Below are 144,179 nucleotides of genomic sequence, written 5' to 3'. Positions count from 1 at the left end.
CTAATGATCAATTAGCCTTTTAAAATGATAAACTAACACAACGTGCCATTTGAACACAGGAGTGATGGTTGCTGATAATAGGCCTCTGTACGCCTTTGTAGATATTCCATAAAAAATCTGCTGTTTCCAGCTACAACAGTCATTTACAACATTAACAAATGTCTACACTGTACTTCTGATCAATTTGATATTATTTTAAGGGACAAAAAATGTGTTTTTCTTTAAAAAAAAGGACATTTCTAAGTGACCCCAAACTTTTGAATTGTAGTGTATATCTCTCTATTATGCATGGGACTACTTTGGAACAGATTTACAAAATTAAAATCACTTAGAGCTCATTTCCTGGTGTTTTTACAATATTTTATGTCCCCAAAAAATGTACATTAAAAAAATATAACTCTGAGGGCCAAATAAAATGACCAGCAGACCAAATTGGGAATTTGGGGAATCCGGTTGGAGAACCCTGTTGGGGAATCCTGTTAGGGAATCCTGCTCTAGGCTCCCAGTAAAGCTACTTGGAAAATCCTTGTAACTGACCATGAGGACCATACGGACCTGCCTGCCTCTAGTTGCCCAGGAGCTGTGAAGCTGTGAGCTCAGGAGTCCCCATCCAGAACATGAACATATGCTGTAGGCCAGGCCATGGCCCAGTAGGTTGGATTCCTCTGTAGGCATCTATCAGTGTGATGGGACCCGAGGTCCGGGGAGGCCCCTGAGAGATAGATGTCCTGTCTGGCCAAAGCTCCACCAGGCCCCAGTCTTAGCAGCCAGAGTAACCAGCCCTTGAACCCCCTGACCTCACCCAAGGAAGAAGCTGAGTTGAGGAGTGGGTCTGCCACCAGCCGGCCCCCTTGGCTGCAGCCAATGGAGGACAGGAGGATCCCTCTAGGGAGTCCTACAGCAGTCCTTTTAACTTCTCAGCAAGAGACGATTTCTCTTGGATTTTTTTCTGTAAAGGCATGCTATGAATAGAAAACATGAATAGGGAAAAGGGGGGAAATTGTGAGTTAGTGTTTTTTTTGTTTTCCACTACTCTTTATCGTTATTTGTTGTTGTACATGTGTATGGCCTTGTTAGCGCAGTGGATCAAAAGCTCTGTGAGAGACGGAACAGAGAGCAACAGACAGGGGGCTTGTATTTCAAGTATAAATGTGTTTGTCACTTAACTTTTTAAGGAGTCAATTGTTCTCCGTGCCTTTAAGACATGATCACATTTCAGAACGTTATTTTCTGTATGTCCCTGGTCATATATTTTCGCTCCACTGGTTTCTGTGGAATTGGCTGCAAGAACATTGATGTTAGCGAGGAAACATTCACAGCATGGAGAATGTTTTTTAAAATTATTCCCAACAAATTGGATTGGTTCGTTTCAAGATCCTCTATCCACTCAATTAAACATTTCTTTCAGAATATAGTTAAGTTTATGTGAAATGAGACAGATGATAACCCCTAAAATATAAATACTGTATTGCTTTTAGATCACAAAATGATTTCACATCAGTGCCCCCTAAATATTTGAGACCCCTGTAGCCTAGACTGTCCTGAGAGTCCAGTGAATCAGTCTTGTGGGCCATTCAGTCAGCCTACATTTGGTGAGTGAGCAGTACAAAACCCTTAGGCCCTTAGCTCTAACCTGGTGAGTGAGCAGTACAAAACCCTTAGGCCCTTAGCTCTAACCTGGTGAGTGTTTGCGGCAGGGCCTGTATCAATAGACTGCTGTGCACGATTCTCTACCACTGGTACTGTGAGTGCTGCTCCTCTCACTATGACTCCCTGGCTGGTTCCCACAATCTGTTAAAGCATTTGAAAAGTGCTTCTCGGCCCAGCGTCCCCCATGACGGCCTGCCTCCGCCCTCCTCTTCCTACCCCTCCCCGCCCCCTGCCGACTCAATGCACAGCTGTCTTGCATTTGGATTAAGACAAGAACAAAGCAGGAAGTGGAAATTAAACAAGGGTCTGAAAAAAACTGGTCCTGTAAGTTATCAAAGGTGTAGGAACCTGTCTTCTGACAGCTCGCGGAAAAGTCTATTTCCACGGGGCCAAAACACCGTGCATTCTTTTTTTTTAAATACAGAGAAGAGAGAGAGGTGCAATCAAGCAGTCCTACCGTAGCCTCAGCCGCGGTACATTCATTTCCATTATTTATTTATCTGGGGGAGTGTTCCAGGATGATTGTCTCGCCTGGAAAAGCAGCCCCGTCATTTGTTTAAAGCCCGGAGAGAGCTATACATCATAAACCAGCAGATTAAAGAACAATTACAGGTTTGCAGCAGCTGTCAGATATTACTGGTCCCTGTTGCTCTCGGCATTACCTTCATCTCAGCACTCTGAAAATGCATCAACAGCATAGGTCTTTGGGCCAAGTCCGGCTCATTGTTCAACCCTGGGTCCCACGTTGACACAAAATGGACACATGTCCCGTTTTTGTATCTCATCAGTCCTCACTGCCGAAAGACTGTTTTGCTTTGTCACTGGCACACTGGGAATTGACTAGGCATTTGCCCCAGCATGGAAGCCCCTCTACTGGAGCTCCTGATCCAAACCAGAGGGATTGTGAGAAAGATGAGAAGAGGGGGGTTGTACTATATGTATCCCACAGCCAAATACAAAGACACGTGTATTGACACTGTATTACTACGTCCTCTCCAAATGTGCACATTACGGCACCCTGTATGACGTTAAATGTTAATAGCCCTTAAGCTACTTCCCACTCCTGCGTATTCCTGCATTGTGTCCTGCTTATGTAGTTACTACACTACATGGTTAAGCACTTTGACATTAATCCCATAGGTCCAGGGGGAGATTGAAATGATGTCGAGCTGCCAAATGAGTGATTTGGGATGAGAGGCCAGCGCTCTGTGCCTCTGACATATGTGGGAGTGGGGAGGACATGATGATCCAATGGAAGATGTGATGGCAGCCATACAACAGACTTTAACTCCCAATATCTCATTGGACATAATGTGGCTTTTATCAGTACAAGCTCGACGTAGGGATTACACCCCTAAGTGCCAACGTGTTGTCATCGTTACTGTAAAAGACCAGTGATAACTCTCTCCTCACAAGAGAAATATCTAACATTTGACGTAAAAGTGAATCTTTCCTAACATTAAATTACTCCAGTGAGCATTATGAGACAAATGACTGTGATTTCTGCTGTATAGCCTTCATTGTAGGCGGCAGGTAGCCTGGCGGTTAAGAGCGTTGGGCCAGTAACCGAAAGGTCACTGGTTTCGAATCCCCTGAGCCAACTAGGTGAACAATCTGTCCATGTGCCCTTGAGCAAGGCACTTAATCCTAATTGCCCTGGATAAGAGCGTCTGCTAAAATGTATTTGTAGACTTGTCTGCTGGCCTGTTTTCTGGCTTCCTCTGCTCTCTCGTACATAGCTCTGTGTGGTTGATTGTTCTGATCCTATTCAGAGTATCAGTTAGAGTTGGAAGGAATTGCTCCCTGTTCGTTTCCTTAGTTGCTGTAAGACAAGCAAATATATTTGTCTGTTAGGCAGGTCGGTTGTGGGTCAGCAACATTGCTCGGCTTGTTCTTTGTGTATGACTGTGTTACTCGGGCTTCAGAGGAGACACACATGGAGGCCGTTTGGCAACGACTGACCCTCTTCACGGGGGATGATGCAAGTACAACTGTGGTCAGGAAGGGCGCATGTGTGTTTCTGTGTTTTGAACGTGGCGGCTAATCGAAAGCATGCAGTTTTAATAGCATGTGGACCAGTGGAGGCTGGTGGGAGGAGCTATAGGAGGCGGGCTCATAATAATGGCTGGAATGGAATAAATGGAACAGAGTTTCCATATGTTTGCTGTGTTTGATACTGTTCCATTTATTCCATTCCATACACAAGAGACCCTGCGTAGTTGTTCCCGGTTCTTCAGACAGGGGCTGAGGTCACTCAAGAATCATGGGAGTTTTACTCTTCTTCACCAAGATCATGTCAGTCCAGGCCACAAGGATGTCAATCTGGGCATTTTAGTCTCAGAATAGCTGTCTCTCAGCATGTGATATATCTTGTATTTACTGAAATACTAGCTATGACATTTGAGGTTTGTGGGTTACCATTGGTGTTAGGGTGTGTAAGGCAGGGTGTCATTTAGCGAGACATTGATAAAGCATAACCCTCGAGCTGGGTGTCTTTGGCCAGCTGACCCCATAAACACAAGATGCCCTCTCTGCCATGGCTGAACTGAGTGAACTCCAAACCCAGTGAACTTCCAACCCAGCACTCCTCAGGGAATGCCGCCCATCTCCCGCCTCCACAGTTTAGAAAAAGTGTTTGTGTGTGTGTGCGTGCGTGTGTGTGTGTGTGTGTTGCAATTCTGTGGATAAGTGTGCAACAGAGACCATTCACCAACAAGATTCCTACCGAAACCTCATTGAGGTTAAGACAACCTCTTAAGACAACCTCATTGTCTTTCCAAACACGAAGACAATAAAAAAATGTCCCTCTGACGATCTAAGATCTGTAGCTGTCCATATTTCATTGTCTTTAGACATTTATGAGTAAACAACCCTAAATTATGAAGTTAAAAAGGACTATCGCATCAAGGGCAAGACTGTCAAGAGGTCAAGCATTTTACATATCTTCCTGTTAAAGTGATGCTCCAAAGCTTTTGTATAATTTCAGCTAGTGGTTTTGAAAGTCGTGCTCTCTCATCAAAACGGGTCAATGAAAATTGTTCACAATTGTGTACTACGTCATCCAATTTCTATTATATGTTACGATTTCCAATCGTACAATATGTTAGGAATTTGTAAGTGCTTAAAATCCCGGACTGCAACTTTAATAGTTCAAGTTCTAAGAATGTCAAGGACTCAAGTTTCACTGGAAGTATACTGAACTATTCTACTTAAATAGAAGTGCTGTTACTTTAATTACATTTTACTCAAGTAGAAGTGCTGTTACTTTAATTACATTTTACTCAAGAAGAAGTGCTGTTACTTCAATTATATTTTACTCAATAAGAAGTAAAATTACTGGTGTGAAAAAAACTTAAGTAAAAGAAAAAAGTAGCTCATTTTAAAAAGTACTCAGAGTAAAAGTAATTGAGTTACTTTTAAATTAAAACCATTGACCTTGATAATTAGCCAATTTTCCTAAGGTTACCTGAATGTTGTTACACATGATCAGTGGCGACACGTCATTCAGGGCAGATTGTGAGCCCCACATTTTTCGCAAAACAATGATACCATTTCTATAAAAGGACATTTTGGGGGGGCTTGCCTGTTTAGCATGTTATTTTGGCATTAATAAGTGTTACATATCAGTTTGCAAACAATGTAAAAAAATATATATATCATTGAGTTAATAAAGCCGTGTACAAACATGGTCTCTTTTTTGTTTTCTTGAGTAAGGCAGCTCCAAAATGAAGGTGTTTCAGCCTAGCTCAGTGCTTTCTGTGGTGGTGGGGCAAACCAGCAGAAAATACGGAGCGTTGCACTGTGATTGGCTCAGTGTTCTGTCACGTCACCGCCAAGTCTAAGGGTAGACCTCAAAACATTCTAGCCATTTGGGTGCTTGCCATAGAGTTACATTAGAAGGGCCCATCCAAGAAGGCTCAAGGTCATTGGCCACAGATAAAATGACGTCAAATCACGTTATATGTAGCTGTACACGTTATATGTACAGCAACTTGGCTGGACTGATCATGTCAACGTCATACTTTCAAAATCTTGGCTAGCAGTCATCATCATGAATCAAGTCGACAATCTACTGGCACGTGTTTTTTAATCCTTGTCATATGAAGAGAAATAATGAAGAGAAATTATAGATAAAATGTATCGGTGCTCATCGGCCATTGGATGCAAACTAGGGATGCACGATATATTGGTAAACATATCGGAATCGGGAAATATAAGCTAAAAATGCCAACATCGGCATCGGCCCGATGTCTAGTTTAACGGCAATGTGCAAAATTGATGTCAAAGCTGACGTGCAAACCTATATAACATAGGTAGAGGATGAAAAATATAGCATTCCTAACCTAGCTCACAATGTCTGCTGTGTGGATCGAGCAGTCAACAAGTCGAGCAGTCATTTGAAAGAGTAAGAACATTTCAGCGAGACAACTCAAAGGCGAAATCCATTAATGCCAAGATAATGGAATTCATTGCCCTTGAAAATCAACTGTTCTCTGTCATAGATGTCATAGATGATGTTGCTTCGCCGACTGTTCGAGCACCAGTACACACTACCAAGTAGGCGCTATTTTTCAGATGTTGCCTGACCAGAGTTACACAGCATCCATGAACTACTTGCTATGGGCGTCACTGCTATTAGCTTCACGACTGACATTTGGACCAGCGATGTCAGCCCTATGAGCATTATGAGTCCGACAGCACAGTGGGTCGATAAAGATTTCGTATTGAAGAAAGTTGTGTTGCATGCTCAAGAATGTGCTGGTTCTCATACTGCTGCGGCCATTTCAATGGAATTTGAGAACATGCTTGAAACTTGGAAACATGAACACTCCTAGCTCCATTCGAACAACTGACTCGAGAAATAAGCTCAACTGCATCTGCAGCAGACATGATATCCTCTGTCATGGCATTGAAATGCCTCCTCAACAAAAATGCCAACACAGACGGTCGGGTTAACTTGGATAAGTACTCTACTAGAGGCTGTGAACGAGTGATTTGGTGGCATTCTCTCTGAGCCTCTACTATGTCACCACCATGCTTGATGTGAGGTACAAGGACCGCTACTTCGATGCAGACAAGAAATGGTTTACGTGAAATGTTACAGACACAGCTGGACAAGATGGAAATGGACACAGTGACATTGCGCACAGAGGAAGAGAGGCCACAGATAGACTGAACTGAAACTTCACTTCTTGACATGTATGATGAAATCCTGGTTGAGACTAGAGGTCGACCGATTAAACGGAATGGCCGATTAATTACGGCTGATTACAAGTTTTCATAACAATCTGAAATCTGTATTTTTGGACACCGATTTTGCCATTTTTTTTTACACTTTTATTTAATCTTTATTTAACTAGGCAATTCAGTTAAGAACACATTCTTATTTTCAATGACTGCCTAGAAACGGTGGGTTAACTACCTCGTTCAGGGGCAGAATGACAGATTTTCACCTTGTCAGCTCGGGGATCTAATCTTGCAACCTTACAGTTAACTTGTCCTTGTGCACTCCACAAGGAGACTGCCTGTTATGCGAATGCAGTAAGCCGCGAATGCAGTAAGCCAAGGTAAGTTGCTAGCTAGCATTAAACTTATCTTATAAAAACAATCAATCAATCATAATCACTAGTTAACTACACATGGTTGATGATATTACTAGATATTATCTAGCGTGTCCTGCGTTGCATATAATCTGACTGAGCATACAAGCATACAAGTATCTAAGTATCCGACTGAGCGGTGGTAGGCAGAAGCAGGTGCATAAACATTCATTAAAACAGCACTTTCATGCGTTTTGCCAGCAGCTCTTCGTTGTGCGTTAAGCATTGCACTGTTTATGACTTCAAGCCTATCAACTCCCGAGATGAGGCTGGTGTAACCGAAGTGGCTAGCTAGCTCTGAGCCTGTGGTTGTTCCCCTTGCTCTGAGCCTGTGGTTGTTCCCCTTGCTCTGCATGGGTAACGCGGCTTCGAGGGTGGCTGTTGTCGTTGTGTTCCTGGTTCGAGCCCAGGGAGGAGCGAGGAGAGGGATGGAAGCTATACACTGGCAGTACTAAAGTGCCTATAAGAACATCCAATAGTCAAAGGTTAATGAAATACAAATGGTATAGAGAGAAATAGTCCTATAATTCCTATAATAACTACAACCTAAAACTTCTTACCTGGGAATATTGAAGACTCATGTTAAAAGGAACCACCAGCTTTCATATGTTCTCATGTTCTGAGCAAGGAACTGAAACGTTAGCTTTCTTACATGGCACTTTTACTTTCCCCTCCAACACTTTGTTTTTGCATTATTTAAACCAAATTGAACATGTTTCATTATTTATTTGAGGCTAAATTGATTTTATTGATGTAATATATTAAGTTAAAATAAGTGTTCATTCAGTATTATTGTAATTGTCATTATTACAAATAAATAAATAAAATCGGCCGATTAATCGCTATCGGCTTTTTTGGTCCTCCAATAATAAGTATCGGTATCGCCGCTGAAAAATCATAATCGGTCGACCTCTAGTTGAGACTGAACAAATGAAAAACAAAACAGCTCAGCAAGTAACTACCTGCTACGACCTGAAGATCAATGATTCAACCTTTTTTTTTGAGTTCCCAGTTATTTTGAAATCACCATGAATCCAGAGAATGCCAGACTTTGATTACAACATTTTCCCATGAAGGAACGCCGCGCCATCTTCCTGTTCAAGTGAGCACAGCACAACAAGGTGAGTCCAAAAATGTATTGTATGCTGCTGCATAAATTATGTAATATGCCAGGGAGATACAGTATGTATGCTGTAGCTAAGAAAATAATGTTAAGTGTATGTTGTGTAATAAGATGTTAGTAGCCCATGCGCCTCACCCTAATAATTTGGTCTATTTAGCCCTCTTAATTTCACCTACTGTTCTGACTTGGTGGTGCACATGTAGCCTATAACCTGCTTTCGAGAAATGTAATCATCTAATATTGTAAGAGCTTTCATTGGCTGCTTATATGCCCCCTTTATTTATCCTATGGTTCTGACTTGGTGTACAGGGAGAACACTAAGAACAGCCCATGTTCTGAATTCTGTTGCTTTACATTTCAAAAGGGCTTAACAAATAGTTATATTGACTAAGTACGTCCTAGCTCGCTCATTGTCTTAATCAAAATTACGGATTGCCTCTTATCCGCTTGTCGTCCCCTTATGCCATAGTTTGTACATCTCAATTGTTATTACAAACCACATTTATTGAAGCAAGTCAGCCAAATCAGCTATATGTTTTTTTTAAAGGCAGTAAATGAGGCTGAATGAACTGTTTCACTGCCAGACAAGGCTACGTTGATAGATTACATTACATTACATTTAAGTCATTTAGCAGACGCTAGCCAGGTGTAGTAGTGGTAAGATGTTGGAACTGCTGTTTGGACAGCTTTATGTAGGCCCTATCAGTTTGTGGGCACCGTTTGTCACCGTTACATGATGACCACAAAATAAATGTAAACATACATGTTATTCAATTATTGCACGCACACTGCTCGCGCGCGCCAACGAGTGTCTGCGTTGCCAAGCGCTAAAATAGAAGTCAGTTTTATTTGTGACGCTGAACGACGTGCAAGTCCTGCCTCTCCCATCTCCTCTTTGGTTTATAGAAGCAGATACCCACGTGCCATCTCCTCATTGCTTATACCCACGTGGGTGATTGAAAATGAACTGAGGTCGGTCGGTCATCGTGGTAACTATGAAAGTTAGTTGCCAATCACCTTATAAAGTCCAAAGAAGAAAAAGGAGCCTGGAAGGAGGAGAGATGAGTAGAAACGATTCGGTTGACCATTTTTTGTGTGGATTAATTGTCAGAGTAGTGGACCTTCTGCATTTCAGGTCAATGTCTATGTCCCAGGACAAATTAGCTACCAATAGCAAGCTACCTAGCTAAATAGGACATATTAGCGAGCAACTACAAGCTAGCTAGCTAGCTAAATTGCCATAAATGTTTAATGCTTTTTGACCTGTCCCCAAATTAATATAATTAGTTCAGAGTTTGTTTTAATATTTCAACCTGCATGTCGTGATTGCGTTTGGTGTAGGGGGACAAAATCAATTGGGCATGGTGTTAGACTGCTTTGCCACTCGGGAGCCCACAATACCATATGTTGTCTCAGAAGAAGATGGGCCCTTTATACAATGAACATATGTCTGTGTGTGAGGCCAAGCCAGAATCATCGCTATCTGCCTAGTGTCTAGGACAAAGTAAAGACTCCCTTCTCACCGATTCACCCCTCCTCTCCCCCTTATTCCTTAAGTCCCCCATTCCATCAATACTGGCTGTCTGGCAGGCTGACCTCCCCTCATTATTCTGGAGCCATTATCTCGTCACAAGGTCACAGTCATGCTACAGGGTCTGCTATATTTCGGCCCCTATTCTCTTTTGACAGACCCATATATGTTACAGCGGGGCCAGCGCTTTCATTCTGCCACCGAATCCCCTTTCGCTCTGTCCTGATTGGCTGTCTGACATACCACAACTGAATGCATGATATTACATATCTGGCCTGATCATTCTCGACCCTGGCCATGAACACACTCTCTGGGGGTGTCTCGGGGTTAGTGCAAAAAACACATTTCCATTTCACACGTTCATTTAATACACACTTGTGCATGTGTGAAATAGGACAAATATAAGCACCCACCAAATTTTTATTATTATTATTATATAAATATGTACAGTATGTCCTGCGTTATATTAATTCCAGTAATATGTAAAGAAGATAACATAAATACTGTAAACATTCAAAAAATGTATCTTGTGTACATGTGCGATACAAACACATGCAATCGCACACACACACACACACACACACACACACACACACACACACACACACACACACACACACACACACACACACACACACACACACACACACACACACACACACACACACACGCACACACACGCATACTTATAAATAAAAAAATCACACGGATGCTGGAATTCCAGCCCTTGTGGGAAAAATCCACTCAACCTGTCTTTTGGTATTATTTTCAGTAGTCCACTGTTGATACAGTCCCAACATGTCTTGCATGTCAGTAGTCAAGTTTTCAAGATATTGGACTTCCAAGAAGCAAAGTGTCACTTGCCACATCATCATAAAAAATATACCACAAGATAGTTTGTGGGTGGATTATTCCTTTAAATCACATTAGAAAGTCTGGATGGTAAATGAGAGAGCTGGTTGGGCCTCAGTGAGAACAAAAAGAGTTAAAAGGCTTTCATCAGACAAGCCAAACCCGGCTTAACTGCCTTTAGTACAATAAACCGGATTGACATCAGATAACCCACATTAACAGCGGCGGAGATAGAGAGTTTTAGTCCAACAACAGAGTAATAAGTATCTTTACAACCAGCCTATTATTAAATACCATCTGGTCTTCCTGCGTGAGTTGACCACGGTCGCCTGCCCTGGCTGAAGGGACCATGTCGTTTCAGACTGGCCTGTTTCTCCTATGTGTTCCAGTTCCACACTGGTCAGCTGTTACATAAAACAACGACGCACAGCGCTCTGGGCATGTGTTCAGAGGATATGTTAAAGTATACCACTGATAATGGAGTCACTGGGGGAAAAGGATGTCTTTATATGGTCACAAAGAGGAGTCCCAGTCACTAGTCCATTACTACAGGTCTGAGAACAGACGGCTCTCTCAGGCCGGGGACAAGAGGGGAACAATGTATGCATTTAGCCCTCTGCCCCCTCATGTGTCCTCTCTCTCCTCTCTGCTGTTGAGTGGATAGAGGAGGCTACACACTGCTAGTAGTACCAGTGATGTTGTGGGGACAACACAGACACTAACCCTCCCTCTACAGGAGAAAGGGTAAGGGAAGGAGGGAGCATGGGGGCTGGGGTGCATGGAGTCACGTGACCTGTGCTCCAAATCCAGGAGTCCTGAGGGAAGGACTCCTCCCTACTGTTCAGGGACAGAGAGTCTTAAAAAAGAGTCACAATCGCCTTTTTCTACTGTCATCTCGTACAAACACCAAGTAAGTGGAGCTGATTATTATAATTTTTTAAATCATTGTAATTGTCTAAATGACAACAAAAAAATCACTGTATAAGGGTTTCAGAGTAAGCAAAGAAATGTTGGTGTGTGTGTGTCCCTGTGTGGCATGCACATGTGTGTATGTATCTGTGTGTATGCGCGCCCATGTGTGTGTGTGTGTGTGTGTGTGTTTGTGTGTGTGTGTGTACTTATGCGTAGGGGGATGGAGTCTCCTCGTGCTGCCTGGCTGGCTGCAGCTGGGGGTTAACCCACTTTTCCAGGAACCCCATGGCTACCTCTTCTCTCTCTACACCCCCCCCCCCCCTTCCCCATCACACTCCACCCCCCGCACTGGCAGTTTAGCATCCCTAATCCCTGTCTGCATCACTCCAACTGCAGCCGCCGACCCCCTCCTCCACCCGTCCCCAAAAAACAACTCTCGCCTTCAGGTAGCTCTCACTCCTCCATCAGACGTTGTGGATATTATGAGGATTCTGTGTTATGAACTATAGCCCGTTACCGTATATGTGATTGAATATTATCAACTCTAACAATATCGGAGAGGAAACTTGGATGAACTGCTGGGGGTGGAGGGGAGGGATAGCATTTGGTTGCAGTGAGGATGAATATCTGTGGAACATCTGTGGAACAGCTAAAGGAGATGCTTTGCTCGTTTTCTCATGAGCCCTGGGCAGAACAAGGCTAAGCACAGTTCCTCTCCCCATCTCAGCTCTCTCTCCTCAATGGCTGGTGTTTGTCTAAATTCTTAAGGGTCTTCGGACCAGCCCACACCAGCCCTGACACACAGGACAAGAGCAGGAAGTCAGTCCAGAGGTTTCATGTGTGATCAAAGCTAGCCCTGATAAGCCTCATATTTGTACCAAACCCCAATTATTTTCAAATGGCTTTCATTCCAGCTAGGTAAATAATGTCTCAGTGTTCCGCCAGTACTTCCAACCCGTCCATCCCCCCTCACACTTTCCCCTATTACATCAATAGAGGGAAAGGGAAAGTTGAGAATCTAGATTTCTCCACAGGATAATTAATTTGCTGGGTATTAATGCTGATTTCAAAGGAGTGTGTGTTATAATATTAATGCTCTCAGGGGGCCTTACATCAAAAGCTCAAATACTTCATTCATGATGACAAGAAAGTCAGCCACATGGAGGGAGTGAGGGAGCTTCGCTCTTTGATTCTCCCTCTTTCCATGTTACAGTCCAGTAACAACATTGTTATTCTGGACTTGTCTCATTGTAAATAAGATTTCCAGTCTACTAAAAGCCATATTCTTCTTGTCATGTCTTATGAAACCCAACACCTTTTCCCTTTTCCATAAGAAGGCGGTGAGATCAAGTGGCCAAGAGTCCCTCTTTATCCCGAGTGGAGCAGCAGCCAAAGGCACTGCATCTCAGTGCAAGAGGCGTCACTACAGTCCCTGATTCGAATCCAGGCTGCATCACCTCTGGCCGAGATTGGCAGTCCCATAGGGCGTCGCACAATTGGCCCAGCATTGCCGGGGTAGGCCGTCATTGGAAATACACATTTGTTCTTAACTGACTTGACTAGTTAAATACAGATTAAAAAAATACAAAAATCCCATTATTACGACATGCCCACACTATGAGAAGGAAATCGCACAGGCTTTTCTCATATAAAATATACTGAACAAAAATATCAGCGCAAAATGTAAAGTGTTGATCCCATGTTTCATGAGCTGAAATAAAAGATACCAGAAATGTTCCATACCCCCAAAAAATCTTATTTCTGTCAAATATTATGCACAAATGTGTTTACATCCCTGTTAGTTGAATTTCTCCTTTGCTAAGATAATCCATCCACCTGACATGTTTGGCATATCAAGAAGCTGATTAAACAGCATGACCATTGCACAGGTGTGCCACTCTAAAATGTACAGTTTTGTCACACAACACAATGCCACAGATGTCTCAAGTTTTGAGGGAGCGTGCAATTGGCATACTGACTGCAGGAATGTCCACCTGAGTGGTTACCAGATCATTTTATGTTAATTTGTCTACCATAAGCCACCTACAATGTCATTTTAGAGAATTTAGCAGTAAATCCAACCAGTCTCACAACAGCAGGCCACGTGTAACCACGCCAGTCCAGGACCTCCAGATCAGGCTACTTTACCTGCAGGATTGTCTGAAACAAGCCACCCGGAATGCTGATGAAACTGAGGAGTATTTCTTTCTGTAATAAAGCCTTTTTGTGGGGGCAGACTCATTCTGATTGGCTGGGCCTGGCTCCCCAATGGGTGTCCTCTGGTCTGATTAAACAAAAATAGAACTCTTTGGCCATAATGACCATTGTTATGTTTGGAGGAAAAAGGGGGAGGCTTGCAAGCCGAAGAACACCATCCCAACCGTGACGCACGGCAGCATCATGTTGTGGGGGTGATTTGCTGCAGAAGGGACTGGTGCACTTCCCAAAATAGATAGCATCGTGAGGCAGGAAAATGATGTGGATATATTGAAGCAACATCTCAAGACCTCAGTCAGGAAGTTAAAGCTTGGTCGCAAATGGGTCTTCCAAATGGACAATGACCCCAAGCATACTTCCAATGTGACAAAATGGCTTAAGGACAACAAAGTCAAGTATTGGAGTGGCCATCACAAAGCCCTGACCTGAATCCTATAGAACATTTGTGGAGAGAACTGAAAGATCGTGTGAGAGCAAGGAGGCCTAAAAACCTGACTCAGTTACACCAGCTCTGTCAGGAGAAATGGGCCAAAATTCACCCAACTTATTGTGGGGAGCTTGTGGAAGGCTACCTGAAACATTTGACCCAAGTTAACAATTTAAGGGCAATGCAACCAAATACTAATTGAGTGTATGTAAACTTCTGACCCACTGGGAATATGATGAAATAAATATAAGCTGAAATAAATCCTTCTCTCTACTATTATTCTAACATTTCACATTCTTAAAATAAAGTGTTGATCCTAACTGATCTAAGACAGGGGATTTTTACCCAGGATTAAATGTCAGGAATTGTGAAAAACTGAGTTTAAGTGTACTTGGCTAAGATGTATGTAAACTTCTGACTTCAACTGTAAGTCTACACACATCCAGCTCTCCTCCAGTTCTGACAGAAATGTTTGGGAGATAATGGAGATTGCATATTCTCCCCGGACTGCCGAGGACCTACACAGTGGGAGGACGATAACAGTAAACAAGGCGAGGCTGAAAAAATAATATGCTGAAATCTGTTAGAGAAAAACTGGTCGGTGTGACGCAATTCGGTGACCTCTGTGCCTTTCCCACAGCCGTAAAACCCCCAGAGTCTAAAGGCCGGAGAAGGCCACTGTGGTGGGCAGACAGAATGCTCTCGCGCTCTCTCTCCATCACTAGCTTATGCTTTCACTCTCTGTCTCTGTTTTTATCTTTGTCTCTCGCTCCTTCTCTCTCTCTCTCTATCTCTGTGTCGCTTCCTCAATCTCTTTCTCTCTGTATCTCTGTCTTGCTCTCTCCATCAATTGATTGTTCTGTTTTGTTCTCTCTTTCTCCTTCTATCACTCGTTCTTCCTTTAGCTAGTTCCACAACTGCAAAACCAAAACCAACACTTCACTGCAAGGAATATGACCCAACAAACCCTGAAGCATAACTGATGCCTTTACGCATGGTGACCAATCAATCTCATTCAGGCTTCGATGGTAATGTACCAAAGTGCCTGATTGGTCTAGTGAGTAATAATGATTAATAATAATAATAATGTATTACATTTGTAAAGCATTATCATTATACAGAATAATCTCAAAGTGCATAAAATAAAAAACAAGGGACAAGGACACCAAGAATCCCACCTATCAACAGAAAGTCTTCCTAAAGAGAAAGATCTTTAGGCCTATTTTAAAAGAGCCCAGAGGCTGTGGTGCCTTCAGAGGTTCCAATGAGGGTATTCTAGAGGCTGTTGGCAGTCGAGCTGAAAGCTGAAAGTTTAGTCCTGGGTGCGTAGAGGAGCAGGCTATCGCTTGACTTGATGGTGCGGGTGGGTGGGTGTCGAGATGAGATGTGTCTCTCACCAGGTGCTGGGAGCACCAGGGGGGGGTTAATTCATATAGTTTGTATGCTAGACTGAGCGTTTCAGATTGTTTCAGACAGTTTCAGACATCATATCGAGCTAGACCAGCCCACGCCGTACTGCAGCTTACCACAAAACACTCGTGATCAACAAGGGATAGGCCTACTACAGAGAGCAAAAAGAGAAGATCTTGTTCTGACGTTTGTAGCGAAGAGAAATGGAAAGAAACAGACAAGGGAGGCAGGAACTAAGGGAGAGAATAAGAGAGAGAGAGTTTATTGTATCAACAGCACTGTATCAAACTATTTGCATCAGCAAAGCTCTTGAAATGTTCTTTTCCGTTTGTGACTCGCTCTAAGTGCATGTATACTTTATATATGGACCAAAAATATAGCAATTAATGTGTATATATGAAATGTGTATATATATATATATATATTCTTCAGTGATCTTTACAATATCCCAAGCTGTTTCACATGCTTCCTTTAAGGGTTAAACTCGTCACAGGTTTGACCTTTCACTTTCTCACCTCAGAATAGAGATTGTGGCCGAACATGAACACATGCCAGATGACACAGAAAGAGTTTCCTGTCTTTGTGGGAAGATGACAAGTGAGTGTGTGTGTATGTGCATGTGTGCACATCTTAATGTGGGTGTGTGCAAGAGAGAAGGAGAGGGGAAAACTGTGAAGTCAGTGGACTAAATCATTCTTCATAGCTGTGAAACATGCTTATTCTCATGGACTCACAAACATGCGTGTTAGAGTTGCTGTAAAATCAGTTTGAAACAGTCTGGCACTCAAACCACATTTGAACGATCACATATCCCAATTTTTCATTGGAGTCACAAACCATGTGATATAATGGAAGGTTGAGCATTTCCTGTCAGCTTTATGGGAAGTATAGCTTGCATTGTCTGTGTTGAGATGAACTAGTGAACAAAATGTTCCCGTACACATTCAGTTTGTGTATCAACAACTCTAATTATTTGCAAAGATTAGATTCAGAGTCCTTGACCCATCGTTGTCACTTTTCCACCACAAAGGCCAGATTGTAAATTGATGTGCTGATGCCAACTTGAGCAACCAGAGCTGCCAAAAGTCCATAATAACAAACTCAAGACAACACGCTGAATTTACAAGTCTGTAAACTTCCTTTGATGGTGTTCTTCTCAATAGAATAGCAGCAAAGTACCTACAGTTGAAGTTGGAAGTTTACATTAACTTAGGTTGGTGTTTTCAACCACCACACAAATTTCTTGCTAACAAACAGTAGTTTTGGCAAGTCGGGTAGGACATCTACTTTGTGCATGACACAAGTCATTTTTCCAACAATTGTTAACAGGCAGATTATTTCACTGATAATTCACGGGATCACAATTCCAGTGGGTCAGAAGTTTACATACACGAAGTTGACTGTGCCTTTAAACAGCTTGGAAAATTCCAGAAAATGATGTCATGGCTTGAGAAGCTTTTGATAGGCTAATTGACATCATTTGAGTTAATTGGAGGTGTACCTGTGGATGTATTTCAAGGCCTACCTTCAAACTCAGTGCCTCTTTGCTTGACATCATGGGAAAATCAAAAGAAATCAGCCAAGACCTCAGAATTTTTTTTGTAGACCTCCACAAGTCTGGTTCATCCTTGGGAGCAATTTCCAAATGCCACGTTCATCTGTACAAACAAAAGTACGCAAGTATAAACACCATGGGACCACGCAGCCGTCATACCGCTCAGGAAGTCTCCTAGAGATGAACGTACTTTGGTGCAAAAGCGCAACTCAATCCCAGAACAACAGCAAAGGACCTTGTGAAGATGTTGGAGGAAACAGGTACAAAAGTATCTATATCCACAGTAAAACAAGTCCTATATTGACATAACCTTAAAGGCTGCTCAGCAAGGTAGAAACCACTGCTCCAAAACCGCCATAAAGAAGCCAGACTATGGTTTACAACTGCACGTGGGGACAAAGATTGTACTTTTTGGAGAAATGTCCTCTGGTCTGATGAAACAAAAATAGAACTGTTTGGCCATAATGACCATCGTTATGTTTGGAGGAAAAAGGGGGAGGCTTGCAAGCCGAAGAATACCATCCCAACCGTGAAGCACTGGGGTGGTAGCATCATGTTGTGGGGATCTTACTGGTGCGCCCAACATATTGAGTCTTAATGAGTTAAGATTAGATGAAACAGAGATAAATTATTAAGGTATTAAATGTATTATTAATGAAGTAGGAATATTAATGCTGCAATTAAAAAAGTCACAATAATTCCAAAAAGTGTCCCAGTCAGAAGTAATGAGTGACTAGACTGGACTGAGTAGCTAGCAGCTCTATGCACCCTCCCCTCCCCCACTCCTCTGTAATCAAATGTCAATGCAGGGCAGTTTTCACAGATTTTGTCCTCTTTCTCCCAAAGTCTAAAGTTCAAAGCTGTTACAGATGCATAACCGGGGAAGGCTGTTGTGGGTGTAGTATTCGCCGTGCAAGTTTAATCTGTGCTGAAAGGCTTAGCATCACAACAGACTACCCTGGCCTGCGAGCCCTGTCAGCGGCTGGGCCAGACCAGTGTGTGTGTGTGTGTGTATAGGGCGCTGTCAGGTCAGGGGCCGCTTTTATCAAGCCCCCTGATTAATTATCTGACCCACTCTATTGGCACAGCTGAGGGAGATCCAATAACAATGTAGGGCTAAGAGCATTTCATCCACAAGCAGCTAGGATGAGAGGGAATACTGATACAGTGCACTTTAATACTACAGTACACAATAATACTACAGTACATTATAATACTAGAGTACACTATACTATTATACTACAGTACGCTATAATTTCTAGAATGCACTAATACTACCAGAGTACACTAAAATACTCTTCTACAGTACACTGTAATACAATTCTACAGCTCACAATAATACTACAGTACACTATAATACTAGAGTACACTATAATATTATACTACAGTACAATATAATACTATGCCACAGTTAACTATAATACAACAGTACACTATAATACTACAGTACACTATGCTAGTATACTATGGTACACTATAATACCAGAGTACACTATACTACCAAAGTACACTATAATACTATACCACAGTATACTATAATATTACGGCACACTATAATACTACAGTACACTATAATACTATACTACAGTACACAATAATACTAGAGTACACTACTACTACAGTATACTATAATACGATACTACAGTACACTATACAACAGTACACTATAATACTGCAGTACACTATAATGCTAGAGCACACTGTACCACTATAGTACACTATACTACTATACTACAGTACACTATACTACTATAGTACACTTGAATACACAGTACACTAAATAATATATATTAATATTATAGTACACTACAATACTACAGTATAATAGAATACTATGCTACAGAACACTATACCACTATAGGACACTATACTGCTAGAGTACACTATACAACTACAGTACACTGTACTACGATACTACAGTACACTATAATACTACAGTACAATATACTATAATATTACAGTACATTACAATACTACAGTACACTATAATAGCACAGCTTACCATAATACTACAGCACACTTTAAAACTACAGCCCATTATAATACTACAGTGCACTATAATACCAGAGTATTCTATACTACTACAGTACACTATAATAGTAGAGTACACTATAATATTAATTTACACTATAATACCACAGTCCAATATAATACTACAGTGTACTATAATACTACAATATACTATAATACTACAGTCCACTGTACTACTAGAGTACATTATACTAATACAGTGCACTATAATACTATGGTCCACTATAAAACTACTGTATACTACAACAGTACAGTAAATTATATTATTGCAGTACACAATACTATTATACTATGTTACGCTATAATACTAGAGTATACTATACTACCAAAGTACACTATAATACCACAGTACACTGCAATGCCACAGTACAATTTAATACTTCAGTACACCAGTAATACTATACTACAGTACACTATAATACTATAGTACACTATACTACTAGAGTACACTATAAAACTACAGTGCACTATACTGTAGTACACTACACTACAGTACACTAGAATACTATGCTACAGTGCACTATACTACTATAGCACACTATACTACTAGAGAACACTATAAAACTACAGTACACTATATTATAATACACTATTCTACAGTAATACACTACACTGTACTACTACACTACAGTAGACTATAATACTACTGTATGCTATAATACAATATTATAGTACACTACAATACTACAGTACACTATAATAGCACAGTATACTATAATACTGCAGTACACTTTAAAACTACAGTCCATTATAATACTACAGTCCACTGTAATACCAGAGTATTCTATACTACTACAGTACACTATAATACTAGAGTATACTATAATACTACATTACACTATAATACCACAGTCCAATATAACACTACAGTGTGCTATAATACTACAGTATACTATAATACTACAGTCTGGTGTAATACTAGAGTATACTGAAATACTACATTACACTATAATACAGTACATTATACTACTACAGGGCACTATATTCAACGGTCCACTATAATTCTACTGTATACTACAATACCACAGTACACTATAATACTACAGTACACTATACTAGTATATTATGGTACACTCCAATACTACAGTACACTTTAATACTTCCGTACACTAGTAATACTATACTACAGTACACTACTACCACAGTACACCACAATACTATACTACAGTACACTATAATACTATAGTACACTATGATGCTAAAGTACACTGTACTACTATACTACAGTACACTATACAACCACAGTACACTTGAATTCTACAATACACTAAATAGTATACTACAGTACACTAATATTACAGTACACTAAAATACTACAGTACACTATACTACTACAGCACACTATACTACTAGAGTACACTATAAAACTACAGTACACTATACTATAGTACACTATACTACAGTACACTATAATACTACACTACACTATGATAATATATTACCCTATAATACTACAGCACACTATAATACAATATTACAGTACACTACAATACTACAGTACACTATAATAGCACAGTATACTATAATATTACAGTACACTACAATACTACAGTACACTATAATAACACGGTATACTATAATACTACAGTACACTTTAAAACTACAGCCCATTATACTACTACAGTCCACTATAATACCAGAATATTATATACTACTACAGTACACTATAATACTAGAGTATACTATAATACCACATTACACTATAATACCACAGTCCAGTATAATACTACAGTCCACTGTAATACTACAGGCCACTATAGTACTACAGTACACTTTAATACTACAGTACACTATGTTTCTACAGTTCACTGTAATATCACAGTACGCAGTATTATAGTACTAAAGTATACTGTGTGTATCTGAGACTGGGCAAAAAGAAAACCGGCAGTCACAGAGATATGCCACAAAAAGACTTGAATGACAAAATTATTTAAAAGAGTGAAATACATCAGCCTCGACTATATTTTACCTTAATTTAACTAGCCAAGTCAGTTAAGAACAAATTCTTATTTTCAATGATGGCCTAGGAACAGTGGGTTAACTGCGTGTTCAGGGGCAGAACAACAGATTTGTACCTTGTCAGCTCGGGGGTTTGAACTCGGAACCTTCAGGTTACAAGTCCAACGCTCTAACCACTAGGCTATAACTAATACAGTATAACTTTGTAACATCAACAGTGCAGTTCAAGAAGAGTTAAGAAAATAAACTAAAGTGAACAATAATACATTAAAATAACAATAAAGAGGCTATATACAGGGGGTACCGGTACCGAGTCAGGGTGCGGGGGTACATGAAGGTAGGGGTGAAGTGACTATGCATAGATAATAAACAGCGAGTAGAAGCAGTGTACAAAACAAATGGGGGTGTATCAATGTAAATATTCCGGTGGCCATTTGATTAGTTGTTCAGCAGTCTTATGGCTTGGAGGTAGAAGCTGTTAGCGGAGCCTTTTGGTCCTAGACTTGGCGCTCTGGTACCTCTTGCGTGTGGTAGCAGAGAAAACAGTCTATGACTTAGGTGACTGGAGTCGCTGAACATTTTTGGGGCTTTCCTCTGACACTGCCTAGATGGCAGGAAGCTTGGCCCCAGTGATATACTGGGCCGTATGCACTACCCTCTGTAGCGCCTTACGGTCAGATGCCGAGCAGTTGCCATAGCAGGTGGTGATGCAACTGGTCAGGATGCTCTCGAAGGTGCAACTGTAGAACTTTTTGAGAATTCGGGGACCCATTACAAATCTTTTCAGTCTCCTGAGGGGGAAAAGGTGTTGTCATGCTATCTTCACGAATGTCTTGGTGTGTTTGCACCATGATAGTTTGAAACTTGAAACTCTTGACCCGCTCCACTACAGCCCCGTCGATGTTAATGGGGGCCTGTCCAGCCCAACGTTTCCTGTAGTCCACGATCAGCTCCTTTGTCTTGTTCACATTGAGGGAGAGGTTGTTGTCCTGGCACCACACTGCCAGGTCTCTGACCTCCTCCCTATAGGCTGTCTCATTGTTGTCGGTGATCAGGCCTACCACTGTTGTGTTGTAAGCAACTTAATGATGGTGTTGGAGTCGTGTTTGGCAACGCTGTCGTGGATGAACAGGGAGAACAGGATGGAACTAGTACACACCCCTGAGGGGCCCCAGTGTTGAGGATCAGCGTGGCAGACTTGTTGTCGCCTACCCTTACCACCAGGGGGCGGCCCGTCAGGAAGAGGGAGGTGTTTAGTCCCAGGGACCTTAGCTTAGTGATGAGCTTCGTGGGCACTATGGTGTTGAACGCTGAGCTGTAGTCAATGAACAGCATTCCCACATAGGTGTTTCTTTTGTCCAGGTGGGAAAGGGCAGTGTGGAGTGCGACTGAGATTGCATCATCTGTGGATCTGTTGGGGCGTTATGCGAATTGGAGTGGGTCTAAGGTATCCGGGAGGATGCAAAGTATAACTTTGTAATAATTAAGGACTATTGGTTTGTGTGTGTGTGTTGTGTTAATGGAGGTCTGTAAGTACAATATGGCTATGAATGGGAGTAGGTAGAGGTGGTCCCTAACCACTGATCTAGGATCAAATAGGTTTCACCCCTTTAATGGATAACCGTGATCTGCCTCTAGTTAACTTCTAAAAGGAAAGTGTTGCTACAGTACATTCAACATTTCCTTCTGGTTTGGGAACCTCTTACTCAAGAGCAGAGATGTTTTGGTGATATTCTACTCTGGTGTGTTTCGTGTCTTGTGTTTTGTGTTTTAATAAACAATAATGAACAACTTAGGTTATAGTGAACACAAGGACAATGTAATAGATATAATGCATTTTATTTTCAATAACAAGCACACGCAAATAAATAAATGTAACAGCATGCAATAAAAGGTAGTTGAAATCAGTAGTCTTGCAGTTGAGTTGATGCTAATCAGGCCCTCTGTCTCTTCTGATCGGTTCCCTCAGGCTCTGAACTTCGTGGGCAAAGGGCCGATTCCCGTGTCGTCTTCCGGGTAACCCTGGTCACACTTGAGGCAAGGACACAGTCACTGTCCTTATCTGACCAACTCTTTTATTTTATTTGACCTTTATTTAAAAATATAAATAATGCACTTAATTTTAAGCACTTTATTCAAGTCACCCAAGTGCACTTGTACATAGGAGAGAGCACACAAAAGCAAGAAAATGACAACTTAAAAAATAGAGCAAAACAGAATATATACAGAATAGTTTCTTCCAGAATGTGCTTGAAGGTGGCACTGCCTCGTTCTCTTCCAGGGGACCCATGGTGGCACCATAGGGATGAGAATTCTGATTGTGTGGTTCTCTGCTGAGAGAACCTTGGAACAATAGAGGTGTTCTCTGGTGAGTCTTCTGGCTGGGGACTGCCTGGTCAGGATACTGCTGTGGCTGACTCCCCGTTCATTGGCACCACCACAGGGACAATAAGGACACAGTATATATATATATATATATCCCATTTAGCAGACGCTTTTGTCCAAAGCGACTTACAAGTCGGCTGGGGCCACTACTTTTACATATGGGTGGCCCCAGTGGGAAGTCAGGCCCTCTGGTCAGACACATAGCCACATTTGTAGTCAGACTCGTAAATCAGACTAATTTTCAAAGTGATAGTAGCCCACCTCTCGGGACTCCTTTGGCTGGTCTTCTGACTCAGAGGTGGACACATAGCCATAGTCGCCCAAATCAGTCAGAGTTAGTCAGACTCAACCTTATCAGACAGAGTCGGACACGTAGCCAAAGTTATAGTGACGATCCAAATTTGTTCAAGGTGTCTCAAAACAATGTGTCTTCTCAGAAGGTGTGGTTATTTTTGAGGAGAATATTGAATCTCTGGAATGTTGGGACGTAGAATCCTATTGATGGTTTCCATGGCAAACCAAGTTGATTTATTTGTGATCAACTAGGTACATAAGGGTGATGGCATAATTAGTGGTTACGTTACGTTCAAATTCAAACAACTATGGTATTTGTTCCCGTGAGAGAACTTTATAAAGAAGTACAGGGAACAGAGGACATTTCTTTTTAAAGCAGTCATTGTGTGTGTGTGTGTATGTGTGTGTGTACGTTTACAGTATATGCCGCTCTTTCTATTTCTCCTGAGCGCTTGACTGTGCACACTTCCCTCAGAGTGACTGTGATACTGCCGTAATAACCTATGGTCAGTTAGGGAGTATTAAATATCCTCTTCATAAAATCCCATTATTTCAGGTTGGATTTCTTTAACCGTCATGTCTTTGGCATCGCTACTAAACCGATCAGTCTGCCCCTCCCTCCCTCCCCTTGTCCTGGCCCCGGATTTAATCTCTCCCTGTCCTGGCCCCGGATTTAACAGCAATGATCATAGGAGACCCCTCCTCTCCTCTTGTCTGAAGCTGAACCACTCTCTTATCAGTTCCTGAGGGCCCCGGGGCCTCTAATCACAATCCTCACATCACTGACCACTTGCACACAGCTCAATGACAACCCTTCTCCCCCCCTCACATTGCAGCGGAGTTTGGGTGTCTACACACACACACGTAACCAATTCAACTGAATGATGAGAACTGATCTACAATGTTGCAATCAAAAGCTGCATGTTATGCAAAAAAACACATTCTTCAGTATTATTCATGTGCAGCACGACACGTTTTAGGAGGATTGTTGTCTTTCGGCCAATTGGGGGAGAGAGAGAGAGCAGTAAGAAGACAGGAAGTGCTGTGTGACTCGGTGTCGGGCCTGACAGGAAGCAGTGTGTAGTTTGTGGCGTGGCGTCAGTTCACCATTCTCTCTGCGGATGGCATGGCCCAGAGCCTGATAACGCCACACACGGCAGGAGACAGACAGGGCTGTCCTTCACTGTCTGTCTACTCTCAAAAACTATTCCTGCCAAGCGGGAGGCCCACACTGGTCAGACGAGTTATAGGCTTGACTCACCTTGGCAGCCCTGCAGATTCCAGGTATTGAGTAGCTTGCTCGGCTGGCTGTGGCGCAGCACAGTAATGACAGCCAGCAGTAGCTCTACAATCACTGGAACTGGCTGAGGAATCGACACACCATTAGGCGCATGTCATTTTCTTGCTGCTTTAGACAGTACACCACCTCCTGGGCTTTACTGTAGTGTTAATACCTCTGGGCTTTACTGTAGTGTTAATACCTCTGGGCTTTACTGCAGTGTTAATACCTCTGGGCTTTACTGTAGTGTTAATACCTCTGGGCTTTACTGTAGTGTTAATACCTCTGGGCTTTACTGTAGTGTTAATACCTCTGGGCTTTACTGTAGTGTTAATACCTCTGGGCTTTACTAGTGTTAATACCTCTGGGCTTTACTGTAGTGTTAATACCTCTGGGCTTTACTGTAGTGTTAATACTGGGCTTTACTGTAGTGATAATACCTCTGGGCTTTACTGTAGTGATAATACCTCTGGGCTTTACTGTAGTGTTAATACCTCTGGGCTTTACTGTAGTGTTAATACCTCTGGGCTTTACTGCAGTGTTAATACCTCTGGGCTTTACTGTAGTGTTAATACCTCTGGGCTTTACTGTAGTGTTAATACCTCTGGGCTTTACTGTAGTGTTAATACCTCTGGGCTTTACTGTAGTGTTAATACCTCTGGGCTTTACTGTAGTGTTAATACCTCTGGGCTTTACTGTAGTGTTAATACCTCTGGGCTTTACTGTAGTGATAATACCTCTGGGCTTTACTGTAGTGTTAATACCTCTGGGATGTAGTGTTAATACCTCTGGGATGTAGTGTTAATAGCTCTGGGCTTTACTGTAGTGTTAATACCTCTGGGCTTTACTGTAGTGATAATACCTCTGGGCTTTACTGTAGTGTTAATACCTCTGGGATGTAGTGTTAATACCTCTGGGATGTAGTGTTAATAGCTCTGGGATGTAGTGTTAATACCTCTGGGATGCAGTGTTAATACCTCTGGGATGTAGTCATAATAGCTCTGGGATGTAGTGTTAATACCTCTGGGATGTAGTGTTAATACCTCTGGGATTTAGAGTTAATAGCTCTGGGATGTAGTTTTAATACCTCTGGGATGTAGTGTTAATACCTCTGGGATGTAGTGTTAATACCTCTGGGATCTGGGATGTAGTGTTTACCTCTGGGATGTACCTCTGGGATGTAGTGTTAATACCTCTGGGATGTAGTGTTAATACCTCTGGGATTTAGAGTTAATACCTCTGGGATGTAGTGTTAATACCTCTGGGATGTAGTGTTAATACCTCTGGGATTTAGAGTTAATACCTCTGGGATGTAGTGTTAATACCTCTGGGATGTAGTGTTAATACCTCTGGGATGTAGTGTTAATACCTCTGGGATTTGATAATACCTCTGGGATGTAGTGTTAATACCTCTGGGATGTAGTGTTAATACCTCTGGGATGTAGTGTTAATACCTCTGGGATGTAGTGTTAATACCTCTGGGATGTAGTGTTAATACCTCTGGGATGTAGTGATAATACCTCTGGGATGTAGAGTTAATAGCTCTGGGATGTAGTGTTAATACCTCTGGGATGTAGTTTTAATAGCTCTGTGTGTTGTCAATTTGCAGTGGCATGATGCATTATATTATAGCAGTGATGTAATAGTCACTGCTTACTCTTGCGACACAGGATTTGAACGGCACCCCCAGAAAGCAGTAATGATGAAGAGTTGGGCATGGGAATAGTAACCCCACTCGTAAAATCCTTGTGCTCATGAAACATCAACAAATAGAGGTGATGCTACTGATGTTGCTGTATAGTGGGGGTGCTGAGATAATGTGTTGGAGCTCTTTAGTAGAACAAGCCTGTCTGTATGTTTCTGGCTGACTGTCCCTCCCTCCCGGATCAATAGTGAGCTCTTAGGCGATCCACTGACTGTGCTCAGAGGGCTGTGCCTGCCTGCCTGTTTCTCAGCTCTGCCACAGAGAGAGAGAGAGAGAGAGAAAGAAAGAAAGAAAGAAAGAGAGAGACGGCTGCTATGGTGACGTCACCTCCCACGGGGAAGTGCACCGCCTCTCTCCTTATCCAAGCCTGGGCGCTCTGGGGTGTTGAGGAGGAGTCTTAACATCCTAATCTACTGTCTGACACACACACACGATTGTATACGCGTGCACATGCACACATATCCATGCATGCACACACATACATTGTTGTATGCCTGTGCACATGCACGTATGCACACACAAACTTTTATGAATCTGCACTCACACAAGGGGCCACAGAGTGGACTCACTTTTCCTAAAAACCCAAACCCATTTTCCCTCATGTCCTCCCTGAAGACATATTTTCCCCTGGGCAGATAGCCTTCCACCAGCAGAGTAATCTTATTAAGAAATGCTCTTGGATCCGAACAACCCCTCCCCCTCCATCCCCAGTGGGAACAGAGTAGAGTGATCGCTCTGAGACTTTTCATCCCAATCCGGGGGAGTCACATGACAAGCCATGACCTGAATCCTGCCCTTGTTGCCCCAGACGGAGGGCTAGGGGGGTGGAGGTAGAGGAGGGTGGAGCTCAGGAAGTTGGTGGCATCTTAATTGGGGAGGACGGGCTCGTGGTAACATGGGGGGGGGTGAAGGTAGAGGGGGTGGAGGTAGAGTGGGGGGAGGGTGGAGGTAGAGTGGGTTGGGGTGTAGGTAGGGGGGGTGGAGGTAGAGTGGGGAGTGGCTGTAGGGGGGATGGAGGTGGGGAGGGGGTGGAGGTAGAGGGGATGGAGGTAGGGGGGTAGCTACTACCTCCTCTACCTCTGGTGCCATCTGCCAGTGACTTTGCAAAAATGCAAATCGGCTACCCACAGTGCACAGCAGACGCGCAGCGCGCTCTATCGGAATAGCCTACAAAAATAGGTCAGATCCACCATGAGCCTAGTGTCTTGGGCAGCATGCTTTAATGCTTTGTGTAACGGGGGGTGGGGGAACTCTTCACAGAGAGAGACAGAGACAGAGAGACAGACACAGACAGAGAGAAAGAGAGAGAGAGAGAGAGAGAGAGTAGGGGTGGATAAAAGTGAAAAGGAGTCGGGGGAACATTTTAAATGAGTGCTGGCAGTGAAACAAAGGCTTCGCTTGACTTTGTCATTTACCAAGCACTCTGCCAGCCAGCCAGTGAGAGTGGCACAGTGCCTGCAGCTCTTCTCACTGCTCCAAACGGAACGCTGCTCTGTTCTGTCTCTCGTCCTGCCGAACAATCACACAGCAGTAACCATCCAACCAGCCACACACAAGCCCATCGGCAGACCCAGGTTTACTCTAACAACACCGTCCTCCACAACCCAAATCCCCAGCATTCTTCTCCCCTCCGCCGCCTAACTCTTCATCCATAACCAATTCTTTCTTATCGGATGCTAAGAAAAGATCAAAGACCCCCAGCTGGGGATGGGTGTGTTAATGAGAGTCAGACAGGCAAGCAGGAAGAGAGGCTGGCAGGCAAAGCAGAGGCAGGCAGAGCAGAGGCTGGCAGGCAGAGGCAGGCAGAGCAGAGGCAGAGAGGCAGGCAGGCAGAGAGGCAGGCAGGCAGAGAGGCAGGCAGGCAGAGAGGCATGCAGAGCCGAGGCAGGCAGAGCAGAGGCAGGCAGAGAGGCAGGCAGCTGATGCAACGTTGTGGCAAGGCTTGTGCAATCCAGGCAGCTGACTTATTTTTCTTGCAGGATGACTCTGATGAATTATGCATCCCCCTGGAGCAAAAAGCTTCCCTCTCGCCCCCCCCCCCCTTGCTTGCTGCAGTTCTGCTCTGTTCCACCCAGTCTCTGGATGAGCATTAGCATGTCATCTGAGCAGCTTCCATCTCTCTCCTCCTGCCCCTCACGTGAAGCTTGGTGTGGCACGAGGGATACAGTGACTGATGTACTCTGTGTGCTTGGTCAATGTCTTGCGTTGTGTGACTTGCTGAGTGAAAATGTTACAGGAGATCACACACATACATACAGTTGAAGTCGGAAGTTTACATACACTTAGGTTGGAGTCATTAAAACTCGTTTTTCAACCACTCCACAAATTTCTTGTTAATTTTTAGTTTTGGCAAGTCAGTTAGGACATCTACTTTGTGCATGACACAAGTAATTTTTCAACAATTGTTTACAGACAGCTGATTTCACTTAATTCACAATTCTAGTGGGTCAGAAGTTTACATACATGAAGTTGACTGTGCCTTTAAACAGCTTGGAAAATTCCAGAAAATGATGTCATGGCTTTAGAAGCTTCTCATAGGCTAATTGACATAATTTGAGTCAATTGGAGGTACACCTGTGGATGTATTTCAAGGCCTACCTTCAAACTCAGTTCCTCTTTGCTTGGTATCATGGGAAAAAATTTTTTGTAGACCTCCACAAGTCTGGTTCATTCTTGGGAGCAATTTGCAAACGCCTGAAGGTACCATGTTCATCTGCACAAACAATACTATGCAAGTATAAACACCATGGGACAACACAGCCATCATACCGCTCAGGGAGGAGACGCTTTCGGTCTCCTAGAGATTAACGCACCTTGGTGCGAAGAGTGCAAATCAATCCCAGAATAACAGCAAAGGACCTTGTGAAGATGCTGAATGAAACAGGTACAAAAGTATCTATATCCACAGTAAAACGAGTCAAATATCGACATAACCTGAAAGGCCACTCAGCAAGGAAGAAGCCACTGCTCCAAAACCGCCATAGAAAAAGCCAGACGACAGTTTGCAACTGCACATGGTGACAAAGATCATACTTTTTGGAGACATGTCCTCTGGTCTGATGAAACAAAAATAGAACTGTTTGGCCATAATGACCATAGTTATGTTTGGAGGAAAAAGGGGGAGGCTTGCAAGCCAAAGAACACCATCCCAATCAAGAAGCACGGGTGACATCATCATGTTATGGGGGTGCTTTGCTGCAGGAGGGACTGGTGCACTTCACAAAATAGATGGCATCATGAGGAAGGAAAATGATGTGGATATATTGAAGCAACATCTCAAGACCTCAGTCAGGAAGTTTAAGCTTGGTCGCAAATGGGTCTTCCAAATGGACAATGACACCAAGCATACTTCCAATGTTGTGGCAAAATGGCTTAAGGACAACAAAGTCAAGGTATTGGAGTGGCCATCACAAAGCCCTGACCTCAAATCTATATAACATGTGTGGGCAGAACTGAAAAAGCATGTGTGAGCAAGGAGGCCTACAAACCTGACTCAGTTACACCAGTTCTGTCAGGAGGAATGGGCCAAAATTCACTCAATTTATTGTGGGAAGCTTGATGAAGGCTTCCCGAAACATTTGAACCAAGTTAAACAATTTAAAGGCAATGCTACCAATTAATAATTGAGTGCATGTAAACTTCTGACCCACTGGGAATGTGATGAAAGAAATAAAAGCTGAAATAAATCAATCTCCCTCCTATTATTCTGACATTTCACATTCTTAAAATAAAGTGTTGATCCTAACTGTGGTGATCCTAGTTTTTACCAGGATTAAATGTCAGGAATTGTGAAAAACTGAGTTTAAATGTATTTGGCTAAGGTGTATGTAAACTTCCGACTTCAACTGTAAATAGTATGCATGCACACACACCTTTGGGCCTTACAATTACACACTGGTGCCAGTTGTGGTAAGTTGGCTTCATATCACACTCCTATTAGAAAGCAGACCGTCCACACCACAGTAAAACTGCAGTTACTGGGAAGGAAGCGCTTCCATTTTATTCTACCACTCTGTTTTTATATAGTCACATATCAGTTAACCCTGAGAGAAATGTGCTTGTATCTGACCCGGAATCCCGTTATCTGGTTTTAATGTCCATCCAGAACTCCCTTCCAGCCAATCAGAACTGAGTATTCAACAATGCTGTGGCATATTTATGCGATAAGGCCAGAGGGGTTGTAGTATATAGCCAATATACCACGGCAAAGGGCTGTTCTTACGCATGAGGCAACGCAGAGTGCCTGGACACAACCCTTAGCTGTGGTATATCGGCAATATACCACAAACCCTGAGGTGCCTTATTGCTATTATAAACTGGTTACCAACGGAATTAGAGCAGTAAAAATAAATGTGTCATAACCATGGTATACGGCTGTCTGCCAATCAGCATTCAGGGCTCGAACAACTTTAACCTATTGTTCAGTGACAAGTGTTAGATCAAGAAAAACCCGCCAAAAACAGGGCAAACCCTTTGATAATAGCAAACCTCCCAAGCATGAAGAAAACTACCCAAACTCCACAAATACAGCGCATGGTGCTGCATCAGTATCCGAACCACCCTCCCACCACTCTCAACCCCCTTTCCTGTCTCATTTCTTTGGATAGTTTTGGCCTCTTCAAGCCAGTGTGTGAAATCTGTTCAGTGGGCTGCTCATAATGTTTTATAATAATTATTTTAAAAAAAGAATACCACAAAATCAGTCAACTAGACCTTTATTACTCCTGTACGAGGGGAGAAACATCCCAAAACATCTTCCTGCGGCCATGCGCTGGGTGTGTACACACACACTGTAAAAACACTAAGCACATATGTGTGTGCATGTGTATGTAGGCACGTTTGTGTGTGTGTGTTAACCCCAATCTGGGTGCTGCTGACGAAGTAGAGTGGAGAGGAGAGTGGAGAGTGCCTACTACTACCCCAGCTGCAGCAGCCCGGGGCCCCGGCCCAAAATGCTGTAATTATGTTGGATTAGGTGGGGGCGGCTCTCCCTCTCCAGACCGGCTGCCAAACATTTTGTCCCAGATTACTGCCCTGCCACTAAGCAGCTGAACTCGGCCAGCGGCAGGCGGCTGCCCCGGGTGGAATTACACTGCCACGGACGGGGGGTGGCAGGGTCACAGGGCCCTTAGCCTCCGTGGGCACAGGGCAGATCTGGGGTAAGTCATATCAGGCAGTCATACCCAGAGTCCTCCCGCTGTACTAATGCCAGGGGTCACACAATGGTGGGTGAGATCTGGTATTACTCAAGCACTACATAGTGTGCCTACTTTGCCTAATGCATTTAGAAGTCATTAAGGGATCTTGATTGCTTTCTAATTGCTTTTTGACTGCCACATCCATTTTGTACGACTTTTCTCTGAGCGGATTGGTTTCCATACCACCTGCCATCTTCCTGTGTATCAGTGCGAAACGCAAGTGGAGTTAAAGACACAAAGTGGGAGATAGTTTGAAAACATTTTTATTCAAGCTGAACCAAAAAAAAGGTGTTTAACAACAATTACAGTTTTTCATTTTGCCTGAACAAGGCAATAGAACAGAATCATTGTACACCTTTTTAAATTAGCAGGTCAAGGGGTGTGTCAAACTACACATGAACACAGCATATACTCCTGTTCATCCTCCAGCATATAAACACCAAATGTATTTGGACAGTGAAACATAAAAAATAAACATTTATCTTGGATTTGAGATTAAATGTTTCATATGAGGTGATAAAAGGTGATATTTTGTACTGAGGGTAATTTCATACATATCCATGTAACCATTTAGAAATGAAGGCACTATATGTATCGAGTCGCCCCATTTGAAGAAGTCTTAAGTGAAAGGGGAGAATACCTCATCAGTTGTACAACTTAATGCATTCAACTGAAATGTGTCTTCCACATTTAACCCAACCCCTCTGAATCAGAGAGGTGCGGGAGGCTGCCATAATCGACATCCACATCTTCGGCCGCCGAGGGAACAGTAGGTTAACTGCCTTGCTCAGGGGCAGAACGACAGATTTTGACCTTGTCAGCTCGGGGATTCGATCCAGCATCCTTACGGTTACTGGGTTACTGACCCAACAATCTAACCACTAGGCTATCTGCTTCCCCTTTAATTCACTTAGTGTATTAAAGTAGTATTTGGTCCCATATTCCTTGCACACATCAAGCTTGTAACGACAAACTCCGTGGTTGTATTTGCAGTTTGTTATGTTTTGCCCAATAGTAACTGAATGGTGAATGGTGACTGGAGTAATTTTCTAAGTGAGTAGATGTTTCTGAACAGTTCTAAATTAATCCTGATAATGCCATATTTATTCATAATTCATTCAGGATTTTTAATAATGATGAGTGAGAAAGTTACAAAGGCTACAACAAAACATGCTAACATCTCACTATTACCAATAACAGGTTGTTGTTGTTTTTTTGGGGGGGGGGGGGGCCTTTGTGCCTCTAACTTTCTCACTCATCATTATTCACAATTCATTCACGATTATCCATTCATTATGGCATTCATCCACATTTATAATAAAAGTGACACAACACATTATTCACCATTCAGTTCCTATTGGGCAAAACATTATCTGAAACAACCGAAACAAACTGCAAATGCATCCAACAAGTTTGTAGTCACAAGCTTGATGTAGTCACTGTGTGCTAGGAATATGGGACAAAATACTAAACTTTTGACTACTTTAATACACTGTTAGTGAATTTGTCCGAATACTTATGCCTTCTTCAAATGGGGGTACTAGATACATAAACCGTAAAAACAGATATATATGAACATTTCCTCAAAAAAAAGGTGACATTTTGTACTGTCGCTCAAATCCAAAAATGCTGGAGTAAAGAGACATCTTAAATTGTATCTTCACTGTCCAAATACATATGGTGTTGACTGTAGTATCACACAACATATCAAGTACCTCAGTGGATGAAACTAATCTGTTTTAACAGATTCCATCCATTCACAGAGATAGATCATTACCCCCCCTCCTCCCATCTCTGTGAATGGATGGAATCTGTAGAACAGATCAGTTTCATGCGCTCCTCTCTGGGCTAACATGCTGTACACATAGAACCCCACCACACTATACTCCCAACTTCAGAAGCCGGCATCAGAGAGAGTGCTTCAGAACGTCAAACACCTTCAGGGCAGACTCGATACAGCCGTCGAAATTGGAATGCGTGAAGCCGTCGCCCCCACACACCAACAGAGGCTGGGACAGCAGTGTCATCTGCCCCGGGCAGTCGGCCACCGAGCTCCTCACCTAATTAGTCGAGAAAGAGAGGGGGGGGGGGGTAGAGAGTTAGGGGGGGTGGGGGAGCCTTCTGATTTTTGCGGTATTTCACGAGACTCTGGATAATTTTGAATTATTACCGATATTGAAATTCTCAGGAAAATACTAATCTCTACACTATTTGCCACATATCTATTCACACAGATATAGTATAATAAGAATTGAGAGAATTATTTGTTTGTACTACAATTATCCTATTACCCTTTTACAGGCTGAGTTACTGTCTTACTGGTGCTCTTCCATGCCGTCCCTAGGAAGGGTGCGTCACTTGAGTGGGTTGAGTCACTGACATGATCTTCCTGTCTGGGTTGGCGCCCCCCCCTTGGGTTGTGCCGTGGGGGAGATCTTTGTGGGCAATACTCGGCCTGGTCTCAGGATGGTAAGTTGGTGGTTGAAGATATCCCTCGAGTGGTGTGGGGTCTGTGCTTTGGCAAAGTGGGTGGGGTTATATCCTGCCTGTTTGGTCCTGTCCGGGGGGGGTCTCATTAGATGAGGCCACAGTGTCTCCTGACCCCTTCTGTCTCAGCATCCAGTATTTAATGTGTCGGGGGGCTAGGGTCAGTCTGTTATATCTGGAGTACTTCTCCTGTGTGAATTTAAGTATGCTCTCTCTAATTCTCTCTTTCTCTCTCCTTCGTCTCTTTCTCTCTCGGAGGACCTGAGCCCTAGGACCATGCCTCAGGACTACCTGGCATGATGACTCCTTGCTGTCCCCAGTTCACCTGGCCGTGCTGCTGCTCCAGTTTCAACTGTTCTGCCTGCGGCTATGGAACCCTGACCTGTTCACCGGACGTGCTACCTGTCCCAGACCTGCAGTTTTCAACTCTCTAGAGACAACAGGAGCGGTAGAGATACTCTGAATGATCAGCTATGAAAAGCCAACTGACATTTACTCCTGAGGTGCTGACTTGTTGCACCCTCAACAACTACTGTGATTATTGTTATTTGACCATGCTGGTCATTTATGAACATTTGAACATCTTCGCCATGTTCTGTTATAATCTCCACCCGGCATAGCCAGAAGAGGACTGGCCACCACTCATAGACTGCTTCCTCTCTAGGTTTCTTCCTAGGTTTTGGCCTTTCTAAGGAGTTTTTTCTAGCCACCGTGCTTCTACACCTGTATTGCTTGCTGTTTGGGGTTTTTAGGCTGGGCTTCTGTACAGCACTTTGAGATATCAGCTGATGTAAGAAGGGCTTTATAAATAAATCTGATTTGATCCTGAAATCCCCAGTCTTTTCTAACAGTCTGTGCTCAGGGTAGGTCTATACATGGTGGGATACAATGGAGGATGCTGGAGGGGAGGACAATTCATAATAATGTTTGGAACAGAGCGAATGGCACCAAATGCATGGAAAACATGCGGTTGATTTATTTGATACCATTCCACTAATTCCCCTCCAGTCATTACCATGCGCCCGTCCTCCCCAATTAAGGTACGACCAACCACCTGTGGTGGGATAGTACAGCTCAAGCCAGAAAAATGCACTGTCTTTGGCTAGACGAACAGATATGAAATCAGCCTCGCAGCCAACTGTCTTCCTCATGTTTCAAGCCTGAATGCCGAGAGTTCAGTGTGTTAATGATTTGGGAGTGTAAACACACAAGTCTGTGTACGTGTCATAGCAAGGGCCATTTTTAGAGGCTTCTGCTGGCCTGCACTGAGGTACACTGCCCCTCACCGCTAAGGGTAAGGAAATAGTATCCATTTCCTGCTGGGGCTTTTAATAGCCTACTACTGTGTGCTGATATCAACCCCCCCTCCCTCCCTCCCTCCCTCCCTCCCTCCCTCCCTCCCTCCCTCCCTCCCTCCCTCCCTCCCTCCCTCCCTCCCTCCCTCCCTCCCTCCCTCCCTCCTCCCCAAAAACTAAATATTGTGTTTGCCCATGCATTTCTGAATGGTAATCACCATGTAAATCAATTGATAAGCATTCTTGTTGAAATCTAGCAATGGACAAATTGTTTGGTTTACTCTAGTGGTAAGTTGATACAGCGGGCCTGAGCTCTGCTGTCTCCATATACAGTGTGAGGCTGATTTTCCAAGGCAAAGAGCATGGAGAGTGAAGGAGGAGGGTGCTTTTGGACATTAAGATAAAATGCCACAATATAAACACGTTTTATAACAAGGAAAGCATGAGATTCTAGCAGCTGAGAATATGGCTGTTTCATGGCCAGGTCGCAGTTGTAAATGAGAACTTGCCCTCAACTGGCCTACCTGGCTAAATAAAGGTGAAAGAAATAACTTAAGTATCTAAAGAGAAAGCAACCTATAACTTACATCAAAGAAACAGTTAACTACTATAACTGTTAGGATAAATAATCTCCTCAAGTTAATAAACATATATATTTTACACTTCTCATTTAGCAGTCGCTCTAATCCATTTTCGTACTGGTCCCCCGTGGGAATCGAACCCACAACCCTGGTGTTGCAAGCGCCATGCTCTACCAACTGAGTCACACATGTTCCTCGCTCTCACATTGGCCTTTGCTAGAATGTCTGCTTGTGTATTTGACAGGGAGCTGATGTGTGTATGGTATGAGTGTGTGTGTATGAGTGCGTGTGTATTACAGTACAAATGTGCATGTGTTCTACCATGGCCCGTCCAGTTCCAGTGGGCCTTGGCCCATGCTCTGGCACTCCCAGTGATGTGCCTCCCACACAGATGTTCTGTGGCCTCTGACCCCCAGCCCAGTCCAGCCTCGCTTAGCAGAGTGTGTGTGTGAGTGTGTTGGAGAGGGAGAGAGAAAGAATGATAGAGAGCGAGAGAAAGCCAGCGAGTGAAAGAAAGAGCGAGAAAGAGAGCAAGACAAAGAGCAAGTGAGAGAAAGAGCGAGCGAGAATGATAGATCATGATAGAGCGAGAGAATGATAGAGCGAGAGAGAATGAAACCGAGAGAGAGGGAGAGAGAATGAGAGAAAGAGCAAGCGAAAGAGAGAGAAAGAGAGCACGAGAGAGACAAAGAAAGAGCGAGAGAGAAAGAGCAAGAGAAAGAAAGAGCGAGAGAGGAAAAGAAAGCGAGAGAAAGAGTGAAAAAGAGCACGAGAGAGAGAATGAAACCGAGAAAGAAAGTAGGAGAGAGAGAATGAGAGAGAAAGAGGGAGGGAGAGAGACATGTTCTTGTTGTACTTCAGTAATTAAAGCTATAGTGTCTGGTCCAAGAAGCTCAGAAATTCAGGGAAACATCACAGTAAGTAAACAGGACATTGGAGCTACTTGAAAAATGAACACCGTGTCCAACCAGTCTCCATTCACTATACTCATGTAGTTTATACACAAGCAGGGAAATGTAATGAATGCACTGAAGTTTAATAGGGTTTGATCGTGATAGATACAGCATGTCAATCCTCTACGTTGACCTTCTTTCCATGCATCGTGACAGGACTGTGAAGTAGAAACAGTTATTTTCTCTCAAAGGAGTAATGAAGACAAACCTCTTGACAGTCTACTTTCTCTTCTCTCAAAGAAGGAATGCGGTAAAACTCCTGCCCGAGTAACCCCGCTCACCTGCGAGTATCTCCACTTCTGGCATTTGATGCTGTCGGGCTGTGGCAGGCCGGGCAGCAGCTTGTTCAGCTCCTCCAGGATGAGAGGCTCCACCTGCTCCTTTGCCTCCTCCAGGTGTTTGATACCAAAGGGAACACTGGTGTGAACCACCATGGAGGTACCGCACTCAGGGGATTCTGCACAGAAAGAAAGCACAGAACCATACCACCATGGATGGACTAACTCTGCTGACTTTGAACAGCACCACACATAGGCATAGCTAAGAACACAGTGCAGTTACGTTTACAATGCAGGACAGTAGAAGTATCAATAATTTAAAAATATATATTTTAAAGACATGTTATGTTTTGGCCACACTGATCATCAGAAACAACTTCTAAGACAGTGAACTCTTAAATTTCAGAGCTGAAAAGTAAAAGAAATATGAAATATAAATCCAAAACCCCTACGGAATGTGTCCTCAATAGTGGGTCATGAGAAGATTCGTTTTCATAAAGAACTAAGTCCTCAGATTTAAACAGCTGGAGATGGAAATAGCTAAGATGTTAAATAGAACCGAAAATCATCCTTGGCATCAAGATCGTTTCCCTAATCTGACAGCGGAATTCTTTGATAGGATTCTGACTCCAGGAAAAAAAGCACTTCCTTATCTCTGTCCTGATGTTTAATTAAGAGTTGCATGCCAATACCAAACGGGGGTCAAAACTGTGCACGCCGCCGACAACATACGTCATGGCTTTTTAATGAAACAGACTCCTGTACTCAGAATCCCCTGTTTCTGCTTAACTAATATGACCAGCTTGATTTGTTATGCAAATGTCTCCCTCAGTCAGAGTTTGATGTGTGTTGCATGTACAGGTACTGCCAAAATGGTAACGCGTCTTGAAGCTGTTCTGGCCACCACAAGCCAGAATAGCTTCAATGCGTCTTTGCATAGATTCTACAAGTGCCTGGAACTCTATTGGAGGGATGCGACGCCATAATTTGGTGTTTTGTTGGTGGCGGAAAACGCAGTCTCAGGTCCCGCTCCAGAATCTCCCATAAGTGTTCAATTGAGTTGAGATCTGGTGACTGAGGTTGGCGTATGGTTTACATCGTTTTCATGCTCATCAACCACTCGTACCCTGTGGATGGGGGCTTTGACATCCTATGGGGGCATAGCCATGGTATCCAAAATATTGGCCTGCCCAGCATTTCTATACATGACCCTAAGAATCATGGGATGTTAATTGCTTCATTACCTCAAGAACCACACCTTTGTAGAAGCACCTGGTTTCAATAGACTTTGTAACCCTCATTTCCTCAAGTGTTTCCTTTATTTTGGCAGTTACCAAAAACACAACATGCAGGTAACTGTACACACAACCGAAAGGCTTGTCGTCTGCTGTGGATCCGGCTGTGTGAAGATGACATCATGCAGGGAATGGACACAGTAAGGTCCTGTTTCTAATGACTGACAGACAACAAGCACAGACAGACAGGGCTCTGACCCATAAAGGACACTTTGCGTTGATTTATCGCGGCTGTACGTCGTGAAGTCATCTCTCTGATGAAATTGTCTTAAAACCATATTTAAACTGATTGCAGAGAACAATAGTTTACCACAGCAAATAAACACATCCCGCGATTGACTTGCCGGAGCGGGACACAGAGTTACCAGGTCAATAATCTCCTCCTGCTCGGTTAATTTTTAAAAAAAGCGGCAGAAGAGACCATGTCGTGTGACTGAGCATACACACAAACACAGTCTGCTGTTTTGTTTGGAGCTAAACTGGAGATGCTAAACTGACTTGTGGGAAACTAGGGAGCTGGGGATGCTAACTGTGGGGTCACAGAGACTCTACAGCACACATTCACTGGGGTCTAACTTTTGTCCAGTGGGCCATTCTGGGTTGGCTCATGGATAAGAGAGACACTCTAACCAGTGTTTGGCATCACTGTGCCCAGGCAAAGGGCCAGCTAGAGAGAGAAAATGAGAGCGGGAGAGAAAGAGGAAGACAAACAAAGAGAAAGACAGAAAGAGGTGCGAAACCCAAACAGCGTATCCTGTGTGGAGGATATTTGTTGTCATGGTGACTGAACCCAAAGATGACTGTTTCACCCTGATCACTTGAGATGTGTCATTCCTAGAAGTGAGCTTTTGCATCTGCTGTTCTCCTCCAACAAAAAAATTCAGTTCAGATGGAGAGGGCAGAAATGGAGACAGAGACCATGTTAATATGACAGGGTTCTCCAACCCTGTTCCTGGAAAGCTACCCTCCTGTAGGTTTTCAATCCAACCCCAGTTGTAACTATCAAATCAATTGTTATGGTCACAAACATACGTAGCAGATGTTATTGCGGGTCTAGCGAAATGCTTGTGTTCTTAGCTCCAACAGTGCAGTAGTATCTAACAATACACGCATCTAAAAAGTAAAATAATGGAATTAAGAAATATTAGGATGGGCAATGTCGGAGTCCGGAATGTAATGGGATGTATAGACAATATGGACAGTATATAGAGTAAAAAATGTAGTATATCTGACGAATAGTATATGTACAGCGATTGTTAAATAGGAAAGGCCTCGACAGGAATACAGTATAGAAGAATGATGTGGGTGAAACAGTACTGTATGTAAATATTATTAAAGTGACCAGTGTTCCATGACTATGTGCATAGGGCAGCAGCCTCTAAGGTGCAGGGTAGAATAACTGGGTGGTCGCCACCTAGTAACAGTGTCTATGTTCAGGGCAGGGTACCGGGCTGAGCCTGGCAAGTGGTAACTATTTAAAACAGTCAGATGGCCTTCAGTCTCTCGGTCCCAGCTTTTATGCACCTGTACTGACCTTGCCTTCTGGATGGTAGAGGGGTTAACAGGCTGTGGCTCGGGTGGCTGAGGTCCTTGATCTTCTTGGCCTTCCTGTGACACCGGGTGCTGTAGACGTCCTGTAGGGCAGGCAGTGCGCTCCCGGTGATGCGTTGGGCAGACTGCACCACCCTCTGGAGAGCCCTACAGTTGCGGACGTTACAGTTGCTGTACCAGGCGGTGGTACAGCCCGACAAGATGCTCTCAATGGTGCATCTGTAGAAGTTTGTGAAGGTCTTAGGGGCCAAGCCAAATTTCTTCAGCCTCCTGAGGTTGGAGGCTGTTGCGCCTTCTTCACCACACTGTCTGTGTGGGTGGACCGTTTCAGAATGTCAGTGATGTGTACGTAGTTGAACTTGAAGCTTTTACCTTCTCCACTGTGGCCCCGTCGATGTGGATGGGGGAGTGCTCCCTCTTACAGTCTCCTGAAGTCCACGATCAGCTCCGTCCTACAGGACGGTATCTCTGTAGGAACTTACAGGACGGTATCGCTGTAGGAGCCTACAGGACGGTATCGCTGTAGGAGCCTACAGGACGGTATCGCTGTAGGAACTTACAGGACGGTATCGCTGTAGGAACTTACAGGACGGTATCGCTGTAGGAACTTACAGGACGGTATCGCTGTAGGAACTTACAGGACGGTATCGCTGTAGGAGCCTACAGGACGGTATCGCTGTAGGAGCCTACAGGACGGTATCGCTGTAGGAGCCTACAGGACGGTATCTCTGTAGGAATGGTGTTAGGCGAGCCCTGTTATAATATGTAGGATATGACACAGAGGAGATGGACAGAGGGCTCTTTTGAAATTCATATCTGACTGTGCAAGGCCATGGTATAAAATATTAGATTTTTTATGGTATATGGCACCACGAAAAGGTGTTTGAGTAGCTGGTATTAAGAGCTCACAATCAGTTATTGGTTGTTTTATACGTAAGTAGGTAGAGGCTGGCACCAACTCTGCTTCCGAGGTAGACGCAAGAGACTACCACGTTCACCAGGTAGAAAAACAAAGACAGGCTCCACTCAGAGCAATTTGGCAACAAAGTTATGCAGTGTGCAATTTGCATTGGTTAACTTACCTTTCCTTTATATGACACAGGGGGCCCATTGTCCTGTCCTGTGACCTGACACCTGTTCCCCTGGTCACAGCAAGCGCCCCGTTTTAGACCACTGCAGAGAGTTGGAGAGACACTCCACAGCTATTCCTTAAAGCGCCTCTCCTGCTCTCTGCATTCACAAGCTTTCAAAGGGCCATTCAGAAATAATCTGAGAGAAGTTTGCTTGCACACTACTACCTTGCTTAATCAGGCGGGAAGTGAGCTGGGAATGGTATCAAACCCATTGCCTACAGTAGTGACCTTGAGCAAGCTCCCCGGACACCCAGTGTGGCAGCCCCCCACAACTCTACAAAATACAGTGAGTTCGGAAAGTATTCAGACCCCATTACTTTTTCCACATTGTTACGTTACAATACAACCTTATTCTAAAATGGATTAAATAGTTTTTTCTCTGATTAATCTACACACAATGCCCCATAATGACAAAGCAAAATTCTGAAATTTTTGCTAATTTATATTTAAAAAAATAAAGACTGAAATATCACATCTACATAAGTATTCAGACCCTCTACTCAGTACTCGAAGCACTCAGTACTTGAAGCACCTTTGGCAGTGATTATAGCTTCAAGTCTCTTGGGTATGACACCACAAACTTGGCATAGCTGTATTTGGGGAGTTTCTCCCCTTCTTCTCTGCAGATCCTCAAGCTCTGTCAGGTTGGTTAGGGAATGTCGCTGAACATTTCTTTCTGGTCTCGCCAGAGATGTTCCATTGGGTTCAAGTCCAGGCTCTGGCTGGGCCACTCAAAGACATTTGGAGACTTGTCCAGAAGCCACTCCTACGTTGTCTTGGCTGTGTGCTATGGGTTGTTGTCCTGATGGAAGGTGAACCTTTGCCCCAGTCTGATGTCCTGAGCGCTCTAGAGTAGGTTTAAATCAAGGATCTCTCTGTTCTTTGCTCTGTTCATCTATCCCTCAATCCTGACTAGTCTCCCAGTCCCTGCTGCTGAAAGACATCCCCACAGCATGATGCTGCCACTACCACGCTTCATGGTAGGGATGGTGCCAGGTTTCCTCCAGACGTGAAAGCTTAGCATTCAGGCCAAAGAGTTGAATCTTGGTTTCATCAGACCAGAGAATCTTGTTTCTCATGGTCAGTCCTTTAGGTGACTTTAGGAAAACTCCAAGCTGGCTGTCTTGAGCCTTTTACTGAGGAGTGGCTTCCGTCTGGCCATGCTACAGTACCATAAAAGCCTGATTGGTGGAGGGCTGCAGAGACGATTGTCCTTGTGGAAGGTTCTCCCATCTCCACAGAGAAACTCTGGAGCTCTGCCAGAGTGACAATTGGGTTCTTGGTCACCTTCCTGACCAAGGCCCTTTTTCTCCGATTGCTCAGTTTGTCCGGGCGGCTGTCCGGAGTCTTGGTGGTTCCAAACTTCCATTTAAGAATGATGGAGGCCTTGGGGACCTTCAATGCTGCAGAAATGTTTTTGTACATTTATCCAGATCTGTGCCTCGACACAATCCTGTCTCGGAGCTCTAAGGACAGTTCCTTCGACCTCATCACTTGGTGTTTGCTCTGACATGGATTGCCAACTGTGGGAGCTCATATAGACAGGTGTGCGCCTTCCCAAATCATGCCCAATTAACTGAATTTAGCACAGGTGGACTCCAATCAAGTTGTAGAAACATCAAGGATGATCAATGGAAACAGGACCTGAGCACCTGAGTACAATTTTAAGTCTCATAGCAAAGGCTCTGAATATTTATGTAAATGTATTTTTTTTCATAATTTAAAAAAAATAATTTCTTAAAAATGCAAAAACCTGTTTTCGTTTTGTTATTATGTGGTATTGTGATGTCATTATGGGGTATATTGTGTATAGATTGATTAAATACATTGACGAGGACCATTTTAGAATAAGGGTGTAACGTAACAAAAATGTGGAAAAAGTCAAGTATGTGTATGTTTGTGTGTCTTTAGGAGGGGTTGGGATAAAAATCTAAATGTACATATTTCAGTTGGACCTTGTGTGGAATTGACCAATGAAGTGATCTTTATCTTAATCCCCCCTTCCCCCGTACCGTGAGACATCCATGTCTTCATCACTGGAGAAGACAAAAAGGTTGAGTTTGATATCATTTACAAGCTTCAAAACATGGCTGTGAAACAAGGTAAACATTTCTGTAAACAAAAAAACATTAACCTTGAACATCAATTACCTAAAAACACATAAAAAAAAATCGATACATTTTTATATAAACTGAGGTATTTGTGTCGTGCCCACCATTGTTTGAGACACAGCATACTCTTGAATATAGGGTGGGTGTCATGTTTTGGCTGATAAAAGTACTCAAATAGGGAATTTATAGTTTCAAAATGGTAGCACGAAGATGGTTGGAGGTCCACACATCAGAGAATGTTGGCTTGAATGGAAATATCAGTTAAAAAAAAAATTATACTGTCAATCTTCCATAGGAAACCTATTGAAATCAAAGACACAGATAACAAAATATGCATTCCTATTTAACTTGGCATTCGCCAGTGGGTGGACCAGAAATCCACCTTTGTGGTAGTAATTGTGAGATAAAACTTTGATTCAAATAACATTTCAATGATGTACCAACTAAATGATACTGGTCTGAAAGTAGATTTCAATTCTATGAATTCTATTTCTATGATTGAATTGACACCAACCCTTTATTCAAGAGTATGTTGGGTCTTAACAGATGGCGGGCACCACAAACACCTCAGATTATGTCAAATAGGGTATAAACTACATATGTATAACAACAAATAAATAAATATATATAGAAAAAGCCATTTAAAAATGTTCTTTTTTAATTGATAAGGATTTAAAAAATACAAAAACTTTTTTTCAAGGAATTAGAAAATACTTTGACAACACTAAGAATTGAAATGATATAAAACTCAACCGTTTCTATTTTCCAGTGAGGAAGACATGGATGTCTCATGGTATGGTAGCAACATGGGTCAACTTTAAGCACCTTTATGTTTTGGGATTCAGGTCAAAAAAGTCAGTTTATGAACACTTCTATGATGGGCAAATATGTACGGAAAATTTTATTTTTTGTTTGTTTGTCTACTATTCTTGTGGGGACTTCTGGTCCCCACAAGTATAGTTAAACATGTCCACACACACACACAAATACATATATTTCTCTCTCTGAAACACACACACACAAACCCCTCCAAGTGTGATATAAGAGGATGTTGTTCCTTCTTATAGCAGCCGAGAGGCAGTGGTTTTGTAGCAGAAATCAGAGCTGTTAATGAAGGCTGGTACATGTGTGTGTTCGCAGAAGCCTGACCTCAGGGTCTGTGCTCCCCTGCTCAGCGTCTAATGCATCTCCCTCCTGTGTTCCATCAGTAATGAAGCCTGACTACCAATGGACTGACTGGGCAAGCCCAGCACTCAGGGAGCCAATCAAATAATTAGGACTATGGAGGGTCTCCCCCCAGCATCATCAAAAAAGGTTGAGTTTGAATGAAACCGTCACAACTTGTATATTGGGATTTTGAATGTACACAAAATGCAGCTTCATAAAGTCCAGGAAGAATCCAGTGGACTGAAGGCAGAAGCTGGCATGGAAAGTTACATGCCTGCTGAACAGTGGTACTCAATTAGAGAGACATTCTGACGCATGCCTTCCAGAGAGGGAGAAAGAGAAGCAGAAAAGCAAACAGAAAGAGAGAGAGTCCGACAGAGGAAAAAGAGACTGAGTCAGACAGACAGACAGAAAGAGAGTGGTAGAACTGACCTAAATTGGCTTTTTATCGCCAATGGCGATGAAGCAAATATATATTTTATTTTAATTGATTAGGTATATAAAAAAAATCTGATTAATGCATAGCGGGGTAGGGTGAGAGGAGGCGGCAGAGAGAGAGACGGAGATAGAGAGAGGCAGAGAGAGAGAGGCAGAGAGAGAGAGAGAGACACACAGAGACATGGCAGAGAGAGAGGGAGAGAGACACACAGAGACAGACACACAGAGAGACATGGCAGCAATAAAATGGTAGCACTGACCTAAATTGCGCTTTTTATCGTCAATGGCGATGAAACGAATGCAGGGATTATTGGAGATGTACTTGGCGGCCCAGGGGACGTCGATGTGAGCCTGGGCTTTGTAGAAGAGGCCCAGCGCATAGCGCGACGAATAGCTCACCGCCTCAAGCTGCTGCCGCTGACTCTTCTCTAGCACTGCAGCATAGAGAAACAGAGGGACAATGTCAGGGTCTATACGCCTGTTAACATGCCAGTATCAGGTAGCCTAACCTGGACACACACAACCTACACTTACAATGAATACCACTGAGGTGATGGGACTGTGTACCAAAGTCTAGGTTCCAGTCAAGCTAATATTTCCCAGTATCAGGCTTCACTCATTCATCCCCACTGAGCCCTCAATGGGACATTAATGGCTCTACACAGTAGTCTACGAAACAGATCCGACAGAGGTTCGTTTGCGTGTCTCTCTACATAGTCAGATTGCGTAGACTGTGAAACCACTGTGGAGAGCCCTTCAGATGACATAGATTACATTTTCTTAAACGGATTTGATCCAAGCAGGTTTACAGCAGCGACATTAATGCAATCTTGAAAAAATAATTAAAATACTCTGCACGTTAGGCCCCAGTTATGATATGAATTATATTGTAACTTGACCCATATAAAAGTATGTCTAATGAGGTGCTCAGAGTATGATCATTGAGCAAGCATTCAGTCTACTGAGGCAAGACAGCTACCGCCTATCAGACCACATGCATAAGATTGGGTGCAACTAAACTAACATCCATTATTGCAAAGACTGAGTGGAGGGCAAAAAGAGGTTCTCTCCTTAGTTTATTTATAAGGGTTAGGATTTTTATTTTTTTAAATGCTGTTTCGTCTGGAACATCTGTTGTTTATTGGCCTCTGAAGCGTCAGCTTGGCCGTGCTTTAGTTATTTAGGGCCCCAGAGTGTAGAGCATATACAGGTCAAAGGTCAACGCTGTGGATTCTAATGCATTTTTCTACTAGACATGTTGGAAAGAAAGTCTTCTCATTTAGGCCAACAGTGGGTCCTAAGAAAAAGCAGCAAGTTAACTAACCCTATGGTCGTCTCTGGACGGTCCTAAACAAATACATGACTGAGGCGATTCCAGGAGAGTCAATATGGTGGGTAGAACGATGTCTCACTAAAGTTTACGTATGGCCGGTTGTGCGACATAGCCGTTCCTGAATCCGGACGACTAACAACAGGTCAATAGCAAATATATATTTTTAACTGCAAACAAGATTTACCATGAAGGTAAAACAGGGACAAAGAGATAAAACATGAGTGAGGCTTACGAAGCCCATGAGCACATGTCATGTTAACATATTGCATAGTGCAAATAACAAGCACCACGTCTGTATGCTTAACATCCCAGTGACAAAAGCTATTAAATCAACAGAAAGAAAAATGATCCGCCCAGTAGTCACAATGCTGTAGTTTCACTACTGCACGGAACACTTGTAAATGGTCATCTAATTATCGCCACACCGAGCTGACGATGGGGGAATATGACAGTGCCAGTCACAAGGTCACATGACTTTCCCAGGATATGGCGCCTTTTCTCATTATCTGTGTCATCCAGGAACATCTGGCCCAGATTAGGCCCATGTAAATGTGGCTCTTGGTACGACCGGGCAATCTGCTGTAGCATCGCACAAACGCCTGGCCGGCGCACACGCACACACACACACACACACACACACACACACACACACACACACACACACACACACACACACACACACACACACAAAAAGGGGATAATGCAAAACCACTATCTGATATATATATATATATATGAGGCTTTCTGTTTCTCATGGATATTAAGCAAGCCCATTGTTAGCTGCTGTTTAAAGATTTCAGACACAGGCAGGGTGGGAACCAATCTAGTCAAAATATACCATTTGAGACAGAGTAAAGTCCCACACCAACTGTGGATTCAGTACTCTATTCCCAAACGCATTACGCTTAACTACAGTCAGACCCTGAGGTAACATTTGGTCATGGAAAATACTTGAATGACCTGAAGAGACAAACCTTTTGAAAGGCTTGTTCTACTGAGCGGTCAGCATTGGGGTCCACCTAAACCTCACTCACGGAGCTGTTTAAGATATAGCGCTAGTAGATCGGAGGGGAAAGAGAATTTCGGCTCAAAATGATCCTGAACAATGCTGCTTGTTCCAATGAGCTGTTCATGGAATCCTCAGACAGTCCTCCAGCCACGTGAAGGCTGCTCCATTCCATCTCATTAACCTTTTTCTACTAAGTCTGACCTGATGAAGGCTCATTGAAGGTTCACTCATCCTGCTTTCTTCAGTGGTGTGGACTCCAGTGTTTTGTTGTGGGTGGCTGTGAGAGATGCCGTCCAATGTGACGATCATCTGGGGGGAGTTATTGTGTCCAGCGTACCAATTCTAGCACAGACGTCCAACAGGTTGTGGTAGGAACACATTTTGGTATGAACAAATATGGAACGGGTATGTGTGTCAAATAGCTTGTGTTCAGGCCTGTAAATATACAGTGCATTACAACATTCTGTAAAGATCTATGAGTTAAAGTCATCAAAACACTAGGAACCATTCCTTTCGATATCTATTCCTTTACTGACTAGGACACTCAATATTCATTCCGCACAACAAGACGATGACAGATAAATGTGCAAAAGGCTGGGGCCTCTTTGGTTCTCCAAGCAGAAGGGAGGGCCTCTCCAACCCCCTTCATTCACCACGAGACAGCACTACAACACACTCACACGTGCACATGCGCTCACACACACATGCTTGCACACACACGCCATCCTCGCACACACTTGTCACCACGGATCCCTCTGGGGTGGGGGTGCCTGCACTCTGTTTGTTCATACATTCCCTCAGGCCCTCTCTGCAGAGACCTGGCCAGCTGCCGTGGCAGGCCTGAGAGAGTGGCTCCCTCCAACCCTGGCAGCTTTGAACAAATGCTTTACAGCTCCTATAAAAACACATTCAGAGCATTTCTATATGATCACCTGTATGTGCCCGCACAGGTGTATGTGTGCAGATGAGAAGGTTCACATTTTCCAGCGTGGCTGTGGTGCAGTCAGTGTGGCTGCCACCGCTGTGTGTGTGCGCGCGCCAGTGGCCGCCCTGATCTTTGATATAGGAGTGGGCTTGCGTGCACTGCACACACACCGCTGAGACACGTGTTGACAAGAGAACCCTGGAGGCCCATACGTAGTCCTCTGAGATACAGATATGACACGGACACCTGGCAGAGCAACAGCCCCTTCCCTCCTAACGGAGGTCCTGGTGCCAGTGTGGGTTGGGCAGAGCTACAGCCCCTTCCCTCCTAACGGAGGTCCTGGTGCCAGCGACGGTTGGGCAGAGCTACAGCCCCTTCCCTCCTCACGGAGGTCCTGGTGCCAGTGTGGGTTGGGCAGAGCTACAGCCCCTTCCCTCCTAACGGAGGTCCTGGTGCCAGCGACGGTTGGGCAGAGCTAACAGTCCCCTTCCCTCCTCCTAACGGAACGGAGGTCCTGGTGCCAGCGACGGTTGGGCAGAGCAACAGCCCCTTCCCTCCTAACGGAGGTCCTGGTGCCAGTGTGGGTTGGGCAGAGCTACAGCCCCTTCCCTCCTAACGGAGGTCCTGGTGCCAGTGTGGGTTGGGCAGAGCTACAGCCCCTTCCCTCTTAACGGAGGTCCTGGTGCCAGTGTGGGTTGGGCAGAGCTAACAGCCCCTTACAGCCCCCCCTCCTCCTAACGGAGGTCCTGGTGCCAGTCCTGGTGGGTTGGGCAGAGCTACAGCCCCCCTTCCTCCTGGTGCCACGGAGGTCCTGGTGCCAGTGTGGGTTGGGCAGAGCCACAGCCCCTTCCCTCCTAACGGAGGTCCTGGTGCCAGTGACGGTTGGGCAGAGCTACAGTCCCCTTCCCTCCTCACGGAGGTCCTGGTGCCAGTGTGGGTTGGGCAGAGCAACAGCCCCTGGCAGAGCCACAGCCCCTTCCTCCACGGAGGTCCTGGTGCCAGTGTGGGTTGGGCAGAGCTACAGCCCCTTCCCTCCTCACGGAGGTCCTGGTGCCAGTGTGGGTTGGGCAGAGCAACAGCCCCTTCCCTCCTCACGGAGGTCCTGGTGCCAGTGTGGGTTGGGCAGAGCAACAGCCCCTTCCCTCCTCACGGAGGTCCTGGTGCCAGTGTGGGTTGGGCAGAGCAAGCCCCCTTCCCTCCTAACGGAGGTCCTGGTGCCAGCACGGTTTGCAGGCTACATTCTTCCTCCTAACGGAGGTCCTGGTGCCAGCGAGCCCCCTTCCTCCTAACGGAGGTCCTGGTGCCAGTGTGGGTTGGGCAGAGCAACAGCCCCTTCCCTCCTAACGGAGGTCCTGGTGCCAGTGTGGGTTGGGCAGAGCTACAGCCCCTTCCCTCCTAACGGAGTTCCTGGTGCCAGTGTGGGTTGGGCAGAGCAACAGCCCCTTCCCTCCTAACGGAGGTCCTGGTGCCAGCGACGGTTGGGCAAAGCTCTCAGCAGGAGCAGGGTCTCATCCAACCAGAGTCTCTCTGGGGCAACAGGCCCAAAGCTGTAGAGATGCATCTACTATAATACTGCCTTCTGTTCTATTTTCCTAAATGTGCAGAGAGTGGATACTCATTGGCTGAATGCACAGCACATATAGTATAGTAGCAAAGGTCAAACAAACAATTCCTTTAAAAATGCCCCTCAGGTATGCTTGACAGAGGTATTTAAATCACAATTGGGACTATCTATGGTCTATACCCCCCTACTTTAAGGATTCATGCCACCAGTCAATTACAATGGACCCTCAGGCTTATTGTCTGATGTGATGTGCTATCAATGCCTTAATTGCAATGCATTTCTTTATGAAAGAGGAAAAGGGAGGAGCTTTGTATAGTGAAGTGAAAGGTGGATGTGGAAGTTACAGTATCTATTGTCATCACCACAGTAAGGGAGGGAGGGGGGCATACTGGAAAGCTTGAAAGAAAAAAAAGCTTCCACTCGAACGCGTGCTCAATGTTAAGGTCATGGTCCATGGCAAACAAATAGCACACAGAGCTTCCTTATCTAGGTCTGTGTGTTATGATACCTACCAATGTCATCCATGGTTGACCACAGAAAGCCTTCAACCCCATTCAAATACATTTGAAAGAATTCTAACCTAATTTCAACATGAGGTGCTCAGAAGACACGCAGTGGTTACAATTAGGAAGAAATACATTGCACATATGTACATTGATGTATGGTCAACTGGGACATGCAGTGAATGCACATCACAACATTTCACTCGTGAAACATCCTATGAAGGATACAACGCATCCTTGGGAAAATGTCAAATTGCATTTCCTCCTTTCCTCACGTCCTCTCTCCTCGCCTCGTCCTCCAAACCCATTGGATGAGAAGGTCAGAGGGGAGGGATCTCTAACCTTCTCATCCAATGTGTTTTGAGGCGGCGAGAAGACGTGAGCAATCTGGGAAATGCAATTCAGATTCTCCCCTGCTCCCTTCTCCTGTGTCCACTTGTCCTCTAGTCAGATAGGAGACATGCTCCCCTCACGTCGCCATCCCCAGAGGAAACCGCTTCGTCCCTCCACGTCGCAATCTCTTTTCACCTAATTGCATTTTTTTGTCAAACCTTGTAAAGGATCTGTGCGGGCAGCGGAGCGGCAGCCATGAGGAGTCACGTTGCAAGGCCCGGTTACACATCATAAACAGCAATGCCTCTTCCCCATCTGGCAGGGGCAAGGCTGTAAAAGAGAAAGTTATTGTGAAACATGCTCGACAGCTCACATCCAATCAATGGGGAGTAAAAGGGAGAGAAAGAGAGCGGAGGAAGAGGAACGTGCAGGCCAGGCATTTTCATATAAAATCCCAAAGTTCAATAGTTAGATGCATAAATATCATACCCCCCAAAAAACGCTAACCACTCCTGTCATTGGTAATGGTGGTATGCTCTTTCTCTTTCATCATTATTCATGATTATCCGTAATTATGGTAGCATCCACATTGTGTTTAAAAACATATTCTATTCTTATTTACAATAAAGGTGACTCCAAAATGACAATACATTATTTACCATTCATTTATATTGGGCGCAGCATGTTCTGAAACTACCTAAATAAACTGCAAATACATCCATCAAGGCTGTAGAGTCAGAAGCTTGATGTAGTCATTGCATGCTAGGAACATGGGACCAAATACTAAACTGTTGACTACTTTAATACACAAGTGAATTTGTCCAAATACTGGACACCTTCAAATGGGGGGGGACGGGGACGGGACTAGATACATAACATGCTTTCATTTCTAAACGGTAAATCAGGTAAGAATGAAAAAGACATAAAGTGTGACATTCCGTACTTTCGCCTCATACGAAACATGATCTCAAATCCAAAATGCTGGAGAATAGAGACAAATTAAAATATTTACCTTCACTGTCCAAATAAATACATAGGGGAGTGTATACAGCATTTTTAACTCACTGCGTCAGGGTGCTAGCCAGCCATGCTACATAAAGTCTGCTCTGGGCCAGATTTATAGGCCCTGCAGCCTGGGCCAAGGAACCAGAGAGAACTGCAGCCCTGCATTGCTGTTGCTGGACTCCAAATGAATGTGTAGTATGAGCAGGGTGTGTGTACAGGTGGGAACTGTTCATCACTACAGGTCTACGGAGGAGTCAGGAGTCTAGTTCCCTAAACGTACTACTGCCACACTCAAGGTGGGTGTTTCCCCCCTAAAACCACAGGTTTAGGATCAGATGACCCTAAATAGTCCTAACTTTACCAATTAATGGAATGAAACACAGACCTGGCTTGACTAGTGATTTGGGGGGGGGGGGTGCTGCAGACAGAGCTAACGTCACGGTGCTCTCTGAGGATCCTAGCTAAGTCCATTACTAAGGAGGAGAACCTGACATCCAGTCTAGGTGGTGACAGTCACCATGAACATCATATTTGACGAGGTTCGACACCTGCTGCTGGCTAATGGGCTGAGATGTGTCACTACACAGGGAGATAGAGACAGAAGAGGGGACAGGGAAACGGAGTGTCCTTCATCTATGAGGAACATATAGAGGATAATCTGAGAAGATCCTTGTACGTCCCTCTCACTATAACAAGGATGTTCTGTCCACCAGCAACTCTATAATAAAGGGCTGGCAAGAACAAAAGGAAGGCTAACCCATACAGGTGTAGGATCTTACATTTCAGACAGTTCGCTAAAGCAGGAAAATAATCCTGCAGCAACAGGAAATGTGAATTATTACGTGGATTATAATTATTGGAAATGTATACATTTTTTTGTATGGGAACGTCAAGTCTGCAATTTCAAAGTAGAAATTACAAACTTCAGAAGCCTTTTTAAACCTCAAATACACAGGGTGATCAAATTAAGATCCTACATCTGTAGAACAGCATAGTGAGATGACAACACTACAAATACACTGACCACATCCACAGGCCTGTTAACACATACTTAGGTGTCAAACCATGCAGACTCTTTCCTTCAGAGTGTATTATAAAGTGTGACAACAGTTCAGTAATAAAGGTTTGATAGGATGGAAAAACGAAGCACATCATCTCTGTGGTGTCCACACACTGTGCCATGCTTAATTTAAAAAGCAAGACGTAATACGCAAAGAATGAGCTGAGCCACAAAAACCAAGTACTCAATGAAAAGAGCTACATTAAGTACTGACAGACTCTCACCTGTAAGAGTGTTTATTCACCAAAGCATCAGAGTCTGCTTATTTGAAAAACAGGGGTGGTGGGAGATTTTTTTTCTTCACGTTAGTATTGTTTAAAAATTGACATTGTTGCGAGCGAACACAAACGTTTGAATGGGTCGCAACACTACTCCCATCCATTCTCCATTGTTCCCAGCCAGGACCTGGTCTTTAGCCATTTCCCTAGGGGGGCTCGGGTCCGGTACCATGGCAACGCATTGAAAAGTTATTCAGCTCTAGCTGCACCGTTCCCCCAAGTTATGATCTCTCAGCCCTTTAAAGGTTGATTTAATATTTGCCTGAGAGGTTTTGGACGGCATCCTGTTAGTTAGAAGGAAAGGGAGGTTGTTTTGCTAACCTTTAATGCACTTGTACATGAACTGTGTCCGACAATAAGTACAATATTTATTGGGTAGGGTGAGTCATTGGCGTGCGTAGGGAGGGGGGAGGAGACGGGGCGGTCAGCGGCTCAGCACTGAGTGTCTGTCAGTGGTCAGAAAGCCCCCACACAGGAGCGACCAAGCTCCGTCATTAGCCCAGTTTCCTAATGGATCCCATTTGAGCCCTAATTTGTTGGAATAACAATGTCGTAGAGGATATATTTTAGGAAGGGGGCCAAATTACGTTTCCAACTGCAGCACGCATCTAGACACGGGTCAGATTAGAGAAGTTCTACAGAGAGAATGAGGTAGTGTGTTGGCCAGACAGAGGAGACATGTCTGTGCTGAATGAAGTAGCCCATTAGAATAGGTCAGAATCTCTCATTCAATCATTATTTATCATCTCAGACTGTTTGGCTTGCTTCTGTTTGTGTGTCTTTTTCATTATTAAAAAGACAATTCCCAGACAAAGGTCTCTGAGAGCCAAGCCAGTAATTGACTCTGCTGCTACTCATCACAACAAAGATCCACGTTCAGCGACCACCTTCCTTTCCCGAGCCACAGAGTCAGACTAGAGACCTGAGCGGCCAACATATCGACCGCTCTGGACATTCATACATCCGCTCTCTCTCGGTAGTGTGCATCTTGCTTCATCAAATCTGTAAATTAAAACTTCAGGCATCTTTACCTCTGGGGTGATGCATGGAGGACGGTGAGGAAAAGTAGATCAGATTTTCACTGACTCCTCCACAGCTGCAGTCTACTTTTAAAGCCCACGTTTTCAGGGATGTTTTCTAATGCATTTGCTGGAGGGGCTTTTGTCTCTTGCTGCAAACAAACAAGCCCCTTTGTGAAGCCAGGCACATGAAGATAGCTTGCTCTGATGTGTGATTGTGATTTTTTAAATTTTATGGGATGAACAGAACAGCGCAGGGCAACAGCGTTTTGGATTCATTTCAGAGATAGCGTGTATGTAATTCTGTCCCAAACAGAAACATTTAGAGCGACAACCTGCAGGCTCCAGGTCTGACATCAAGCCAGAGTGGTTATTTTAAGCAGAGAGGGAGTAAAAATGTGCCAGTTCCACTGTATTTTAGGGGAGCTTCACTTGTCCTGACCAGCCAAACCTATACATACTGCCCAAGCTACTCATATGGTTATCGCATCATTCAAACTGAAACAGAAAGGTAGCTTTATTTTTGACTTTGAACTGGGCTGATGGATAGCTACCAAGTACATTCATAATGGTTGCAGTAGTTCCTATAGATGACTCATATTTAGTAGGCTACCTGCGGAACTCCCTCTCCTCTCTGTAGAAGCCACTGCTGCAGAGTCAGGGTGCTGCAGAACAGAATAAAAACAGAACAGGAAATCAATATGCCCCATTTCAAAATACACAACAGTTCCTCTACGAATGAAAGCCGTTGGCACAACTGGGGGAGTAGAAAATAATCTACTTAGTCAAATTCAGCCAGTGAGTTGGGAAATTGAGAATTGCGTACCACCCATTTAGTACAGAGCCTTGGCTGACATCTATACAACCCCTGCGTTTGGTGCTGTTCTATCGATGACATCTGTGCACACTGGCAGGCTTGTGAAACCATTAGCTGCCATATAACCAAGGCACCATGCTCTGCACAGCAGAGTCCTGTGAGATATGTGGCCATAGCTTCTATTTTGAATAAAAGGGCTGGTAGGTAGAAGTCAGTGGAGGCTGCTGATGGGACAACGGCTCTTTAACGGCCAGAACAGAGCAAATGGAATGGCAACAAAACGCATGAAAATCATGCATTTGATACCACTCCACTAATTCCACTCGTCATTACCACGAGCCCGTTCTCCCCAATTAAGGTGCCACCAACCTCCTGTGGTAGAAGGCTGTGGCCATACTTTGTGGGACTTACGGGTGAGCTACAGTATGTATGCAAGTTGGGTTGACACGTTGAGTGAGTGTGAAATGTTTCAACCCAGGTGATAAGAGACGTGCATCATCACAGGTTTCCACCTCCGCTACACCTGTAAAACGTCTTCATCAGTGAGAAACCACTAAACCATTAAATTATACTCATTTCATTACCCTTAATAAGCAACAGCAAGTCCATTCTATATTTTCACATGCACTTGCAATGCAAAACAAAGCTGTGAAAATAGAGTTACTACTGGAAACAATCTGTGAGTGTGATTTAAAATGATGTGCATGCATGCACATTAGTTTGGGGTCACTTAGAAATGTCCTTGTTTTTCAAAGAAAAACATTTGTTGTCCATTAAAAAACATCAATTTGATCAGAAATACAGTGCAGACATTGCTAATGTTGTAAATGACTATTGGAACAGCCTTCATTTCTCAGACGAGTTTCAGAAGAAAGCTTTTTTCTAGCCATTTTGAGCCTGTAATCGAACCCACAAATGCTGATGCTCCAGATACTTAACTAGTCTAAAGAAGGCCAGTTTTATTGTTTTAATCAGCATAACAGTTTTCAGCTGTGCTAACAATTGCAACAGGTTTTTTTAATGATCAATTAGCCTTCTAAAATGATAAACTTGGATTAGCTATCACAACGTAATAATAATGGGCCTCTCTGTAATGGGCCTCTCTGTATGCCTATGTAGATATTCCATTAAAAAAAATACACATTTGCCATTTCCAGCTACAATAGTCATTTATAACATTAACAATGTCTACACTGTATTTCTGATCAATTTGCTGTTATTTTAATGGACAAAAAAAGTAGTAATTTTCTTTACAAAACAAGGACATTTCTAAGTGACCCCAAACGTTTGAACGGTAGTGTACATGCATACAGAAAATATACTGTAGCCTACACCCTAGCACCATCAAGTCCTCAACATATATTCTGACACATACTGCATATTGCACATCTCTGTCCCCTCTATGATGTGCATTTGTAAGATGACATAGAGCAGGCAGGAAATAAGCAATGCGTCTCTGACAGTAATCTGAGAGAACGATTGCATCATTTCTTCACGCCAGATTGACGGGCTGCCAGCATTTCAAACTCAAAGTAGACAACCATCGGCCCTAAACCCTCAGCCCTTGAATGACGTTTTACATCGTCACATCCAAGTGTACCTTAAATGTCCCTTGCCCAAGCGAGGTAGTGTGATGGTGAGAGAGGCAACATCCTTGGAGGAAGTCTTGAAGTTGTTCTTAAAAACAACCAACCTAAAGCTACGAATGTACCGAGTAAGCTAACAAATCTAGCTAGCATTCCTGTCAGGTAGCTAGGTACAGTTACCTATAGCTGGCTAGCTAGTTTTATAGTTAGGTCATTTATTCCAATATATTAGCAAGCTAGCTTCATACTTTTTTCTGACATGCCGAAAATACAACATTGTTGATTAAATTTGACACTTCACGGCCACCAGAGTTTGACATGTGACTACAGTTCATTGAATTGTGTGTCATGTCAACCCCGCAAGTGACCATGGTTGTTCATTCGCTCCGTTGAGCTAAATCGAGGGCCGAGGGGGCAACGTTAGTAAATTGGACCTCCACTTAAGATGGCAATCAAACTGCATCCAGTTTCGACAGGGATTCCCCTGAGGGAAAGTGGTTGGCGCAATGGCTGAGGCGGTAATTATAATAATGTGTTTGGACTTCAACATCAGCCTTAGGTCTACACAAGAGTACAGTCAAAATATAAAGATGTACCTGTTCAATGGATACAACTGCATAAATAACTAAGGGTATGATCGTTTCAACTTTGAATAAACCAAAAATGTGCAATATGGCCTTGCAAATACTATTCATCTCAAACTATCAAAGCCACAAATCAAACCCAGCTGCCAAAAAGATACATTGCCACACAAACAAGGCGAGCCTGCCAAGAAGAGTTTGTAATTTCATAAGATCTTAACAAGAATGATGTTTGTCAATATCAGCCTGGTGTGGGAGCCAAATAAGAGAATTGGACATGAGGGTTAAAATAATGGGAAGTGAGTGACTGCCTGAAATGCTTTCTCCATAATGCTCCCCCCTCTGCTCTATGCTGCAGTCCTGGTTCTATTCTGCTGTAATTATCTGTGGCTATCTGCAGCTCAGGGAAAATCAAAGCAGTGGCCTAATGCCTCTCAGCACAGTGCTGTGCAACAGGAGTGACCAGACAGGACGGATGATGTCATCGGAGAAAGGAGAGGAGACTGCTGGGATCCATAGGAAGTGAAGTCCAGCCAGCGGGACAGATGATGGAGGGATGAATGGAGGGAGAGAGATCAGTTCAAGCCCCAATGACACAGCCTATGGGTAATAATAGCCACCAGTCTGTTGAGGAAATCTGACGCGGTAGTTTAGGGAGAGCGGAGGTGAAAATGCTGTGAACCTGCAAGGATGTCATAAAGTACAGTCGAGTGGCTTATGATTCACAGCTTGGTGGAGGCATGCTATAATTTCTCTGCAAAAATAGTTGGGCCTTGGCTTAGAGGGAGCTGGAGAGGACCAAGTGCACTTTGATCTCGTGGATCTGTGGCTAATTGGTTTGACCGACGATAACACCAGTGCAAAGGGGAAGGGAGTGGCTACACACTGAAACTTTGATATAAGTTCTGTAGAAGCAATGAGCGGTTCTACAGATGCACCATTGAGAGCATCCTTTCGGGCCGCATCACCCCCTGGTACGACAATTGCACCATCCGCTACAGCAGGGCTCTCCAAAGGGTGGTGCGGTTAGCCCAATAAAATCCCTGGGGCACACTGGCAGCCCTCCAGGACATCTACAGCACCCAGTGTCACAGGAAGGCCAACAAGGTCAAGGACTTCAGACATCCAAAACTGCACCTTTATCTCTGTTCTTTGATAAGGTCAGAAAATAAACTACCAGTTAGTCTCTCGCCAACTCACTACATGGCCAAAAGTATGTTGACACCTCTTCAAATTAGTGGACTCGGCTATTTGACGCACAGCCGTTGCTTTATACGCCGACAGGTTTATAAAATCGAGCACTCCATAGACCAACATTGGCAATCTCTATAGACAAACATTGGCAGAATAAGAGCCCGTCATAGGATGCCACCTTTCTAACAAGTCAGTTCATCAAGTTTCCGCCCTGCTAGAACTGCCCCGGTCAAATGTACGTGCTGTTATTGTGAAGTGGAAATGTGTAGGAGCAATAACGGCTCAGCCGTGAAGTGGTAGACCACACAAGCTCACAGAACGGGACCGCTGAGTGTGGAAGCACAAAAAGTGTCCGTCCTTGGTCGCAACACTCACTAGTGAGTTCCAAACTTCCTCTGGAAGCAACATCAGCACAATAACTGTTCGTTGGGAGCTTCATGAAATGGGTTTACATAGCCAAGTAGCTGCACACAAACCTAAGATAACCATACGCAATGCCAAGCGTCGGCTGGAGTGGTGTAAAGCTCGCCGCCATTGGACTCTGGATTAGTGGAAACATGTTCTCTGCAGTGATGAATCACACTTCACTATCTGGCAGTCCGATGGACTAATCTGGGTTTGGCAGATGCCAGGAAAACGCTACCTGCCACAATGCATAGTGCCAACTGTAAAGCTTGGTTGAGGAGGAATAATGGTCTGGGGCTGGTTTTCATGGTTCGGGGTAGTTCCAGTGAAGAGAAATCTTAACACTACAGCATACAATGACATTCTAGACAATTCTGTGCTTCCAACTTTGTAGCAACAGTTTGGGAAGGCCCTTTTCTGTTGCAGCATGACAATGCTCCCGTGCACAAAGCGAGGTCCATACAGACAGTTTGTCGAGATCGTTGTGGAAGAACTTGACTAGCCTGCACAGAGTCCTGACCTCAACCCCATCACACACCTTTGGGATGAATTGGAAAGTCGACTGCGAGCCAGGCCTATTCGCCCAGTGGCAGACCTCACTAATGTTCTTGTGGCTGAATGGAAGCAAGTCCCAGCAGCAAAGGGGGGCCAACTTCATATTAATCCCCATGATTTTGGAATGAGGTGTTCGATGAGATGTTGTCCATATACTTATGGCCATGTAGTGTACTTTTAACGCTTCCTAAAATCAGAATGATCATAGTGAAAAGTGTTTTAGTTCCGTGGTCAAGGAATTCTTTCCAGACCAGCTTGAAACACCAGGATCTTGTTTCCTTGGAGGAGTTTAAAGTTTGGTTGACTCACATTACTGAATGTGATCGTCATTAGGACTTGATGCGGTGGTACATATGATTGATTTTTTATATATATTATATATATATATATATATATATATATATATATAACGCTTGTATGGTTCTGCATTTGGAAAGTATTCAGACCCCTTGACTTTTTCCACATTGTGACGTTACAGCCTTATTCTAAAATGGATTTAAAAAATAAAAGAATCCTCAATCTACAAATATATATAAAAAATAAACAGAAATACCTTATAAGTATTCAGAACATATGCTATAAGACTCGAAATTGAGCTCAGGTTCATCCTGTTTCCATTGATCAGCCTTGATGTTTCTACAGCTTGATTTGTCATCTATGCATAGTCACTTTTATTAACTCTACCTCTAACAGGTGTCCCTCCACATTGACTCTGTACCAGCAAAACACACACACATTATTTTTTACTGCTGCTTTAATTACTCATTATTTTTCTCTTATTCTTATCCTTATTTTTGAAACTCCACTGTCGGTTAGGGGCTTGTAAGTAAGCATTTCACTGTAAGGTCTCCGTCTGTTGTATTCAGCGCATGCGACTAATAACATTTGATTTGAGTCCACCTGTGGTAAATTCAACTGACTGGACATGATTTGGAAAGGCACACACCTGTCTATACAAGGTCCCACAGTTGACAGTGAATGTCAGAGCAAAAACCAAGCCATGAGGTCGAAGGAATTGTCCGTAGAGCTCCGTAACAGGATTGTGTCGAGGCACAGATCTGTGGAAGGGTACCAAAACATTTCTGCAGCATTGAAGGTCCCGAACACCACAGTGGCCTGCATCATTCTTAAATGAAGTTTGGAACCACCAAGACTCTTCCTAGAGCTGGGTGCCCGGCCAAATTGAGCAATCGGAGAAGGGCCTTGGCCAGGGAGGTGACCAAGAATCCGATGATCACTCTGACAGAGCTTCAGAGTTCCTCTGTGGAGATGGGAGAACCTTCCAGAAAGACAATCATCTCTGCAGCACTCCACCAATCAGGCCATTATTTACATAAAAAAACACTACTTTTCAATGGGTAAGTCTAATGTTTTTATAAGCAGAAAGTGAACAAACTTCCGCTTTTGTCCCATTCTTCCTTTACCCACAAGAACAGAAACAGTTCCCCTGATGTTATAACAGTATGTGCCAAAGTGGAAGTGAGTTTATATGACACTCTAATTTTAAAATGGCCTTACTCAGCCCTTCTGCATTGTTCCAGAACTGGGTTAACCACCTGTTAGCAATTACAACCTCTGATGTAAAATATACCAATAGTGCTCCACTTCTGGCCTAGATTCAGATGAATTCGAGGAAAGTGTGGGCAAGAGAAGGGTTGTATAATGTTTCATGGACGGTTTCCAATGTGAGTACTCGGCGTGTGTGTGGGCTGCGGCTGGCTGTAGGGAACACACCGCACCAACAGGTGTCCCTGTGAATACTGCAGCAGACACACTGGCCCTCAGAAACCATTCAAAAATCTTATGTCATTCAGAGAACTCTGCCAGTTCTTGCAAAACCAAACATTCCTGCCTCTGTTGTTAATTTCTGGCAGTTGGCTTATGTTGTCAATGAAATCAGATATATTGCCAGAGTAAAAGAGGAAAAGAGGAGACATTCTGCAAAAGCTCCCAACATTAAGACAGGGAATTCACTTCCCTGAACAAAAAAAAAAAAAGTCCGTAAGGCAATTGGCTGGGGTAGAATGCATTAGGGCTCTGGCACAGAGGTTGGCAAGCCACCCTGGATGAAAGGACACCTCTGCCCCTAAAACTAGTGCTCCAGGAACCCTGTCAAACCGCTGACCCAAAATCCTCTGCGATATATTATGGGAAACAAATAATCCAGGAGACCACAGAGATTTATATCAGGCGTGCCATGGCCCGCCAGTGCTCCCGGAGTTCATTCGTCTTTTGCTAATGTTACATGGTCCTATTTCCCTGCGCTGTGAGGGCCAAGACATGCCCCGCAACGCCTCAGAAGCTGAGCCAGAGTATTCTGCTGGATACCAACCATAAAATCCAAACATTTCGGACGAGACAACATGAACTATATGTTGAGTACTTGCCCACTGTACATTTGACAGCATGGATATGTGGTTGTTTGAAACCAAGGGTTTGATTTATTTTGGTTGCAGTTCTAAATTGTAGCTCGAAAGTAACTAAGGCAATAAGAGCCAGAAAATCGGAATAACATGCACATAAACAGTCCAATCATCTTCAATCTAATAAAACAACTATGCATATGTACTCGTGTGCACACAATCTATATAGCCTGTCAGTAAACAGTTCGAGGAACAGGTGCGGACAGGTCTTCACAATATTCCTAACTTCAGTTTGTTCAAAGCAAGTAATACTATGAGGGATACAGTACCACTTTTTGCAAATAGAGCCATGCCATATTGAAACCTTAAGAATAGGCCTCTATCTCAACTATCATTTGTATGTTAACAAAAAAAAGACTCAACTGCATTACAAAGAGCTAGAACTTTCAGATGCTTAAAAAAACCCATTGATCACTGCGAAGGCTCAGACAAGGTGGTTCTGGGGGGGGGGTTGCCAAAAACCTTGTTAATTTCAAAAAGGGTCTGCAGAGAACAGATAAATACACATTGTTTGGTGAGATCAAAAGACAAAGATGATTAGATGAAATAACCCACTATTCTGTGAACGGTTAGACCGTATGTGTGTGTGTGTGTGATATATATATAGATATATAACACACACACACACACACACACACACACACAATTTGTATATTTTTTTATACATTATTTGCTTTACAAAACTACATTTATGTGAATTATTAATTTATAGTAGGGACAGATCAACATTTACTGGGGAGGATGGGTTCACCAGCAGCAAATACAAAAAGACTGCTGAACAATTAATCAACTGGCCACCCAGACTATTTATATTGCTGCTACTCGCTGTACATTATCAATGCAGTCACTTTTCCCCTACCTACATGTACAAATTACGTCGACTAACCTGTACACCCACACACTGACTCGGTACCCCCTGTATATAACCTCGTTATTGTTATTTTATTGTGTTACTTCTTTTTTTACTTTGTAAATATTTTCTTAACTATTTCTAGAACTGCATTGTTGATTAAGGGTTTGTAAGTAAGCATTTCACTGTAAGGTCACCCGTTGTACACCCGTTGTATTCAGCACATGTGACAAACACAATTTGATTTGAAACATCTAAAGAATAAGCTACTAGCAAAACAAGCGAGTAAGAATTGTACTTAAACTCCCCCCTCATACTCATCTGGAGGTTGAGCATTTTTTCATCTCTATGTAACTGTATATGTAAAAAAAAAAGTTTAAAAAAACATCGGGACCACAATGGAAATAAGTCCGACTTTATTGTGAAATACTGGTTACTTAAAAAAAAATGGTGTTTATGTATTTTTTTAAACTAACAAATCAAATCAATAAATCCAAACTGTGCAGCGGCCAATTGATGAACTGAAAGTGACATCTGTTACAAAACACCAAAAAGTTGAATGACATTCAGAGACTGTCAAGCCAAGCCTTCGATACTGGGTAGGCCTACAAGGTAGGGAGGAATGTATTTTCTGTTTGTTGCAAACTATGATATTGAACTGTCCTAAGTCAGTAGGCTTTGTTTATTGGTTGTGTGGTGCATTGGCACAGAAACCTTGGTGGAAAATGTGTTGCATATCATTTTATATAATTCTAAATATGGCACCAAAATGTTGAAACTCAGATTGCCCTCTTGTTGATGATTGTCTGCAGCTGGCTCTGATTGTAGTGTAATGAAACAGGCAGGGAGAGGGAGCTCATTCGTGGTCGTCGGTGAACCGTTTATAAACACAGGGTCACTACAGTTATTGTTATTTGTGGTCGTAAACATTATTTTGAGTTAATTCTACAGTACAAGGGGAGGGTCATGGGAAAATATTTGTAACGTTGGGGAAGAGGGCGCATTTTTTTTTATGACACCTTGAGTTGGACTCCCCCCGTTGACTACTGCAAATTATCTGTGGGCTTTTTCTATTCTCCATTTCTCTTTTCAACATAACGACAACACATTTCTCTGCGTCTCATATTTTCAGAATTTTGAGCAATCAGGACCGAGGAGGAAGTGTGAAGCAAGGGTTATTTTGGAGCTTGATTCTGTTTAAAATTACTTCCAGATTGCATCCTCATGGGGCAGGGACTGGACCCAGCTCACCTGTTACTGCCCCCCTCTGTCCAGTTCCTCACACTACATCACTATCAATGACGTCTTCAAATGATTCAGGACCTTTTCACACAATATGCCTCATAATGAATGAATCTGACAATAAAGCCAGTTCTACCACCCACATTTAGGAAGTGTATCTACTGTATATTATATCACCTGTATCTAATATATAAAGACAAACCAATGTGTGGTGGTCTTCGAGAAATGTTATATCAATATACTGTATATTGAGCTTTGGCTTGTATGAGCCTGAAGGCCGTAAAAGTACACCCCTGGACAGGACGCTGTCTATTGCAAAGCTGAGTATATTCGTACAGTGCCAAACAAAGTTTTCCTTTCCAAGAGGTTGAGTGTTGGATCTAGAATGATCTACACATTCTAGAACATTTGCTGTTACTTAAAAACACACCCCATGAATACGTACTTACAATCAATCTATGATGAGTTAGACACACTCTATATGGAGATAGATGGTTCGGTTGGGCCAGATTTAATTTGACCGAAATACTATAACGAGAACAAAAATATCCAAGTGTCAGAAGTTGTGTGTATAAATTAAACAACAAAGGAGACGGGCCTCTGAAGAATGCTCCCAAATGACTCCAGTCTGTTTCTGTAAAGCAGAGCCATTTGTATGGCTAGAGTTTCTCCAAAAGGCACAGAGCACATTTCTCAAACGAATCCACAAATCCATTTCTAAGTCAAGGGGGCTTTGAAGTAATTTTCTATGGCTTTGAATGAAAGCAGTCAAACTGGGCTGACTTACATGCTTCTATTAAGTGAACTCTAGCAGCTCATCATGCCCATCCCCAACTGAGAGAAAGAGTCAAACATTTTCTCCAGACAACTCTGTGAATATTTTTAGGGACAGGTAATTCAGTGTGCAATACTTTCAGAGGTTGTCTGTCTTAATTGAAAGAAAACTATTCCCCACTGCTCCTGAGATTTCAGTGAATCTTGAGATGGACTGACATTTCCTGTATGCACCGGTCCCAGTCATACGGTGTATAGTAACTTAGGGGACACCACTACTTCAGTCAGACTATGGTTCCTTTCACATGTACCTCTCAGCTGTCACTCACAGTGCAGCACACTTCCAGAAGATAATGCTTCACCAACTCCTGCTCTAATGCCATACTTCAACCATCCTCAACCTTCTGTGTGTGATGCCACTCGAGTCATTCAGAATTCAGCATCTCAGACCATCTCTTCAACCTAATAGCAAAAGGCACCGATTCCTCCACCCTTTTCACTCGTCTGGTTCCCTTGTTCCGTCCAGCGGCTAATTTGGAATGCAACCATTTTTTTGAAAGCAGCGACTTCTGCTCGCGCTCTGCATTATTCAGCATTTCCATGAAACTCTAGGCACCCTGGAGGACTATGCCTTCCTCTCTCATTTCCATATTTGTCCTGTAGGACTCTACACTACGCCGCGTTAGGGTTTAGAAATCTTACTCGGAGAATACCAATTTCTGGATGAATGTGAGCCCTTTGCAGCCAGAGAGACACCTGGAGACCAATTTAACAAGCAACTGGAGGGACCCGGTCAGCGGTTGGCAGCTAAGGACAGGCTCTGTGTCTGTCTGTCTGTCTACTGGTGTGGCCGTGACCCCACTCTCCGAGCGTGTCTCAGGGGGAGGTGGGATATGCAAAAAACAATTCACACATGCATATAATACACACTTTTACATGTGTGGAATAGTACAAATACGAGTACCCACCAAATTATTATTATTAATAGTATTATAGTCACCCACCGACCAGCCAGTCAGCTGTGTCTATAATGAGTGGCCAGAGTGATACCTTCATACATATATGCATTGGAGTGAGGAGCACCCAATTTTTCCATGTCAGAGGAACGATTCATGAAAACAAATTAAGTAGAAGCAGCTTGTTACATACAGGTAACTTCCCAAATAAAGTGTCTTAATAGGGCGTTGGGTCACTATGAGCCGCCAGAACAGATTCAATGCGCAGTGCTTTCCCTAAGCTACGCCCGTCGACTAAACAGCCGATAAGACTTATTGTCAGCCAGCTACTTTTTCCACTTCATAAGGTAACTAGGATTATTTTCATTGAAAAGTTTCAATTCGCTAGTCAGAAATGTTTGTATAGCCTTCTCGCTCTAGAATGAACAACATGCATCTTCCAGCGATCAATTGATAGGAAAGGCGCATGTCAGTCACAAAGCAAGCAATGACAGAGAAACACTGCTGGTTTGTCTGCTGTCTATCCAGCCTCCCGGTACCAGTGTTATTTTTGTGCGATGTGGTTGGCTGCAGTTGAATTTCTTTTCACGGAGGAGGGAAAACATGATGCTTCTTCATCGTCTCCTGTGAGTGAATTTAATGAGAAGTTGAAATGCACTTAATTATTGTTCTGTGGCACATTAATTTATTTTCTTCCGCGTGTTTCATATGAACAATATGCATCTAGCCAGACACGGAGTCGGGCGCATGGGCTATTTATTGACGACAGAACAGCAAGTGTTGACTAGTTGATAAAAGGTGTCGAACTGACTGAATAAAGTAGATCTCCTATATCCCTTTGCTATTCATAAATCATACAATGTAGTTACACTGAGTGTACGAAAAATTAGAAACACCTTCCCAAAATTGAGTTGCACCCCATTTTGCCCTCAGAACAGCCTCAATTCGTAGGGGCATGGACTCTGCAAGGTATTGAAAGCGTTTCACAGGGATGTTGGCCCCTGTTGACTCAAATGCCTCCCACAGTTGTGTCAAGTTGGCTGGATGTCCTTAGGGTGGTGGGTCATTATTGATACACATGGGAAACCTTTGAGCGTGGAAAACCCAGCAGCTTTGCAGTTCTTGACACAAACTGGTGCACCTGGTACCTACTACCATACCCTGTTCAAAGGCACTTAAATGTTTTGTCTTGCCCATTCACCATCTGAATGGCACACATACACAATCCATGTCTCAATGCTTAAAACACTTTCTTTAACTTGTCTACTCCCCTTAATTTACAATGATTGAAGTGGATTTAACAAGTTACATCAATAAGGGATAATAGCTTTACCTGAATAGTCTATTTCATGGAAAGAGCAGATGTTCCTAAAGCTTTGTATATCGCATCGGGACAATGGTATTTTATTAGGATCCCCATTAGCTGTGGTAAAACATGAAATATTACATAATACAGAACATTAATAGACAAGAACATATGAAGGACAGAACTACATCAATTTTAAAAAGGCACACGTAGCCTACATATCAATACATGTATACAAACTATCTAGGCCAAATAGGGGAGAGGCGTTGCGCCGCGAGGTGTTGCTATATCGTTTAAAATAACAGGTTTGCTGTTCATCTGAGCAATATGAGATGGAACGGAGTTCCATGCAATAATGGCTCTATATAATATTGTACACTTTCTTGAATTTGTTCTGGATTTGGGGACTATGAAAAGACCCCTGGTGGCATGTCTGGTGGGTTAAGTGTGTATTTTCCTAGGATTCGAAGCCCATGTCAAGACTTGCCAGTGACCGCTAAAGTGAATTGTTAGTGTAGCCTAGTGATGGGTTCATTTGGCTCCCTAAGTTGCACACTGGTAGGCTACTACTACTTTTTGGCAGTTATCTGCAGATAAATTATGAAAGCATTTGATAATGTTTTAGGGAGTCTCAATCTGGTCCAAAATATGATAAAAGAAAACATTTTGAAGGTTATAAAAGCTAAATGATAGTAGGCCTATATAAATATTTGAAATACTGAGTTGATTAAAGTGTCGACAATGGAGTAGTCAAGTACTGCTTTCTGTATAGCAAAGCCCATGTTTAACACCTGCTTCATTCTTCAAATCATACCTGTAGGTCTATGCGTGGTTACCTGACTGTGCACCCAAACTTTTATACAGTCTAACGGGGGACCTGTGGATCCTCCCCCTGAAGTTTAGCCTTTTTATTTTTATTCTGCAATTCTAGATTGTTTCTCAACAGTTAATGCATGTTTACTTGACAGAACACAACTTTTCTTCTTAGGTTTTTGCCACAATAAACAAAATTGAAAGAGTAGACTATGTAGACAAGTATTTCTGATTAGATTACTAATCTACCGCCTTCCCCGAAAGTCCCACCCACAGTGATTGATTGACAGGTCCGAAACCCTACCAGCTCTGTGACTCACAAATATCCTAACAATACACTGAATTCATACATTTTCAGTCATTTTTAGTGCAAAGTCATGTCTTCTACTCAATACCACACCTACTTTTTACCAATCTGGGAGGTTAACTCGTTAAAGTATTCAATAATTTAGCTGTGCATTTTGAATGGAATCAAGGCATGAGAATGTACCAGAGGCCACCAAAATAGAACTTGTTCTGCAAGTACATTATAAAACCTGGCTTACTCCAGCTATGCCAAAATGCACATGTAAGTGGAGGCAGAGGTGAACTAGACAATACCAGAAGAGCATCTCACATATTGTTCAATTCAAATACTTCACTGATTAAAACTAAAACATAGGCTGTATATAGGCCATTACTTCCGGCGCCGACAGAGATGGCCGCCTCGCTTCACATTCCTAGGAAACTATGCAGTATTTTGTTTTTTTATGTGTTATTTCTTACTTTGTTACCCAGGTAATCTTAGGTAATATTACATACATACAGTCGGGAGGAACTATTGGATATAAGAGCACATCAACTCACCAACATTACGACCAGGAATACGACTTTCCCAAAGCGGATCCTCTGTTTTGCCCACCAACCAGGACAATGGATCGGATCCCAGTCGGCGACCCAAAACAACGACGCCGTAGAAGGGGCAGATGGAGCGGTCTTCTGGTCAGGCTCCATAGACGGGCACATCGCGCACCACTCCTCAGCATACTACTCGCCAATGTCCAGTCTCTTGACAACAAGGTAGACGAAATCTCCGCGCAAGGGTAGCCTTCCAGAGAGACAGAGACTGTAATGTTCTTTGTTTCTAGGAAACATGGCTCACTCGAGAGACGCTATCGGAGTCAGTGCAGCCAGCTGGTTTCTTCACGCATCGCACCGACAGAAACAAGCATCTTTCTTGTAAGAAGAAGGGCGGGGGTGTATGCCTTATGATTAACGAGATGTGGTGTGATCATAAGATACAGGAACTCAAGTCCTTCTGTTCACCTGACTTAGAATTCCTCACAATCAAATGACGACCGCATTATCTACCTAGAGAATTCTCTTCGATTATAATCACAGCTGCATATACCCCCCCCAAGCAGTCAAATCGATGGCCCTGAACGAACTTCATTCGAGTCTATGTAAACTGGAAACCACATATCCTAAGGCTGCATTTATTGTAGCTGGGGATTTTAACAAGGCTAATCTGAAAACAAGGCTCTCTAAAATCTATCAGCATATCGATTGTGCAACCAGGGCTGGCAAAACCCTAGATCATTGTTTTTCTAACTTCCACGACGCATATAAGGCCCTCCCCCGCCCTACTTTCAGAAAAGCTGACCACGACTCAATTTTGTTGCTCCCTGCCTATAGACAGAAATTAAAACAGGAAGCTCCTGCGCTCAGGTCTGTTCAACGCTGGTCCGACCAATTGGATTTCACGCTTCAAGAATGCTTCGATCACGTGGACTGGGATATGTTCCGCATTGTGGTGAACAACAACATTGATGTATACGCTGATGAGCGGGTTTATTAGCAAGTGCATCGGTGATGTTGTACCCACAGCGTCTATTAAAACATTCCCCAACCAGAAACCGTGGATTGATGGCAGTATTCGCACAAAACTGAAAGCGCGAACCACTGCTTTTAAATCAGGGCAAGATGACTGGAAACATGACCAAAAACAAACAGTGTAGCTATTCCCTCCACAAGGCAATCAAACAAGCTAAGCGTCAGTATAGAGACAAAGTAGTCGCAATTCAACGGCTCAGACACGAGAGGTATATGGCAGGGTCTACAGTCAATCACGGACTATAAAAGGAAAACCAGCCACGTCGCGGACCAGGATGTCTTGCTCGCAGACAGACTAAACTTTGCTCACTTTGAGGACAACACAGTGCCACACACGGCCCACTACCAAAACCTGCGGGCTCTCCTTCACTGCAGTCGACATGAACAAAACATGTAAACCAAATAAATCCTTATCCCAGTCTGCTGTCCCCACATGCTTCAACCATATCACCTCCACCCTACCTGACACCCTAGACCCACTCCAATTTGCTTATCCACAGACGACGCAATCACACTGCACTAACCCATCTGGACAAGAGGAATACCTATGTGAGAACGCTGTTCATCGACTACAGCTCAGCATTTAACACCATAGTACCCCCCAAACTCGTCTTCAAGCTCAAGACCCTGGGTCTCGACCCCGCCCTGTGCAACTGGGTCCTGGACTTCCTGACGGGCCGCCCACAGGTGGTGAGGGTAGGTAACATCTCCACCCCGCTGATCCTTAACACTGGGGTCCCACAAGGGTGCGTTCTCAGCCCTCTCCTGTACTCCCTGTTCACTCACGACTGCGTGACCATGCATGCCTCCAACTCAATCATCAAGTTTGCAGACGACACTACAAGGAGGAGGTGAGGGCCCTCGGAGTGTGGTGTCAGGAAAATAACCTCACACTCAACATCAGCAAAACAAAGGAGATGATCATGGACTTCAGGAAACAGCAGAGGGAGCATCCCCCCCTATCCACATCGAAAGGACAGTAGGGGAGAGGGTAGAAAGTTTTAAGTTCCTCTGCATACACATCACGGACAAACTGAAATGGCCCACCCACACAGACAGTGTGGTGAAGTGTGGTGAAGTGTGGTGAACCTCAGGAGGCTGAAGAAATTTGGCTTGTCACCAAAAACACAAACTTTTACAGATGCACAATCGAGAGCATCCTGTCGGGCTGTATCACTGCCTGGTACAGCAACTGCTCCGCCCATAACCGTAAGGCTCTCCAGAGGGTAGTGAGGTCTGCACAACACATCACCGGGGGCAAACTACCTGCCCTCCAGGACACCAACACCACCCGATGTCACAGAAAGGCCAAAAAGATCATCAAGGACAACAACCACCCGAGCCACTGCCTGTTCACCCCGCTATCATCCAGAAGGCGAGGTCAGTACAGGTGCTTCAAAGCAGGGACCGAGAGACTGAAAAAAAAGCCATCTCTAGGCCAGCAGACTGTTAAACAGTCATCACTAACATTGAGTGGGTGCTGCCAACATACTGACTCAACTCCAGCCAATGAGAAATTGGATGTAATATGTAATAATAATCTTCCGGAGCCGACAGAGATGGCCGCCCCGCTTCGCGTTCCTAGGAAACTATGCAGTTTTTTTTTTTTTTTACTTGCTATTTCTTACATTAGTACCCCAGGTCATCTTAGGTTTCATTACATACAGTCGAGAAGAACTACTGTATATAAGATCAGCGTCAACTCACCATCAGTACGACCAAGAATATGTTTTTCGCGACGCGGATCCTGTGTTCTGCCTTACAAACAGGACAACGGAATGGATCGCATGCAGCGACCCAAAAACGACTCCGAAAAAGAGGGAAACGGGGCGGTCTTCTGGTCAGACTACGGAGACGGGCACATCGTGCCCCACTTCCTAGCATTCTTCTTGCCAATGTCCAGTCTCTTGACAACAAGGTTGATGAAATCCGAGCAAGGGTAGCATTCCAGAGGGACATCAGAGACTGTAACGTTCTGTGCTTCACGGAAACATGGCTCACTGGAGAGACGCTATCCGAAGCGGTGCAGCCAACGGGTTTCTCCACGCATCGCGCCGACAGAAACAAACACCTTTCTGGTAAGAAGAGGGGTGGGGGTGTATGCCTTATGGCTAACGAGGCATGGTGCGATGAAAGAAACATACAGGAACTCAAATCCTTCTGTTCACCTGATTTAGAATTCCTCACAATCAAATGTAGACCGCATTATCTACCAAGAGAATTCTCTTCGATTATAATCACAGCCGTATATATCCCCCCCAAGCAGACACATCGATGGCTCTGAACGAACTTTATTTAACTCTTTGCAAACTGGAAACCATTTATCCGGAGGCTGCATTCATTGTTGCGGGGGATTTTAACAAGGCTAATCTGAAAACAAGACTCCCTAAATTTTATCAGCATATCGATTGCGCAACCAGGGGTGGAAAAACCTTGGATCATTGTTACTCTAACTTCCGCGACGCATATAAGGCCCTGCCCCGCCCCCCTTTCGGAAAAGCTGACCATGACTCCATTTTGCTGATACCTGCCTACAGACAAAAATTAAAAAAAGAAGCTCCCACGCCGAGGTCTGTCCAACGCTGGTCCGACCAAGCTAACTCCACACTCCAAGACTGCTTCCATCACGTGGACTGGGACATGTTTCGTATTGCGTCAGATAACAACATTGACGAATACGCTGATTCGGTGTGCGAGTTCATTAGAACATGCGTTGAAGATGTCGTTCCCATAGCAACGATTAAAACATTCCCTAACCAGAAACCGTGGATTGATGGCAGCATTCGCGTGAAACTGAAAGCGCGAACCACTGCTTTCAATCAGGGCAAGGTGTCTCCGTAAGGCTATCAAACAAGCTATCAAACAAGGCTATCAAACAAGCTAAGCGTCAGTACAGAGACAAAGTAGAATCTCAATTCAACAGCTCAGACACAAGAGGCATGTGGCAGGGTCTACAGTCAATCACGGACCACAGGAAGAAATCCAGCCCAGTCACGGACCAGGATGTCTTGCTCCCAGGCAGACTAAATAACTTTTTTGCCCGCTTTGAGGACAATACAGTGCCACTGACACGGCCTGCAACGGAAACATGCGGTCTCTCCTTCACTGCAGCCGAGGTGAGTAAAACATTTAAACGTGTTAACCCTCGCAAGGCTGCAGGCCCAGACGGCATCCCCAGCCGCGCCCTCAGAGCATGCGCAGACCAGCTGGCTGGTGTGTTTACGGACATATTCAATCAATCCCTATACCAGTCTGCTGTTCCCACATGCTTCAAGAGGGCCACCATTGTTCCTGTTCCCAAGAAAGCTAAGGTAACTGAGCTAAACGACTACCGCCCCGTAGCACTCACTTCTGTCATCATGAAGTGCTTTGAGAGACTAGTCAAGGACCATATCACCTCCACCCTACCTGACACCCTAGACCCACTCCAATTTGCTTACCGCCCAAATAGGTCCACAGACGATGCAATCTCAACCACACTGCACACTGCCCTAACCCATCTGGACAAGAGGAATACCTATGTGAGAATGCTGTTCATCGACTACAGCTCGGCATTCAACACCATAGTACCCTCCAAGCTCGTCATCAAGCTCGAGACCCTGGGTCTCGACCCCGCCCTGTGCAACTGGGTACTGGACTTCCTGACGGGCCGCCCCCAGGTGGCGAGGGTAGGTAACAACATATCCTCCCCACTGATCCTCAACACTGGGGCCCCACAAGGGTGCGTTCTGAGCCCTCTCCTGTACTCCCTGTTCACCCACGACTGCGTGGCCACGCACGCCTCCAACTCAATCATCAAGTTTGCGGACGACACAACAGTGGTAGGCTTGATTACCAACAACGACGAGACGGCCTACAGGGAGGAGGTGAGGGCCCTCGGAGTGTGGTGTCAGGAAAATAACCTCACACTCAACGTCAACACAACTAAGGAGATGATTGTGGACTTCAGGAAACAGCAGAGGGAACACCCCCCTATCCACATCGATGGAACAGTAGTGGAGAGAGTCGCAAGTTTTAAGTTCCTCGGGATACACATCACAGACAAACTGAATTGGTCCACTCACACAGACAGCATCGTGAAGAAGGCGCAGCAGCGCCTCTTCAACCTCAGGAGGCTGAAGAAATTCGGCTTGTCACCAAAAGCACTCACAAACTTCTACAGATGCACAATCGAGAGCATCCTGGCGGGCTGTATCACCGCCTGGTACGGCAACTGCTCCGCCCTCAACCGTAAGGCTCTCCAGAGGGTAGTGAGGTCTGCACAACGCATCACCGGGGGCAAACTACCTGCCCTCCAGGACACCTACACCACCCGATGTTACAGGAAGGCCATAAAGATCATCAAGGACATCAACCACCCGAGCCACTGCCTGTTCACCCCACTATCATCCAGAAGGCGAGGTCAGTACAGGTGCATCAAAGCTGGGACCGAGAGACTGAAAAACAGCTTCTATCTCAAGGCCATCAGACTGTTAAACAGCCACCACTAACATTGAGTGGCTGCTGCCAACACACTGACACTGACTCAACTCCAGCCACTTTAATAATGGGAATTGATGGGAAATTATGTAAATATATCACTAGCCGCTTTAAACAATGCTACCTTATATAATGTTACTTACCCTACATTATTCTTCTCATATGCATACGTATATACTGTACTCTATATCATCGACTGCATCCTTATGTAATACATGTATCACTAGCCACTTTAACTATGCCACTTTGTTTACATACTCATCTCATATGTATATACTGTACTCGATACCATCTACTGTATCTTGCCTATGCTGCTCTGTACCATCACTCATTCATATATCCTTATGTACATATTCTTTATCCCCTTACACTGTGTATAAGACAGTAGTTTAGGAATTGTTAGTTAGATTACTTGTTGGTTATTACTGCATTGTCGGAACTAGAAGCACAAGCATTTCGCTACACTCGCATTAACATCTGCTAACCATGTGTATGTGACAAATAAAATTTGATTTGATTTGATTTGATATGTATCACTATGTATCACTAGCCACTTTAAACAATGCCACTTCATATAATGGTTACATACCCTACATTACTCATCTCATATGTATATACTGTACTCTATACCATCTACTGCATCTTGCCATCTTGATGTAATGTATCATTAGCCACTTTAAACAATGCCACTTTTATATGTTTACATACACTACATTACTCATTTCATATGTATATACTGTACTCTATACAATCCACTGCATCTTGCATATGCTGTTCTATACCATCACACATTCATATATTTTTTTATGTACGTATTCTTATTCATTCCTTTACACTTGTGTGTATAAGGTAGTTGTGAAATTGTTAGGTTCGATTACTCGTTGAATATTACTGCATTGTCGGAACTAAAAGCACAAGCATTTCTCTACACTCGCATTAACATCTGCCAAACATGTGTATGTGACAAAAAAAATTTGAGCAGCATACATTGGCCCTCAAATCTAAAGCTGTGTAGCTCTGGTAGAATGTATGTATGTGTGTTTCGGTGATGGTAGGTAGATCAGTACTCACAGGAGCCCACGTCTCCTTGCAGCTGTAGGATCTGCGGTACTGGCATAGTGAGGACCACGGAGTCAAACTGCTCCGGGGCCCCGCCCTTCCGGCACACCTCCCAGATGGCACCCTTCTGGTAGATGTGGGTAACATGGTGGTCAAAGAACACCTCTGCCCCTGCTCGGGTGCAGAGACACAGAGTTGGCATTGTTGCAGTGAAAGACAGGGACAGGTGGAGGAAGAAAAGGAAAGAGAGTCGGTGAGGAAGAAATCCAGAGAGGATGTCAAATATAGAGAAGACTGTTTGATTGTGCCCCACTGGGGAAATGATTAAAACTTTGTGGTTAATAATACATACATCTTGGATATGGTTACATACACTCTCTGGTGCATATGGTGATGCCAAGAGAGTTCTAGAAAGGCATGCTACCTCACTTCATTCCATTCCCAAATGACAGATAATGAGGAGAAAAATGCAGGAAGAGATTGTGAATTAGAGAAAAGATGCACAACTCCTCTCCCTGAGGACGCAGAGTTGTACATTCCAGAATTAGACTACAGTATAAAGAAACAATTTTTCTCTTTAAAGATCAAGAACAAGGTTAGGAGCATCATAAAGGTCCAGAAAAATATATAGATTGAACCCTCAACCTTTTTTTGTGGAGACTGGAGATAAAATAACAGTTGTTGCCTGGGGTTGTTATTTGATCTGCTAATCGTGTACCATTATGTTTTGTCCTATTAGTTGACTACTCTACTGATTAATCAGATGTGGAGGTAGTATATCAGGCCTCTATTCATCGTTCATAACTCATTCTAAAAGGCCTGGAGTGGGTAATACTGTAAATAGCCCTACTTTGTTTGGCCTGATAACAACTTGCGACCCACAACCTCTTATAACATTCCATGGCTTTGACCTAGCGTGACACTCTGCTGTCTTTGAATTTCAATGACATTATTTGTTATCACTTTTTTTGATCTTGTATGACATTCACCTTGATTTACTGAAATAGACACTTCAGTAGGGGTGAATCCGGGTTAATGACCTAATCATTACTGACCAAGTTAAAGGCAATATTTGGAGTAACTGATTCATCTTTTTTCAGAACTTGTCGTCAACTAAAAGCATTAGCTAATCAATCAGTTTGATTAATGGATTCGTCTTTACAGCCCTAGTTTTGAAGTCAAAGCAACATCCTGCAATGTCCCTGCTTGATGTCTCGTTGGGCTCGGCCTTCATTATCTCAACTCAGTAAGGTTTAGACACAATATAAATCACCCTATGAAATCTGGCCTGACTCCCTCCTCGCCATCTAGGAACTTGGACAAATAAATGAAAGCTGAATGAGTGGGAGGACATGAACCTCAGGACATGAGCGTCTTGCAAAATATTTGTTTAATTAAAAAGAGAAGGAAAACATCTGTGAAATACTCAACAGAAAACGACACAAGTAAATAATTTCTCCAACAAGGTCCTTGTCGAAAATATTTGAGACTGACATAACGTGTGCTCTTCAAATACAAGGTAAAAGGGTAGGAGACGGGCTACCTGACTGCTTAAGGAAATGTTTGACGATGGCGGACACTCCTGTTGGACTGACATAGTTTTTATGGCCTCCGTCCTTCATCACCTCCCCTTCCACAGAGGAAACCAGAGGCTTCAGAACACCATGGGCCAGCAGCTCTTCATAGAAGCTGAAACACAATGGGATGAAGATAAGAACCATCTTGGAACACAAAGGATAACTTGCTCAAAGTTAACAAAACAAACAGACACCAATGGATGGACACATTTGTTGCGTCCCCTAACAAGTATCATTGGTCAAATGTAAAAAATGTATTTAAAAAAAACTGATTATGCTAGTAATAGACTGCCATAATCATTATGGTGCTGTGGGTAATAGGTAGACCCTAAAACAACAGATTTGAGAAGTTTGGGACATGATATGCATTGATTGTGGAATACAGTACTTTTGATGCATTTTGGCGTAGTATGTCGTGGCAGTAATGTACTGTGCACCAAGATCAACTATACAGGAGGCATCAGACGGACTTCTGCTGGTGGACATCCTTCCTCCTGCAACACAGAAACATTATGTATAAACAAAAACATTTAAATTATATTTACTCAAATTACATATCAATAGACTGACTGGAAAAATAGACCAATTACAATAGTTTACTGATGAGATTTCATGAGTTGTTGACAACATTCACGTCAACTCAAACAAAACATCTGTATGTGGGCCTATGACTGTCACAGGAAGGTCAACAGCAGCAAATGTATAGATAGATAACTTTATTGGTCAATTGTACACAAGGTCCAACTGAAATTTGACTTCTGCTTTTAACCCAAGGCCTCCGACACACGCACGCACACACACACACACGCACGCACGCACGGGGGGCTGCCACACTGGATGCCCAGGGAGCTGTTGTGGTGGGGGGTTAAGTGCCTTGCTCAAGGGAAACAACGACAGGCAATGGCAACCCCCCCGGTTGCTGACTAGCCTCTCTAATCGCTACGCTACCTGCTGTTTAGGGTTATATAACCTATACATTAGGGTCAAATATTATATCTTTCTAAAAACCAACATTCTCAGGTACAGCTTCTAGCCCCAAGCCATCAGATTGCTAAATAATCAGTTAATGGTTTTATTTGTATTTTATTTAACTAGTGCATATCAGTTAAGAACAAATTCTTATTTACAATGACGGCCTACAATGGTACCCAAACTATCTGCACTCACTAGACTGTATATACAAACCATATACACACACTCGACTGTATATACAAACCATATACACTCACTCACTAGACTGCATATACAAACCATATACACACACACTCACTAGACTGTATATACAAACCATATACACACACTCACTAGACTGTATATACAAACCATATACACACACACACACACACTCACTAGACTGTATATACAAACCATATACACACACTCACTAGACTGCATATACAAACCATATACACACACACACTCACTAGACTGCAAATACAAACCATATACACACACTCACTAGACTGTATATACAAACCATATACAAACCATATACACACACTCGACTGTATATACAAACCATATACACACACTCGACTGTATATACAAACCATATACACACACACACACACACACTCACTAGACTGTATATACAAACCATATACACACACACTGTATATACAAACACACACACACACACACTCACTAGACTGTATATACAAACCATACACACACACACACACACACACACACACACACACACACACTCACTAGACTGTATATACAAACCATATACACACACACACACACTCACTAGACTGTATATACAAACCATATATACACACACACACACACACTCACTAGACTGTATTTACAAACCATATAATAATATAATAATAATAAATATACAAACCACATACAACACACACATATGGGTGGTCCCACTAGACTGCCAAACTGAGCCACAAACCATATACACACACACACTCACTAGACTGCATATACAAACCATATACACACACACACACACTCACTAGACTGTATATACAAACCATATACACACACACTCACTAGACTGCAAATACAAACCATATACACACACACACTCACTAGACTGCAAAATACAAACATATACACACACACACTCACTAGACTGTATATACAAACCATATACACACACTCACTAGACTGTATATACAAACCATATACACACACTCATGCAAAACACTACATTGACAAGCCCCCACACACTTACTACATACGCACACACCAACACAAACATGCACACACACTAGACTGTATATACAAACCATATACACACACACACACACTCACTAGACTGTATATACAAACCATATACACACTCACTAGACTGCATATACAAACCATATACACACGCTCATGCAAAACACTACATTGACAAGCCCCCACACATTTACTACATACGCACACACCAACACAAACATGCACACACACACACACATAATTTGCTGCTGCTACTCTGTTCTTTATTTTACTCTTATTATCTATCCTGATGCCTAGTCACTTTACCCTGCCTTCATGTACATATCTACCCCAAATACCTCATACCTCTGCACATGGTTGATTTTGACAAAAAAAAATAGACAAAAATAGGAGCATGTGTGTTTACTGAGTCTGCCAGATGAGAGACAGTAGGGATGACCAGGGATATTCTCATGATAAGTGCGTGAATTTGACCATTTTCCTGTTATGCTAAGCATTCAGAATGTTAAGAGTACTGTTGGGTGTAAGGAAACATCAGTTGTGTAAAGTACATAAGTAAAAATACTTTCAAGTACTACTTGTGGTCGTTTTTTTTTGTATCTGTACATTACTTTACTATTTTGATTTTGGACTTTTACTTCACTACATTCCTAAATGAAATAATGTACTTTTTGCGCGACGCCACTGAATTTGACCCTCTCATTTGTACTGTTCTCTATAGAATAAGCACGCAGCCGACATTGTAATTATATAATTTTGTATGGCAACTTGCATCTGGCCAACGCACTGTACATTCTGTGCATTGCACCATTGTGACACTCATTATTGCCTCGTGTAGAGGTATGCTGCGCTTCTGCTTCGTATACATTGTATCTAAATAAGTCAAAACGTAAGAACTTTGTCGGCAACTGACACAAACTTACCTGCTCCTCGCGATTTATCCCAGACAACAATAACTTTGTTTGGCATTTCTCTTCGCAGAAGACAAGCGCATAAACTGCCTGTCAAACCTGCACCAACTATAAGAACTCGAGACATTATCACCTGAAATATAAACTATTTTCTTTGACAATGTTTGACCGCACCAAGCTTATTTGGGCGTGTTTGGTAACGCTGCAGATTTCACCTCTATCCTATAATTGTAAACATGAATGGCTGTTGGCCGACCAAAATTTTCCCTTGGTTGTATGCAAGGAGTAACAGTTTATTGAAGAAAAATAAACAAACCACTTTGTTTCCATTACGAAATCGCACTGAAAACGTTATTGTTACATCTATATGACTGACTAATTAGGCTACTATTCACCCATTGTGGTTGATACAAGCCTTTCAACAAATCGGCAATAAAACCAGCAGGATGTGTAATCATTACACCGGACACATGCAAACGCAACAAAAACTAGCGTTTATATTGGACAGGTTCAGGAAATAGGGTGGGGCCTAACCGAAACTGTCCAATAGAAAGGCTTATTTTCGTTGCAAAACAGAACGTTTTGTAACTTGAGTAATGATTACATCCCACTGGTGCCTCTGACGTTTTATCACGCTGCTGCTCTTATGACTTATTCCTCTTTCGTCGGCCAACCAAGAATAATACAGTATTCTAATTCTACACAGAAGTTGTCCGGGTAAGTGTTTGGACACATTGTAGCTATCGTAAATTATATTTTTGGGGATATAGGCTATTTGATAGCTGATAAAAATGTTTGCGTTTTCCATATATCACCAACGTGATATGTGGCAATAGTTTAGAAGTTGTCAGTGTCAGTGTGGAATGAATGTCAACAATAGCCTACTGAATGAAGCCTTTGTCTGACTACTCGTCCTGAATTTCATTCCGCTGCTTTATAATCGCTCCATACATTCATCATGAAGAATAAACGCTAGTTTGGCCGGAGCGATCCGGAAGCATGTAGCTTGTAGCATAACAGCCTGTAGTCAACGCATGTTGTAGGTTAGGTCTAATTAACCATTTTCCTTTGTAAAGGCGAGAGATTTAAACTTTCACTTACTCATGAAAATCTTGGTGTTATATCAAACGTATCTTAAACTCTTCTCAACAACTCATTAAAATGTGTTTTGCTCTATTGACTGCAAAGGCAACCTTATAATCCAATTTGTTGTTCTCTAACGAATCGGCTATGAGACTCAATCATTTTTATTTATTATTTTACCATTATTTAACTAGGCAAGTCTGTTAAGAACAAATCATTATTTTCAATAACTGTCTAGGAACAGCCTTGTTCAGGGGCGGAACAACAGATTTTTACCTTGTCAGTTCGGGGATTTGATCTTGCAACCTTTCAGTTACGAGTCCAACACTCTAAACCACTAGGCTACCTGCCGCACCAAGTAGCTTAATGTCAAAATCTGAACCCACTCAATAGCAGTATTTATAGCATTGATCTATTTAGTGATAATTCTTGCCACAATCCCCAAATCCTTTGATATTACACAAACATATGGCTAACTTTGAACTTGTATCAAATGCAAAAACACTATCAAGCCATATCTCATAGCGAAGAGAAGTAAAGGCAGCTGACTAGCATCTGTGAAATCCAAAGAGTAGCAAGATCTGGGATTGAGTAGCAACATTTGGATTGCAATAATCTCGCTTAACCCAGAACTAAAATCTTGTGTTATTATTATGGTCGATGAGAGATTAGGATTGCAATGATACGTTTAATGTATTACGTGCCCTTTGACCATATTTATATTTCCAGGTGTGTGCTGCTGTATAGGTCTTGACATAATGTGGTTAGAAAATGTATTTTTCATTTTTTAGAGGTTTATAACACATGTATTATGTTTTTCAGAGTGAACATGGTGTGGGTTCTACTTTTAGTGGCTTTCCTGAACACTGGAGCGGTCCAGTGTCAGAGATCCTCGCTGAAAGACAGTAAAAGACTGGACCCAGAGGTCAACATGAACATTGTGAGTTAGATCAAATCAATAACAGAAGCTGTGTTCTTGTAAACAAAGTGTCCAGATACTGACAAATTGTATTTATCCAAACTTCAAAAACACTACCGGACTTCTTGGTTCATAGAGCTCATTAACAATTCATAGAACTAGGCAATCTTCTGGGCCACACAAACAAATAGTGATGGTGGTTACCTCATGTGGGGAGTACTGTTTTAGCCCACATTCTGCCCTTTGTACCCCATATATCCCATGAGTTATTTCAAGGAATGTCATAACATGTGATAGTGGGGCTGCTGCCATGACTGTTTTTACGGCAATCAGTAGTCATTACCGCAGTCAAATGAGTAACTAGGTTTCTCCAAAACTGCACTCTGATGGTCTTTAGTAGCCCACCAGACTTGCTAACGGCCAGTTTCTAATGATCTGGTACTGAGCGCTCTATTTAAGCAATAAGGCATGAGGGGGTGTGGTATATGGCGTCGTGCCTTGACACAGCCCTTAGCCGTGGTATATTGGCCATATACCACAAACCCGAGGTGCCTTATTGCTATTATAAACTGGTTACCAACGTAATTAGAGCAGTAAAAATAAATGTTTCGTCAAACCCTTGATATACGGTCTGATATACTGTGGCTGTCAGGCAATCAGCTGTCAGGGCTCGAACAACCCAGTTGGTAATGTCCATCTAATCACTCTGACATCAATGCAAATGCCATTGAAAATCGAACCAAACACTTCTTGAGAGCCCTGGCATTCAGAGTTTGAATAGAATAGGCTCACCTGTTGCAGAGTGAGAGCCAGCTCCTCACAGCTGGTTGATGCATGGAATGAAATAAGTGTTCGTATAAGCCCATGTTGCATTTCTATAGGCTATGCAATTGTTTGAGAAAACAACAGAGTTTTGATGGCTTCTATTAAAAAGTAGAGGATCCCATCAGCGTTCTTAGGCTAGGCCTACTATATTTATTCCTCAACTTTCCTAATATTAAGCACATTTTTTCGCTTTGCAGCTGGAGTAGCCTACCTGGCTGGCATGTAAGTGAACCGCAGAAAAAGCGGCCTCCTTTCTCTATTCAAGTACCTATGGATGACTTGTTCATTATTATTTATATTTTTTTCTGTTTCGACAGATGCATGATAATCGCCCATTCAAAACTAATTTCACAAATATATTATGATATGTTAAGACAAGATTAAATTGAGAATAGTCTGTGGGGTGAGAATATTATCATGTGAATGATGCCCAGTGTGTGCAGTCTAAGGCAAGAAACAGCAACTTTTTCCCCCCCTGACTTTTTCGAATCATAGCGGCATGCATCATGTAGCCTAGCCCATTGGCCTATATGTTTTGATAAGATTTGTATCACAACTACAGTTATGCCCATAGGGCTAGAACCCCTGGAACAGGGTTGGAGAGCCCAAAGCTTACAGAGCCAAGTGAAATGTGTTCTTGTAAACTCAGTCATTACACAAATGTGTGTGAAAACAGAATTTTGACTGGGCAATATTTAATAGAGGATCCCAGCTTTCTCATGCTGCTATAGCCTATTTATTGCTCAATTCTTAAAATTAGGCACATAAATTCACTTTACAACTGGTGTAGCCTACCTGCACTAAAATACTGCTGGATTACAGGCCTTTGGTCACTTAGTTCGGTTGTTTTCTTTATAAACTGCTGGGTTATTGATGCTGGGTTATTGAGCTATGACCCAGCGGATCAGAAGACTAGAGGTGTTTAGTAGGGGCGTGGCTTTCAGATAGTTCATTTTAGCCACTCATGGGAGTAAATGCCATTCCTGTTCATCTGTTTTGTAGACTGGTTGGGTGTTTAGCTAAGAAACCAAGGCGTGTGCAACTATGGGGAAAAACAGACATGGGTGGCATAGATTGTTGACAACATGAAAGCTACATTTCGTCTCCAATGTTTATTGAAAACATAAATACATTTGCACAATGAGAACTTGTCTCTCAAATACATTGTTACAGTTGTTGGTAAGCTAGCTAGTGAATTTTAGCCATATTAGCATTTACATGAAATCAGTCAAAACACCTCAAAGCAAGACATGGTATCAATCGAGCTGAAATGAGCCCCTTACGATTCCCCAAATGGCAGTTTCTTGCCATTCTTGCTAGCAATCTGGCCATCCAGAATCACAACAACACTCCCCATGGAAGCGCGCACATTGTTGTCATGAAATTGTCAGCTAACCCATCTGTAGTTATCACATGTTGAGGTTGAACATTTACATTGTTGTAGCTTCAATGAGGCTTACAGCAGAGTGTAAATTCCCTAAAATACCATTTGAATCCCATTGTTGGATACAATAAGGTGTTATACCTTATTATAAGAAATAATCTTCATGTTATAGAAGAATGTGTAAAATGCAGTAAATTAAAATGTTCAGTATGTTCATTTAACATGATGAACAGGAATGACATTTATGCTCACGGGTGGCCAATTAGATCTGCCTTAAAGCCACACTCCTAACAAGCATGAGAGTACAAAATATCCAATTGATGGTTAAATTAACCCATGTTTGGGTAATCACAACCACCCAACATGTTGGGATATTCACGCAACCCAACTGACTGGGTCAAAATAACCCAACATGTGTTCTGTTCACTATTTATCCGGCGCTAGGTTACCATATAACCCAAATTTGGTTGTTTTTAACCCATCATTTTTTAGAGTGGCATATTTAAAACATAACCCCTGGAAGCACTTCCTCCATTCGCTTATTTGAGTGCAAGCTACGGATTACATGTTTTTTATTTTTTTATTTCACCTTTTATTTAACCAGGTTGGCTAGTTGAGAACAAGTTCTCATTTACAACTGCGACCTGGCCAAGATAAAGCAAAGCAGTGCGACACAAACAACACAGAGTTACACATGAAATAAACAAACATGCAGTCAATAATACAATAGAAAAAGTCTATATACAGTGTGTGGAAATGAGGTAGGATAAGGGAGGTAAAGCAACAAATAGGCCATAGTGGCGAGATAATTACAGTATAGCTATTAAACCCTGGAGTGATAGATGTGCAGAATATGAGTGTGCAAGTAGCGGTACTGGGGTGCAAAGGAGCAAAATAAAATAACAGTTTGGGGAATGAGGTAGTTGGGTGGGCTATTTACAGATGAGCTATGTACAAGTGCAGTGATCTGTGAGCTGCTCTGACAGCTGGTGCTTAAAGTTAGTGAGGGAGATATGAGTCTCCAGCTTCAGTGATTTTTGCAGTTCGTTCCAGTCATTGGCAGCAGAGAACTGGAAGGAAAGGCGGCCAAAAGAGGAATTGGCTTTGGGGGTGACCAGTGAAATATACCTGCTGCGTGCTACGGGTGGGTGATGCTATGGTGACCAGTGAGCTGAGATAAGGCGGGGCTTTACCTAGCAAAGACATATAGATGACCTGGAGCCAGTGGGTTTGGTGACTAATATGAAGCGAGGGCCAGCCAACGAGAGCATACAGGTTGCAGTGGTGGGTATTTATATGGGGCTTTGGTGACGAAACAGATGACAGTGTGATAGACTGCTTCCAATTTGCTGAGTATTGGAGGCTATTTTGCAAATGACATCACTGAAGTCAAGGATTGGTAGGATAGTCAGTTTTACGAGAGTATGTTTGGCAGCATGAGTGAAGGATGCTTTGTTGCGAAATAGGTAGCAGATTCTAGATTTAATTTTGGATTGTAGATGCTTAATGTGAGTCTGGAAGGAGAGTTTACAGCCTAACCAGACACCTAGGTATTTGTCCACATATTCTAAGTCAGAACCGTCCAGAGTAGTGATGCTGGACGGGCGGGCAGGTGTGGGCAGCGATCGGTTGAAGAGCATGCATTTCGTTTTACTTGTATTTAAGAGCAGTTGGAGGCCACAAAGAGAGTTGAATGGCATTGAAGCTTATCTGGAGGTTTGTTAACAGTGTCCAAAGAAGGGCCAGAAGTATACAAAATGGTGTCGTCTGCGTAGAGGTGGATCAGAGAATCACCAGCAGCAAGAGCGACATCATTGATGTATACAGAGAAAAGAGTTGGCCCGAGAATTTAACCCTGTGGCACCCCCATAGAGACTGCAAGAGGTCCAGACAACAGGCCCTCCGATTTGACATACTGAACTCTGTCTGGGAAGTAGTTGGTGAACCAGGCGAGGCAGTCATTTGAGAAACCAAGGCTGTTGAGTCTGCCGATAATAATGTGGTGATTGACAGAGTCGAAAGCCCTGGCAAGGTTGATGAATACAGCTGCACAGTATTGTCTCTTATCGATGGCGGTTATGATATCGTTTAGGACCTTGAGCGTGGCTGAGGTGCACCCATGACCAGCTCGGAAACCAGATTGTATAGTGGAGAAGGTACGGTGGGATTCGAAATGGTCGGTGATCTGTTTGTTAACTTGGCTTTCGAAGACCTTAGAAAGGCAGGGTAGGATAGATATAGGTCTGTAGCAATTTGGGTCTAGAGTGTCTCCCCCTTTGAAGAGGGGGATGACAGCGGCAGCTTACCAATCTTTGGGGATCTCAGACGATACGAAAGAGAGGTTGAACAGGCTAGTAATAGGGGTTGCAACAATTTTGGCGGATCATTTTAGAAAGAGAGGGTCCAGATTGTCTAGCTTGGCTGATTTGTAGGGGTCCAGATATAATTCCACACTTATATTAGTAGGCTCTATTTAGAGACTATATTAAATTGAGAATAGTCTGATGGGTGAGATTATTATAATGTGCTTGACAAATTGTGAATGAGGGAATGTGTGCATGCAGCCTGTGTAAACAATCTGAGCAGAGCACATGCCTTTCACGCAATCTTTTTTTTTTTTCAAATCATCATTAGAGCCGCATCAATGATGTGGTATCATGCAGCCTTGGAATGTATTAGAAATGAAAACATTTAGCCTAAAGTTTGTATCGCAACTAAGTTTCATAAAAGCCTTGGAGTTGCTGAACGTGTTTACGTTAATTAACTGCCTATTACTGTGGGACCGGCAGTTATTTGCATGGGAGTTACCGACTGACAAAATGTCATGGGAAGTCCCTCTGTCGTGTGTTGAACTTCAGCATAGATGTATCTCTAGATAGGACAATATCATAGCCATATGATATACCTAAAAACCTTCAGTCTAAGATCTGTCCTAATAAAACAGAAAAAGCTATATAAAAATGTGTCAATTGCAGTAAAATGTACTTGTCTGTATCCTCTTGCTCCAGTATTTCTATATTATAATGATAATAATTATTATAATTTCATATAATAATAATAATAATAATAATTGTGTAATAACCCTTGAACTGATCTTGGGTTGTTTGTTGTAAGCTAAAAGAGTTTTGATAGGCATTCATTCACTTTCCAAGAATGGATTTTAAGGGACAAATGGTGATTCTGTGTGCTTAGTGATATCAGTATCATTTGTGCTCCAGGAGCACATACAGGCATACAGTAGTTGAAATATTTGACATGGTAAACAATCAAATGCATTCACCACAATTTGTCAGAAAATATACAATGTATGTTTATTCATATATAAGGTGTGCCACTGGTAAAATAAACGTGTGGATTTGGGCCTGGTGCATGTCAGTGGTTATCCTTAAATCTTTGATGAGCACAGTAACACAATATCATGATCCTGAATCTAGTGTCTAGTTAGTATACAGTATTTGTCATTGGAAACTACACCGTCTCAGTGATATAATCCTAAAACAATTCCCAGTAGTAATGGTTCTCGCATGCTAATGTTTGTTTCTCCCATTGTAGGCCTGAAAGCACATACCCTCTCAATACCTCTCCTTCCCACACGCAGGTCATGTGACATGAAATTATTTTCAATACTCCCATTTCCCTATGTAAAACCAGACCCAAATGAGACCGAGCAGAACACCGATTCTCCCCTGGGCCTCTGATACCTCCTCAGTGTGTGTTGAGCCAGCAGAAGTTTTATCACAGTCCCACAGTCAGTAGAATGTGTAGACTTGCAGCATAGAGGGAGGCAGGAAATGGTGGTGGGTATTAATTATGCATGGCTAGATTGCATGGCAGGCCTGGCCGGAACCAACAGGCTCACACACTTTCTTTTGAAGGTCCAGATTAGCGTATATAATATCTGGGAATGGGCGTGTGGGAGGGAATGCAACAGGGGAAGAATGGATTTTTTTTGTGACATGCTGACTAGAAGAGGCAGCGGAAATAATGTTGTCTGCTTGAATTTTACTGTAATTTCACAGTGAGTAAAGTATGGTAATAGGGCTGTAAAATAAAGTGTTACCATAGAAACCCTTTCTGTCAGAATTCCCAAAATATTTGACTGTTTGTTTGTTTTTGTCTTCTTTCTCTCTCTCTCCCACACAGAGTGAGATCATCAGGCACTGGGGCTACCCGACAGAGGAGCACGACGTCGTCACAGAGGACGGCTACATCCTGAGTGTCAACCGGATCCCGCGCGGTCTGAAGAACGGTGACGGTGGGCATCAAAAGGTTCATGGCCATAGCATGGGGTTAATTCATATGGTCGGCGGCCTTAATTCTTTTCAACACGGAGTAGAGGTCTGCATGGACGTGCACTTCGGAAAGCCAGGGCCTCTAGCCCTGTCGTCAGATCCACATATCAAAGACCAACACACACACACAAACACCGTCACTAACATCTGAAGTGCTGATATTCCCACATTGTCAAACATTTAGTACTGAGTCAAGATCCAAAATTGAAGTGGTCTTCAGCATTAGTCACTCTTGACAAGAGCGGAGGAGGACTATATTTTGCGATTGCACCGCCCAGCCTACGCCTGACCTTTTGTTGTCAGAAGGAGGCTTGTCCTGTCATCACAAGCTATAATATCACATGTATCCAGTGAGGCTGTCGAGCTGCAAATAGTTCACCTCTATGCTTCAATCATTTTGAGGCCAGACTATGATTGAATTGAATATCTGTGGCATTTTTACTTGTTTGGTATTCCTCATAATCCGTCCCTAGCATGAGCTGTTTCAAATGTAGCTCGGATCATTTTCAACCATCTCATTTATTAGGCTGTTGTTCTAATGTATTTACAGTGTATTTTCAATATGTGATGGGAAAAGTAATAGTTACAGTAATAAGGAAGAAATTATTATATTTTAGTGTGTTAGGAATGCATAATGGTATTAAACGTTTTAGATTTCTTCTTAAGAGCAGTTGTTGTCTTACAAGTTTAGGCGAAAATACCGTGATCCAGCGCTTCTGTCAGACGGAGCTACACTCGCTCTCCGGTTCCTACGAATCAGTATTCATTTTCTCTTGCCTGTGTTGTCGCTGTATTTCATTAATAAGCAAAGTGATTGCTAAACCTCACACTAATCTCATTGGGGGGAGACCATTCGAGTGCAAAACAAATTCAGATGCTATAAACTATGCTTTTTTCCTGAACACAGTGTCTCATATCATTCTGAACAAGAACTCATGTTCTCGACACAGATCTCTCTGTAGGTGAATTTAAGTGCCTTGAGTATTAAACACTGGCCTTGGCTCCGGTCTTGTTTTCACTCCATTGGATTACTTTCCAAAACATGAATTAGTAAATGAACTACTTCAGTTGACCCTCTCCAATGATTTAAAATGCAAATTCAGTTTAGTGTTAATATTGACATTGGTTTGTCATTAGAAATGCTTCCTAAACTAGCCAGGGGTTCCACTTGAAAGATGCCCCCCAATACGATGTGATATGCCAGGGTTGAGCTAGTCTGGGGAGTTAAAAATCTCAATAATACATTCTGATATCCTCTAAATAAGTAAGGAGCCATCATGTTGTTCGTATCTCTTGATGCTTCTCGCTCCCTGCTCTGTAGAATGTGGCAGCAGCAGCACATCCAGTCAGGGAGGCAGCAGGGCTCTGTGATAGGCTGGAGATGCATCTCATTTCCTGTTGTCCCACTTCCCTTGCTCACACGGGAGAGCGTCTGGATCACTCCAAAGGAACACAGCAGAGCTGGAATTATTTCAGCCCCCAGATGGGGTTTTGTTCTGAAAACCGTGCTAGTTAGAAGAGCTAATGTTGGAAATCTTTGATGTTCAATCTAGGAGAGATACTGTAGATTTGGTCTTCTTGCACACAGCTACATTGTTGCGAAGTGGTTGAGACATATCATTCATAATGTATAACATTTGAACAGATAACACAGTGTTTATGTCTTTGACTATACATTAGACTATTGTTAAAACAAAATCCCTCTTTGTCCCTTTAACTCCTTAGCTATTGTAACAGTGAATGACAGTGTTTTAATACTAAAATAAAACATAGATACTTAATAAACACACACACACCCATTTCACTGTAAGACAACAGTCAGGACTTCCCATCAGCACCCACTACAAAGCATTATGTGTGCCTCTTGTGATCACCTGGGAGTTATGTTAAATCTAAAAAATTATCCTGCAGCGTGCTGGAAATTCAAGTAAAGGCAGTCTCGGCAACAGGGTAGGCTAGGGGTCCATTCCCTATATCAAAGTTCATTGATCAAATACACAGATTTGCAAGTGTTCTAGCAGGTGCAGTCAAATGCTCCGACAGTGCAATAGAGGGATAGTACCCAATCCTATCATCTAATGGTCTGTTTGTGCCACAGATCCTGTTTCTGACAGATTTCTGGGATTTTTAAAGCTCCCAAAAATGAACTGGGAGAGTGTTGAGCCACAAGGAGAAAGGCTGCCCTGCAGCTGGGATGTACCGTAGCTTGGACAGACACGCCCTCTGGTGGTGACAGTCAACACAACACTTGAATTATGAATTGACCAGTTTTTATTTATTTTTTTATTTTAATTTTACCTTTATTTAACTAGGAAAGTCAGTTAAGAACAAATTCTTATTTTCAATGACGGCCTAGGAACAGTGGGTTAACTGCCTGTTCAGGGGCAGAACGACAGATTTGTACCTTGTCAGCTCGGGGATTTGAACTTGCAACCTTCCGGTTACAAGCCTAAAGCTCTAACCACTAGGCTACCCTAGTCAGTTAAATCCACTTTCAGTTGATGTATTTTTGGTCATGTTGGAATGTGAATGGATTCTTCAGCCATGTTGGAGAAGAATGGATAAATATTACATAACCACTATGTTATGCCTATTATGCCTATTATGCCTATGATACTTGCTTTACTTTGCTACAATATTCACCCTATAGCATTATGCTCAATTAAGTTAATTTCTCCTCCTAGATCCCAAGCCTGCAGTGTTCCTCCAGCATGGTCTCCTGGCTGCGGGGAGTAACTGGGTGACCAACCTGCCCAACACCAGCCTGGCTTACCTGCTAGCCGACGCTGGCTACGACGTCTGGATCGGCAACAGCAGGGGAAACACCTGGTCCAGGAGACACCTCACACTCAGCCCTGACCACAATGACTTCTGGCAGTTCAGGTAGCTTCAAAGATTCATTCCACTTATACTGATCCTTGCTTGCGCTTCACGTCATGGCTATGCACCTAGGCCTGGATATACACTCAGTGGCCAGTGTACCAGTTAGGTACACGAAAATGGTTAGCTCCTACAGAGAGTCACGAGGCTGTGGGGCAGTACAACAGCAGTGCGCAGAACGGCATCTCGGAACGCACAACTTGTCTGTCCTTGTCACAGATGGGCTATTGCAGCCCACAACCACACCGAGTTCCACTCCTATCAGCTGAAAACAAGAAGAAGTGGCTCCAACAGATCACCAACACTGGTCAATTGAGGAGTGGAAAAACATTGCCTGATCTGACAACTCCTGCTTCCTGTTGCGTCATGCTGATGGCAGATTCAGAATTTGGTGTAAGCAGCACAAGTCCATGACCCCATCCTGCCTGGTGTCAACAGTACAGGATGGTGGCGGTGGTGTGATGGTTTAGGGAATGTTTTCCCGGCACACGTTTGGTCCCTCGAAACCAATTGAACAACATTTCCACGCCCCGAAGCATTCAGGCTATTCTGGAGGCAAAGTTAGGTCCGACCCGGTACGAGACCTAATAAACTGACCATATGAGTGTATATCCCCTGTGCTCACCAACAGAATCACAAGAGGTTCTAGTAGAAACACATGATATTTGATATTATATGAAATGTCTATTTAAATCGTCTTGTTATGGCATTTACTGAGTTTCTTTTGTTCTTTTTCTTCAGTTATGATGAGATGGCAAAGAAGGACCTGCCAGCAGTGGTCAACCACATTCTGAAGACCACAGGCCAGGAGCAGATCTACTATATCGGCCACTCTCAGGGAACCACTATTGGTGAGATGGCTTGATCGTTGGTTATGTGTCATATTACATGAAGCAGAATATTTTTCACCTGTAGTTTGGCACTGCTATCTATTCTACACTATGGTTTACCGTTTTAAACCATTAAATGTTTTTCTGATTGCTTGTCTCTGTCCCCGTAGCCTTTGTTGCATTCTCTTCCATGCCTGAGCTGGCAAGCAAAATCAAGATGTTCTTCGGCCTGGCTCCAGTGGCCACTGTGGCTTTCACTGCCAGCCCCATGAGCAAGCTCTCCATCTTCCCCGATTTCCTCATTTGGGTGAGTATAAAATAACATTTTCTTACACTGTATTATGTCACAATTTATTCATACAATACATCTAACCTTGTTGCTTACCGAACTTTGGCGGAAGTTTTTATTTATTTGAACAATCGGTCAGAATCTTTGATTATTTGAATACTGACTAATGCTAATCCATTGTTTGGTTTCTGTATGCTAGGATGTGTTTGGGAAGAAGGACTTCATGCCTCAAAGTGCTCTCATTAAGTGGTTCGCCACCAACGTCTGCAGTAAGAAACCTCTTAGTGAGCTGTGTGGAAACCTCTTCTTCATCCTCTGTGGCTTCGATGAGCTGAACCTCAACATGGTGCGTCTCCACAGCTCTCACATTTTGGTTATCGCTTTTTAATTGTTTTATTATTGTACAGTATTACTGTTGTAGACTTCCTTAAATCTACATTCCTCAAGCAAATTCTATAGGTATGAATGAAGATGGGGAAGATGTTGATTTCTATATTTATTTGTTTTTGTCCAGACTCGCACACCTGTGTACACCTCCCACTGCCCAGCAGGGACCTCAGTGCAGAACATGATTCACTGGTCTCAGGTAAGAACATACCTGATGAGAGCCTATCAAAACACCCTGGATCCAATATGATTCACCTCACTTCTTCGAACCTATACATCCCGCCCCAGCCCCTGTTTGTTAAAACTGTCATGTCGCCTACCCTAGATGCAACCTATATATCCAGGAAGGCTGGAGTGCAGGCAGCACAGTCTGAATCGAGAATGAGTTTGCTCTTCTTAAACCACGCTGTTCTAATAGCTCCAATACTGTACGAGCCTCCATTTCCGGAGCCCTAGCCGGGGAAGTAAGACGTCCAGTCAAAGACCAGAGGGATCAGAGCAGACACAGCTTTGGATTAAGTTCACATCTGCAGTCAGATGTACTCCCCGACTGACTGAGTCTCCCGGGCAGACTTTACTCACAACACCCTGCTCTGATCCCCCTGTCTGGATGCCTTTGATGTTCCTTTCCTTTTTACACATCTCATATCCTCCCTTACCAATCCCTCTATTCCCCCCCATCCTCTCCCCTCCAACCCCCAAGCCTCCACTCCGTCCACACTAGGGCTGCTTGGCTACAGGTCATTTACCAAAGTTACTTGAATCTATGGTATCTTTGGTAATTTATATTTGAATAACTTATTTTTTACATTTTATATATAGTCTTCATTTTCATATATACTCGTTTTCATATATATGTGTCCATATTGTCCATGAGTTTCTAGTGGATAGACTGTGGTTCCAGAGAAAATAGCCTAAATCATTTTTTAAAAAGCATCTTATCAACAATGGCATTATTTTTGATTAACTATGCAAATATTCAAACTACAGTTTGGCTCCAAAACATTTACAACAAAGACATATTGACATAGTAAAATAAATACAATTATATAGAAATGTTCCACTTTGTCATTCTTTTTCATTTTAAAATCATCTTATTTGATTATTTGATATATTGTACATGTGATAAGGCCTGAGATAATTACAGACATCTGTGATAATCGGAAGTACCCAAAAATACCTTGAAAGTTACAAAAATTCTGGTTGTTTACAGGTTTCCAGTTACATACAGTGCATTTGGAAAGTATTTAGAACCCTTGACTTTTCCCCCATTTTTTTGTGTTACAGACTTACTCTAAAATTGAATAAATTGTTTTTTTTCCATCATCAAACGACACACAATACCCCATAATGACAAAGCAAGAACAGGATTTTATTTTTTTGCTAATTCATAGAAGAAGAAAAAAAGGATTACATTTACATAAGTATTCAGACCCTTTTCTCAGTATTTTGTTGAAGCACCTTTGGCAGCGATTACCACCTTGGGTATGGGTATGACGCTACAAGCTTGGCACACCTGTATTTGGGGAGTTTCTCCCATTCTTCTCTGCAGATCCTCTCAAGCTCTGCCAGGTTGAATGGGGAGCGTCGCTGCACAGCTATTTTCAGGTCTCTCCAGAGATGTTTGATTGGGTTCAAGTCCGGGCTCTGGCTGAGTCACTCAAGGACATTCAGAGACTTATCCCTAAGCCACTCCTGAGTGGTCTTGGCTGTGTGCTTAGCATTGTTGTCCTGTTGGAAGGTGAACCTTCACCCCAGTCTGAGGTCCTGAGCGCTCTGGAGCAGGTTTTCATCAAGGATCACTGTACTTTGCTCCATTCATCGTTCCCTCAATCCTGACTAGTCTCCCAATCCCTGCTGCTGAAAAACATCCCCACAGCATGATGCTGCCACCACCATGTATCACCGTAGGGATGGTGCCAGGTTTTCCTTCCAGGCGTGGCATTCAGGCCAAAGAGTTTAGTTTTTGTTTCATCAGACCAGAGAATCTTGTTTCTCATGGTCCTAGAGTCTTTAGGTGCCTTTTGGCAAACTTAAAGCAGCCTGTCATGTGCCTTTTACAGAGGAGTGGCTTCCATCTGGCCACTCTATCATAAAGTCCTGATTGGTGGAATGCTGCAGAGATGGTTGTCCTTCTGGAAGGTTCTCCCATCTCCACAGAGGAACTTTGGAGATCTATCAGAGTGACCATCGGGTTCTTGGTCACCTCCCTTTCCAAGGCCCTTTCCCCCTATTGCTCAGTTTGGCCAGGCGGCCAGCTCTAGGAAGAGTCTTGGTGGTTCCAAACTTCTTCCATTTAAGAATGATGCGGCCACTGTGTTCTTGGGTACCTTCAATGCTACAGAAATGTTTCGGTACCCTTCCCAAGATCTGTGCCTCGACACAATCCTGTCTCAGAGCTCTATGGACAATTCCTTCGACCTCATGGCTTGGTTTTTGCTCTGACATGCACTGTCAACTGTGGGACCTTATATAGACTTTTTATTGATTTTATTTAACCTTTATTTAAGTCCGTTGAGAACAAATTCTTATTCACAATGACGGCCTACCCCGGCCACACCCTAACCCAGACGACGCTGGGCCAATTGTGCGCCGCCCTATGGTACTCCCAATCATGGCCGGTTGTGATACAGCCTGGAATCACGCCTCTAGCACTGAGATGCAGTGCCTTAGACCGCTGCGCCACTCGGTAGCACAGGTGTGTGCCTTTCCAAATCATGTCCAGTCAATTGAATTTATCACAGGTGGACTCCAATCAAGTTGTAGAAACATCAAGGATGATCAATGGAAATAAGATGCAACTGAGCTCAATTTCAAGCCTAATAGCAAAGGGTCTGAATACTTAAGTAAATAAGGTATTTTTTATTTGCAAACATTTCTAAAAACATGTTTTCGCTTTGTCATGATGGGGTATTGAGTGTACATTGAGGGAAAAAATAATTGAATTCATTTTAGAATAAGGCTGTAACGTAACAAAATGTGGAAAAGGGGAAGGGGTCTGAATACTTTCCAAAGGCGCTGTACCTTCCCTTCACAACCCTAGTCCTCCCCCATTCAGGATGCACAGCTCGTCTGTTCATTGCTTACAACAGAGGCTTTCATGGAAACCGTTACATTATGAAGGGGGATATGTCAGAGGAGATTTTCTCTTTTATTTTCATGTTTGCAAATTTAATTTCCCAGATACTTTTTGATGCAGGGGAGTTATTATTTATGTCAAACCGACACTGATTTCACAAGCAACTGAGCAAAAACAGACGCTCGGGACATAAATAGATGATCTCAAAGACGTTGATAAATTATTCCTCAATGTTTCTGTGCCATAAATTATTACTTCACCCTGTTTATGACACAGTTTCACACCCAAGTCAACTATCATCGACGTTCCGCTGTGTGAAAAGGAGCGGCACAGGCATTCCTGCTGCAGACTTATTGACTTAAACACGCCCATTTTCCCCACTCAAAGATTCAGTGGTGTTGAAATGAAAGAACCTTGAGTAAAAGTCAATCCCAGATTTACCAAAGACAACTTTAACCTCACTGAAGGTTACCTACTGTTGGACTTGGTGCACATAGTACTCTCCCATGGGCAGATTCTGCTTGTCGACTGAATAGGATCCGTGAGATGATGAGCAGCATTGGTTACATTTTAGTTTTTTTTGTCACTGGTTATTTGGACGTATCAGGATAGGGTGAAGGTGGTGCTTGAACTGCTTTGCACGTGTCTTTTGCGAGGGTGGAGATTTTGTCAATTTCTAACATGTATGAACACAGAAGTTGATCACACAGCTGACCAAATTCCGTAAGATTTTACTTCTGGGTTAAGAGATTCTACCTTTACATCCAGGACCACCACGTGTTCAGCTACCTAGAGTCCAAGTATTTGTGATGTGTATTCTTTTTACAGGCAGTGCATGGTGGAAAGCTGATGGCCTATGACTATGGGAGAGCAGGGAACATGGCTCACTATAACCAGGTAAGGCCAGCTCAGAGCTCATTAGTCAATCAAAACACACACACACAAACACCACTTCACACTGAAGTTGTTTTCCAATGCTTTCAGAAGCTCCCACCTCTTTACTGGTCCATATCCAGTGTTCCCTATTGGTCAATCGATGCCTTTAGCTGACATCTAGTCCATTCTTGTCTGCCCCCCCTCCAGTCGACCCCCCCGCTGTACAACATCCAGAATATGAAGGTGCCTACGGCCCTGTGGTCTGGGGGTCACGACACCCTGGCTGACCCTAAGGACGTTGCCGTGCTGCTCAACCAGGTCCCAAACCTGGTGTACCACCGCCACATCGAGCACTGGGAACACCTGGACTTCATCTGGGGTCTGGATGCCCCCCAGGAGATGTACAGTGAGATAATCAAACTGATGAGTCAGCAGGACTTGGTGTGAACAGTGGATTGACGGGGAGAAATATGGCCAGTTTTAACCTCCGCTCTCAGCACACTAGCAGAAGCGATTTTAATACTGTATCTGAAACATATTGGGAGACATATTGCAGTGCCTGGGTGCGAGTGAGTACACACGTTTGTGCACTTTGTGTTTGTGACTATAAGCATGTGTAAAAGCGAGTCTTCGCGTGTGTTTGAGTAAAGCCATGCTCTCAAGGAGCAATAATCATGTACCTCTAAATTGGGATGGTGAGGAAAACAAGCTGTGAGGTTAGGATTCAGTGTTGTGAGGAATCCTCCATTTTGTGATTTTACGACCCCCGTCCTCTTTCAGAACACTTGAATGGATTTTTAGATGTCTTTAAAACAAAATAATTTAACCTTTTAACTAGGCAAGTCAGTTAAGAACTAATTCTTATTTACAATGATGGCCTACTGGGGAACAGTGGGTTAACTGCCTTGTTCAGGGGCAGAACGACAGATTTTTACCTTGTCAGCTCGGGGATTAGATCCAGCAACCTTTCGCTGACTGGCCCAACTCTCTAACCACTAGGCTACCTGCCGGCATTAAAGAATGTCCCAGGTCAGTGAAAATATACTATTAACAAACATTACAGGTTATAATCCTCCATGAGATGCAGGTTATGAATGTAGCTTAAGTTATTGGTACATTATCGTGAGAAAGGTCCAGGGTCCAGTTCAACATACAGTACCTCTCTACAGAACTTGCACTTTTCAAACTGTCATCACTAGGACTTTGTGTTGTTGTGTTGGTTAATGTTGCTGTGCCTTTTTTAATCAAACACATTCCATTTGGGTTTATCTGTCTCTACTGATACTTGTCATTTTGTTACATAGATGAAGTATTTTTATTGGATCTTAGGTAAGGAAGGGTGCCGACCAAAGAATGACTGACGTTTGTTCATTCATTTTCTACTTCCGTTGTGTTAGAACACTTATGTATGCTGCTTTTTAATTAATGTATCCAACTACTCAATAAAAATGTATTAAATCTGTTGTACAATTCAATTTATTGACAAGTGCTTAAGAAACTGAGTATCTACACATAGAATGCTTTAATCTGTAACAATGTTTAAATTCACTTACTCCTATGTACAATATCAAAACCAGGAACTCATCCGTTTCTAATTTACATATATTATACAATATACAAATATTTTGAGACGCATAGTATAAATTCAATTAATGTCATATTTCAAGGAGGTTCAACCACGAGACTAAAAACTAAAAACAATTTCTTGGCCATTTATATTGGTATGAACCTTAATGAATGGTTGCTAGAGAGCTGAGGACAAAGTGTCGAATACGAACCATAGATCGTATACATATGAACAGAGAGCCTTCCTCCGTCAGACAAAAGACGCCTGATGAGAAGGTGATGTTGCCATGGTGAAAAATTCTCCATCGTCTGCAAGCACCCCCCCCCCCCTTTCAGTCAGGCTTTTTCAGCATTGTAACAATCTTCTTGAACTGCAGTCTCCTTGCTATATCCAGTGGGGTCTCATCATCCTAAAGGACAGGATAATACATTGTTACCACCAAAGCTTAGTGAAGTAGTAACGTAAAATGTCCTCTTTTGCTTTATCAGAGGCGTCGAGGAGGTTAGAGAATAGATTAATAAGCTTCCCATAATGCACTTTGCAAAAGTGACCTCACACCTACTTTGTTTTTAATAGAAACGTCTGCCTTTTTCTCCAGTAACAGTGGAACGAGTCTGTGACTCTTCCTCTGACAGACATAGTGAAGACCAGTGTTTCCCTGCTGAAATACACAGTGAACACAAAGGTCAAATAAGTCACACACAATGATCAGTAGCTCATCATTCTAATATTACAACTATATACTTCATCTCAGTACTCACATAGTCCACAGCGTCAACCTCCACTTTAGTGCTCAGAACCAGATTCATTAGTTTCACATTCTTCCTTTGCTTGTCTTCCTGTTGAAAGGGGGAAGGTTTATACCACAGTGACCAACAACACTGTCCTATTGCTCCTACAGTGTAGTTGGTGTGGCTGGTCTGGGATCCATGACTGATGAGAGACTTAAGACTTTGTCCCACTGTATTCTAAGGTCAGCGGTTCAAAGTACATCCTACCAGAATGAGGTATCCAATCAACAGAATTGGCATGAGGATGGTGATCATCAGGTAATCCAAGAAGGAAAAGGTCCTCTTTGCAGCATAGTGCAAACATGTCCTCTGTTTCTACAGGCAGACAGGGAGAGAGCATGGATCAGTGCCACACATTTCACCAGACGCACAGTTTTGATAACACTAACATATTTCTGTATTGTTTATTCAATTGCATCACCTAGTTGAGGAACATTCTCATTTCCATTGTAGATTCCTACAAACATTGAAGTAAAGGTCACACTTGGTCTGATAGTATCCTTTTTATCTAATATTTACATATAAACGACATAGTAAATAATAACTACTGTTTGTGTATTTGGTAGTCATAGAAACAAGCATAAATAAAAGTTACACAACTACTGTCCAAATGTCTCAGAACTGCATTTCCACTACCTTGTTCCTTATAGCTACATCTGCCTTCAGGTCCAAAAGGTACTTGACCATTCTGATGTTTCCACGTCTGCAGGCAGCTATGATTGGTGTATCGCCAGATTCCTCATCTTGAACATTTAAAGTCTTGGCATCCTCTTTTAGAATGTGGTACACCTTTTGAAGGTCGTTATCGTAGGCAGCTTGGCAAATGGGCTGCGGAAATAAGCAAATGTTAGCATGTAAAGTACCTTCAAAAACCAGTACATGCATTTGTAGGCTACGTATGGTAAATCAATGCATGTTGATTAGTCTTGATTTCACACCTGGGTCAAGGGTTTATTGAAGGATAAACAAACCAACAATGAAACAATGCCAACATCAGATACGGTAAGTGAGCTTACTGCCGTACTGAGAAGGAACCCTTCTGTAGCCAGTGGCAGATAAGATGAGCAGCAAAACAGGTCATTCCTGTCTCACTTCAGTTATAACTGTGAGACAACCGGCCAGCCCTTTCTTAGGTCACATTCTTTAAAAAACACAGATGACACCTGAGAACGGTCAAATACAGGTCACCTCCAGTTTCTGTCAGATGGCTAGTGAAATATCATAGCTTATATAGGTATGGCCAACACTGCCCTTTAACAAGACAATACATCCGTGGGAGACCCCGTCGCAGAGGTGCAACTTTCACATGACTCTCACCAATTGTGAAATTGCATTTTTGCCCCCCCCAGTTTCATCATTGCACTGTGATACAAAAAGCGGCATCAGTGTGCTTTAGGACCATGCGGATGCCTCAGAGCGGTCGGCTAGGCTGTTTGGTGGTTTCAGCCAACTAGATTTAGGGCCGCGTGGACACCACAGAGCGTGCGAACAGAGGCAGCTGTTGTCTATGTGTGTTGTGTTTTTATCCGAGTTGTAAAAGCAAGTAGAACAGAAAATGACTACTTTTTATTTAACTGATGTAGCTGGCAAGGTAACTGCTGTTTGACTTAACAGAAAAAGAAAATCCCAGTGCTGAGCTAGTGGTGTAACTGACATGTAACATTAGCTAATGTTTGATCCCCTCTCAACTCAAGTTATATCTTAAGTGAATGAAAAAGCTAGCTAGCTAGTAACTAGCTACCACAGCCAGTTCAGCTCTAGCCTCTAGCTATCTGTCAGGTAGCAGTATCTAACAGTTGTTGTGTGTATGGAAATGTTTTGTAGCTTTTGTTTCGTACCGTTTTAACAATAGTAAATTAACTTGGCTCATTTTCGCCAGTTGATGTACCATAGAGCTAGCCAAAAGTTGGCTAACGTTATATATTATTTTTATCCTCAATCACAGTCAGTATAGAAATATAACCTAATTGGTCTGTCAGTTTTCCTACATAATTCCCTACTTTTCACACTGACACGGTGTTTAACAGCTCTACAGGCTTCAGTGTCATGGAAGACACTCAGTAGAAAACACTATGCTCATCATGTCTTAGCACGATTAAATGGTGACAGCAGGGTCAGACAGCCAGGGAAGACCAGTCTACGGAGCTCAGGTGTATTTTACAGATGCAACACTTTATTCTCTCTGTGCAGCAAACACTGGACAAGCCAGAAGCTTCAAAGATTGAAATTATTTTAAGGCCATCTGACAAACCTTAAGTTGATTTACAAACTGTACCAAGGGTTGATAGAGGCTTTTCCTAATGACACTAACCATGTAAAAGAAAAATATGAGGAAGACCTGGGAGACACTATGGATAATGATGAATGGCTACAGATATGATAGAATGCCCAGTCATGTTCATATAATCTCAGACATAAATTACTGCAGTTTAAGGCCATCCATAGAACATACTATATGTCAGTGAAACTGAATATCATGCATTCAGAAATGCAATACCTCTGCTGGATGTGTAAAACACAAAAGGGGCCATATTTCAATTTGTTGTGAAGGCTGGCTGAATTCTGGCAAAGAGTATGTTCTTTATCTCAGCATGTCTACAAACTCTCCCTTCTCCCTGTTTTTCTTTGCTAGGAAATGTTGATACGGTAGACTTATCAGAAGAAACTGTGTAACCTACCATTTATAGCGGCATTGCCATTAATTCGAAGGTTTGGTTATCCTCCCACAATGTCACAATGGTTGACAGTAATGTCAAGTTATGTATCAATAGATTTGATTTATTTCCAGATTAAGGGTATACTGTGCAACTTTCATAAAGTTTGGATGTCTTATATGGAATACTGTGCAACAAAAGGAGTCTGTATTGAAAACATGCCCACGTCATGGGAGATACCTATTTAGGCAATCCCTGCTGGGCTGCTCAGTCCTGGCAATGGGGGTCTGTTGGTTGTCACTCCGGCCTTGGCCTAACACACCTGGAATCAATAATGAATGTTTCACTAAGATCCTAAAGCTGAGTGGGGTGTGTTGGGTTGGGGCGCTGTTGGGCGGTGGACCCATAGGGGCAGGGCGGATCTCTACAGTACCATTAAGCCTATGATATGAATTACAGTGATGTGAATTACAGTGCGCCCGTAATTATTGAGACAGTGAAGCATTTTTTCTTCTTATGGCTCTATACTCCAAAAGTTTGGATTTTAAATCAAACAATGACTATGAAGTTACAGTGCAGCATGTCAGCTTCCATTTGACTGTAATTTCATCCATTTCGGGTGAACCGTTTAGAAATTACAGAACTTTTTGTACATAGTCCCCCATTTTAGGGGCGCAAAAGTATTGGGACAAATTCACTTGTATGTGTATTAAAGTAGTAAAATTTAAGTATTTGGTCTCACATTCATAGCATGCAATGCCTACATCAAGGTTGTGAATCTACAAATTTGTTGGAAGCATTTGTAATGTATTGTCATTTTGGAGTAACATTTATTGTAAATAAGAATATAATATGTTTCTAAATACTTCTACATTAATGTGGATGCTAACATGATTACAGCTAATCCTAAATGAACTGTGAAAAATTATGAGTGGGAAAGTTACAGATGCACAAACATCATAACCCCAAAACATGCTAACATCGCACCACTACACTAATAAAATAGCTTAGCATTTTTCAAGGGGTATGATATTTGTGTGTCTATAATTTTCTCACTCATCATTATTCACAATTCCTTCAGGATTATCCATAATCATGGCAGCATCCAACATTCATGTAGAAGTGTTTAGAAATAGATATTCTTATTTACAATAAAAGTGAATGTAGGAAATGATGAAAGTATTTCTGGTATTATGAAAAGTGTTTGACTTATTTACTTCTCAGCAGTGAATGTATTAAGTAAACCAGGTTAGTCGGCTATATGACGCAACGACTGCACCCATCTGCGATTCCCGACATCTGCTTTTCACTGGAATGTGGTTTGCACGAAATTAACTGTTTTTGTGATTTTCTTTCACCCTTTTTACTCGAGACACCGATAAAGTTGCCAGAATAGTGCTTTAAATATCGTAAAGGCTAGTTCCTGGAGCGCTACCATCATGTAGGTTTTTATTCAAAACCCAATCTAGCGCACCCGATTCTAATAATTAGCAGGTTTACAAAATGAGTCAGGTTAGTGACAACTGGGGTTGGAGTGAAAACCTACAGGAGGGTAGAGCTCCAGGAACATGGTTGGAGAACCCTGGGCTACAGGTAGTGCTACTCAGCCGCGAGAAATTGCATCTACCTGGCTACACCTAGCAATCCACATGCTGCTTTGCTGAGGGACTGTAATTGAGAGGCATCCTAACAAAACTTTCTCAGAGACTAAACAACTACACACAGACTAAAAAACGTTCCCATTAAACGTGTTTATTAAATGACAGCTCACCTCTGAATACACTATCCCCATGTCGCCTCTTCTTCAGTGACAAAATACTTTCCCCGCTAAAATAAAACACTTGACTTTTATTTTTAGAAGCCAGTCAAGTTAAAATTTCAGAGGTAGGCTAATATTTACACAGCCGATGTATTCATTTTTCAGTTACGCACCTATCAGATTCATCATCTGGTTCCCCGCTAGTAACGCATCTACTGTAGGGTGTGGCTTGTTTGAGTCATTAACATAGAACGTCATTTTTTTTTTTTTTTTAGGTGTGTCTAAGGACCTTTTCAGGAAGATACGTTTGCCTACACAAACCGTATTAGGCTACAGTTGAAAGCTATTGCGATGCCAATTTTAACAAGACCAGGCAACAATTGTGGGTAAGCACTTTGTGTTAAGGCCTAACTGCAGTCTACTGTGGTATTTTGAACCCAGTAATTGTGGAATAACTTGTGTAGGCCTACTACTGCTGTTGAATTGCAGTTATACTGCACTGTAACTCCAATTACACGGCAAAATTACTGCAGTAAAAACAACTTATTTTGGAAGCAGTATTTGCAGCATACTGGACTCTGCAATCTCTTAATTTGTAGCATCATGTGGTGATTTCCATATATCTACGTTGCAGAGATCAGGGCAGCAGGAGAACGTGTGCCAAGCTGGAATTTGCCCCCAGCACCTTTGTTTCAGTTGAAGAAAAAATATTGACACAAAAGTGTTGAAAATGAGGGACAAAGTACGGTTGTTTAGACTGCTTTGCCTCAAGCTTTGTCAACTCGTGCACAATTAATCTGATCAGCTATAGCCTACCGATAACAACCACAGCTGCAGGTAGCCTAGAGAAACCCTCTGCGCTCTGAAACACTCTGGCCAGTGGAAACGAAGCGGTAACATCTTGTATTCATAGCCTAAGCTATGTACTGCATTTATAGCCTAAAATAGGCTTATTTATTTGTGTTAAGAGATTATGTGAATGTGATCAAATTTTGTTTATGTTCAAAACTTCGGGTGGCTAGGCTGTCTAGACCTTTATCAATTCAAAATTGACTGGAATTAATAAATCAACACAATAGTGATGACATGAGTAACTTTTTAATTACAGATGCAGAGGCCTACACACATGATATACATACTTCTATATACATCATATATATCTAGCTAGTTTCTCTATGTGTCAAACTTCTCATCTGGGAACCCTAGATGTTTTACAATTTTGTTTTAGCCCTGAACTAGTTCACCTGATTTGGTCAGTGGCGCCCACATTTTTTTCAAAAATTAAAATGCATGTTATTTTGGCATTGTGTCACATATCAGTTTGCAAACAATGTAAAAAAATATATATAGAATTGAGTTAATAAAGCCGCATACAAACATGGTCTCTTTTTTGTTTTCTTGAGGAAGGCTGCTCCAAAAAAATGTTTCAGCCTAGCTCAGTGCTTTCTGTGGTGGCGGGGCAAGCCACCAAGTTCTGTCACTCATGGGGACACTACGTCACCGCCAAGTCAAGGGTTGAGCTCGAAAATTCAAGCCCCTTTGGTACTGCCATAGAGTTACATTAGAAGTACCCATCCAAGAAGGCTCAAGGTCATTGGCCACAGATAAAACAACTTCAAATCACGTTATATCTACAGCATATTTGATTGGGCTGGTCATGTTAACATCATACTTTCAAAATCTTAGCTAGCAGTCATGAATCGAATCAAAAATCTACTGACAAATCATTTTTATCCTTGTCATGTGAAGGGAAATAACGAAGAAAAAGTGTAGATAAAACATATTGGTGCTCATCGGCTAATGGACATAAACATTACACAACAACTTGGACATCACAAATTCAACAATGAGTGGTTTGGAAGGAATCAGTGGCTAACTGCAAGCATTGCAAAGCAATCAACCTGCTATTCAGTGGATTGACTGTATGGTTCCAAGTCTATGATTAAGGGTCTCTTTTCCTAGTTTAAAATTATAAACATTCAACATTGGCCATGCTGTCAATGAAGCTCAAAACAACCGTTAACTCGGAACTGCAAAATCGGACTTTAGTGAGTTCAAGACAACTGGGACCTCGGGGAAAAAACGAGCTACAACTGGGAAAATGCATTTTGAACTTTCATCCAACTCAGAATTATAAATCCAGAACTCGGGCCTCTTTCTAGAGCTACGGCCTGAATATCACTGACGTTCTACCTTGTCAGCTTGGGGATTCAAACTTGCAACCTTTTGGTTACTAGTCCAACGCTCTAACTACTAGGCTAAGCAGCCACCTCAATGTATACTGTACTGTATACTGAAAATAATACTAAGTGTACGTTGTGTAGTAAGCTGTTAGTAGCCCATGTGAAACACCCTAATAATTTGGTCTATTTTCACCTCTTCATTTTGCCTACTGTTCTGACTTGGTGGTGCACATGTAGCCTATAACCTGTTTTTGAGAAATGTAATGATCTAATATTGTAAGAGCTTTCATTGTCTGCTTATATGCCCCCTTTATTTATCCTACGGTTCTGACTTGGTGTACATGGAGAACACTAAGAACGGCCCATATTATGAATTCTGTCGCTGTACATTTCAAAAGTGCTGAACAAATAGTTATACGTTTGTCCTAGCTCGCTCATGGTCTTAATCGAAATAACCTCTCATGCCATAGTTTGTACATCTCAATTGTCATTAGAAACCACATTTGTTTAAGCAAGTAAGCCAGTGAAATGTTTCGCTGCCAGACAAGGCTGAGTATCACGAAATATTAAAAGAGTGCATCTCGAACATTTTTAAATGGCTTCCACATTCAAATAAATGTGGGTAGCTGAATGGGCTTCCATAGAAATATCTTCTTGTTGGGCAGCCTTTAGATTTTTTTTCTTCTAATTTTCCCCACTTTAATATGCAATGTGTCAAGCCAAACGCTTCTGTGGTGTGCACCATGAACAATATTTTTTAAATGACAGGACGCAAGAATATTCTTGCAAATTACAGGATGCAAATGATGCCGCATGTGTCGCAACTGTAGGGCATTTTCTCTTTTGTCCACCAGTGGACTGAATTCCCCTCTCCACACATCACTTCATAGAGACCGCCGCTGCTAACACCAACACCACATCGCGGATGCTATAGTAGGTGGACTAGATAACAATCTCTCTCGCCTTATTGGACATTGGATTTGAAAGACCGCTTTCAGCCATTTTATCGCTGGTAAACTGTCGCTCTTTCTATCCTTTTTCATTTTGAACAATGACTTCATGAAGTAGGTTACAGTATAAAAGCTAAATCGGCGAGGTTTGGATAAGAGAACAGTGATTTATTGACGCCTGTTTTCGCACTCAATTCTAGCATGTGCCACGTGACGACAGAGGCACACGAGTATGGGCATTAGACGCGGGTAAATACACTGGTAAGCGTTTTCACCTATTTACATGGTTGATCAGTTTACTGCACGTTAAGCTGTTTAAATCAAATAGCTTCTATTATTTTCCTGAATTTACACGCAGTACTTTGATTAAGTTAGTCTCATTCATAAGCCCCCCTCTTAAATCTCCTGATGTTGCAAAGCTGTGAAATGTCCAGGAATTTATTTTAAATCACAAACATGAGGTTGCAACATGGAATCTGAAATGACAAATTCACTGTAGCTCAAGGGATGATCGACGCCATTGTACAGATACAATGTTGTTGATGAGACACGTTCCTAGCGTTGACATGTAGGGTGTGATTTAAAAATATACATTTATGTTGATACACATGGCTATCAAAAGAGGACGTTGTACTACTGTAACGGCTAGTGACAGGTGCATCAGTTTACCAAAGAATACAGGAAACGCAGATGAGAGAGCGGAAGCTACACTGTTTTCAACTGTTTTATTTTGTTTCAGAGGAAACAAAATTCACTGACGTTTGGTATTAAAATAATTTAAGATAATGTTATAATGGATATTAGATACTGGTATAATGGACAATTTATCCAAATGATAGTACTGTGACTCATACAGTAGACTGCCTACAATGCAACCACATTCACTGTCATCAAGGCAAAGGGTGGCTACTTTGAAGAGTCTCAAATATATATTTTTTGATTTGTTTCACACTTTTTGTTTACAATATGATTCCATGTGTGTTATTTCATAGTTTCTACAGTGTAGAAAATAGTAAAAATAAAGAAACCCTTGAATGAGTTGGTGTGTCCAAAATGTTGACTGGTACTGTGTGTGTATTGGATAACGACACAATCATTTGGCCTTTTTTGGGCTCATTACATGTCTTTAATGTAGGGCTCATAAAATGTATGTAATGTATGGCTCATTAGGCGCAGGTAGCATCAGACTTGAATTTTCAATCAAAGCTCTAATCAAATCCAGACAAGGGCCTATTTACAGTATATGCTTTTGAATTACTTCCAGTTTTACCAGATTACCTGGGAGAAAAGTGATTTATTCTAGGGATGGAACATTTGTAAAATACTGGGAAAATATTCAACCCTGTCTGCTAGTGACTGAAGCCTGTCAAGTCTCCTGTAATTCTATTTGGGGACAAAAATCACAGTGAATGTTGTTCCTATCTGCTTGAGCATTCATTACTGCTTCTTGAAGAGAAAGTAGGAATCCAAAGCTTGGCGAAAACTCCACACATGAATGATGAGTGCTCAAGTTCTGATGACAGGATAGACAAAGGGACTTCAACTAAACTATTCATTTTCAGTACAGAGGTCAATGTTTCTATTTGGGGCACACTTTTGTTTGCCATTTCTTTTCAAGTTTCTTTGTTGGCGTGAAAATGAATTAGGGGAATAATTCAGAATTCAAATCAAATTTTTGTATTAAATACACGTGTTAACTGCAGAAATATACACATTTTACAGGAACTGACTTGAAGTCTCTTTTTCATATTGCAGTCAGCCTTGGGCAGTGTTAATTACACCTAGATTTCACACCATGCTGCTATTGTGTACTGTACATGATGGGTTTCCATGGCAGCACCAACCAGAATGTCACTGACAAATGGAAAGGGTTTGGATGTATTGCAACATCTTGCTTTCAATTCGGTCGCAGTATCAAATAGTAGTTTTGGGATTGAAGAGTGGAGGGACCCTGTAGGATTAAAGACACTGTTCAAATCTCCTCATTGACCAAGCTTAGTGATAGATGAAGGATTTCATCTCAGCAGAATATGTCCATGAATCTCCCTATTTTGCTCCCTGGTTACAAGCTGTCATAGCAACAGTATGCCACCTTTTCTTGGAGGCCATTAAAGTATGTTACTCTATTTTGAAGAACCTGTAAGAATTTGATTGAGCAGCTGCTTTTGGAGACTCGTGCTATGAAACAACAGAAATCTTTGTTGGCTGAAAATACCACATACGGTAATGCAAGTCGTGTTCTAAGTCAAGAGCTTGATCAATTTATCAACTCCTACCGAGGGTAAGCTGTCTCTGTGGACAACATTAATGTCTCGATCTCTCAGTGAGAGGGAACCTGATCGACCACTCGGCCATCATTACACAACAGAGTCATGGCCATTAGCCGAGCTAAGATTTCTCTCCTCTCGTCTCCAGTGGGCTTTCATCTTAGGAGATGACAGGTGGACACATTTGGGAAGATTGGAGCCTGTGATCCTGCAGTCTAAAGACACCATGGAGCAAGGCTTCAGCTTCAGCACACTGGTGAGTCTTCTTAGTCGGGGGTAAAGGCGTTTGTTTGCTTCCCATCCTAAACAGTTCGTGCATATATTATGATGACATTTTGTGACGTTTTTGTTCCCTTTGGTCTTCAGAAAGTTTTTTTTTTCGGCTGTTCTTGCTCCAAATTTGTTCTTTGTTTGTTGAGGCAATCTGAAGTGTGGTGATTGGTCAACAGTAGGGATTCTTCAAATAAGTGTTTGTTGTCATTCAATGAGAGACGACTCTCTTTCATGCACATTTTTTCCATTGTGAAATACTGCAACAAACAGCCAAGCTGTAAAAAATTTCCTAAGCCTCTTCGGAACGAACGTCAATTAATTACAGATTTTTTGAGTACATTTTTGAGGAAGTGTTAACTGGCTACGGCGTCTCAAGAGGGACAAACAGTACGATTGCCGCGCTTTTCTAATTTTTCAAGCGACTGTCTTTTAAGGGAGTATGCGAGGCACATACGTTCACTTCACCTAGCCGAGTTCTGCTAGGCGCAAACTGAACCTAGTGTGCACGCCTTAAGGGGTTAGAGGTAAAGTGGGGAGAGATGTGCGTCTGGGATAGGTGGGAGGTGACGGGGCTGGTGATGGGCTGTGTGTGGAGTGGGCGAGGTGACGGGGCTGGTGATGGGCTGTGTGTGGAGTGGGAGAGGTGATGGGCTGTGTGTGGAGTGGGAGAGGTGACTGGGCTGGTGATGGGCTGTGTGTGGAGTGGGAGAGGTGACGGGGCTGGTGATGGGCTGTGTGTGGAGTGGGAGAGGTGACGGGGCTGGTGATGGGCTGTGTGTGGAGTGGGAGAGGTGACGGGGCTGGTGATGGGCTGTGTGTGGAGTGGGAGGTGACGGGGCTGGTGATGGGCTGTGTGTGGAGTGGGAGAGGTGACGGGGGGGAGTGATGGGCTTGAGTTCACTTGTCTTTAGGAAATGTAGGGATCAAGTTGAGTATATGAAGGTGGGTGGAAAGCTGGAGTGAATGGGCATCCTCTGTGTAGAAGGGGGCGGCAGGGTAGCCTAGTGGTTAGAGCGTTGGACTAGTAACCGGAAGGTTGCAAGTTCAAATCCCTGAGCTGACAAGGTACAAATCTGTTGTTCTGCCCCTGAACAGGCAGTTAACCCACTGTTCCTAGGCCGTCATTGAAAATAAGAATTTGTTCTTAACTGACTTGCCTAGTTAAATAAAGGTAAAAAAAAAAAGGGGTGATAAGGGTGTGGGTGGGCTGCATTGATTTCTTCTGTAGAGTGGGAATGGGTTAGTGGGCTGGGGATCCACACCAACGGTTTCCCCTGACTCACTCCCATTGGTATTCAGCTGCTCTGTCAGACTCATCTCTCCATTCAGGGCCATCCCTCCATCCTGGGGTGGGAGAAAGGGATGGAGCGGATGTTTGCCTCTTTACACTTCCTCTGCTCATGAATAGATGATTAGACAAAGGATATGCTATCATCGAGCCCTCCAAAGAGAGAGAACTCCTGCCTGCTTCAACTGTCGCTGCCGAAAGGATGTCTTAATATGATCCTTCATCGAGAGTACAATCATTTCCCCCGTAGTTTTTGTCACTACCCCCTGCAGAGTCCAGTGGAGGCTTGATAAGACTCCCACGTCAATAGTAACCTCAAAGAACTCAGCAGCAGTGTCCCGTGTGTACTGTAATGTTTTCATTAGTGTGGGGTGGGCTGATCAGGGTAGTGTGTACAAGCATAGCGCCGTCCATTCTACCTATGAATGCTTCCGATCAGCCCCCCTCCATCCCCCGCCTGTTTTGGCTGACCTGACCTCGTGAGGGATGGCAGTGCTGATGTTGCCTGGTCACGTGACCGCTTGGGGAGGGCTGGGAGGTTGCTGAGGGAGACGGCTCATGCTGATCCTAGCCGTTGGTATTTCAGTTGATGACAGTAGTACTGCTGCTAGGGGTGATAGTGTTGCTGTGTCAGGCTGTTAGCCTTAGGGGTTTTCTGCCCATGTAGACACAGTTCTGATGTTAGTGATAAATGTGTTGTTTTGGGCCCTGAGCTGTAGAAAGAGGTGTGCTAGTGCTGACAGGGCTGTCCTCTCCATGCTTAGTCAAATCCTAACCTCATCCATTGGAAGGAAAATGCTAAACTACCACAAGGACATGTATCATGTTCTTCTATACTCCGACGCTTGTGGTTACATTGACTGCTAAGTTGACCTGTGTTACACTTTGAACTCTGACCCTGGTGACCTTTGACCCCCCCCCCCAACAGAAGAAGCTGGCGGCCGAGCCGGACCACACCGACGTGAGCTTGACGGCGGCGGAGCGCGTGCTAGCCCTCAGCAAGATGGGCTGCAGCGTGGAGATCAACGAGGAGATCACGCCACGCCGCTACTTCCGCTCCGGCGTGGAGATGGAGCGCATGGCCGCTGTGTACCTGGAGGAGGGCAGTTTGGAGAACGCCTACGTCCTCTACAATAAGTTCATCACGTGAGGAGAGAGAGTGCCCGCTGGGCACACATTGGTTGAATCAACGTTGTTTCCACATCATTTCAATTAAATGGCATTGAACCAACGTGGAATAGATGTTGAATTGACAATTGTTGCAGACTAGTTTAGGGTCTGTGATAGTGGAATACTAACATACCTATGTACTAATGGCAGTTCAAGTACTTGATTGATGAATAATACAAATCAAAATGTATTTGTCAAATGCACTGAATACAACCGGTGTAGACTTTACTGTGAAATGCTTACTTACGAGCCCTTTCCCAACGATATAATAATAATATTAATAATAATGCTAACACAAGGAATAAAATACACAAGAATGATGCTATATACAGACAGTAGCAGTACCATATCAATGCGTGGGGGTACGAGGTAATTGAGGTCGATATATACCTAGTAGGGTAAAGTGACGAGGGTACAGGATTAACAATAGTAGCAGCAGTAGTAGTAAAAGCAGTAAAAATAAATCTTCATAAACTATAATCTGTCGAACCATCTCTCTGTTGTGTCAGTCTGTTTGTAGAGAAACTCCCCAGCCATCGAGACTACCGGGAGTGCAGCGTGCCAGAAAAGCAGGTGATAATGAAGGTAAACCCTTGGCCTGCTGTGTTGGGGGGGACCCCCGTGGTGCTAAACCCTTGGCTTGCTGTGTTGGGGGGGACCCCGTGGTGCTAAACCCTTGGCCTGCTGTGTTGGGGGACCCCCGTGTTGCTAAACCCTTGGCCTGCTGTGTTGGGGGGAACCTCCGTGGTGCTAAACCCTTGGCCTGCTGTGTTGGGGGGGACCCCCGTGGTGCTAAACCCTTGGCCTGCTGTGTTGGGGGATCCCCGTGGTGCTAAACCCTTGGCCTGCTGTGTTGGGGGACCCCTGTGGTGCTAAACCTTTGGCCTGCTGTGTTGGGGAATCCCCGTGGTGCTAAACCCTTGGCCTGCTGTGTTGGGGGATCCCCGTGGTGCTAAACCCTTGGCCTGCTGTGTTGGGGGGGACCCTCGTGGTGCTAAACCCTTGGCCTGCTGTGTTGGGGGGACCCCTGTGGTGCGAAACCCTTGGCCTGCTGTGTTGGGGGGGGCCCCTGTGGTGCGGAACCCTGGGCCTGCTGTGTTGGGGGGCACCCCCGTGGTGCTAAACCCTTGGCCTGCTGTGTTTTGGGGGGGACCCCGTGGTGCTTAACCCTTGGCCTGCTGTGTTTGGGGGGGGACCCCGTGGTGCTTAACCCTTGGCCTGCTGTGTTGGGGGGACCCCCGTGGTGCTAAACCCTTGGCCTGCTGTGTTGGGGGGACCCCCGTGGTGCTAAACCCTTGGTCTGCTGTGTTGGGTGATCCCTGTGGTACTCAGACCTGCAGAGAGCTCATTAACCTAGCTGGAGGGATGGAGAGAGGGGTGGATGGAGGGAGGGATGGGATGGATGGAGAGAGGGCCCTGTCTGCCTGAGTGATAGGCTACTTAGTGGTCTGCTTTGATTTAAGTGAGGTATGTTTATGGTAAGCGAACCAAGGTCAGCTCAGGGACAGCACCAGTCTAGAAAAGGCTGTAGATGACCTTCTGGTGACTAACAGTAGAAGCGACACTATAATCTATTAAGAGCTTTGAAATGGTAGTGTAATGGCTAGTCGTTTTTCTTTTCTCAAAGTAGTGATTCAGCCCACTTGGACTGACCGTTTAAGCTGCAAATTCCCACTGCTAATGGAAGAAAGTGTTTCCCAGCCTGCACTCACACACATGACCTTGTCCCGTTTATCTGGTTGATGTTATTCTCAGAAATTGCAAGATGTCGCATTTCCACGCAAAGATCAATTGAGGAAGCTCCTCCATGAGAAGTTCAGCAAGGAACACGCAGCATATCTAATGAGTCAGGTAAGGTTTAGCATCCAAACCCTTCATTACATTCAGACAGATTGTTTTGGAGGCTGGCTGGATACCCTGTTTGTGCTAGTGTGCAACACCTGTTCATATTATTTGGGTCACTTTTTGACGAATGGGAATACTTCAATACAGCAAGTTTATAGTTGTAGTGATGAGAAGTGTTTTGGAGTAAGATCACCTATATCAACAAATGGTACGAACATTGAAATGGCAAATGTGTGTGTGTGTGCAGAGCCAGGCTGTGGTGGTGGATGGCTGCGGCCAGCAGCTGCAGAGGACGTCGCTGGTAGAGCAGGAGAGACTGAGGGTGGCTCAGCTACACAGGATGCAGATGGAGGCGGAGCAGTTCCGACACTTCGAGGACCAACTGCGCAGGCAGGAGCTGGCCAATCGCAGAGACGAGGCGGTCGCTAAAGTGCCTGAACAAACGGACGGGTCCTGCCTGTCCCACTCCTCCAAGAACCATGTTCGCCTCGACCCAAACCGCAATCAACCTTCTCTCCCCAGCAGCAAGCCAGCAGCTACACTGGCTGGCGTACATAGTGAGTGTCCTGCTACCATTACAATTGAACATCTAGGCTCTATATTTTAGATCGTATGATTGTCACTCAAACAGTCCATTAGTTAGGTAATATGGGGAAGTCAACAATGGGTTACATTAATAGCTACTGTGTATATTTTAGCTGGCTAGTATAATAACTGTTGATGTATTTGTAGTCTGTATATGTGCTGCATGAGTCACATGGTTGGACATCCTGTTATTGTAGTTCAACATTGTGTGTGTGTGTGTCCGCGCGTCTGAACAGCTCAACTGGTTGAGGGCCTGAGGCGGGTCATCATTCCGAGAGACCTGACCTACAAGTTCTTGCTGCTAGCCGACAGCAACACAGCCAGGGGCATAGAGACATGTGGGGTCCTCTGTGGAAAACTGGTAAGACATGCTCTTACATCAAATATACTGTACGCAAACATTTATCCCTTTTTATCTTGTAGACTAACTGCCAGTTTATTGGGGAAAGTCAAACATCCCAGTTTACTATGTCTAAGCGTACAACCGGAGTCACCATTTGTAATCATGTCATCTGCAAACAATAGTTCTGTGAACGAGGAGGGAGGTTGCCAATGTAAGGTGTTCAAAGATCAAGAATAGTATTTGAAGTCGCTTGTACTTCCTACATTATTTGCTATCTTATGATGTAAGTGTCTGCCCCAGATTGCTGTGTGTTGGTGGGTGTGCCCAATCCTGCAAAGTAGCAATAACAGTACTTCAGTGCCACCAGACTTATGAACCGTTATTAGCAACTGTTGTGCATTTGTAATGAATTAGCTCATAAGATGTTATAAATGCACTTCTAATGCAGTATGAGGGTATTCATGGGAAGTGTTTGTCTCTTCCAGACTCAAAATGAGTTTCTGCTGACCCATGTGGTGGTTCCCAAGCAGTCAGCTGGCCCAGACTACTGTGATATGGAGAATGTAGAGGAGCTCTTCAGTTTCCAGGACCACCACAGTCTGCTGACTCTGGGCTGGATCCATGTAAGTGGACATCACCCCTCCCCAATCATATATTTATAGAGCCATCTTTACAACAGCAGTTGTCATAAAGTGCCTATATAGAAACCCAGCCTTAAACCCCAGAGAGAAAGCAATGTAGAGGCATGTTGGCTAGGAAAAACTCCTGAGAAAGGCAGGAACCTAGGAAGAAACCTAGAGAGGAACCAGGCTCTGAGGGGTGGCCAGTCCTCTTCTGGCTGTGCTGGGGAGAGATTAGCAGAGGCTGAGCTTTTATTTGCATAATATCACCATAGAAACCAGGCCCTCTGGTTCAGATGTCACAGTTATTCATAGCCCTGCCAGTCACCTTCAGAGAATGCACTGTAGATTCTGTACCCCTTCAATATAAACCTTGGATTTATGGTTTACATCCCCTAACATGGGAGTTGTTCAGGGGTGGGACACAGTGAAATATACAGATGTAGGATCTTAATTTGAGCCAGTTTGCTACAGCAGGAAAATGGTTGCATTTAGCATGTTTCGTTATGGCAAATCAAATTACAAACTTTAGAAGCCTTTTAAAAACTCAAATACACTACAATTATGCATGTCCTGCTGTGCAGTAACAAAAGAGTGATCAAATTAAGATCCTACATCTGGAGTTCCACTGATTTTTTTGGGAATAAACCTATTCTGTAAATATCAAATGTAATTCACCTAACAGAAAATGACCTTTTTGACGCAGTTCCATTATCTCTTCTGCTGGTTGCTCTCTTCTCCTCTGCCCTTAGACCCACCCCACCCAGACGGCCTTCCTGTCCAGTGTAGACCTGCATACGCACGGCTCCTACCAGCTCATGCTGCCTGAAGCCATCGCCATCGTCTGCTCGCCCAAACACAACGAGTGAGTCTCTGTCCCTGTCCGCTAGAATGAGTAGGCCTGCTGATGCTAACGCTAAGGAAAACCAATCCACTAACACATGCAATGTGGACGGTATTCAAATAGTTTACTCAGTAACGAGAAATGTTCCAGGGAGTTAGAAATGCGTGATGTAGAACCGACATGATGATTCTCTGTGACGTGGAACAATGAGTCGTGTCAGTTCTATACTCAACATCTCTATCTGGTTCTCTTAAGTCGTGTAGACGAGGCCTGTGTCTGTGATCTGTGTTTTGCAGTACGGGGGTGTTCAGACTCACCAGCTCTGGCATGGGGGAGGTAGCCCGCTGCAGACTGAAGGGCTTTCACCCACACTCCAAGGACCCGCCTCTCTTCAGTGTAAGTCATACACACAGACATCCTCCCAGTACTCAGCACTGTCACGAATAGAGCTTGTATGTGTTCACATTTCCTTCTATTGTTAGTTGTGCTTCTCCACGGTGAGTTGACCTGAACAGTTAAACGAGGCTTTTCTAATTTCAGATCTGTAGGCATGTTGTTATAAAGGACTTGAAAACAACCGTGCTGGACCTCAGGTGACAGAGAGGGGAAGGGAAGACGCTCACCCCTCCTCCTCCTCACCATCACAAACTGGATCTCCTATTTATATCTTTGTTTACAATGAAGGCTTTTGTATTTTATTTTTAAAGGACGTACTGTTAATTGAAACTTCTTTGCAACACATGGTGATGAATTGTTCTAATGGTGTCGTTTTATCAACCCTTTATCCTGAAGTATGTTGTTTTTTTTTTGATAGCTTAACATGTCAATTTGGCAGAGTGGATTTTTTGGGGGGCCAGTTCTGCTTGTCAGATTTGATGTAGAATTCTCCAGAGAGAACTACTTTAGCATGCAGGCCTGCTGTAAATGGCCTGAGGTGTTTTCAGTTTGAGAACTGGCTGAAGTGTGTGCACTTATATGTTATGTGAATTATACTCTCCCATGAAGGTATCCTTGCCATTTAACTTTCCTGGAACTGGACACTATGGAAAAGGCTTGTAAAACACAATTATACAGCATTTGCACAATTGATTACATGCAGAGATTTGACGAACAAATAAAAAGAAATTGATTTCTTAAATATAAAATGGACTGGATTTAATTGTGATGGCTCTGTGGCTTAGGAAGTTGTTTTGTTGTCTTTTTAGTCTTAGTTATAATTAATGACTTTTGGCCAGTTGGATGTTAGCCTTGACAGTTTTGCGCTATTTGTCTTGAGTCTTGATTTATTTTGAGGTGTTGACCAGAAAAGAGAACCATAACTTAAATATTCCTAAAAGTAGCCTGTCGAGGTGGCATGTCTTGTGTGGGGAGGAACAAACCAAAGTGCTCAGAGAATTTGTAAGCAAAAAAACCTTAGGCGCCTTAAAGTAACAGTAGCTTTTTGCCATTCAAGGGCCTTGACTACACAGAGCTCAGGTATCGGCTCACTTTCCACGCCCATGAAGCATTTAAAGTAGCCTGGTTCCATACCTGTTTGTGCTCTCATCATTGTTTGGCTTGCCAATGACCATTTGAAGTTAGCGAAACACCACAGACACATCTGGGACCAGGCTAGCCTTTAAGCACCCCTCCCTGTAGAAAATTGAGCTCTCCTTCTTTCACCTTTGGCAGAAGTGGGCGTGAGGGGAAAATAACTTGTCACACCCCCCCACAGCGGTCCTGATAATGGCTTTGTCTTTCATTTGACTTTATATCAGTACTACAGTGTGTTGTTGGACTGTTGCTACAGTGTGATTATCTGTCACAGTGGCGCTGTAGGAACATGCTCTGTTGTAGTGGCTTTGTGCTTAGAAATGGGAAAGACAACCAGTCAATGCAGTGACTCTACCACAATTTTCCACTGTCATTTTGGTAATAAAACACATACTGCTTTATTTTCTTGTCCGAGTTGTTGTTTAACTGCGCGGCGTGTCTTTCCAAATGTAGTTGTTCTGCTTTCCCCAAATGAACAAAACCATGTCGTCAATGGAAAAGAATGGAGTGAAACGGGTTATCAAGACAGGGCCAGAGATCCAGTTCTCTGCAATCCAGGGCAAGAAGTATCCTGCTGGGCACAGATGTCAATTCAACATCTATTCCACGTTAGTTTAATTTCATTGAAATTACGTGGAAACAACGTTGATTCATTCAGTGTGTGCCCAGCGGGATGTTCGTGTAATTATGTTGTGAGAGATTACACAAGCCAGTCTCTGTAAAGGAAATTTGTACACCATGATGTCCTTTTGTGGTAGTTCGTTTTCCCAGAATGTGGGGTAGTGACGCATAGAATCTTTTATCAGAAAAGAATGATGTAAAATGTGCAGGTTGACGTTTATTTAAGCAATAAGGCCCGAGGAGGTGTGGTTAATGGCCAATATACCACTGCTAAGGGCTGTTATTATGCATGACGCAACACGGAGTGCCCTTAGCCGTGGTATATTGGCTATATATCACAAACCCCCGAGGAGCTGGTTACCAACGTAATTAGAGCAGTACAACTAAATGTTTTGTCATAGCCATGGTATACGGTCTGATATACGACGGCTGTCAGGCAATCAGCATTCATTGTTCGAACTACCCAGTTTCTAATATCTATGCTTTGAAAACAAATTCATATGTTGACAATGACATTGCATGATCACCACTGAACATGAATGCCCATCCGAGACAATTATTAATTTGGCTCTTCTGGTCTTGTCCCCCAGAAGGTCTTGTTGCTACGTTGCTGGTGGAAGACTCATATTGGTACACAGGTTGATGTTTACTGATTATGAGCCTTGTCCTGGAGGAAGAACAGTGATGTTCCCCTTAGACAAGCGAGCTGCAAAGTCAAAATTGGCTATATTGTAAAAGTTCATGAAAATAAAAATGTGCTTTATGGTCTTCATTTAAGGTTAGGCATTAGGGTTAGCAGTGTGCTTAAGGTTAGGCATTAGGGTTAGCAGTGTGCTTAAGGTTAGGCATTAGGGTTAGCAGTATGCTTAAGGTTAGGCGTTAGGGTTAGCAGTGTGCTTAAGGTTAGGCGTTAGGGTTAGCAGTGTGCTTAAGGTTAGGCGTTAGGGTTAGCAGTGTGCTTAAGGTTAGGTGTTAGGGTTAGCAGTGTGCTTAAGGTTAGGCGTTAGGGTTAGCAGTGTGCTTAAGGTTAGGCGTTAGGGTTAGCAGTGTGCTTAAGGTTAGGCGTTAGGGTTAGCAGTGTGCTTAAGGTTAGGCGTTAGGGTTAGCAGTGTGCTTAAGGTTAGGCGTTAGGGTTAGCAGTGTGCTTAAGGTTAGGCGTTAGGGTTAGCAGTGTGCTTAAGGTTAGGCGTTAGGGTTAGCAGTGTGCTTAAGGTTAGGCGTTAGGGTTAGCAGTGTGCTTAAGGTTAGGCGTTAGGGTTAGCAGTGTGCTTAAGGTTAGGCGTTAGGGTTAGCAGTGTGCTTAAGTTTAGGCGTTAGGGTTAGCAGTGTGCTTAAGGTTAGGCGTTAGGGTTAGCAGTGTGCTTAAGGTTAGGCGTTAGGGTTAGCAGTGTGCTTAAGTTTAGGCGTTAGGGTTAGCAGTGTGCTTAAGGTTAGGCGTTAGGGTTAGCAGTGTGCTTAAGGTTAGGCGTTAGGGTTAGCAGTGTGCTTAAGGTTAGGCATTAGGGTTAGCAGTGTGCTTAAGGTTAGGCATTAGGGTTAGCAGTGTGCTTAAGGTTAGGCATTAGGGTTAGCAGTGTGCTTAAGGTTAGGCATTAGGGTTAGCAGTGTGCTTAAGGTTAGGCATTAGGGTTAGCAGTGTGCTTAAGATTAGGCATTAGGGTTAGCAGTGTGCTTAAGGTTAGGCATTAGGGCTAGCAGTGTGCTTAAGGTTAGGTTGAAAATCAAATTTTTATGACTGGCTGTGCCAGCTTGTGACTACTCTGAAGATTCATGTTATGAAGATTCATGACATTAAACGCTAACCTGCTGAAAATGTGGCTAGATGCGACAGTAGTCATAGTAATTATTTTTTCAACACTTGTAATATAAATGTATGAGCCAGACAGAGTTCCTTGTATGAGAGCTTTATTCCTTCCTTGGGTGTTCGTTCATGTTCACATGGATCTTTACAAACAGTCAGATGGTGAAAGCTTTCAGCAGTGATCGGAGCCATGCGAGAGACTTGGCCACATCCAGGGATGATGCACTGAACAAAGTGAACACAAGAGGGAGAATGCGAGCTCTGTGGAACAGATTCAGCTTCTTCTCCTTTGCTTCTATAGCCATTGCTGGAATCTACATACATACATACATACATACATACATACATTGCCCTAGGAATGTCCCCAAAGTTTTACACCAGCTGCACGTTCAAGCTTTATTCTTTGAAAGGTACACGACCAACCACAACATTCACGCAGGGGTGGGCAGTGCAAAGACAGAAACACAAGGTTAAATGGGGTACACATTCACAGTTTACAGGCAATAGAACGAGAGCAGAGTTTGGGGCAGGAGGGACAGAGTGGGCTGGGGTGGGTGGTTCTGGGCCTTGTTTAGAAGCACTTGCGATGCACAATAGAAGGGCCGGCCTCGTCGTACTCCTGCTTGCTGATCCACATCTGCTGGAAGGTGGAGAGGGAGGCCAGGATGGAACCGCCAATCCAGACCGAGTACTTCCTCTCAGGTGGGGCGATAATCTGGTAACACAAGATATAATTTAATATACTGAATGAGGAAATCCCATATGTGTAGTAAATAGATACAGTACACCAAAGCTTTGTGAGACAATATCAGTGACATTCAGCTTCAGATTGGGCCTCAACAACTTGCATGGAATTTTGAAACACTTATGAAGACAATGATTTCTATTCATAGAAACCAGGTCAAAACTGGAAAGGATAATTGCGTCAACGTTGAAATGGGCCAATATCATTACTGACTGTGAATGGAAAAAATATACCATTACAGTTATGAGGACTACCATATTGAACAAATTCAAATCACTGTATAGCATCTCACTATGATATGCAAGTTATCTCTATGTTAATAGCATCTCACTATGACATGCAAGTTAACTCTATGTTAGTAGCATCTCACTATGGCATGCAAGTTAACTCTATGTTAGTAGCATTAGCACACCTTGATCTTCATGGTACTAGGGGCCAGGGCTGTGATCTCCTTCTGCATTCTGTCTGCGATGCCAGGGTACATGGTGGTACCTCCTGACAGGACGTTGTTGGCGTACAGGTCCTTACGAATGTCAATGTCACACTTCATGATGCTGTTGTAAGTGGTTTCATGTATACCGGCAGACTCCATACCTGGAGAGAAATCAGAAGAAATCCCGCTGAGTCACAAGGGACAGTGGGGAAAATATATATCTGTTTCAAACTGTTGAGAAAAAGGCAAATGGAGAGAGTGAAAAGAGATAAAAGAAGGAGCGAGGGATTACCGATGAAGGAGGGCTGGAAGAGGGTTTCCGGGCAGCGGAATCTCTCGTTGCCGATGGTGATGACCTGACCGTCGGGCAGCTCATAGCTCTTCTCCAGAGAGGAGGAGGTGGCAGCGGTGGCCATCTCATTCTCAAAGTCCAGGGCGACGTAGCACAACTTCTCTTTGATGTCACGAACAATTTCTCTCTCAGCTAGAGAGAGGAGAATAAGGGCGAGGTCAGAACAAGAACTTCGATTAATTTGTAGTTTGGCAGAACAACACTTCTGTGTCTGCATAGGCCTCTGCTTACAAGTCATGCACTGTACGGTATGTGTCATCAGAGTTTATAGCGTCCCAGAGTTTCTACTGACCTGTGGTGACGAATGAGTAGCCTCTTTCGGTCAGGATCTTCATGAGGTAGTCAGTGAGATCACGGCCAGCCAGGTCCAGGCGCATGATGGCGTGAGGCAGGGCATAACCCTCATATATGGGGACATTGTGGGTGACACCATCACCAGAGTCAAGGACAATACCTGTGGAGGTTTAGGAGGACACCATTTTGGGAAGACACATGTTAGGGAGGACAGGCTTGGGAGAACAAAGTTTAGGGAGGACAGTTTTGAGAGTTAAGTTTGGGCTCAGTGGGACTGAATGGTCAGTGTAAAATTAGGCTGGTTTTGACCAGTGTCCTATACTGACCTGTTGTGCGGCCAGAGGCATAAAGTGACAGCACGGCCTGGATAGCTACGTACATGGCCGGAACGTTGAAGGTCTCGAACATAATCTAGAGCAGGAGCATTTGTTTAGGTTACAGTGCTATTTTCCACACTAACATTTTGACAGTGAGCATATCATTCTAATTGCACCAATCATACACTCAGCATCAGGAAACAAATTCCTACTGTTTATATTAGGTGTATTACACAGTCTTGAAAGGCTAGGTTGAAGATATACATTGGAACAAGCCCGAGTTGTAATGTATGTAGTCATCACTTTCTTGATGTCTACAGTAGAATAGTTCTTGATGTCTATACTATTCACTCTATGCAGTCTGGTTTCCGCTCAGGTTATGGATGTGTGACTGCAACCTTAAAGGTCCTCAATGATGTCACCATTGCCCTTGATTCAATGTTGTGCTGCTATCTTTATTGACTTAGACAAAGATTTTGATACGGTAGACCATTCCATTCTTGTGGGCTGGCTAAGGAGTGTTGGTCTCTGAGGGGTCTTTGGCCTGGTTTGCTAACTAACTCTCTCAAAGAGTGCAGTGTATAAAGTCCAAAAATCTGCTGTCTCAGTCACTGCCTGTCACCAAGGGAGTACCCCAAGGCTCGATCCTAGGCCCCACGCTCTTCTCAATTTACATCAACAACATAGCTCAGGCAGTATGAAGCTCTCTCATCCAATTAAACGCAGATGATACAGTCTTATACTCAGCTGGCCCCTCCCTGGATTTTGTGTTAAATGCTCTACAACAAAGCTTTCTTAGTGTCCAACAAGCTTTCTCTACACTTAACCTTGTTCTGAACACCTCCAAAACAAAGGTCATGTGGTTTGGTAAGAAGAATGCCCCTCGCCCCACAGGTGTGATTACTACCTCTGGGTTTAGAGCTTGAGGTAGTCACCTCATACAAGTACTTGGGAGTATGGCTAGACGGTACATTGTTCTTCTCTCAGGACATATCAAAGCTGCAGGCTAAAGTTAAATCTAGACTTGGTTTCCTCTATCGTAATCACTTCTCTTTCACCCCAGCTGCCAAACTAACCCTGATTCAGATGTGATCTTCCCACCCATTCTAGATTACGGAGACAATTTATAGAACGGTAGGTAAAGGTGTTCTCGAGCAGATACATGTTCTTTACCATTCGGCCATCAGATTTGCCACCAATGCTCCTTATAGGACACATCACTGCACTCTATACTCCTCTGTAAACTGGTCATCTCTGTATACCCGTCACAAGACCCACTGGTTGATGCTTAATTATAAAACCCTCTTAGGCCTCACTCCCCTCAGTCTGAGATATCTACTGCAGCCCTCATCCTCCACATACAACACCCGTTCTGCCAGTCACATTCTGTTAAAGGTCCACAAAGCACACACATCCCTGGGTCGCAATTCTTTTCAGTTCGCTGCAGCTAGAGACTAGAACGAGCTGCAACAAACACTCAAACTGGACAGTTTTATCTCAATCTCTTAACTCAAAGACTCAGTCATGGACACTCTTAATGACAGCTGTGGCTGCTTTGCGTGATGTATTGTTGTCTCTACCTTCTTGGCCTTTTTGCTGTTGTCTGTGCCCAATAATGTTTGTACCATGTTTTGTGCCGCTACCATGTTGTGTTGCTACCATGTTGTTGTCATGTTGTGTTGCTACCATGCTGTGTTGTCACATGTTTCTTTATGTAGTGTTTTATTGTCTGTCTTGTCATGATGTGTGTTTTGTCCTATATTTATATGTTATTTATTTATTAATCCCAGCCCCCTTTTCTGCAGGGGGCCTTTTGGTGGGCCGTCACTGTAAATAAGAATTTGTTCTTAACTGACTTGCCTAGTAAAATAAAGGTTAAATAAAAAAATTAAAAATCACCTGGGTCATCTTCTCCCTGTTGGCTTTGGGATTGAGGGGGGCCTCTGTCAGCAGGGTGGGGTGTTCCTCAGGAGCTACACGGAGCTCGTTGTAGAAGGAGTGATGCCAGATCTGCCAATCATCACCAATAATTAGCATAACATCTCTGAACATGTCTGGGGTCTCTTTAGCTAAATCCTCCATCTGTTATCATGTAACAGTTCTGAGAATAGATCCTGGATCTAAATGCCTCTGGATAAATCCCAAAGTGCCACCGGGGGGAGTTTTGTTGGCTACTTTTGAGTGCCATGATGGAAAATCACAAAGTACATCAAATTCCATGTTAGAGTGTGTCACTGTTTTCCAATTATATTGTTTTAAAATCATCTGAATCCTGAGTCTGTGTCATTGTTGTCTCAGGTGGGGTTCGGTAGGGTAGGGTAGTGTTGTAGGGTGGGGTAGGGTAGTGTGTGGCAGGGTGGGGTAGGGTAGGGTAGTGTGGTAGGGTGGGGTAGGGTAGTGTGGTAGGGTGTGGTAGGGTAGGGTAGTGTTGTAGGGTGGGGTAGGGTAGGGTGGGGTAGGGTAGTGTGGTAGGGTGGGGTGGGGTGGCGTAGCGTGTGGCAGGGTAGGGTGGGGTAGGGCAGGGTAGGGTAGGGTGGGGTAAGGTAGGGTCTGGTGTGGTAGGGTGGGGTGGGGTGGGGTGGGGTGGGATGAGGTAAGGTGTGGTAGGGTAGGGTGGGGTGGGTTACGGTGTGGTAGGTTATGGTAGGGTGTGGTAGGGTAGGATGGGGTGGGGTGAGGTGAGGTAGGGTGTGGTAGGCTTACTTTTTCCATGTCATCCCAGTTTGTGATGATGCCGTGTTCGATGGGGTACTTCAGGGTCAGAATACCTCTTTTGCTCTGCGCCTCGTCACCCACATAACTGTCTTTCTGTCCCATGCCCACCATCACACCCTGGGGAGAGAAACCGGCTGCTCAGAAGCACACTCACCACACTGTAAAGTGGATGCCATTGCTAGCACTGAAATTCAACAAATAGGCCTTGCTGTGTTGAGTCTTAAACCATGATGGGTAAATAAATTTAAAAAATGATGCTTTAAATTAAGAATATACCAAGGACCATGAAAGACTACTAACAAAAAAGTGGATGCATTCTCATCACCCAATCAGAAGTAGTTTACGTCCAGCCTGTCTTCTAATGGACGAATGGTGGCTCACCTGATGTCTGGGACGGCCCACGATGGAGGGGAATACTGCTCTCGGGGCGTCGTCCCCGGCAAAGCCTGCCTTGCACAGACCGGACCCATTGTCACACACAAGGGCGGTGCTCTCTTCATCGTCACACATGGTCAATTCTTTGCTTTACGTTCCTTACTCCGACTGGAGACAATCACTGCAGGGGCAACAGAGAGAGGAGTGTGTTAACATCTTCAGAGTGATAGGTAGTTGTGTGTGTGTGTGTGTGTGTGTGTGTGTGTGTGTGTGTGTGTGTGTGTGTGTGTGTGTGTGTGTGTGTGTGTGTGTGTGTGTGTGTGTGTGTGTGTGTGTGTGTGTGTGTGTGTGTGTGTGTGTGTGTGTGTGTGTGTGTGAGAGAGAGAGAGAGAGAGAGAGAGAGAGAGAGAGTAGGTTTATCCCTCTAAAGTAGTGTGTAAATTCATAAAAAAACGTAAACCATAGAATGTTTAATCTGGTGTGGCAATTTTTTACGTTAATTCATTCAGGAATACATGGCTCAGGCAAATCCAACAGACTACCAAATTGTGAAGAAAGGATAAGGCTATTCCTATTGAAAGTGAAAAAGTCCATTTGGAAAGTTGACCTGTGCTTAGAGTATAATATAAATACACTCCAACAAAAGCCTATGAAGCACATTGTTATATAATGTTATAATACTGTAAACATTTAACATTAATAGCAAAGCATATATGCTTAAGACCAAAACTCCCCATAGGAGTTATCCTACAAAACACTTTAGTTAGGGTTAGGGTTGAACTCCAGTCTCTAATGAATGGATGCAGCACCCTGGGAAAACTTCCTAATTAGGAAATGATGCGGAGTCATGTCTGTCTTTGGACTGGACTGCGCAAACCTCACTCCCTCTCTCTCTGGCCCTGCCTCTACAATCGTTTACAAAAAAGGATAGAAAAAAAGATGGGGATGGGAGGGAGGGAGAGAGAGAGGGAGAGAGAGAGAGAGGGAGGGAGAGGGAGGGAGAGGGAGAGAGAGGGAGGGAGAGAGAGAGAGAGGGAGAGCGAGAGGGAGAAAGAGAAAGAGAGAGGGAGAGAGAGAGAGAGAGAGAGAGAGAGAGAGAGCAGTAGATTCCAGCAGAACCATATTTAGTCATAAACCTTCAGAATAAAGGATTTTCTAAGCTTTCCGGCAGAGGGTACCATGAGCAGCTATGATGGAGTTCAGTGCTGAAAGTTGACCAGTGCTGAACTCTCCAATAACATGACAGAGGCCCCTATATGCATCCAGCCATTATCCCCTTTGCAGATTTCAAAACTTTTACTCATTTCAAAACTGTGTACAATGTTTTCAAAAACTTCCAAACTTTCCAAACTGACTGAGTTCCCAAGAGACTATACAACCTATCAACCTGACTTTCCCCAAGAGACTTTACAACCTATCAACCTGACTTTCCCCAAGAGACCTTACAAGAATTTGAGACTATGTTTCTATTGCATTATGGGACTGATGGCAACAGATGTCTAAAATCATAATCAACCAGCTGAAAAAATGATGCATAATAGGTAATAGGTAGCTTAGCATATACCAGAATATCAACAAGAGAGTTCTAGCATTTACTACTGTGACATTCTACCACACTGTTTCTAGCAAGTTACAGCATTAGCGGCAACACTAACTTCTTCAACCACGTTCTTAATAAACCACAACACCATGAGGCTTAGGATCTCATCTACTGTGACACTTAATACCCACAACAGACCACAGTGACTTAGCTGTGAGATGTCTAAACACCTGTCTTTCATTAACATGCGCCTGTGTGATCAGCCAAAGCTCATCAAGCCTAATGAGCCTGGTTTAAATTGATTGAGAAGCAGTCTCCACTGTAAGGTGCTGACCCCTGCGGTTGACTCAGACTAGCAGATTAGCAGCTGACAATTTAGCAGTTGTTGACTTGAGGCAGTCGGGCAGTCAGGAAGGCAGGAGTAGAGGATAGCAGATGAGAGCGGAGGAGAGAAGTGGAGAGCAAAGGAGAGCAGAGGAGAGGAGAACCGTGCGGAGGAGAGGAGAACAGAGCGGAGGAGAGGAGAACCGTGCGGAGGAGAGGAGAACAGAGCGGAGGAGAGGAGAGCAGAGGAGAATAGTGCAGAGGAGAGGAGAGCAGAGCAGAGGAGAATAGTGCAGAGGAGAGGAGAGGAGAGCAGAGCAGAGAAGAGTGCAGAGAGGAGAAGAAAAAGGAGGGTACACTTAAGAAAAAGGGTTATATCTAGAACCTGAAAAGGTTCTTCAGCTGTCCCCATAGGATAGCCCTTTGAAGAACCATTTTTGGTTCCAGATATAACCCTTTTGGCTCAAGGTAGAACCCTTTTGAATTCCATGTAGAACCCTTTACATAGAGGGTTATACATCGATTCCAAAATAATGACTTCTGGAACCAAAAAGGGTTCTGCTATGGGGACAGCCAAAGAACCCTTTTGGAACCCTTTTTTCTAAGCATGTAGGAGAGGAGTAGGCAGGAGAGAGGACAACGAGGGGATGAGAGGAGGAACAGGGAAGAGAGAGGAGGACAGGAGAGGTGAGGTGGTGGTCCACTTACCCTGACAGTGCTTGGCCGGGGTTTGCCGCTCAGGGATGGTGTGCCCTCTCACTGGCCTGGGGAGACTTTATGTAGCTCCCAGCCCCCATCCTGCACTTCCCCCTCCCACATCCCAAACATGGAGCCGGGGCCGCACTCTCCCTGTCTGCCTCACTCAGCCAGAGCCTTATAGGGATGGCCGGGGGGAAAACAGTCCAATCCAATTGCTTCTGCGGAGGGCCCAGTCACATCATTCAGGGCATTCCAGGGGCCTTTTTTTCTGTGAAAGGCAGGAGATCTCTCCATGCGGGAACATAAACACACAGCACAGAGCTTGCAGGACTGCCCCCTGTGACAAACAAGCCCTCACACACACAGACAGTGGCATTCCCAGGTAGCAAGCCCTCACACACAGACAGTGGCATTCCCGTGTAGCAAGCCCTCACACACAGACAGTGGCATTCCCGTGTAGCAAGCCCTCACACACAGACAGTGGCATTCCCGTGTAGCAAGCCCTCACACACAGACAGTGGCATTCCCGTGTAGCAAGCCCTCACACACAGACAGTGGCATTCCACGTGTAGCAAGCCCTCACACACACAGACAGTGGCATTCCCGTGTAGCAAGCCCTCACACACAGACAGTGGCATTCCCGTGTAGCAAGCCCTCACACACAGACAGTGGCATTCCCGTGTAGCAAGCCCTCACACACAGACAGTGGCATTCCCGTGTAGCAAGCCCTCACACACAGACAGTGGCATTCCCGTGTAGCAAGCCCTCACACACAGACAGTGGCATTCCCGTGTAGCAAGCCCTCACACACAGACAGTGGCATTCCCGTGTAGCAAGCCCTCACACACAGACAGTGGCATTCCCGTGTAGCAAGCCCTCACACACACAGACAGTGGCATTCCCGTGTAGCAAGCCCTCACACACAGACAGTGACATTCCCGTGTAGCAAGCCCTCACACACAGACAGTGGCATTCCCGTGTAGCAAGCCCTCACACACAGACAGTGGCATTCCCGTGTAGCAAGCCCTCACACACAGACAGTGGCATTCCCAGGTAGCAAACCCTCACACACAGACAGTGGCATTCCCAGGTAGCAAGCCCTCACACACAGACAGTGGCATTCCCAGGTAGCAAGCCCTCACACACAGACAGTGGCATTCCCGTGTAGCAAGCCCTCACACACAGACAGTGGCATTCCCGTGTAGCAAGCCCTCACACACAGACAGTGGCATTCCCGTGTAGCAAGCCCTCACACACAGACAGTGGCATTCCCGTGTAGCAAGCCCTCACACACAGACAGTGGCATTCCCAGGTAGCAAACCCTCACACACAGACAGTGGCATTCCCAGGTAGCAAGCCCTCACACACAGACAGTGGCATTCCCGTGTAGCAAGCCCTCACACACAGACAGTGGCATTCCCGTGTAGCAAGCCCTCACACACAGACAGTGGCATTCCCGTGTAGCAAGCCCTCACACACAGACAGTGGCATTCCCGTGTAGCAAGCCCTCACACACAGACAGTGGCATTCCCGTGTAGCAAGCCCTCACACACAGACAGTGGCATTCCCGTGTAGCAAGCCCTCACACACAGACAGTGGCATTCCCGTGTAGCAAGCCCTCACACACAGACAGTGGCATTCCCGTGTAGCAAGCCCTCACACACAGACAGTGGCATTCCCAGGTAGCAAGCCCTCACACACAGACAGTGGCATTCCCGTGTAGCAAGCCCTCACACACAGACAGTGGCATTCCCAGGTAGCGAGCCCTCACACACAGACAGTGGCATTCCCGTGTAGCAAGCCCTCAAACACAGACAGTGGCATTCCCAGGTAGCAAGCCCTCACACACAGACAGTGGCATTCCCAGGTAGCAAGCCCTCACACACAGACAGTGGCATTCCCAGGTAGCGAGCCCTCACACACAGACAGTGGCATTCCCGTGTAGCAAGCCCTCACACACAGACAGTGGCATTCCCAGGTAGCAAGCCCTCACACACAGACAGTGGCATTCCCGTGTAGCAAGCCCTCACACACAGACAGTGGCATTCCCAGGTAGCGAGCCCTCACACACAGACAGTGGCATTCCCGTGTAGCAAGCCCTCAAACACAGACAGTGGCATTCCCAGGTAGCAAGCCCTCACACACAGACAGTGGCATTCCCAGGTAGCGAGCCCTCACACACAGACAGTGGCATTCCCGTGTAGCAAGCCCTCACACACAGACAGTGGCATTCCCAGGTAGCAAGCCCTCACACACAGACAGTGGCATTCCCAGGTAGCGAGCCCTCACACACAGACAGTGGCATTCCCGTGTAGCAAGCCCTCAAACACAGACAGTGGCATTCCCAGGTAGCAAGCCCTCACACACAGACAGTGGCATTCCCAGGTAGCGAGCCCTCACACACAGACAGTGGCATTCCCGTGTAGCAAGCCCTCACACACAGACAGTGGCATTCCCAGGTAGCAAGAACGACACGGGTCAGGTCACAAATACAGCATCTAGGTGCTGCTTGAATTGGCATCAGTTAGATGTTGAAACATTCAAATAGTGTGAGGGTATATTCTTACTTGTCATTTGGCGTTGAGGAAGAGGTCAGTTGAATTCTCTAACTATGGAATATCCTAACCTTTCAAAATGCCAGATTGTCATGCTACACAAATTGTCTCAGTGTGTCCTTGAAATGACCTTGCAACCCAACTTGTAAAAGACTGTGGAACGAAAATGCTACTGTTTGTGAGCGTCTGCCCAGTGGATGGGCCTCGAGACCACAGCAAGAAACAGTGAAGTTGAGGCTTTACAGAACTAAAGAAAGGTGCCAAAAGAACCTGTCACCAACTGCACATTGTCACAGCACTGAGACTCACAGTGAACGGCCTGTTAAGTCGCTGGCTCTTAGTAAGGCAAAGCCCACATCACCCTCCTCTAACAGTCAGGGGGTCAGTGTCTTCCGGCAGCGTTTATATGAAAGGAGCACTTCACTACTTTTTGACATGTTCATTGTCTCCAACACCAAACCTCTGTCCAGCCTACAGAAATGTTTCATTCTACAGTCAAAAGCTAAAGTGGCCCTTTAAATTTAAACTAGGTGTAGTTATTATTGAACTGTAAGAGGTGCAGCTAGTCATAAGCTGGGGATAGGACAGTAGTCATCATCTGCGCTGTGGGACCACATACTGTAAACATCAGACGGATTGGCTGGGTGATGCCTCACGTCCCAGACTCCCTGCACTCGCTCTCTATCTGTCTGATGAGGTATGCTCCACTACGACAACGCACGGACAATGGCCAGCACAAAGCCATATCAGGATGAAGAGAGTAGGGGAGAGAGGGAGATGAGGGGGGTGGAGGAGAGAAGGGGGGGGGAGAGAAAGGGGGGTAGTGGGCGAGGCAAGATAGAGAGAGAGAGAATAAGGAATTGAGAGAGAAAGAATATTATCAACATGACTGTTGGACTATTGGGTTTGTGATTGAACTAACTGAACATACTGTAATTGTAGCAGGCTATTGTCAATGAATATGTACTGTCATGCAAATGGAATAGCATTCCCTCTGAAACAGTTCTAATTGTCAGAAATCGCCACCAAATGACTGTAGTTGTCACCCAATAATCAACAGCTTTCAAGTTACAGCAAATTGAGATGTTCATTTTTTTTTCTCTCACAGAATTGGTCTTTCTCTGGCATAAATCTTGTTATAAGACTATCATGATCAGGTTCTGCTGGCATGACGATTACAGTTTACTGAGCTTGCTTCTTACTTTGTGGGTCTGAGGGGATTCTCAGTCCTGTTGTATTAAAGGATTGGTCATGTCCAATAGTACAGGGCCGAAACTGTTTCATGGAAACAATGCTTGGAATGTAAGATCTGCTATCAAAAAGAAACGTGTCTTGTTGTTGTCTAGACTCCATTCGAGACTCCATTCTAGACTCCATTCTAGACTCCATTATAGACTGATTGTGCTCTTCATTTTGTTCGTACTTCTAATACTTAAAATTAATAACAAGATGCCGTACAGCTGGATGGTCATTGTCAAACAAAGCCTAAATTATTCAACAGTACACTGTTCCCCTCATATTGTCTAGCTAGTCAGACACTTGTCTATCAAAGCACAGGGAGCCCCAGTAAAGATACATGATATTTGCAGCACTAGCATGACTAGCGTTTATCACTGTCCTTCAGAGTGAAATCACTCAAATTGGAGGTCAGCTTTACACATTGAAGGAAAGCTACTGGTCTGAATCCCACTCAGCTACAGTAACAGCGTACAGCAGAGGTTGATGCAGCACCATAAAAGGAGCTGTTCAGTAAATAAGGAGAGACTTGGCAGACCGCGCTCCCCGCAAGGCATGTAAGGGAAGAAATCATCCCACTCTAGGTGTGGTCTGGTGAAAGAAAAACATTATACCCTCAATCTATCGCGTGTGTGAGTGTCTGCGTCTACGTAATAGTGCAGGCGAAAAGACATCCTGCATGTTCAACTAAAGATAACCTTTGAACCCCGTCAGTCAGTGTGCGCTCCCTTATTTCCATGTTTAGCTGCACTATATACTTCCTGTCCGCTCCTGCAGGGACTTTTATTCTTTAGTATGAGACCTCCTCTCATTATTCCCCTCATTGAAGACATATGTGTGTCTAAATCATAGTAACTACAGTAAGTAATTCAGTAAGCCTGTTTTGAAAGGCCTTTCAGAAGAGCATGGGTACAGTATGCAGCATTGCGTAACTATACCAAGTACAGACGACAAGCTATTGTCTATTTCAAAGGTTCTAACAGGAAGATGTGAGTCATCTCTCTCTCACTATCTTCCACCCATATGCCTCGTTCATTGAATTGAGTCTGCAGCATCTATGGGGAAAGTGAGTCTAGACCAGAGGTGTCAAACTCATTCCATGGAGAGGGCCTTATGTCTCCAGGTTTTTCTTCTTTCTTTCAATTAACACCTAGACAACCAGGTGTGGGGAGTTCTTTACCAGTTACTGACCTTCATTTATCAATCAAGGACAAGGGAGAAGCGAAAACACGCAGGCACTCGGCCCACCGTGGAATGAGCTGAACACGTGTTCTAGACCATTACATCTCCCTCAACACAGCTACTGTTGCTATGGTTCCAACTATCAACACTGATAATACCCCTCTCCACATTAAACCCCATCTGACATCAGTCCATAACAGCAGACATCAACAGGGCAGTGCGTGCAGAAGGGCCCTGCTCCATTGGCATGTGCTTTGACCCAAAATGGCAAAGCAGCTGTGCTCTTAACGGATGTTCCAGGCCTCTGCTCACAACCAGCTCTGGAATGTCTTATGGCGACTCCTCGCAAGCAAGTCCTGAGCCCGAGCCCATTTTCTTCCTGTTTTGCGTGTGTGTGTGTGTGTGTGTGTGTGTGTGTGTGTGTGTGTGTGTGTGTGTGTGTGTGTGTGTGTGTGTGTGTGTGTGTGTGTGTGTGTGTTTGTGTGTGTATGTATGAGACAGAGAGAGAGAGAGAGAGAGAGAGAGAGAGAGAGAGAGAGAGAGAGAGAGAGAGAGAGAGAGAGAGAGAGGCTACTGTATGCTGCGTTCTTGTAGGCCACTGTATTCTAAAATCCCTAGTGTCAATATGTCTGGGACAAGTTGTGTTAGTTAACTCCTGTATAGATGCAGTACCTCAGTACTAGACAAATTCAGTTCCTGATTTATATTATCTGGTGTTATCTATAGGGTAATCCTATGGATATTATCTGGTGTTATCTATAGGGTAATCCTATGGATATTATCTGGTGTTATCTATAGGGTAAACCTATGGATATTATCTGGTGTTATCTATAGGGTAAACCTATGGATATTATCTGGTGTTATCTATAGGGTAAACCTATGGATATTATCTGGTGTTATCTATAGGGTAATCCTATGGATATTATCTGGTGTTATCTATAGGGTAAACCTATGGATATTATCTGGTGTTATCTATAGGGTAAACCTATGGATATTATCTGGTGTTATCTATAGGGTAAATCTATGGATATTATCTGGTGTTATCTATAGGGTAATCCTATGGATATTATCTGGTGTTATCTATAGGGTAAACCTATGGATATTATCTGGTGTTATCTATAGGGTAATCCTATGGATATTATCTGGTGTTATCTATAGGGTAATCCTATGGATATTATCTGGTGTTATCTATAGGGTAATCCTATGGATATTATCTGGTGTTATCTATAGGGTAAGCCTATGGATATTATCTGGTGTTATCTATAGGGTAAACCTATGGATATTATCTGGTGTTATCTATAGGGTAATCCTATGGATATTATCTGGTGTTATCTATAGGGTAAACCTATGGATATTATCTGGTGTTATCTGTAGGGTAAACCTATGGATATTATCTGGTGTTATCTATAGGGTAAACCAATAGATATTATCTGGTGTTATCTATAGGGTAATCCTATGGATATTATCTGGTGTTATCTATAGGGTAAACCTATGGATATTATCTGGTGTTATCTGTAGGGTAAACCTATGGATATTATCTGGTGTTATCTGTAGGGTAAACCTATGGATATTATCTGGTGTTATCTATAGGGTAAACCTATGCATATTATCTGGTGTTATCTGTAGGGTAAACCTATGGATATTATCTGGTGTTATCTATAGGGTAAACCTATGGATATTATCTGGTGTTATCTATAGGGTAATCCTATGGATATTATCTGGTGTTATCTGTAGGGTAAACCTATGGATATTATCTGGTGTTATCTATAGGGTAAACCAATAGATATTATCTGCCAGTATCTGTCTTTTTATTTATTTATTTATTATTTCACCTTTATTTAACCAGGTCGGCCAGTTGAGAACAAGTTCTCATTTACCACTGCAACCTGGCCAAGATAAAGCAAAGCAGTGCGAAAAAAACAACAACACAGAGTTACACATAAACAAACGTACAGTCAATGTCTCTGTTGGTTTCCTCCTCTTTTACTGTTGTATTCAGCCTCACCTGACCTCTGCCCCCTGGCTAACTGCCCTCTCTTGTCTGCGGTCTGAGAGCACTGGAACTCTCTGGAACTCTCTGTACTCGATGTGCCTTTTCCTCTCTCTCCCCCTAGTGGCATAACAATAACCTTATTGTTTCTCAGCAAAACAGCATTTGGGTAGGAGTTAATATATAGAGATATCAAATTTAACCCAACTGCTTAAATAGAGTGTTCTATGAAGTACATAGACTACCGTTCAAATGTTTGGGGTCACTTAGAAATGTCCTTGTTTTTCAATGAAAATTACATTTTTTGTCCATTAAAATAACAAATTGATCAGAAATACAGTGTAGACATTGTTAATGTTGTAAATGACTATTGTAGCTGGATATGGCTGATTTTTTAATGGAATATCTACATAGGCTTACAGAGGCCTATTATCAGCAACCATCACTCCTGTGTTCCAAATGGCACGTTGTGTTAGTTAATCCAAGTTTATCATTTTAAAAGACTAATTGATCATTAGAAAACCTTTTTGAAAAACTGTTTTGCTGATTAAGGAAGCAATAAAGCTGTCCTTGTTTAGACTAGTTAAGTATCTGGAGCATCAGCATTTGTGGTTTTGATTACAGGCTCAAAATGGCCAGAAACAAAGCACTTTCTTCTGAAACTGTAACGGGTGTTGTCTTCTGAAGAGGAGGAATCGGACCAGGGTGCAGTGTGGTAATTGTTCATGACTTTTTATTAAACAGAACACTGAAACAAAAATGACAAAGTGAATAAACGAAACCGAAACAGTACTGTCAGGTGCAAAACACTAAACAGAAAACAACTACCCATATAAACCATGTGGGAAAAAGTTACCTAAGTATGGTTCCCAGTCAGAGACAACGATAGACAGCTGTCCCTGATTGAGAACCGTACCCGGCCAAAGCAAAGAAATACAAAAACAGAGAAAAAATAACATAGAATGCCCACCCAAATCATAAAATGCTCTCTAAGGTCAGGGCGTGACAGAAACTCGTCAGTTTATTCTTGTTCTGAGAAATGAAGGCTATTTCACATACAACACTGTGTACTACTCCCTTCACAGAACAGAGAAAACTGGCCCTAACCAGAATAAAAAGAGGAGTGGGAGGCCCCGATGCACAACTGAGCAAGAGGACAAGTATATTAGAGTGTCTAGTTTGAGAAACAGACGCTTCACAAGTCTTCAACAGGCAGCTTCCTCAGTACCCGCAATAGTACCCGCAATGTCAAAAGTGAAGAGGGTTCTCCGTGATGCTGGCCTGGTGTCACGACTTCCGCCGAAGTCGTGTCCTCTCCTTGTTTGGGAGGCGCTCAGCGGTCGGTGTCGCCGGTCTTCTAGCCATCATCGATCCCCTTTTCATTTTCCATGTGTTTTGTCTTGTTTTTCCTCACACCTGGTTTCAATTCTCTCAATTACTTGTTGTGTATTTAACCCTCTGTTCCCCCTATGTCTTTGTGTGGGATTGTTTATTGTAGTGCTTGTGCACATTCTCCGTGAGAGCGCGAAGGGTTATTTTTGTGCCTATTTATCTTGTTGTTCTGGATGCCGTTGGTTTTGCTTAATAAATCTCCGGTTATCATCCAGTTCTGCTGTCCTGCGCCTGACTTTTCTGCCGCCAATTACGCACCCCGCTACATCTGGGTTCTTTTGCTCATCTTAATCTTCTTTTATTTTTATTGGATAGTCTGAGATATGGCTTTTTCTTTGCAACTCTGCCTTTGAAGGCTAGCATCCCGGAGTTACCTCCACTGTTGACGTTGAAACTGTTGTTTTGTGGGTACTATTTAATGAAACAGCCGGTTGAGGACTTGTGAGGCGTCTGTTTTCTAATGATTAGCCTTTAAAAATGATAAACCTGGATTCGTTAACACAACGTGCCATTGGAACACAGGAGTGATGGTTGCTGATAATGGGCCTCTGTACGCCTATGTAGACATTCCATAAAAGATCAGTCATTTCCAGCTACAACAGTCATTTACAAAATTAACTAAGTCTACACTGTTTTTCTGATCAATTTGATGTTATTTTAATGGACAAGAAATGTGCTTTCTCTTTCAAAAACAAGGAAATGTCTAGGTGACCGAAAACCTTTGAATGGTAGTGTATGTATAATGCTTCATGAGGTTCTTTATAATCCTTTGTAACACTAACATAAGCGTCCATAATAATTCACAAGCGGTTATAAAATTCTGTGTTATGTTTTATAGATAATTAACTATAATGACTTAATAGACTATAGAGCATAATGTATTATAGCAATACTGGTTTGAAAACACAGACAATATCTACATCCACAATAGAAATAAACATACATAACACAGAGTTAGCTACCCTGGTAACATGAACATTTTATTTGACACAGTGTCCACATGATATGGCCATTCGTTATTTCAATACGTTAAAAAAAAACATAACATTTAGTTGTTTTGCTACACTACAAACTTAGTGCATAGAAAGTGTCTAATTGGCAAGGTAGTTGCATGCATCACATTCACTTCCACTTCCCCATCCTCATGTTTGTAGCTTTCTACTGCTGCCAGGTAGCTCAGTTCTAACTCTGTTAGAAAGTCGTGTTACTAGCGAGCTACCTAGCCATTCACAACCGTAGTTTTCTGTGTTTTCAAACCAGTATTGCTATAATACATTATGTTCTATAGTATTATAATTCATTATAGTTAATTATCTCTAAAACATAATACAGAATTGTATAACTGTTTATGATTATTATAGTCGGTGTTAAAGCGCATTATAAAGGATGTTATAAATGTTATACGTATGTTCTTCATAGATAGGGATACCGAGTGTTAAAGCATCAATTAATGAAACGAGTTTCCTCACTGTTGTCGATCAGAGCGATAATAATGCATACATCAACATACTTCTAAAAACCATGATTACCCCTACTTAAATATTCCTAACATCAAGGTTTCACTGTATTGCATCATGCTATCAATGGGAGGAAGAGGACAAGGAGGGGTGAGTTGCGCATTGATGTTTTGCCAGGAGCAAACAATGTGGTGAGTGCTGCTGGAGGTCTAATCTACTGACTGATAGAGACTTTAACACTGTTACCACATAGCTGTGATCATCTGATGACTCAACTTGTCTGGTGGAATTACTGAGAGCTGAGAGCTATGCATGGTGCCTATGCAACCGGCAGGTGGTGATGTTGATTACTTTCTATGTCCATTCTACTTGGTTGCTTTCTACTCACATTCCAATGTGTGACGAAATGAACTTTTTTTCGAAGTCGGAAGTCAGAGATTTACGAGTTCCGAGCTCCCAGTTGTTTTGAATGCGACATATGGCGATCTCCCTTAACATCCTGTAAGGCAGAGTGTCAGACGTCAAACAGAAAAAGAAAACTCCCATTCCTAATTCCCATTCCAGAAGTTTAGCTGTCCACTGCCTTGTAATTTAGAGAGAGTAGCTGCACAGCAAATTATCCAGTGTCATGTCGTGTGTGAACATTAACTATGCGGTTGATATGACGAGTTTCTGTGGAACACGCTTGTATTTGCATTATAATGTGATTCATAAGTTAGATTGTAGGTTAGATTGATAGAATTTTAAGTGCAGATGAGGATGGACTTTAGCCCCTAACTAACCCCTTGTTAGTTATACAACATGCAGTTTACAGAAAGTACTCTTTTGGCATTCCTCATGGTGCAAACAAAATGCTGTAATTACTGTAGTTTTGGTAACAGATGTTTATCAAAAGTAAGGCTTGTTAGAACATCTGTTAGTCATCATGGTCTGTTATCCACACAGCAAATTCTCCAGTGTCAAAAACAAAACAAATGAAAACTGAGAGTGTTAAATCAACACTGAAAGTGTGGAGTCTTTGGACTCATATACACTCCGGAAAAGTGTTAAATCAACACTGAAAGTGTGGAGTCTTTGGACTCATATACACCCCGGAAAAGTGTTACATTAACACTGCTTAGTGTAAAGCCTTATTCAAATATCTCCCAGAGTACCTTTAAAGTAAATTGATTTGTCGCGTTACCATTAATCAATGTATTTATTAGTGACAGAGACATGGTTGTTGCATTCATCCATTTTCAGTCCTACAGACTTCACCAAGTGAGATCCTAAATGAATATGTTATCATTAAAATACACTGAACAAAAATATAAACACAACATGTAATGTGTTTGTCACATGTTTCATAAGCTGAAATACGGAATATCCCAGAGATGTTCCGTATGCACAAAAAGCGTATTTCTCTCAAATGTTGTGCACAAATCTGTTTACAACCCTGTTGTGAGCATTTATCCATTGCCAAGATAATCCATCCACCTGACAGGTGTGGCATATCAAGAAGCTCATTACACAGGTGCACCTTATGCTGGGGGAAATAAAAGGCCACTCTAAAATATGCAGTTTTGTCACACAACACAATGAAACAAATTTCTCAACTTTTGAGGGAGTATGCAAATGACATGCTGACGGCGGGAATGTCCAGCAGAGTTGTTGCCAGAGAATTGAATGTTCATTTCTCTACCATAAGCCGCCCCCAATGTCGTTTTAGAAAATGTAGCTTCACAAACGCAGACCCTGTTCATGGCGTTGTGTGGGCGAGGGGTTTGCTGATGTCTACGTTGTAAACAGAGTGCCCATGGTAGCGGTGGGGTTATGGTATGAGCTATGGACAATGAACACAATTTTATTTTATCAATGGTAATTTGAATGCACAAAAATGCTCTAATGAGATCCTGAGGCCCATTGTGAGGCCCATTTGTTTCAGGTATCTGTGACTAACAGATACATATCTGTATTCCCAGTAATGTGAAATCCATAGATTAGGGCCTAACAAATTTATTATAATTGACTGATTTCCTCATATGAACTGTAACTCAGTAAAATCTTAGAAATTGTTGCATGTTGGGTTTTCTATTTTTGTTCAGTATATACTGTATATTCAGTGCATTGCAAAAGTATTCAGACCCCTTCCGTTTTCCATATTTGTTACCTTACAGCCTTATTTTAAAATGCATTAAATAAAAAAATTCTCATAAATCTACACACAGTACCCCACAATGACAAAGCGAAAAAAGGTTTTTAGAAAAAATAAAAACTGAAATACCTTATTTACATAAGTATTCAGACCCTTTGCTATGAGACTCGAAATTGAGTTCAGGTGCATCCTGTTGCCATTGATCATTCTTAAGATGTTTCTACAACTTGATTGGAGTCCACCTGTGGTAAATTCAATTGATTGGACATGATTTGGAAAAGCACACACCTGTCTATGTAAGGTCTCACAGTCGACAGTGCATGTCAGAGCAAAAACCAAGCCGATGGGGTCGAAGAAATTATCTGTAGAGCTCCGAGACAGGATTGTGTCGAGGCACAGATCTGAGGAAGGGTACCAAAACATGTCTGCAGCATTAAAGTTCCCCAAGAACACAGTGGCCTCCATCATTCTTAAATGGAAGAAATTTGGAACACCAAGACTCTTCCTAGAACTGGCCGCCCGGCCAAACTGAGCAATTGGGGGACAAGGTCCTTGGCCACTGAGATGGGAGAATTCCAGAAGGACAATCATCTCTGCAGCACTCCACCAATCAGGCCTTTATGGTAGGCTGGCCAGACGGAATCCACTCCTCAGGAAAATGCACATGACAGCCTTCTTAGAGTTTGTCAAAAAGCACCTAAAGGACTCTCAGACCATGAGAAACAAGATTTTCTGGTCTGATGAAACCAAGATTGAACTCTTTAGCCTGAATGCAAAGCATCACAACTGTAGTAAACGTGGCACCATCTCTACGGTGAAATACTGTGGTGGCAGCATCATGATGTGGGGTTGTTTTTCAGCGGCATCGGCCCGGAGACTAGTCAGGATCGAGGGAAAGATGAACAGAGCAACGAACAGAGAGAGATCATTGATGCAAACCTGCCCCAGAGCACTCAGGACCTCAGACAGGGGCGAAGTTTTTCCTTCCAACAGGACAATGACCCTAAGCATACAGACAAGACAACACAGGAGTGGCTTCGGGACAAGTCTCTGAATGTCTTTGTGACCCAGCCAGAGCCCGGACATTGAACCCGATCGAACATCTCAGAGAGACCTGAAAATAACTATGCATCAACGCTCCCTATCAAACCTGACAGAGCTTGAGAAGATCTGCAGAGAAAAATGGGAGAAACTCCCCAAATACAGGTGTGCCAAGATTGTAGCGTCACACCCAAGAAGACTCAATGCTGTAATCGCTGCCAGAGGTGCTTCAACAAAGTACTGAGTAAAGGATCTGAATATGTATGTAAATGTAATATTTCTTTTTTTATATATACAGTATATATTAGCAAACATTTCTAAAAACCTGTTTTTGCTTTGTCATTATTGGGTATTGTGTGTAGTTTGATGAGGAAAAACTAAATGTAATACATTTTATAATAAGGCTTAACCTAACAAAATTAGGAAAACTTCAAGGGGTCTGAATAATTTCGACGGCATTGTAGGACTGAAAATGGATGAATGCAACGACCATGTCTCTGTCACTAACAAATACGGTCGTGGCTGGTAACACTACAATTAATTTAACACTGTTCAAGTGTCTATATGGGTCCACAGACTGAACACTTTCAGTGTCGTGTATAACAAATTCTAATAACACTGGAGAATTTGCTGTGTGGATAACAGACCATGATGACTAACAGATGTTCTAACAAGCCTTACTTTTGATAAACATCTGTTACCAAAACTACAGTAATTACAGCATTTTGTTTGCACCATGAGGAATGCCAAAAGAGTACTTTCTGTAAACTGCATGTTGTATAACTAACAAGGGGTTAGTTAGGGGCTAAAGTCCATTCTCATCTGCACTTAAAATTCTATCAATCTAACCTACAATCTAACTTATGAATCACATTATAATGCAAATACAATGTAGTAGTTAATGTTCACATACATGACAGCACAGAGGAGAGCGTGGAAGTGAGTCAGGTATTGAATCTTCCTTTCGGATGTAACATAGAGAGACTAGTCTGGGGCGGTCCTTTGGAGTCAGGTTACAAACTGAGACCCTCCCATTCCCGTAAATCCTAAGAGGTACTTTCCGAGCTTAGTTGCATTGCCAAACCCCAGTTCTGCTACCAACTATAGCAGTGCTAACTGGATCAGTTGGATTATTTGAGCTCCACACTCTGTCCTACTATCAGTCCACACCCTGTCCTACTATCTGTCCACACTCTGTCCTACTATCTGTCCACACCCTGTCCTATTATCTGTCCACACTCTGTCCTACTATCTGTCCACACCCTGTCCTATTATCTGTCCACACTCTGTCCTACTATCTGTCCACACCCTGTCCTACTATCTGTCCACACCCTGTCCTATTATCTGTCCACACCCTGTCCTATTATCTGTCCACACCCTGTCCTATTATCTGTCCACACTCTGTCCTACTATCTGTCCACACACTGTCCTACTATCTGTCCACACCCTGTCCTACTATCTGTCCACATTCTGTCCTACTATCTGTCCACACCTTGTCCTATTTTCTGTCCACACCCTGTCCTACTATCTGTCCAAACTCTGTCCTACTATCTGTCCACACTCTGTCCTACTATCTGTCCACACCCTGTCCTACTATCTGTCCACACTCTGTCCTACTATCTGTCCACACCCTGTCCTATTATCTGTCCACACTCTGTCCTATTATCTGTCCACACTCTGTCCTACTATCTGTCCACACTCTGTCCTACTATCTGTCCACACTCTGTCCTACTATCTGTCCACACCCTGTCCTACTATCTGTCCACACTCTGTCCTACTATCTGTTCACACCCTGTCCTACTATCTGTCCACACTCTGTCCTACTATCTGTCCACACTCTGTCCTACTATCTGTCCACACCCTGTCCCACTATCTGTCCACACTCTGTCCTACTATCTGTCCACACCCTGTCCTATTATCTGTCCACACTATGTCCTATTATCTGTCCACACTCTGTCCTACTATCTGTCCACACTCTGTCCTGCTATCTGTCCACACCCTGTCCTACTATCTGTCCACACTCTGTCCTACTATCTGTCCACACCCTGTCCTATTATCTGTCCACACTCTGTCCTATTATCTGTCCACACTCTGTCCTTAAATAGTACCAGCAAAACACCAGTTTCAACATCAACAGTGAAGAGGCAATTCCGGGATGCTGGTGAGGGTAGGTAGCAACACATCTGCCATGCTGCTCCTCAACACTGGAGCTCTACAGGGGTGCGTGCTCAGTCCCCTCCTGTACTCCCTGTTCACCCACGACTGCATGGCCAGGCACGACTCCAACACCATTATTAAGTTTGCAGACGACACAACAGTGGTAGGCCTGATCACAGACAACGATGAGACAGCCTGTAGGGAGGAGGTCAGAGACCTGGCCGGTTTTTGCCAGAATAACAACCTATTCCTCAACATAACCAAGACTAAGGAGATGATTGTGGACTACAGGAAAAGGAGGACCGAGCACGACCCCATTCTCATCGACGGTGCAGTAGTGGAGCAGGTTGAGAGCTTCAAGTTCCTTGGTGTCCACATCAACAACAAACTAGAATGGTCCAAAAACACCAAGACAGTCGTGAAGAGGGCACGACAAAGCCTATTCCTCCTCAGGAAACTAAAAAGATTTGGCATGGGTCCCCAGATCCTCAAAAGGTTCTACAGCTGCAACATCGAGAGCATCCTGACTGGTTGCATCACTGCCTGGTACGGCAATTGCTCAGCCTCTGACCGCAAGGCACTACAGAGGGAAGTGCGTACGGCCCAGTACATCACTGGGGCTAAGCTCCCTGCCATCCAGGACCTCTACACCAGGCGGTGTCAGAAGAAGGCCCTAAAAATTATCAAAGACCCCAGCCACCTCAGTCATAGACTGTTCTCTCTACTACAGCATGGCAAGCGGTACCGGAGTGCCAAGTCTAGGTCCAAAAGGCTTCTCAACAGTTTTTACCCCCAAGCCATAAGACTCCTGAACAGGTAATCAAATGGCTACCTGGACTATTTACATTGTGTGCCCCCCCCAACCCCTCTTTTTACGCTGCTGCTACTGTCTGTTTATCATATATGCATAGTCACTTTAACTATACATTCATGTACGTACTACCACAATTGAGCCGACCAACCAGTGCTCCCGCACATTGGCTAACCGGGCTATCTGCATTGTGTCCCACCCACCACCTGCCAACCCCTCTTTTACTCTACTGCTACTCTCTGTTCATCATATATGCATAGTCACTTTAACCATATCTACATGTACATACTACCTCAGTTAGCCTGACTAACTGGTGTCTGTATGTAGCCTCACTACTTTTATAGCCTTGCTACTGTATATAGTCTGTCTTTTTACTGTTGTTTTATTTATTTACCTACCTATTGTTCAGCTAATACATTTGTTGCACTGTTGGTTAGGGCCTGTAAGTAAGCATTTCACTGT

General features: G+C 43.3%; 5 protein-coding genes across 11 annotated transcripts; 2 read left to right on the top strand and 3 right to left on the bottom strand.

Moving 5' to 3' along the window:
* Positions 1-32,373: 32,373 nt before the first annotated feature.
* On the bottom strand, positions 32,374-80,459 carry rnls (renalase, FAD-dependent amine oxidase). The gene is made up of 7 exons (XM_064924250.1): positions 80,043-80,459; positions 77,324-77,429; positions 76,902-77,047; positions 75,371-75,529; positions 45,678-45,851; positions 37,726-37,901; positions 32,374-34,188 (listed from the first exon to the last, which is right to left on the bottom strand). Exons 1-7 carry the CDS (start codon positions 80,155-80,157, stop codon positions 34,036-34,038), a joined length of 1,029 nt encoding a protein of 342 aa, XP_064780322.1. The 5' UTR covers positions 80,158-80,459; the 3' UTR covers positions 32,374-34,035.
* A 165-nt stretch (positions 80,460-80,624) lies between these two features.
* On the top strand, positions 80,625-98,338 carry lipf (lipase, gastric). The gene is made up of 10 exons (XM_064924247.1): positions 80,625-80,747; positions 81,936-82,053; positions 88,385-88,496; positions 91,218-91,416; positions 92,155-92,264; positions 92,414-92,550; positions 92,732-92,878; positions 93,047-93,118; positions 96,827-96,895; positions 97,082-98,338. Exons 1-10 carry the CDS (start codon positions 80,677-80,679, stop codon positions 97,319-97,321), a joined length of 1,275 nt encoding a protein of 424 aa, XP_064780319.1. The 5' UTR covers positions 80,625-80,676; the 3' UTR covers positions 97,322-98,338.
* ankrd22 (ankyrin repeat domain 22) lies at positions 98,335-103,856 on the bottom strand. Of its 2 annotated transcripts, none has more exons than XM_064924248.1 (6): positions 103,658-103,856; positions 99,869-100,060; positions 99,440-99,547; positions 99,203-99,280; positions 99,004-99,102; positions 98,335-98,850 (listed from the first exon to the last, which is right to left on the bottom strand). In XM_064924248.1, exons 1-6 carry the CDS (start codon positions 103,676-103,678, stop codon positions 98,773-98,775), a joined length of 576 nt encoding a protein of 191 aa, XP_064780320.1. In that variant the 5' UTR covers positions 103,679-103,856; the 3' UTR covers positions 98,335-98,772. The 2 variants fall into 2 exon arrangements, with proteins under 2 accessions (XP_064780320.1, XP_064780321.1); XM_064924249.1 differs by having other exon boundaries at positions 99,004-99,099.
* An 80-nt stretch (positions 103,857-103,936) lies between these two features.
* Positions 103,937-117,947, top strand: LOC135505132 (AMSH-like protease). Of its 6 annotated transcripts, none has more exons than XM_064924242.1 (12): positions 106,684-106,761; positions 106,979-107,039; positions 109,194-109,301; positions 111,535-111,752; positions 112,286-112,361; positions 113,532-113,627; positions 113,869-114,178; positions 114,443-114,567; positions 115,035-115,172; positions 115,922-116,034; positions 116,310-116,409; positions 116,554-117,947. In XM_064924242.1, the coding sequence occupies exons 3-12, from the start codon at positions 109,272-109,274 to the stop codon at positions 116,608-116,610; spliced, it is 1,263 nt and encodes a 420-aa protein (XP_064780314.1). In that variant the 5' UTR covers positions 106,684-106,761; positions 106,979-107,039; positions 109,194-109,271; the 3' UTR covers positions 116,611-117,947. The 6 variants fall into 6 exon arrangements, with proteins under 6 accessions (XP_064780315.1, XP_064780314.1, XP_064780317.1 ...); XM_064924240.1 differs by having other exon boundaries at positions 106,700-106,840; XM_064924243.1 differs by lacking the exons at positions 106,684-106,761; positions 106,979-107,039 and adding an exon at positions 103,937-104,031.
* A 2,108-nt stretch (positions 117,948-120,055) lies between these two features.
* acta2 (actin alpha 2, smooth muscle) lies at positions 120,056-127,864 on the bottom strand. The gene is made up of 9 exons (XM_064924239.1): positions 127,772-127,864; positions 125,206-125,380; positions 124,813-124,941; positions 124,009-124,119; positions 122,119-122,203; positions 121,791-121,952; positions 121,439-121,630; positions 121,126-121,307; positions 120,056-120,683 (listed from the first exon to the last, which is right to left on the bottom strand). The coding sequence occupies exons 2-9, from the start codon at positions 125,332-125,334 to the stop codon at positions 120,540-120,542; spliced, it is 1,134 nt and encodes a 377-aa protein (XP_064780311.1). The 5' UTR covers positions 125,335-125,380; positions 127,772-127,864; the 3' UTR covers positions 120,056-120,539.
* Positions 127,865-144,179: the final 16,315 nt, after the last annotated feature.

The sequence above is a fragment of the Oncorhynchus masou genome, chromosome 18 (assembly GCF_036934945.1).
Source record: "Oncorhynchus masou masou isolate Uvic2021 chromosome 18, UVic_Omas_1.1, whole genome shotgun sequence".
Taxonomy (NCBI): domain Eukaryota; kingdom Metazoa; phylum Chordata; class Actinopteri; order Salmoniformes; family Salmonidae; genus Oncorhynchus; species Oncorhynchus masou.
Note: the sequence above shows the minus strand (reverse complement) of the source record. Positions and strands in the feature narration are given on the sequence as shown.

Bases quoted from the DNA above. Each gene is read 5' to 3' on its own strand.
- rnls (XM_064924250.1), bottom strand. From the start codon at position 80,157: ATGTCTCGAGTTCTTATAGTTGGTGCAGGTTTGACAGGCAGTTTATGC. The intron at 77,048-77,323 runs GTACTGTATTCC...ATTGTGTTTCAG, and splicing joins TACGCCAAAATGCATCAAAA to CTTCTATGAAGAGCTGCTGG. The intron at 75,530-76,901 runs GTAGCCCGTCTC...GCACCCGAGCAG, and splicing joins ACATTTCCTTAAGCAGTCAG to GGGCAGAGGTGTTCTTTGAC.
- lipf (XM_064924247.1), top strand. From the start codon at position 80,677: ATGACTTATTCCTCTTTCGTCGGCCAACCAAGAATAATACAGTATTCT. The intron at 82,054-88,384 runs GTGAGTTAGATC...TCTCCCACACAG, and splicing joins CAGAGGTCAACATGAACATT to AGTGAGATCATCAGGCACTG. The intron at 92,265-92,413 runs GTGAGATGGCTT...CTGTCCCCGTAG, and splicing joins CTCTCAGGGAACCACTATTG to CCTTTGTTGCATTCTCTTCC.
- ankrd22 (XM_064924248.1), bottom strand. From the start codon at position 103,678: ATGGGGATAGTGTATTCAGAG. The intron at 99,281-99,439 runs GTAGGATGTACT...CCCTTTCAACAG, and splicing joins TGATTGGATACCTCATTCTG to GAAGACAAGCAAAGGAAGAA. The intron at 99,103-99,202 runs GTGAGTACTGAG...TGTGTATTTCAG, and splicing joins AGGTTGACGCTGTGGACTAT to CAGGGAAACACTGGTCTTCA.
- LOC135505132 (XM_064924243.1), top strand. From the start codon at position 109,272: ATGGAGCAAGGCTTCAGCTTCAGCACACTG. The intron at 113,628-113,868 runs GTAAGGTTTAGC...GTGTGTGTGCAG, and splicing joins CAGCATATCTAATGAGTCAG to AGCCAGGCTGTGGTGGTGGA. The intron at 116,035-116,309 runs GTGAGTCTCTGT...TGTGTTTTGCAG, and splicing joins TGCTCGCCCAAACACAACGA to TACGGGGGTGTTCAGACTCA.
- acta2 (XM_064924239.1), bottom strand. From the start codon at position 125,334: ATGTGTGACGATGAAGAGAGCACCGCCCTTGTGTGTGACAATGGGTCC. The intron at 124,942-125,205 runs GTGAGCCACCAT...TTCTCTCCCCAG, and splicing joins TGGGCCGTCCCAGACATCAG to GGTGTGATGGTGGGCATGGG. The intron at 121,308-121,438 runs GTAATCCCTCGC...ATTTCTCTCCAG, and splicing joins CTTCCAGCCCTCCTTCATCG to GTATGGAGTCTGCCGGTATA.